Below are 143,098 nucleotides of genomic sequence, written 5' to 3' on the forward strand. Positions count from 1 at the left end.
AATCCTTTACTCTGTACTTCAGTCATCTTCGCCATATCCTTGTAAGAAAAGCAAGAAATGGATCAATACTCCTATTATGAATAAGGAAACTAACGCTCAGAAGAGGCTTTCTTTCTAAAACCTTACTACATGACAGAGCGGGCTCCCAGTGAGCTCTTAATAACAATGTATTGAATGAGAATGAATGAATGAATGAATAAATGAAAGCAAAAAATGGGGCTGAGCCCTGGGGAGGATACATATAGGACTCATGTAGAATTGACTCCTCATAGTTACACATGAAATTACTTAGATTTAAATTTGTATTTAAATGTACGTGTTTCTACCGTTTTAAGGGTAGCTGGCAGAAGAGACAGGAGGCGTGGGTTTGGCTCTAGTAAAAACCTGGAGGGGATCCTGATCCAGCCTTAGGGTGAAGTTGCTCCTACCTCTGGTTGCCTCCTCACAGGGCAGCCCAGGGCTCTGCCTGGGGCACTACAGTGCATTTGAGGAAGCCACCAGCCTCAGCATCCCCATCCCACAGTGGTAGACAGTCTGGTCCCCTAGCATGAGCTTTAGGGGGCTTGGGACTTAGCCAACTTCCCCTGCAGCCAACTTCCCCTGTGGTTCCCATCCCATCCTAGCAGAAGGTCTGGCACATGGTAAAGTGTCAAGGAAAGAAGGAAAAGAGGGAGGGATGGAGGGAGGGAGGAAGGGATGAAAGAGGAAGGAAAGAAGGAAGGAACTGGCGTTTCCTTACCCTCTACAATGGCCCCAGCCACTGGCCACTGAGTGTAAACCGAATGTGTGGAGCCCGAAAATAAAGCCAGGCTGGGAGCTGCAGGGAGGTGGAAAGTGGAAAGTGGATACTTTATTGACCATCACAGTTGTCCACCACCCTGTCACTAGAGGAATGCAAGTAGAAGCTGATAGTTACTTGTCAGAATGTCTTGAGAACGATTCATATGTGGATCAGAGGAGGTTTTAATTACCCAGTAGAATCCTGTCATTTTGTTTTTAGATGAAGAAACCAAGACCCAGAGAGGTCACACCCAAGGTCATCTAGTCATTTGGCATCAGTAACTTCTTGCTCAGTGCAGCTTTATTTACAGAAGGAAAAAACAGACTAACCTAAATGTCCACTAGCAGGGGATTGATTAAGAAAACTACAGGACATGAAACTTGCTGCCAGTTTGATAGTTCTGAACATATGCAGGAAAAGCAACAGGAAAATGCTTTTATCAAAACTGGCACAGAGAACATACTGTTTAGTGAAAAAGCAAGTTATGTAACAGTACGTACAATATGTTCCCACTCTTATAAAATAATAACAATATGTTAGCACATGCATAGAAAAAAGTTGGTTGCAAACCACTCAAACATTGGTTACTTTTGCTTTATACATTTTCAGAGCTAACTTTTATTAAGTACTTATTACTAGGCACTATTCTAAGCACTTTACATATATGAATTTAGTTTATGACACTAACATGGGTACTATTAGCCTTATATTACAGATGAGTAAACTGAGGCACAGAAAAACTAAGTGACTTGCTCAAGGTCACAGGGCTAGTAAGTAGTAGAGCTGGGATTTCAACCAGGCAGCCTAACTTCAGGACCTGGGTGTTTGACCACTTAACTGTAGCCCTAGATCAGGGGTCCCTGACCTCTTTGGCACCAAGGACCAGTTTTGTGGAAGACAATTTTTTCACAGACTGGGGTGGGGTTGGAGGGATGGTTTGGGGATGAAACTGTTCCACCTCAGATCATCAGGCATTAGTTAGATTCTGCTAAGGGGCACCCAACCTAGATCCCTCTCATGAGCAGTTCCCAATAGGGTTTGTGCCCCTCTGAGAATCTAATGCTGCTGCTGATCTGACAGGAGGCAGAGCTCAGGCAGTAGTGCTCGCTCGCCTACCCCTCATGCTGTGTGGCCCTGGTTCCTAACAGGCCACAGCCCCGGGGTTGGGGACCCCCCTGCCTAGATTACTTCTAAGCCTTCTTCCAATTCTGAAAGTCTAGGAACATGGAGTTCTAAGCCCTCTGCTACCCCAGCAGTAAATAAGGGAGAGGGCGCCCCAATCCCCAGAGGTCAGAAGTCTCCATTCCTCTCACAGTTGCCTCCTGGTTCTGATTTCTGGACTCTCTCTGGCAGTCAGTACTTCTTATAAACTGGGTTTCCTGAGAAGGAACTCTCCTGTGCAGTGGGACAAATGGACGTGACCCACGGTAGCCTGGGCCCAGTGCAAGATCCGAAACCCAGGCAGCCAACTGCACCCTCCTGCCCAAAGGCACCAGATGTCAGCAAGATGAACACTAAAGATTTCTAGGCAATGCCAACCCCCGTGCCTGACGGGCATGTTTACCAGCTGGCAAACAGTGTGGGTGGTAGCTGGTTCCAAGGCACTCCAAACCCCTGTGCATCCTGATCCTGCCCCAGTCAGGAAGCAGCAGGGACTGACTGCTTGACAAGAGGACCGACCCACTCCTTGTGGAACAGAAAGGCTTTCATTAAGAAAGGGAGGTATTGGCCAGGTGCAGTGGCTCACACCTGTAATCCCAGCACGTTGGGAGGCCGAGGCAGGCGGTTCATGAGGTCAGGAGTTCGACACCAGCCTGGGCAACACGGTGAAACCCGTATCTACTAAAATACAAAAAATTAGCTGAGCGTGGTAGCAGACGCCTGTAATCCCAGCTACTTGGGAGGCTGAGGCAGGAGAATCGCTTGAACCCAGAAGGTGGAGGTTGCAGTGAGCTGAGATTGTGCCGACAGAGTGAGACTCCATTTTAAAACAAAAAAAGGGAGGTATCACTGCGGTTGGCCTCTCCCGACAGATTTGTCAAAAGCGGAGTTTTTGCTCTTCCCCTCTCACTCTTTTAAAAGGTCCCATTTTCTGACTACAGTTCCTGATATTCTGTCTCTAAATCTTCAAGGCAGGTCACCTGGTACAGAAAGCACAAGGGATTTAGGATAGTTAAGTCAAAAACCAAATACAGTAAAATGTTAATTGTTGAATCTAGCTGTGAGATATATGGCTTTTCACCGTACAAATCTTTCAACTTTTTGGGGGTAAATGTTTGAAATTTTTCATAATAAAATGTTGGGAAAAAAGCCCTCTGTGCACCTGCTGTTCTCTCTCTTAAACACTCCTCCTACCAGAAACAGATGGCCTCCGACTTATGATGGTTTGACTTAACGGTTTTCAACTTTACAATGGCGCAATAGCAACACACATACAGTAGAAACCGCACTTTGGGTACCCATACCACCACTCTGTTCTTTATGTTCTGTACAGTACTCAATATATTGCATGAGATATTCAACACTTTATTGTAAAACGGGCTTTGTGTTAGATGACTTTGCCCAACTGTAGGCTAATGCAAGTGTTCTAAGCATGTTTAAGGTAGGTGAGGCTAAGCTATGATGTTTTGTAGGTTAGGTGTATTAAATACATTTTTGACTTACAATATTTCCTACTTACCATGGCTTTATCAGGACATAACCCCATCGTAAGTCAAGGAACATCTGTGCCGGCTTGCTCCCCACCTCACTTCCCTGGATCTGTACTCCACTGTCCCCTTCTCAGGGAAGTTTTCCCGACTGCCCTATTTTTTTTTTTTTTTTGAGACAAACTTTCACTCTTGTTGCCCAGGCTGGAAAACAATGGCAGAATCTCGGCTCACTGCAACCACTGCCTCCCAGGTTCAAGCAATTCTCCTGCCTCAGACTCCTGAGTAGCGGCATTACAGGCGCGTGCCACCACGCCCAGCTAATTTTTGTATTTTTAGTAGACAGGGTTTCACCATGTTGGCCAGGCTAGTCTTGAACTCCTGACCTCAAGTGATTTGCCTGCCTCAACCTCCCAAAGTTCTGGGGTTACAGATATGAGCCACCGCACCTGGCCTCTGACCGCCCTATTTAAAAGGACAGCATCAACTCCCCTTTCTGCTCCCCTTGACAAGCGTTCCTTGTATTCCCGTTTTAGTCTTTCTTCACAGCACTTATTAGCATCTGACACAGTATATATTTTTACTTGTGTATTTGTTTTTTGTTTTGTTTTGTTTTGAGATGAAGTCTCACTCAGTCACCCAGGCTGGAGTGTAGTGGCACAATCTTGGGTCACTGCAACTTCTGCCTTTTAGGTTCAAGCTATTCTCCTTCCTCAGCCTCCTGAGCATCTGGAACTATACCATCACACCTGGATAATTTTTGTATTTTTGGTAGTGACAGAGTTTTGCCATGTTGGCCAGGCTGGTCTCAAACTCCTAACCTCAGGTGATTCACCCACCTTGGCCTCCCAAAGTACGGGCAATACAGGCGTGAGCCACTGTGCCCAGCCACGTATTTGTTTATTATCTGTCTTCCCCTATGAGAACCTGAGCAACACACAGACAGGGACTTTTGACTGCTGCAGTTGCTGTTGTATGCTTAAAAACAGGGACTCAGTCCATAGGAGGTGCTCAATAAATATTTGTTGGCAGAATAACAGCTACCATTTCTGGAATGCCAAGCACAGAACCAATCATTTTGCATATTTCAACGGAAGCCTGTTAGTGTAGACGGAAGCCTGTGAGTGTAGGCATCATTACAATTACAAAAGAGGAAACTGCTCAGAGAGGTGGCATGAGTACCCAAAGTCACACAGCTAGGACCTAACCCAGATCCATGTGACACCATAGCTTGTATTGCTAATTACTCTGCAATTCTGCCTCCCAAGTTACTAAATCGCCCAGTCTCAATTTCCTTATGAGTCAAATAAGATGATGTGCTCTGCTCTCCTCACAGGGTTATTACAAATGTGAAAATGTGTCAGCAGGCCTGGCAGCCTGAGTTACGGCAATGAAGGTAAGCAAGTGGTACTATGACCATGGTGTCCCGGTCTGAGCAGCCAGGCTTCCTGCAGGTGTGGTGAATCGAGTCAGAGCACCCACAGCTTTCACATGTAATCATGACTTTTCTGTAAAAACCGGACTCTCTGAGAACACCTGCCACACCCTCCTACCTGAGTCAAGCTCAGTCATGGTCAGTGACCAATAAAGTAGGAGGTCCTCTGATCCCTCCCTGGAAATGTGTCCACGCCAAGGGTGTGACCTTGCTCAGGGCACGCTTGGCTAAAGTGTGGCTAAGTCAGTCATTCATTGATTTAACACACATGAGCTTCGGATCAGGCAACTTGGTTCAAATTCTGGCTTTGCAATGAGCTGTATGACGTTGGGTGAAACAGTCAGTGTCTCTCTGCCTGTTTCCCCATCTGGAAAGGCAGAAAATCAGAGTGTCAATTTCATTGGGCTGTTGTGAAGGTTCAAGGAGGCAGTGCATAAAGTGTCAGATGTGTAGAAAGCACTCCATAAATGTTAGCAATTATTATTATCACACAAGCTTGGCAAGTTTACTGTAGAAACCTTTGAAAATGCAGATGCATAAAGTTAACATAAAATGCCCATTTCAGTCTCTCCAGAAACCAGCGCTACATTTTGTGTGTATATCCTTTCAGATGATTTTCTATTCCTGTCGATTTAGGTCTTGTTTTTCTCCCAACAAAAATGGGATTATGTAGCACATACTGTTTGGTAACTTGCTATTTTCATGAACTGTATATCATAAGCAGTTTCCAAGCCAGGAAAATCTTTCTACAACACTGTAACATGGTGGCTAAAAAGCCCAGGCTCCGGAAGCAGACTGCCTGGATTTGAATTCCCAACTCTGTCACTATGTGACCTTAGGCAGGTGAATTAACTTTGCCACAGTGTGCTCATCTGTAATATGGTACCAGTAATAATCTCTCTCTCATAGGATTGTTGTGAGGATTAAAACAAAATGTATCTGGTACTTGGAGTGGTGGCTGCAATAGTAAGTGCTATGTGTAATCATCCTCCACGCCACACTGACTTCCATGAAGGATATGTGACAATGTGTTTGGTCAGCCCTCTTCCAAACCATCCCTGTTCTAAACACTACAGTGAACATCCTCCATTAACACGGTTCTGGCCAGGTGCAGTGGCTCACACCTGTAACCCCAGCACTTTGGGAGGCCGAGGTGGGTGGATCACCTGAGGTCAGGAGTTTGAGACCAGACTGGCCCCATCTCTACTAAAAATACAAAAATTATCCAGGCATGGTGGTGGATGCCTGTAGTCCCAGCTACTCAGGAGGCTGACGCAGGACAATTGCTTGTACCCAGGAGGCTGAGGTTGCGGTGAGCCAAGATCGCGCCATTGCACTCCAGCCTGGGTAACAACAGTGAAACTCTGTCACAAAAAAAAAAAAAAAAAATTATCCAGGCGTGGTGGTGGATGCCTGTAGTCCCAGCTACTTGGGAGGCTGAGGCAGGAGAAACACTTGAACCCAGGAGGTGGAGGTTGCAGTGAGCCAAAAATGCACTACTGCACTCTAGTCTGGGTGACAGCGTGAGACTCCATCTCAAAACAAAAACAAAAACAAAAACAAAACCTGGTTCTCTAGTGGATACAGATACATGTGTAAGAGGTGGCCATCCCAATGTTTGCACTTTTCTGTGATTCCTGCAGCGCAGGAACAAAGCTCAAGACAGTAGGGTCACCCAGCCCTGTGGGCTTGCGGGGATTGAACAGGCTGACAGAGGTGGGAATATCATTTCCTTATATGTGAAACAGGGTGTAATGATCTGGCCTCTAGAGTTGTTCTGGGCTCAGCTGAAGCTCAAGTCCAAATACCTTCATCAGAAAGTCCTAGAAGGAGGGATGGGCCTAAATTCCTATGTAGGCCTTGGTCTTTTGAATGAGGGCAAATTACTTCCCTTCCATGTTTTACTCATCTGTAAAATGGCCACTTTGGATGGCTGATCTCCTCTGCTTCCTGACTGCTGAAGGTGTGGAGAGCTGGGGCCTTCTGGCAGGAGGTCTGCCTCAGGTCAGCCCAATTCTGTGCCCTTAGAATCCCAAAGAGCCATTTCAAGTCTCAGAGGAAAAACACTGGCACTTGGCTGGAGTCAAAAGGGCTTGTGCTAGAATGGGTTGTGGAAAAAAGAGTTGGGTCTGGAGGAGTGAAATAGGAAGAGTATGGAGACAGGCAGTCCTGCTCTGGCCTGTCCTTGGGTCTGGGCAAGAAGGCCATTCCCATCATCTCATCCCAACTCTACCCATTAATAGCCATCTGTAGGCATCACAGCACATGCCTGTGGCCACAAGGCTCAGCTCAGATATTGCTCAGTTTGTGCTTTGAGCTAGATTGCTCTACCATACCAATTATGTGACCTTGTTTCCTCTGAGCCTCAGTTTTCTCATGTGTGAAATGGAGCTAGCGTGATCTGCTTCTAAATGTAGGACTAGAAGCACCACCTCCAGAGGAGATCTTGGCACAGGGTGGGCTGGTGACTCAACCAAGGACACTGGTGAGTTGCCATGTGAACTGGAATTGGAACCTAGACCTCCAGAACTTCAGATTGCTTCTCAGGCCATCATCCTGAGATTTTCTCTGCCCTTTCTCTGCTCCCACAGTCCTAGAGCTCAACGGTAACTCTCAACCACACCCTCCCTTGCTCCCAGCCACTCTACACTTTTGCCACAGCATGAGATGGCCTTGTCAGGAACCTATTGAATAGTAGGCTAGACAGTGAGCCTCAGAAAGCTGGCACGTGTCCCCAGTGCCTCTCATCTTTTATTTGGACAGCTCATCTATCCATCCCACTTAGTCTCTGGCCCAGGTAATCTGGAACACTGCAGTCCTGGGAATGAGGGATATTCAGCTGGGGTTCCCATGGAGTCTGGAGCCAGGACTTTAACATGTACCTGACCCTGTCCTCCCCAAAGCCTTTAGCTTCCATTTTGATTTGGTTCCCACCTGTATCTTTCTCCATGAACCAATCTGCCTTGGCAGCCAAAGCCTTTTCTGCTGCTCCACACAGAACATTCTGTTCATATCCTTTCTCAATGATGGGCAGGCCTTGGTGAAACTTTTGAGCTCACAGGGTTTGTTTTCTTGGTCACCCAGTGCCACTTGATCAAGATTCTGAAGTAGAGTTAAGGCATGAAAAACAAGTATACTGCTAACAGCAGTTACTTTCTGTTACCTACTGTTTCCCTGGCTCTGAAAGCTCATTGTCCTCCAAGCCTTAAAACAAATGTGAGTGGCAACAGACTCCGAGAGATTCAGTAACTTGTCCAAGCTAGCAAGTGGCCAACCTAGAATTTCAGCCCTCGTCTGAAAAAGCAAGTACTCTGGCCATTTTTCTGAACTGTATCTCTAAAGGGTATAGATTTTTCTTTATTTTTATTTTTGAGATGGAGTCTCGCTGTGTCACCCAGGCTGGAGTGCAGTGGTGTGATCTTGGCTGATTGCAACGTCCGTCTCCTGGGTTCAAGTGATTCTCCTGCCTCAGCCTCCTGAGTAGCTTCGATTACAGGCATGCACCACCATATCCGGCTAATTTTTGTATCCTTAGTAGAGACAGGGTTTTACCGTGTTGTTCAGGCTGGTTTCGAACTCCTGAGCGTGTGATCTGCCCGCCTCAGCCTCCCAAAGTCCTGGGATTACAGGCGTGAGCCACCACACCCAGCCTCTGCAGGGTATAGATTTGATTCCCAAGAAGCTTTTTGCCTAAGTGGATGGATAAGCCTTGCCTAAGAAACCACACACTAGAAACAGCAGTGACAGAGATGCTGTGTGTTGGAGCAGAGGCAGGAAGGAGGAAAGATCGTTTGCAGTGGCTTTAAGGATAGTGAGGAAATAAGGTCTGCTTGCTTGGCATAGACTGGAAAAGGAGGGTAGGTCCCCATTGTGACCAGCTCTGGATGCTGTTCTAAATAGAATGGGTGTTCTCTTCCCTGCACTGGGAGATCTTTGGTTTGTGAGCAGAAGACAATAACACAGAGTCATGACTGAGGACAATGCATTTGGTGTAAAGTTTCTCCTTGGGGTAGGTGTTGATTAAGTGAAGGGTGATCACAGGGCAGACAGAGTTCTATGTGTCCCAGGACAAAACAAAATGGCATCTACTTCCTGGGAAGATTAAAAAATGCACTGGAAGACTAACTGCCCCACTGTTGTTGAAGGGTTACACTGGTAAAGCTACTGGATAGGACATTCTGCAATATTTTCAGAAATATTTATAAAAGCTGCATTAAAACACGTAAAAATGTTTATGTTAAATAAAGAACAGTATGACCACTATTCTATTTAATAGCAATGGTAACATTATCATTCATAGGGGAAAACTGGAAAACAAGCAAATACAATAAAATGCCAACAGTATTTGTGTTAATGTGGTGAGACCCATGGGTGTATTTTCCTTTTCGGCTACTTTTTTTCCCTACATTTTCCCCAGTTTTCTCTAATGATAAACATTCTTTTTACTTCTCTTAAAAAAAAAAAATTGTGCTGCCTTTTCTAATTGTTATTTTGCCGTATGTACGTGGCAGGGGAGTTACGAGGACTAAATGAGCAAATACACACAAATTACCCAGCACGGTGCCTGGCGCTCAAGGAGTGTGAAGCGTGAAGGGTCGCCGGCCCCACGTCCCCTCCTAGGAGGAGCCCGGACCCGCCGCGCAGGCTCCGGGCCCGGTCCGGAGGTCGATGCTTCGCGGCAGCGTCCTCGCGAGTCCAGAGGACTCAGCGCCCGTGGAGCTCACGGCGCTGCCCAACCTGAGGACGTGGAGCCCGGGCTGCGCCGCCGCACACGCCCCAGCAGCCCTGCGCGACGTCGCGCGCACCCAAGGCTCCCCCCCGCCGTGACGTAACCCGGGGCGGGGCCGCCGCCTCCGATTGGCCGGCGCGCTGTCACCACGTCGCGGGAAGCTGGCAGGGTGTGTGTCTGTGTGCGTGTGGGGTTTGCTTTGTCATTCATACCCCCGGTGCGCGCTGACGCGGCCGGCCTGACCGAGCGCTCCAGCATCCGCGGAAGGGTCCCCGGCGCTGTTCCTGGGATGCTCCCTTACATAATGACGCGACTGGCTGAAGCGCACGTCAGCGCAGACACCGCACATGCCGCAAACCCGGGCCTCCCGATTTCATACATTGCTAGACGAGAGCCTACAATTCCATGCCGTACGGTATGCTCTAGTAGGGATTACAATACAATGAAACGCAACCCAATAATAATAATGCATACCTTCACAACAAGGCGTAATATAGGACGTTATATTTATAGGGCCTATTTATAAGCCTCTATTTAAATCTTTTCTGATAGGCTCAGCCGCGGACCCAGACACCATAATGATTGGCGCATTCTTCTGTCCTTCAAAGAGGCGGGTTCTAGAGTCCGTTTTGCCTCAGCGGGCCCTGGGATTGGCCGGCAGCGGTTTACCGGTGGCTTCGATTGGCTCCACGGGCCGTCCGTCGGAGCTGGGGAGGCGGGGCAGGCGGCTGGCTGGTGCTGGGCGGGCGGGCCCCGGAATTGTCATTTCTTTGTTTCCGAAGGCGGAGGAGGCTCCAAACCCCCCCCTCCCTGTGCCACCCCCTCCCCCCGGGTGCTGGCTCCATGTCTGTGTGACCGGCCCCAGGGGTAGAGTCCAGGCCTGACGCGGGGCGGGTCGGCGGCGGCTGCGGCTGAGGTAAGAGACGGCGGCGGCGCGGGCACCCGGCCCCCCAGCGGGAGGATGAAGCGGCGGAACGCCGACTGCAGTAAGCTCCGCCGCCCTCTAAAGCGGAACCGGATCACCGAGGGCATCTACGGCAGGTGAGCGGCGGCGCCCCCACTTCGCGGGCGCGGGCCCCGCGGTCCCCTGCCGGCTCGGAGGGGCCCGGCCCCGTTATGTAACCCCAACTAGGCCGCACGCCCGCGCCGGGGGCTCTCCTGAGAGGCCCTGGCCCGCGAGCCGCCGGCCGGCCCGCCGGGGGTCCGCCCCAGGGGCGCGGGGCGTGACGAGGGCCGGCCCGGTCGGGCGGGGAGGGCGCGGCGGGCGCTGGCTGAGGGGGCCGCCGCGCCGCGGTTGGAAGCGCGGAGCCCGCCGGGGGGAGGGGCGGAGAGCCCCCAACCCGCCGGGCGTTCCCAGCCTCCCGGCCGTGCCTCTGGGCCGGGAGGGCCGCTCCCGGGACCCCTGAGTGGCCGCCGCTGGCCCCCGAGTCCCCGGTGGCCTGGGAGTCCGCCGGCCTGAGTCGGGAGGCGCGTGGACCACAGCATGTGGGGGTGTGGGGGAGGCTGACAAAGTTGAGAGCCCACCGTGGACCCTCGTCTTCCCCTCACCAGCTGCCAGCAGACTGGCCTGGGGCCATGCTGTCACTTCTTTTGCCTTCTCCTTCCCATATGGGATCTCAAACTTGGCACCGAGGGCTGAAGCTGATACCCCCAAATCATGCCCTGTGGCCCTGCTCCAAACTCGGAAGGGTCTGATGATCAGTTTTTCTGCAAACATTATTTTGACAATTCCAAACAGATGGCTTGCTTTGAACGTTTTTAAAGAGGGATTTTCTTCAAATTCTTTTTTTTTCATCCACAAGGAAAGCAGTGTCCCTTTAAATAGAAATTGAATTCAGTCCACTAGTGGAGAAAGACAACAGGTTCATGGGGCAGCTTACTATCATAACTTCCCCAAGTCGATTTATGTACGACTGTTATTTTCAGGTCCTTCTCAGAATGTTAATTGTTAATGGTATTTGCCTTGATACAGATTTCCGTGGAGAAGCAATTAGTTTACAAAGGAGAATTCTCAGCCTGTGGATATAGGCTTAATTGTCCTCATGGTGTTTCAGAATTTAGCTTTTCTAGGTTGGGATTTCGAGAAATAGTGAGGTAGCTGATGACACCCAAGTTGTCTTAACATAACTGTACACCTTGCACATGCTCTTGTTTACACATGTGGAATGATTGCTTTCCACAAGCAGCTGACTGATGTAAACACTGGGGATTTTCTTTAAGTTTAAAAGCATTAAGAAGTCAAGTAAAGTAAAAAGTTCTTGGGTATATTCTTATATAACGGGCCATAGAGCACAGGAGTAATTCATTCATTCAACAATTATACATACTATGTGCCAGGAACTCTTCTAATCAGTGAGGATAGAGCAGTGAGTAAAACAGTCTTGAGTCTATGCTGAATCAATCAAACGACCATTTTAACTAAAACTGTAAAAGCAAACAATTTTTCCTACACATGGATGGAGCAAAGGTCTCTTCAATTCACGTTACATACACTATACATTCTTGAATAAAAGAAAGCTTTCCCCCCTTGGCTATTGAAAAATATTTGACCAACTTAATGGTAACATAAGAATAGGAAAGGCATATTAAACAGAGTTGGTAGATTTAGCACAACTGTGGCATTTGAATAGCTGCTATTTACAGTAACATAAGATGATGTACCTCCATTTATAGCAAGAAGATTGAGAGTCCCATATTGTTTATGTGTTTTCTGCTGTATTTCAGTTTATCTTTGTACTTGAACAAATAGACCCAGTTTACAACCTGTGCCATTGTAACTACTCATTGTGAGTCGATGTGAAGAAGTGAATTCATTGTTTAATGAAGATTTACATTTTACTGATGGCTTTTGAAATTTGAATTTTCTTACCCTAGAGGTTAATTGTAAATACTCTTTGCAAGTTATTGAGAGGTTTGTCTGCAAAATTTTAAAAACCAACAGTGTGTTAGCCTTAAATCTCCTTACTTTTCTCTCTTTTGCGTTCTTTAAGTGTTAAGAAAAGACCTAAAGTATTTCTACTGTCTTTCCTGTTTGGAACATCATATAATGAGCGTTTCAACTCACTTATCTCTTTGTTAATTTATATTACGGAGTATTGGACTGAAGAACAAGATTTTTTTCCCCCAATTCTGTTTTTAAAGAGAGATTTAGAAAAATTTCCAGTTATTTCTAAAGCAAACAGGATGAGTGGACTGGTTGTAAACTAGAATGCTTGAGGATTCATGAATATCACATTTCTGGTCATCATCAAATTTAAGTCTATACTAAGTTGTTTTCACACCATCTATTGCCCATTTTGTTTCTCAGCAACATCTGGCCAATTTTGGATTCATTTAACAGAGAGCTTTGTTTTTTTTTTCTGAGGCTGTGTTAACAGTTTTGATAACCACTGTCTACTGTTTCATAGCCAAACCTTTCATGGACTTATTATTTTCATGTTCTCAGTCTGTACAACTTTCTGAGCCTTGGCGTAGGAAGGAGACAGCAGCTGTGGTGAAACACGCACTGGACTGCAGGAATCAGGAGACCCAGGATCAGACCCAATTCCTAGCTCTGCTGCTTTAGGCAGGGAAGGGCATCCACAGCTTTGAGCCCTAGTTATCCCATCTTCAAGTGAGTTTTGAGGACTAAAGGAGGACATGTACAGTTTGTGAAATGCTTTATAAATCCTAGTGTAGTTTACAGATACTATTTGCCATGTTGTTGCTATCACAGTTTATCATGTGTAGTTTATTTTTTAAGGAGGCAGGAAATACTATAAGATTTGGTGCAACTGTAAACAAAAGTTGAGTAGTCAAAACAAGGGGTCAGTTGCTGTTTGGTCTTGCTTTAAAAAATCCTGTTGTGGAGACACTTTTAATCATGGGCTGCAGTCCAGCAACTGTTACTGAGGTAACTGTGAAATGATATCATTTATTCTGAGTATCATGGCTGTGTTGGAATTCTGTTTTGGGGCAAGATACAAGAAAAATTAATTTTAGACATTATATTAATGTAGTCTGCATTTATACATATAAAACATCATTTAAAAATTGAAATGTGCTATAGAAATATTTTAATCCAGTTAATAAGAATAGGAGAAAGGAAATAGGAATAGTGATCTTTTCATCTTATTAGTGGCTAAAATTCAATGTAGTTTTAAAAAAATTAAATCCAGCCCAGAGCCTGGCACAGAGTAGACATTTAGTGTTCAATAAGTGTTGAGTGAGTAAATTAATAAATAAATGAATATAACCTAGTCCACTTCATTTATTAAGTACCTGCATTGTTGAGAGAATTGTGGAGGATACAGGATGACACATGGCTCCTTGTCTTCAAGGACATTATAGTCTAGGAGGCCATAGTAATAGCATCTTAAACTTGTACAGTGGTTTAGACGTTCCAAAGAACTTTAGGTTCTATTCAAGTAAAAACATTTCTGTTGTACTAAATTTTAGCTTAACTGTTTTAGTGGTTCACCTGACACATCAACAGCTGTATTTTGCTTGTGCTATTTTATGATGAAGTAGACAGCTGCCACTAAATGAGGTAGTCTTTTCTATCTCAAATGAGATAGATATGAAAGTACTTTAAAAATTATGAAACTGCCGGGCGCGGTGGCTCACGCCTGTAATCCCAGCACTTTGGGAGGCCGAGGCGGGTGAATCACGAGGTCAAGAGATCGAGACCATCCTGGTCAACATGGTGAAACCCCGTCTCTATTAAAAATACAAAAATTAGCTGGGCATGGTGGTACAGAGGTTGAGGCAGGAGAATCGCTTGAACCCAGGAGGCAGAGGTTGCGGTGAGCCGAGATCACGCCACTGCACTCCAGCCTGGGTAAAAAGAGCGAAACTCCGTCTCAAAAAAAAAAAAAATTATGAAACTAAGTTATTAAGTACCTAACTCTTACATTTCCAAGGTCCTTTGGTTTTCTGGGCTGGGTTCTCTCCCTGTGTCTGCCTTGTCACATGTGTACCAGATACTCTCAATAGTAATCTCTCATTGCAGGCAGTGATTCTCCAGGTGAGGTGAAGTTAGGGTACTATGTAGTTTTTATAAAGCCTTAAGGAGATTGTGTATGGTTTACCCTACTTCTCACCCTGCCTTACTTTCCACTCCTTTCCCTCAGAGAATTACTCACTTTACAATACACAAATGAGGAGATAAGCTGTGGTAAGTAGAAGAGGGAGGCAGAAACATTTACGTTTAAAGTACACATATATTCCAAGTCTCTACAGTTAAAATGATTATTTATACAAGTAAATAGAATACAAATTTTAAGTAAGGTATATGTTTTAAACTTCTGGAAATGATTTTACATCTGTGTTACTGGTGGCTGAAGGAAGTACCCCTTCATTGTGAAGTTAAGACTGCTTCCTGTCTTCCTGTACTGGGTTCTGCTTGTAGTGTTGTATGAAGCTTAGGCAGCGCAGTATTGTACAGGTCATGCTTTTGTAGCTTAATGCCTTAAAACTAGGACTAAGAACTCAGCACTAGTGGATATGTTATTGTTTCCCATTTTTATTTCAGAGAAACTTCTCTGGTCCTTGGGGCTCCTAAAAGTGACTTTTTAAAGTGATTAAATTTTGCTTGCTTCTTGACTTCCCAATTTCCTTTTTCGGACCCTTGTCTAAATCTGATCTCCAGAGATTTCATTTGACTGCTTTTTCTGCCTTCTTAATGGTGTTTTCTAAGCCTGGTTTTAGACTCCTTTGGGCTATGCTTATTAAAGTCACTGCAGGCTGGCATGACCCTTGGCTGCCTTGATTGTACATGTGTTCCGCAACTGAAACCCCAGATACCTGTGTTGCAACCTCATAGCCTAAAAGCATTTTGGTAATCTTCGTAGGCTTTAACTTTAACAATCCTGGACCTGATAAAAAAGTGATAGATTCTGTATTGTTTTAGAGGAGTGTCGGGGAAGGAGAAATTGAAATGTTTTCACTAACCTGTGCAATAAAGTGTTTATTAAACTCTTCTTTTTGTGGTTTTCACAAAATACACTTTAAAAATCTGCCACACTGTGATGTTTGCACTTAATTTTTGCCAGTAGCGTACTCCCTTAAAAAAAGCATTTTCCTCCAGCTTTCATTATGATCCTTCCTGTCTGAGCAGTCTTGGCAGTTTAGTTTCATTAGGTGTTTTGAAAATTCCTTTAAATTGCTGCTAGGTTGAGGAGGGGAACAGGAGAGAATGTGATTCATTTCACATTATTTGCTTAAAAGCTTCTTGTTTTATCAGTGATAGTTTCCTTTTTCTTCACATCGATTCTTCATGGCCTCTCTTGAACCTCACTAGACTTAGAGATGTGAGGCCACTTAAAATGTGGTCGTGGCCAGACCCGGTGACTCTTAATGGTAGGTTTAACAAATAATTATTTTCATTTTCTTACTAGTTATATGCTTGTACTTACCTCCATGGACCCAGTTCATGTTCTGTGAACACTTAATGTTTCTAGAATCTTTTTCTTTGACCATTTCTTCCAGATCTCCCCACTGATATTGTTAACCCTTTGGGATTTTATGTACATAAATGTGCAATTTGTTTTATATGTTTCTAGTCTACCATCTTGTGGAGTTTGGAGGGCAAGTAGAAATTTTAGAAACATAGTTAAGTGAAATACTGTAATTAGGTTACTTTTCTTCATAAAATTTAGTGTGCTCTTCAAATATACCTATTACTCTATTCCCAGGCTTACTAGATTTGGGCATAATTATTTTACTTGGCTCTTTCTCAAGAATTAAGTCCAGAAGAAAAATAAGTTGGCTGTCCAGCAGGCTGCATAAGTAGAATGGTACATACCAACAGTAGATACACACATTTTTGTTAGACATTTTTCCATTGTGGATTTCTTCAGATACTTAAGGAGTGACCTTTTCTTCAAAGTCTTTCACCTTGCATCCTGACAATGGAAACTTGAAAAAATTAATCAACTTTTAGAGACTATATTGAGGCTTTGTATCTTTAATTTGACATTTAACCGACATCAAATTATCTCAGCTAATGAACCTTCCAAGGCGCTTGTCATCCCTGGCCTTTGAAGACATTCATAGTACTGACCTTGATTTCTTTATATTTTTTCTCTGCTGCCTTTAAGGACAATATGCCACTTTGAGTCATGGGATTGTGACACCAAAAATAATGTATCCCTCACCCCATCGCCTCTCTTGCCTTCTCTTTTTCAGGGCTTTTGCATTTAGTGATTGAGATGGCGTGACTAGTCCACTTTCATGTATCTCTTCATATCACTGATGCATTTGAGCTGTTTGGGACTGATCCTTCCCCCCTCACCCCAGCACAGAGAAATGGCTAGAAATAAACTCACTCTGTTTTTAAATTATATTGTTACATTGTTCATCTTCAAATCATTTTTTTTTTTTTTTTTTTTTTTTTAATTTGAGACAGAGTCTCATTCTGTCGCCCAGGCTGGAGTGCCCCAGTGTGATCACAGCTCACTGTAGCCTCCACCTCCTGGGTTCCAGAGATCCTCACACTTCAGCTGACCAAGTAGCTGGGACCAGAGGCATGTACCACCATGCCTGGCTATTTTTTTCTTTTCCATTTTCATAAAGATGGGGTCTCACCATATTGTATAGGCTGGTCTTGAACTCCTGGGCTCAAGTGAGCCACTCACCTTGGCCTCTCAAAGTGCTAGGATTACAGGCATGAGCCACCATACCCACCCAACACTTTTAAAAACCAAATAAGTGCCTCGGTATTAAAGTCAGTACTTTGCCTATCTTGTAGCAAGAACGGTTGAACATTAAAGAGAATAAATAATATGTTCATGGCCAAAATAAGGATTCCTGTCTCAGAATAGAGATACTATCTGAGGCTTGAGTCTTCTTTCTTAGATATAATAAGAATTTTTGGCTAGGTGTGATGGTTCATGTTTGTAACCCGAGCACTTTGGGAGGCTGAAGCAAGAGGATCGCTTGAGTCCAGGAGTTCAGGACCAATCTGGGTAACATAGTGACCTCATCTCTACTAAAAATCAAAAAAATTAGCTGGGTGTGGTGTCACATGCCTATAGTCCTAGCTACTCGAGAGGCTGAGGCGAGGATCATGTGAGCCCAGGAGTTTGAGGCTGCAGTGAGCCATGATTGTGCCACTGGACTCCAGCCTGGGCAATAGAGCAAGACCCTGTCTCAATAAAGGAGAATTGGTCGGGTATGGTGGTTAATATAATCTCAAAGTGCTGATATTACAGGTGTGAGCCACCATAACTAGCCCCCAATTTGAAGGAAAAAAAAATCTAGAATTGAAATTGCTAAAAAAGGTTTTCACAGTTTTGTAGTATAACATTTTTATAAAGGTCTGTATAGGCCACAGAGATGTCAAGGACATGTATTGTAACCTAATGCAAGTGGTGAGTTTGGAGTTTTAGAATTTCTGCTTCAAGAATACTTTTAACAGTGTGGAGTCTATGGGGTTTAGGAGGGGGAGGGATGAAGAAGCATAGGAGGAGAGAGAAAACAACTCACAGGCTCTAAAAAACCTGTTAACATTATATAAACATTAGAAATTCATTTCATAAGGGAATCAAAATTATGCTTTATATAATTGATAGCAATAATTACTTAATCACACCTTACATTTCTATCATACTTGTAACTTTTACAAATGTTTTCATATTAATTATCTCATTTTATCCTCACAAGTGTGAAATAGGCAGAATAGTTATTGCCATTGCATAGGAAACAAACCTGAGGAATAGAGAACTAAAAAGCTGCAGGGCACTGTTGAAACAGCACAGAAAGAGAAGTTAGGAGACTGCAGAGAACAATGTAAATTCTATGTAGAACTTTGTGTTGCTGCTAAAATGATTAAGGGAAATTTCTACTTTGAAATGTGGTTGTGACCAGACCCGGTGACTCAAGCCTGTAATCCCAGCACTTTGGAAGGTTGAGGTGGGTGGATCACCTGAGGTCAGTAGTTCAAGACCAGCCTGGCCAAAACCCCATCTCTACTAAAAATACAAAAATTAGCTGGGCATGATGACGTGAGCCTATAATCCCAGCTACTTGGGAGACTGAGGCAGGAGAATGGTTTGAACCTGGGAGGTGGAAGTTGCAGTGAGTCAAGATCGCGCCACTATACTCCAGCTTGGGCAACAGAGTGAGACTCTGTCTCAAAAAAAATAAAATAAAATAACAACAAAAAAAAGAAGTGGACATGAGAAACAGAATCACATTTTTGTTAAGAAAGAAACACACATTTGTTTATATAGAAAAAAATGAAGAAACTGTATTTATAAATTATACAATTTATGGGCCAGGCACAGTGGCTCATGCCTGTAATCCCAGCACTTTGGGAGGCAGAGGCGGGCGGATCACGAGGTCAAGAGATTGAAACCATCCTGGCCAACATGGTGAAACCCCATCTCTACTAAAAATACAAAAATTAGCTGGGCGTGGTGGTGTGTGCCTGTAGTCCCAGCTACTCGGGAGGCTGAGGCGGGAGAATTGCTTGAACCCGGGAGGCGGAGGTTGCAGTGAGCCAAGATCGTGCCATTGCACTCCAGCTTGGCGCCTGGCGACGGAGTGAGACTCTGTCTCAAAAAAAAAAAAATTATACAATTTATAAATACAGTAGTCATTTTGGGGCAGGATTACTAAGGGCTTTTATATTATTCTTATACAATCTCATATTACATTTTAAATAACAAGTATGTGTTGCTTCTTTTTAACTTTTCATTTTGAAATAATTTTAGACTTAGAAAAATCACAAAAGTAGTACAGAGTACTTATACCTTACTGAAAGGTATAAGGTTCCCTATTTGTTTATTTGTTTTTAAAGAAAAAAAATAGGCAAGCATGGTGGATCGTGCCTGTCATCCTAGCTGTTTGGGAGGCTGAGGTGGGAGGATCACTGGAGCTCAGGAGTTGGAGGTTGCAGTGAGCTATGATCGTACCACTTTGCTCCAGCCTGGGAGACAGAGTGAGACTCTGTCTCTGAAACAAACAAACAAAGGGCATATTTCACACTGTTAGATTTGTCATTGCAGTGGCTGTACATGTATGTGTGTGCATGTGTGTGTAATTGATGCTAGAAAGGTTACCTTTGCAGTATGCGGGAGGCCTAGAATAGAAAAAAGAAATATGGAACAGCTTGGTTTTCTCAGCCTGCTCCCCTTTGTTGGATGTTATACAAGGAGGTACCTGCAGAATGCAGCAGTGGTTCTAGTTTATTTTGTCTTACGGCTCACACACAACTTTCCATAGTTTTTGTTGTTGTTGTTTTTCAAAATTTTTTTTTGTCTCTGGATCTCTTTACACTCTTAAAAATGATTGAAAACATCAGAGAGCTTTGGTTTATATAGGTTATATGCATAAATATTTACTGTATTAGAAATTAAAACTGGCTGGGTCTGGTGGCTCATGCCTGTAATCCCAACTCTTTGGGAGGCCAAGGTAGGAGGATGACTTGAGCCCAGGATCTTACTGTGTTGACCGACCTGGGCAACATAGTGAGACCCCATCTCTAAGAAAAAAATTAGCCAAGCATGGTAGCATGTGCCTGTAGTCCTAATAACTCTGGAGGCTGATGTAGGAGGATCAGTTGAACCCAGCTTAAGGTTGAGGCTGCAGTGAGCTATGATTGTACCACTGCACTTCAGTGTGGGCAACAAAGGGAGACCCCAATTCTGGGGAAAAAAAAAAAGGGAAGAAAGAAAAAAGTTAGAACTTAGAAAAATTTAAAACGCCAGTTCACTTAGAAGTAACAATAAATTGCCGGGCTCAGTGGCTCATGCCTGTAATCCCTGCACTTTGGGAGGCCAAGGCGGGTGGATCACCTGAGGTCAGGAGTTAGAGACCAACCTGGCCAACATGGTGAAACCTCATCTCTACTGAAAATACAAAACTTAGCTGGGCATGGTGGTGGGCGCCTATAATTCCAGCTAGTTGAGTGGCTGAGAGGGAATAACTTGAACCTGGAAGGTGGAGGTTGCAGTGAGCTGAGACTGTGCCGCTGCACTCCAGCCTGGGCAACAGAGCAAGACTATATCTCCAAAAAAAAAAAGTAGCAATAAATTAATAAATTCATGAGAAGACTGGTGTGGTTTTACATTTTTGCATAGCTCTTTAATGTCTGGCTTAATAGAAGATACTTTGAGAACCACTGCTATAGTCAGAGCCAGTGGCAGGTAGGCCAAATTGAGTGATAGTCTGGCACCAGAGCAAGGCTTATTAAATTCGTTTCTTCATAGTGAAGAACATTCAGAACAGATGGGAGCAGGTGCATAGTAATCCTTCAGGCAGAAGCTGTATTGGTTATCTTGGTTGATGTTACTTTGTCCAGATACCTTCCCGATTGGTCATCTGTGTATCACCACTCCCTCTATTTTCATTGTAAGTGTATGTTTTAGTAAAAGCCCTATCAGTCCTAAACACTTTTCTACATTACAGATCATTCATTCAACTTTTTTTTTTTGAGACAGAGTTTTGCTCTTGTAGCTCAGGCTGGAGTGCAGTGGTGTGATCCCGTCTCACTGCAACCTCCGTCTCCTGGGTTCAAGTGATTCTCCTGCCTCAGCCTCCTGAGTAGCTGGGATTACATGTGTTTGCTACCACACCTGGCTAATTTTTTGTATTTTTTAGTAGAGATGAGGTTTCACATTATTGCCCCAGGCTGGTCTCCAACTCGTGACCTCAGGCGATCTACCCACCTCGGCCTCCCAAAGTGCTGGGATTACAGGCATGAGCTACCGTGCCCAGCCTCAACAGATATTTTTTGAGAAAAAAATAGTTAAGTTCCTGTAGTCAGAGTGCTGTGCTGGGCACTGAGGAGATAAAGCAGGGAATAAAACAGGCAGCTCCTTTTTTCCTGTGGACTTTACATCAGAACAGCTAATTACACAAAATATTATTTAATTATAATTGTGATTCAATGTTCTTATAGTACAGGATGCTATATCAGTATGTATTTGTGCTATGTGCTGAAGGATAAGTAGCAATGGAAGGTTTCATTTAGTTTTAATTGTACTTAGGTAGGGATCTTGGCTTTGACTTAGAAAGAAATGTTGAAAAATGGAAGAACTAACCCTGAACAGTTGGAATGTTCCCAGTTGAGAGGAGGACAGTCAACAGTTGGGTGGTAAGTACTGATTATCTGATTAGGGCATTTTTTTCTGAGACATCCTGGAATTGAGTGGAAGTTCCATGACAATGAGAAATTTATATTATATACCAGTGTTCTAAAGTTTGATTGTATTCACAAATAGCCTACAGATCTTGTTAAAATGTGGGCTAAATTAAATAGGTCTTGAAATTCTGCTTTTCTAAAAAGCTCATATATGATGGTGATGCTGCTCGTCCAGAGACCACTACTTTGATTAGCAAGACTGTAATTAACAAATGGCCAGTGTGAGAGTTCAGGTAGAATACAAGCCAGATAAGGGGCTAGACGAATGTTCTAGAGGTGATGTCCAGTAGGGAGAGATATTGGATAACAGAAGATAAAGCAGTTTGGTGTAGGAAGTATCATAGCGCATCCTGAATGCTAAAGGCGACTCACAGTTGCCATTACCGGGAGGACAGGAAAGCTGGGATTGAGTGGGTGGCTATGAGCAGAACCACAGACTCATTTCTGTAGCGAGGAACAACTGAACTAAATGGCCATTAGTCTGCCTAGGGAAAAGGTCAGGTACTGAGGATTGATGGCCAGCTCATGGTAATTGTGTGGGCTCCAGAAAATGATCTAGATGATAAGCAGCTAGAGATACTGGAGAAAAAGGTACACTTTGCTTGGAATAAGAAGAATGTTCAATACTGCTTCTTATTAATCACAGATGATTAATCCATGGATGGAGAGAACTGCTAAATGGATTGAGGTAAAAAATGATTGTAAATTTTTTTACAAAGGGTAGGAATAGAATGGGGGGGAAATCTTGCAGTTAATATTCACTTTGATAGAGTCACCACTATTAAGCCTAAGAATTGCATAAGACTTTTCTTAATTTCATTGGCACTCAGAATAAAAGCTTACAAGACCATCAGATGATGTTATTCATTTGCCCTCGTTTCAATATATTGTTTTGGAAAATATCATTTTGTTACAGTTATGCTTTAAAATTTTGTTCAAGATACAGTATTTTATAGTTATTAGCAAACTTATTTGGATCAGAGAATCAAGGTAACATCAAATTAGTCGTGAGTCATATAATGAACTGTGTATAAAAGTATTTATATTTAATCATATTTTCTTCATGGTTTAAAAGAAATATTTTGGAATGCCATGATGGCTTAAATCCCTGTCTAATTTTCTCATCCTTTGTAATGTCATCTCTTTAGATTTGCCAAAAATCTTATGACCTTCAGAATATGAAAGGGAGGAATTAGGGCTTTTACTCTGATGAGCAGTCATTTTAGATTACTTGTCTTTTAACTTCTGTTCATGTACCTCCAGAAGGATAAGAGACGTGATTTACTGATGGAGAGGGCTATGTGAATACTGAATTCAGGCAGCTGTCTTAAACTTCCAAAAACTCTAAGACTAAAGTGACTCAGTAGAATTTGAGATTAGTCTTAGAGAAAGTCAGCTTTGTTAATTAGGTTGTCTCTTGATTTTAGAGGCAGGCCTGCCTGAAAGGAGAGCCAGAGGAAAGTTGAGGGTATGGCATATGTTTGTAAAAGATCAAGTTTCCTTAGATATCTGTACTTCTAAACCGTGACTCAGTAAGAAATGAGTGTCAAGGAACATGAAAGGTATGAAAGCAGTTGTTTGAAAAGAAATGAATCAAAAGGAACCCTTAAAGTTACGCAATTGAAAAAGAATAGTCACTAACAAAGATGGTTGTTTTTGAACTGCCTTAGTTTTAAATAATTGAATTATTAAAAAGTATGTATTTAATAGGCTGTCATTCTTTGGATAATGCTATCTAAATAGTGAAACGGAAAGTTGCCATGGCAGGATCCGACTGGGATCCTGCCATCCTTGGGGACATTTTGGGCAGAAAGCAATTGGTAGTACTCTTTCTTCTCCGCTTTGGGAATCGTAAGGAACAGACCTGATGGAGTACCCTTCATGTCTCATTCAGCTACATTCCAAAGATAGCTCCGTGGGGAAAAGGATTAATCAGGAAAATGAATACATTTCCATGACTTTTTTTTTTTTTTTTTTTTTTTTTTTAAAGAGATGGGGTCTTGGCCCGGCATGGTGGCTCACGCCTGTAATCCCAACATTTTGGGAGGCCGAGGTGGGGGGATCACTTGAGGTCAGGATTTTGAGACCAGTCTGGCCAACATAGTGAAACCACATCTCTACTAAAAAAAAAAAAAAAAAAAATACAAAAATTAGCTGGGCATGGTGGTGTGTGCCTGTAATCCTAGCTACTCGGGAGGCTGAGGCAGGAGAATTGCTTGAACCCAGGAGATGGAGGTTGCAGTGAGCCGAGATTGCGACACTACACTCCAGCCTGGTCAGTTTCAAAAAAAAAAAAACAAAAAAACAAAAAAAAAAAGATGGGGTCTTACTTTGTTGACCAGCCTGGACTTGAACTCAGTGCTCAAATGATCCTCCTACCTCAGCCTTCGAAATAGCTGGGACTGCAGGTGCATACCACTGCTTCTAGCTATGCCTTTTTTTTTTCTTTTTTTTGAGATGGAGTCTCGCTCTGTTGCCCAGGCTGGAGTGCAGTGGCATAATCTCGGCTCACTGCAACCTCTGTCTCCTGGGTTCAAGCAATTCTCTTGCCTCAGCCTCCCAAATAGCTGGGACTACAGGCACACGCTGCCACACCCAGCTAATTTTTTGTATTTTTTTTAGTAGAGATGGGATTTTACTGTGTTGACCAGGCTGGTTGTGAACTCCTGAGCTCAAGCGATTTGCCCGCCTTGGCCTCCCAAAGTGCTGGGATTACAGGCGTGAGCCACTGTGCCTGGCCTAGCTATGCCATTAAAAAAAAAAAAAAAACGCTCTGAAACCATGGCAGAGAGGCTGTTAATTCCTTTTTCAAAACCTAGAAACAGTTCTGGACACAAGGGAAAAACCTCTTAGTTTTAAAGCAGGCACCTTGGAAATCTAGTTTCAAACTGAATTCGTGCTCCCAAATACCTGCATGAGTCAGTTGTGTTTTTTGTTTTTTGTTTTGAGACAGGGTCTTGCTCTGTCACCCAGGCTGGAGTGCAGTGGCACAGTCATGGCTCACTGCAGCATGGACCTCCCAGGTTCAAGCAATTCTCTTACCTCAGCCTCCTGGGTAGCTGGGACTACAAGTATGCACTACTTGGCTAAGTTTTACATTTTTTTGTACAGATGGGGTCTTGCTATGTTGCCCAGGCTGGTCTCAAACTCCTGGACACAAGCGACCCTACCCCCGTGGCCCCACAAAGTATTGGAATTACAGGTATAAACCCCACTGTGCCTGGCCCTCAGTTATTCTTTCTAATAAAATGTGCATTGCTCTCCACTGGGTCAATTATGGATTTAATGAGTGAGAATTATGGGGGCTCTATCTTTATCTGGCCAGCAGAACTCTAGTGAAATGAAACTAAAAGGTGGGATTTAGGATTTGAGACTATGTTCTGGCCAGGCGCATACCTGTAATCCCAATACTTTGGAAGGGTGAGACAGGAGGATCACTTGAGCTGAGGAGTTTGAGACCGAGGAGCTTGGGTAACATGGCAAGACCCCCAACTCTATAAAAAATAAAAAACTTAGCCAAACACGGTGGCACACACCTGTAGTACCATCTACTTGGGAAGCTGAGGTAGAAGAATTGCTTGAGCCCAGGAGATTGAGGCTGCTATGAGCTATGATCGTGCCACTGTGCTCCATCCTGGGAGACAGTGAGAGACCATCTCAAAAAAAAGAAAAGAGATTGTGTTCTTTGTGATTTGCTTCAGGTTCTTTGATTTTACAGCAAACCTCTTAGTAGAAATTTATAAAACCTAAAGAAGTTCTAAGGATAAATATTAGAAATCGAACCTAGATGACAAATTTTGTATCACTGTGAATACTGTATCATTGAGAGTCAGATGTTTGTGTTCTTGACATTTCTTACCTGAATGGCTTCAAAGGGCACAAAATAAATCCTCAATGCCGAATCCTGCTTTTTTTTCTTTTTTTTTTTTTTTACTTTTCTTCTCTTTTTTTTTTTATATTTTACTTTAAGTTCTTGCTTTTTGTTTTTTTCCTCCAAGTATGTAAGTCTTTTGTATCTTATTGGAATATTTTCAAAATTATTTATTAAAATTTTCAATTTTGTTGTTTTTTCGAATGACTGATTTGATCACATCAGTATTGGACTGTTTGTATTGCAAAATACCATGCAAGGCTTTAACCCAAGTAAAAGTGAATTTTAGGTATTTCCAATATGTATAGTGTGGAAAATATTTTTTCGATACCTAAATTTGATCTCCAGAATTGGCAGAATTAGGAGCACAGAAATAGAGGCTTATTAAGAATCTAAAGGCTTCTATTGTCCATTATGCAACTAATGAACTGGAAAATTGACTTATAGAATATATGAAAAATAATTTTTTTTCTGTGTCCTTGTTTGACTACTGCAGTGGTTACATATGTGTCCTAACTGGCTTGTCAGAGTGTTTCTGTTTGACACAAGTCCAGAGGGAACTGGGAACACACACTTAGATCTCAGCTAGAGCATGGCTTAGATGTTTAAGGATTTTTTTCTTTAATGTACATTTTTGTGCTTTCACAGCCCTTGGTAGTGATTAGCATCTGCTCCCTAAGTTAGTTTCTGTCTATTTGGGGAAGTCATTTGGTTTTTGTTTGGTTAATGCAGATGAATACTATATACAGAGGCAAGAGGAAAAAGGGAAGAAAAAAAGACAGAATTCTTTAAGCATGTAGGGATGTGCATCAAGAATTTCAAAGACTCTTCAAACAGATGTAGAGGGGTGGGAAAACAGCAAATTTGAAGCCTTTCAACTGTGACATTTTCTTCTAATGAAGAACAGCTTGGAAGCTGTAATTTTGAGAGTGTTGCAGTATTTTTAAGTCAGACACTTAGCACATTTTAAAAATAGTGGTGGGATTTAAATGTTTTATTTTTTTTCCATCTTAAGTGGAATTAAGCATTTTTGGCTATCATCTTATCTTGATAGGGCCATGGCAGCATCTCTTTTTTGTGCTTTATCTCCATTGTTTTCATGATATATGGAGGGTTTTTTTTTTTTGTCTTTTTAAACAGAAACAGTGAATTTTCTATTTCTAGTTCTTCACAAATGACTTTAAATTAATTCTTTATTTTTATATTTTGCAGTACATTTTTATACCTGAAATTCCTGGTAGTATGGGCACTTGTCCTCCTAGCAGATTTTGTCCTGGAGTTCAGATTTGAATACCTGTGGCCATTCTGGCTTTTCATCAGAAGCGTCTATGATTCCTTCAGATACCAGGGACTGGTATGTTTACTAATACATGTTTTCCATGTGTGGGGATCGATCAGCTGTTTAAAGTAGATGTTATTAGCAATACTCAGGTGACTATGTTAGTATTAGTTAATAAGGTGTGTGTTAACTGAAATTGTCCTCTAAACTATTTTGTCTAAACCTGTTGATCAAATCATTACATTTTCTCTTCCTTTCTGATTCTAGTGAAACAGAATAGTGGAGGGAAGCAATAATTACTCAGGGTTTTGGAGGGTGGCAACCTAGTCTGGGTATTCTATATCCCCTCCTCTTCCATTGCCCGTTGCAGCCAATAAAGGCCTTTCCTATCTTGAAATAAAAAAATTGCTCAGTCCTGCTTTGAAGTGTTTCCGGATCCGCTGTTGCTAGGTTAGTGATTGGATTCAAGTTACAGTAGTGTTTCAAACGTTTTGGTTTCAGGGCCTGTTTTCACTCTTAAAAACTATTGAGGACACCAGAGAGCTTTTGTTAGTGTTGCTTATATCTATCCAGTTTTACTATATTAGAAATTAAAACTGAGAAAAATTTAAAATACTTGCTTATTAATTCAGTTAAACATAATAAGCCCATTACACATTAATAGAAATTACATTTTTAAGTGAAAAATAGCTGTATATTTTCTAAAACAAACATGATATAGGCTCCATTTTTATAAATTTCTTTAATATCTGGCTCAATGGAAGACAGCTAGATTCTCATATCTGCTTCTGAAGTCATTCTGCTACTGTATCATATGTCATGTGACTTACAGAAAATCATACCATATGCATGAGTAAAGGAGTGTACTAAAGGTAGATAACATCTCAGTATTGTTAGGAAAATAGTTTCAACCTCAAAGAGCCCTTTGGAGGGATCTCAAAGACAACCCATAAATTCCAAACCACATTTAGACAACTGCTAGATTGGAGCAAGCATAGGCCTGGGCTTGTTCCCTTGATGAATGTGTTAATTCTGTCATGTTCTACAGCCACATTTTAAAACTGTAACTCTCCCACCCAGTCCTGGTGCTTTGGTCAGAGCAAATCCATGCTTTAAAAAGATGGTTTTGGCTCATGTTCTGTTGGTGATACTGGTGTTCAGAGGAAAGCTGCGTTATTAAAATTATTATTAGGTTGGTGCAATTACTTTTGCACCAACTTAATAATAGTGTCAGTATATTTCTTACTAATATTATGGTTCATCTGTGCTTCAGAAAGCCTGTCTTTTAAGAATGAAGCTCTTTAGGAATGGTTTGTGAAGAGAGAGGAGGCTTTTCTGTGTTAAAATTCTAGTTCTTTTAGGGCTGAGTGCAGTGACTCATGCCTGTAATTCCAGAACTTTGGGAGGCCAAGGCGGGCGGATCACTTGAAGTCAGGAGTTCGAGACCAGCCTGGCTAACACAATGAAACCCTGTCTACTAAAAATACAAAAAATTAGCCAGGCATGGTAGCATGTGCCTGTAATCCCATGTAGTCGGGAGGCTGAGGCATGAGAATCACTTGAACCCAGGAGGTGGAGGTTGCAGTGAGCCGAGATGGCGCCACTGCACTCCAGCCTGGGCAACAGAGCGAGACTTCATCTCAAAAAAAAAAAAAAATTCTAGTTCTTTCAAGTAACCCACATGTATTTGGAATTCATTCTGGTCCAGTTCTTTTTCATTATTTGAGGATCATAAGTAGTATTACTCTTTAATGTTAAAGTAACCACTCCTTTTTATATGGTTGATTTTAAAAGTTTAAAATTTCTTTTTGTGAATTTGCTCTGTAGTTACCAAGTTATCTCTTAGCAGTTTCAGTAATTGTGTCCAACATACGTTTCATAACATGTGGTTGAAAATAACAAGTTCTAAGATGTGTCTTTTATTTTGTTTTGTTTTTCCCTTTAGGCCTTCTCAGTGTTTTTTGTTTGTGTAGCATTCACGTCAAATATAATATGCCTGCTGTTCATCCCCATACAATGGCTTTTTTTTGCTGCTAGCACATATGTATGGGTTCAGTACGTATGGCACACAGGTAAGTGTTAATGATTTCTTAGATGGATAGAAATCTTATATTCAAATTTTTTAATGTGGTTATTTCTTTGAATACGTTATTTAGAGTTGAATTTAATGTGGACATTTTAAAGTTTTCTTAATAGATTATAATATACCTTCAAAAAATATATATTTTTTTCATTATTTGAATCAAAACTTTAAGCCATTATGATTTGATGTTTCAATCACAGGCATTGCAGGTACCAACTCTCACTCTGAATATATCTTTTTTTTTTTTAAAGAAAAGTTGGAGTGGTTTCTATTTAAGTATACTTGAAAATAGCCATGTGCCAAAAAAGAAAAAAAAGTTCATGGAATTTCAGCATTGAAAGAAATGTCATTTAGATGAATTTGGCATGAGAATCCCCACAGCACATGGTGGTTTTACGTCTGATGGGAAACCTACAGTGACAAGGAACTTACCTACTATTCCTGGTACCCCTACTCTATTTTTGGGCAGCTATCAAATAAAGTTCTTCCTCATATTAAGCCAGAATTTTCCTCCTTACACTTTGACCCAGTATGTCTTAAATGTTTTTGGGCTTGTTGATTTCTTTTTTAAAAATCTCTCTCTTTTTTTTTTTTTTTGTTAAGATGAGATCTTGCTGTGTTACCCAGGCTGGACTTGAACTCCTGGGCTCAAATGATCTTCCCACCTCAGCCTCCTAAGTATCTGGACTAAGACACAGCTTGCTGATTTCTTAGAGGATCTGAAGAGGTTTTCCCCAGAAAAACATAAGGGAATGTATAAAACTTTTCCTTAAAATGTCAAGGGAGCCGGGCACAGTTGCTCATGCCTATAATCCCAGCACTTTGGGAGGCCAATGCAGGCAAATCACCTGAGGTCAGGAGTTCAAGACTAACCTGGCTAACATAGTGAAACTGTGTCTCTACTAAAAATAAAAAAGTTAGCCAGTTGTGGTGGCTTATGCCTGTAATCCCAACTACTCAGGAGGCTGAGGCTGGAGAATCGCTTGAACCAGGGAGGCAGAGGTTGTAGTGAGCTGAGATTGCACCACTGCACTCCAGCCTGGATGACAGAGTGAGACTCCGTCTCAAACAAAACAAAACAAAAGCAAAACAAAAAAATATCAAGGAGCCTACCAGACCATCCCCTCAATCACAAACATTGAACCTCTGCATTAGAGCCACACTGAATGAATGTAGTCTCCCTTCCACATTAACATTTCTTTAGAGATTTAAAGACACTATCATAACCTCTTAAGTCTTTTGTGTAGGCAAGAATATCTCTGGTTTCACCAGCTTTTCCTTATATATTTTAATCACTTTTACCCTCTTAGTCTGTCTACTTCTTAGTGGTTCTCTGTACTATTGCAGGTGTGTTCTGACTAGAGTAGAGCTCCCTGCTTCTTAAAGCTATACTTCCTTTACTTCAAACTAAAATCAGATGAGATATTTTGACAGCCTCAACCCACTGTGAAAACCAGAACTTGGATTTGAGGATTGGGTCTCAGAGTCAAACTTGTCTGCAAAGCTGCATGAAACTTGATTATTGGGCCTAGCTGCAACCTGTAGGATTTTGGCCAGGGAGGGAGCACCAAATAATAAAAGCTCTCTGGACCAGCATTCATCCTCTTCTCAAAGCCGCTAAGATGATGATGTTGGCCCATGTAGAAGACAACTGAGCTTTGTTTTTTAAAGTATCTGCTATGAGCGTGATTTTCACCATATTTCACACTCTTTCATATCTGACTTGATTTATAAGCTACTATGAAGGTTCTTTAGTCTGCTTTCCTCTAATTACAGTGATTTTTCTTCCCACCAGTTTTTAATTTATATTTCCTTATGTTGGGCCTCAGTTTTGTGTGACCTGCCTTTTACCCTTGTCATTCTCCCTAGGTCTCAGCTTAGGGAGATTACTCCATTTTGGGCACCTATCAAATAAAGTTCTTCCTCATATTAATCTAAATAATGTCTAAAGAACCTTCCACCTCAAATATTCTGTGATTCTGATGAGCTGTGGCAATTTCTTAAATTTCTTTAGTAAAATCTTAGTAGTGGAGAGGAAACTAACCATATAAACTATTTTTTTTGGTGGGGGATGGAGTTTCGCTCTTGTTGCCTAGGCTAGAGTGCAGTGATGCGATCTCGGCTTACTGCAACCTCCGCCTCATGGGTTCAAGTGATTCTCCTGCCTCAGCCTCCTCAGTAGCTGAGATTACAGGCATGTGCCATCATGCCTGACTAATTTTGTATTTTTAATAGAGATGGGGTTTCTCCATGTTGGTTGGGCTGGTCTCAAACTCCCAACCTCAGGTGATCCGCCTGCCTCAGCCTCCCAAAGTGCTGGGATTACAGTTGAGAGCCACTGCTCCTGGGCCATATAACTATTAATAGAACCTATTGGGAACTAGTTCAGAGGGTGACCCACAGGGCTGCAATGTAGCTAATGTCATAAAAGGCTACTGGCCCCTCTTTAGCCCCAGGCTCAGAAATGCATGTTAGAATAGCAAAGTTATGAAATATGTTTTAATTTGGGATAGTGCTTAAACAAACAAAACAAAAAACTGCTCTTATTGGGCCAACAAATATGAGTGCAATTTCTACAACTTGGGGTAGTTTTTCTTCCAGTTGTTAAAATTTAAAATTCTTTCCTGACAGTAGTAGGAATGGTTGATAAAATTACATATGGTTACAAAGAATAATGTTATAGCAAAAGCTTTTTTTCCTGGTGATTAAGAGGGGAGAAAGAAACAGGATACAAAACTGTATGTACAATCTGATTATTATACTTGTTCAAAAATTCTTTCAATGTGGTTTTATTTCATAAATGTAGATATACAGATATTTTGTCTAATTTTTCTGTTATGTGCTTATTATGTTTATAATAACTTTATAAATTAATATAGAGAATAAGGGTGGTAAATATTTGAAAATGCATTTGAAAATGATTTTGAAAATGCATTGTCCTGTGGGTTGCTGTTTTTCCTCCTACATTGTGAAAATACCTATTTTTTGGCTGGGCACAGTGGCTCACACCTGCAGTCCCAACACTTTGGAAGGCCAAGGTGGGTGGATCATTTGAGGCCAGGAGTTCAAAACCAACCTGACCAAAATGGTGAAACTCCATCTCTACTAAAAACACAAAAATTGGCCAGGCATGGTCGCATGTGCCTGTAATCCCAGCTGCTCAGGAGACTGAGTCAGGAAAATTGCTTAAACTCGGGAGGTGTAGGTTGCAGTGAGCCAAGATCGCGCCACTGCACTCCAGCCTGGGCAACTGAGCGAGACTCTGTCTCAAAAAAAAAAAAAAAGAAAGAAAATACCTACTATTTTTGGTATATTAAATTCATAGGAATGGCTGAGGCCATTAGCTGCCTTCACAGAGGATCCAGTGTCAACTTCACTCAGGTACTAGGACTAAGGGAGGTTCTCCTTAGAAGCAAATTCAGTACTGTCTCTGTGAACTTGGGCCCTGTTTGTTTAAACTCTGGGGTTTACTCTTCAACAGAATGAGGAAGTGAGACAAAATGATCTTCCTAGTTTCAAGATACTATGATTTTTCTTTAGTTTCATCCCAAAAATCCTTAGCAAAAAGCCTTCAGGTCACTGATTTTCCCTCCTCGTGCTGTGTAGTCCACATTCATAAATATCCTATTGTTAGTCATGTCCTAATATAGATGGACCTAGCCTGCAGATTTTGATTCTAAAAGCCAATGGACATTTGCTTTTATTTGCATCTTCTTTTGTTGCATGTTGCTTTTTCCTCCCTTGAAAATTGTTCTTAATTACAAAAGGAATATGAGTTTGTGGTTTAGAAAAAAATTTTTTGAATAGTACTTAAGTTGTCAGAAACATTTCTTTGTCCTACAACTTGTTCTTACTTAAGGATTTTATTTTTTTATATGTAATTCAATGACAGTGCAGATTTCCTCATTCTTTAGGAAACCTTCAGCATATTTCATTACATAGATTTATCATAAATGTTTTCCTGTTGATGGACATTTAAATTCTAAATTTTTGCTATTGCAAATGATACTACAGTGAATATTTTTATACACTTATCTCAAGGCTCTTTTATGTTTCTATAGGGTAGATTCTTAGAAGTGGAATTACTGAGTAAAAGAAAGGTACAAGTATTTAAATTTAAATATACTGCCAAATTGCCATCTAAAATAGTTGCCCCAATTTGTGTTATTGCCAAGTATAAAAATGAACCTTTCCCCATACCCTCCCTACGCTATTATCTGTCTTTAAAAATTTTGCCTATCTAATAGTTAAGAAATAGAATCTGATTGGCTTAATTTGTATTTTTCTAATCAGTAGTTAAGTTGAATATCTTTTTCTATGTCTTTTTAGCCATCTAGATTTCTTCTTTTGTGACTTGTAAATTTTGTTCAGTTGCCTTTTTACTGATCTGTAGGAGCTTTTTGTATGTCAGGGCTATGAATCCTTTGTTTTACATATATTGTAAATATTTTCTGGAAGGATGTTTATCTTTTATTTTTGTTAGTGATTCTATGGAATCATTGTTATATAAAAGCTTTCAGTTTGGATCAATTTGCTTTTTAATTTAGTTTAGGTGAAGGTCTTAATGAAAGTAATGTTTCGTTAGTGAATTAGTCTCCCAAACAACCCATCTGTTAGTTAATGTATCATTCATACTTGTCTCTCTGCTGCTTTCCCACAGAAAGGGGAGTGTGTTTGCCTACAGTGTCTCTCTGGATCCTCTTTGTTTATATTGAAGCAGCCATTAGATTTAAAGATCTCAAAAACTTTCATGTAGACCTTTGTCGTCCATTTGCTGCTCACTGGTAAGTGTTACATATGTGTGTGTGTGTAGATGTGTGTGTGTGTGTGTGTGTGTGTGTATTTTTTTTTTTTTTGAGACGATGTCTTGCTCTGTTGCCCAGGCTGGAATGCAGTGGCACGGTCTTGGTTATGCAACCTCTGCCTCCCAGCTTCAAGCGATTTTCCTGCCTCAGCCTCCTGAGTAGCTGTGATTACAGGCTTGTGCCACCACACCCAGCTAATTTTTGTATTTTTATTAGAGATGGGATTTCATCATATTGACCAGGCTAGTCTCAAACTCCTGACGTCAAGTTATCCACCTGCCTCGGCCTCCCAATGTGCTGGGATTATAGGCATGAGCCACCACACCCAGCTAGTATTATATATATTATTTATCTATAATTCATTTCACTGTAGAATGTAAGTTCAACTGTAAATTTATTCTTAGAAGTGTTACATGGACTCAGAAAGCAGTACAGCATGGTTGGAGAGTGCATGAGCCCCCTTTTCAGGCAGATGAGTGAATCCCAGCTCTGTCCCCTGACAGCTGTGTTGCTTTGGGTATGTCACTGCCTCTAAGCCATGGTTTTCTTACTGTCTCCCGGGGTCATGGGAAAAAGGAACTGAAGTGATACATGTATTCAACTTAATGCCAAGCACATAGGTGTTTAATGAATGTTAGCTATTTTTGTTATAATCAGATAATGATTCCAGAAGGTCTTGATGAAATATATGGCTGTTTCATGAAGCTTAAAATAATTTATAATTTCCTTAGCCTATTTATAAAAGTAAGAGAATATTATTAATAGTTTTTGAAGGAATGTTGTTTCTCTTTATAACATGTTAATAAATATTAAGATGTTACTCATTTAATCTTAACCATGAAACATTTTTGAAAAATGAGCTTGATTCTTATTTATATCTGTTGTGGAACTTACTACCGAATGTGTGTTTCACCTAAATACACCAATTTTTAATAATATTTATGACAGAATAAAAAAATGCTATTTCCAGTATTTTTAGTCTTTTTACAAACAAGTAAATTAAATGAACGTGGTCAATAAAACATGTCACTGTAAGTTTGTAGTCAGACCACATTTAGACTAATTATAAATTGATATATTTTCATGTTAATGAAGCTTATGTGGGCTTGACAACGTTTGCAGAGACTTTGAAATAATGTTAGGCAGGCTGATGAGTTCAATGAAAATATTCAACTTTCTATTACAGAGATTAGAATTCTAAGTACAGATGGTCTAATTTGATGATACAAACCAAATGTTGGCACTGATCATATCAAATACTTATTTAAATGATTCTTTTTTTTTTTTTTTTTTTTTTTTTTTTTTGAGACGGAGTTTCGCTCTTGTTACCCAGGCTGGAGTGCAATGGCGCGATCTCGGCTCACCGCAACCTCCGCCTCCTGGGTTCAGGCAATTCTCCTGCCTCAGCCTCCTGAGTAGCTGGGATTACAGGCACGCGCCACCATGCCCAGCTAATTTTTTGTATTTTTAGTAGAGACGGGGTTTCACCATGTTGACCAGGATGGTCTCGATCTCTTGACCTCATGATCCACCCGCCTCGGCCTCCCAAAGTGCTGGGATTACAGGCGTGAGCCACCGCGCCCGGCCTTAAATGATTCTTGAATTTATGTATGATGGAATTTATATATGACAGAGTTTATGAACCAATTTGCAAGGAATAACTGGTGGCAGCACCCCTCAGGCAGCAAAGAGATTAAGTTAAAGTAGTCACCTGAATTTGACTCTGCCTTCTAGTATTAAAAATCAAATGATGTCCTTGTGATTTTTTTTAACACATATGTTTACTTTTGGCTACCCATAAAGTCTCTACTCTTTTAGTTTTTAAAAGCATACAAATAGATGCCTAAGTTCTAATGCATAAGGCAGTTCAATATTTCTTAAAAGACTTTAGCCACTGTATCTGACAGTCACTGTGGTGACTCCTTGAATTAATTTGAAGAATGCCGAAGTCTCATGGGACGTGTCCTCTTATGGTCTAGCAGTCCTATTGTTCCTGGGGGATTTTGTTCCTTGTGCCAATTGCTTCTGATTTCCATAGTAGACATTACATTTATGTGTGTGTCTAGTGAATGCTATTCTCAACTACCATCATCAATTAGAATTTATTTTTAAATTTTAAGTCATAGGTATCCTTATGTGCTCGATGCATATGTGGTTCATTTTAAACCTGCAATTACTGGCTGGATTGTCTTCTTTCTAGTATTGGGTACCCTGTGGTAACTTTGGGCTTTGGCTTCAAAAGTTACGTAAGCTACAAAATGCGGTTAAGGAAGCAAAAAGAAGTACAAAAAGAGAACGAGTTTTACATGCAACTTCTTCAACAAGCCCTCCCTCCAGAGCAACAGATGCTGCAAAAGCAAGAAAAAGAGGCCGAGGAAGGTAGGTCTTTACCCTGAAGCTGTTGGCTCAATAGACTAGTCATTATTTTGTCTCTTGGTAGAATTTTCTTTTCTAGAAAAGTAGCTAGGATTTTGTTTTTTTCTATTTAATGGTGTTCTTCTTCAGGGTCATTGTTTAGTCAATGAAGTACAGATTGTGAATGAAGTTGTTTACATACTGTCTGAAGACTATGTGTTTAAATATGTTTATTTTATTTTATATATTTTTAAATATTTCTGATACATTTTTTATGAACTTTTTTTTTTAATTTAGTTTTTTTGAGACAGGGAGGATCTCACTCTCTTATCCAAACTGGAGTGCAGTGATACAGTTATGGCTCACTGCAGCTTCAAACTCCTGGGAACAAAGTAATCCTCCCTCTTCCGCCTCCTTAGCAGCTGCTACCATAGGCACATGCCACCATGCCTGGCTAGTTTTTTAAAATTATTTTTTTGTAGAGTTGAGGTCTCACTGTGTTGTTCAGGCTTGTCTCGAACTCCTGATGTCAAGCAATCTTCCCACCTCTGCCTCCTAAAGTGCAGGGATTATAGGCATGAGCCACTATGCCCAGCCAGTTATACATATCTTAAAATATACATTCTCAGCAACAAAATAGTATGGAACTATGTGAATTGGTAATTGAAGCAAGCAAGCCAAAAACCAAAGTGTAAGCACAATAGAGATGTAAACATGTAGAATTGAACTTTAGAAGCCAGATGTCTTCTGAATAGAGCAAAGATGGATAGGTCCTATTCTAAATGCTTCATATAATGTAATATGGATTTTAAATTGAATCATTTCTAATGGAATCTCTCTCATGGGCATTTGACCAGTAGAAATAGATAATTGGCAGTAACCAATTTCCATTGGTTTGGGAGTTGAAAGTTTGAGGTCATGTTTTTATTTAATATGTGTCAAAATTATCTTTTTGTCTGATGTGGTACAAAAATATCTCTTCAAGTAGACTTTAATAAGTTGGAATATGTAGACCTGATACACAAAATTATTTATGAGTTGTCTGGTAAATGATACAGACTTCCTTATTACCTTAACACTAGAGTCAAGAAAAAGGATAGCTGTCCAGTATCCTAAAATTATTCCTCTTCTTTTGTTTCATTTAACCTCTTTCTTTTCAGTAAAGTTATTAGCAGTTTGCCTACTCCAGGCATTTAAAAAAATATGACTTGTTAGGATCTGCCTTTGTCCTCTCACCTCAGTGATAGACGAGTTTGATTTGACTGATACACACAGTGTGACCTAATTATAAAACCTGATCTTATTTTCAAGACTCTACCTTTAATGGCTTGATTTTCGTAAATGATGTTGATTTTCTAAATGTGGAGTTGCTCAAATGTATTTGGATTTTCTTTTTTCCCTACATCTTCTAGTAAACTTTGAGGATTTTCTTCTTGATTAGCTTAATGTGCTGGTGTTATTGCTTCTAAATTAGTGTGCAAACTAATGTAGCGAATTTTTTAAGTGTAGATAAGTTTGTTGAATTAATCTGTGTTGTTAAAAAACTAAATATTCCGGTGTGGGCTTTTTGTCTGTTGGTTTGTTTTTGGTATTGTAGCAGCCAAAGGATTACCTGATATGGATTCTTCGATTCTTATACACCACAACGGAGGTATCCCTGCCAACAAAAAACTTTCCACAACTTTGCCAGAGATAGAATACCGGGAAAAAGGTAAAGAAAAGGACAAGGATGCCAAAAAACACAACCTTGGAATAAATAACAACAATATTCTACAACCTGTAGACTCTAAAATACAAGAAATTGAGTATATGGAAAACCATATCAATAGTAAAAGATTAAATAATGATCTTGTGGGAAGTACAGAAAATCTCTTGAAAGAGGACTCATGCACTGCTTCTTCAAAAAATTACAAAAATGCCAGTGGAGTTGTGAACTCCTCACCTCGAAGTCATAGTGCCACAAATGGGAGCATTCCTTCTTCATCTAGTAAAAACGAGAAGAAGCAGAAATGCACTAGCAAGAGCCCAAGTACACACAAGGACTTAATGGAAAACTGTATTCCTAATAACCAGCTAAGCAAACCAGATGCACTGGTAAGGTAAGTGTGCATGCTATATCCTTACCAACACTTTCCAGTGAACTTGACATACTCTTGAAAAACAAATACTCCCATATGGGCCTGTAGGGATTGTTTGTGATCACATACTATGACTAGTGACAGTTTGGTATTTGTTTTACATGGGTTTTTTGGCCACTGTGTGTTACTTTGTCGAAGCATTGACTTCAGCTCTTTCCAGTGTTGTGAATAAGGGGTGGCAGTGATTACTTTCTACATGTGACAAATTGACCTGTAACTTGATTCTTCTAGTAGTGTTGAAAGGCACTTCTTTGGTCCTTGTCCTTTTCTGTTTGCATATCCAAAATTCTTTTGGCATAAGCACACAAAAAAAGAGTGTTTGCTTGTTCATGCAAATCTCTATTTGTCAAACAGATACACATTGCAGGAGAGGGGTGAGAAAGTTGTCCTTACTACTTTGTGCTTGTTTTGTTTTTCTGTTCATTTTTCTGCACTTAGAATATGAATTATCCCTAGGTAACTCTGGGGAAGTTAGATTTGAAAAGTAATTTCTTTCAAAAAAATCCATAGACTCAGTGTTAGACACGGAGTTTAATTAGGAATGTTTCTTTTCTCATTTTAATTAAAATAATAACTTTTTTTAAGATGGAGTCTCGCTCTGTCACCCAGGCTGGCATGATCTCGGCTCCTGGCTTCGAGTGATTGTCCTGCCTCAGCCTCCCGACTAACTGGGATTACAGGTGCTCACCACCATACCTGGCTAAATTTTTTGTATTTTTAATAGAGACTGGGCTTCACCAGATTGGCCAGGCTGGCCTCGAACTCCTGACCTCAAGTGATCCACCCACCTCATCCTCCCAAAGTGCTGGGATTACAGATGTGAGCCACCGCTCCCAGCCATAAAAGAATAACATTGTTTTATTACATTGACTGGCTCAGACTTAATTTTTCTGTATTTTATATGGCTTATATTAGGCAAACACAAATATGTTCCTTTCACCTCAGATCTTTAATTTGGAAACAGATCTGAACTAGAGCTTTTGTGTGTGTATATGTAACTCAAGAGGGCAATTGAAACTTTTCCCCGCCAGTTAATTATATTCCTCTTCCTCTGGTTTGTTTAAAGAGAGTCAGTTTATTCTAGGAGGGAGGCTTTCCAACATTATAAATGGTACGAACTAGATTATTAATATGTTTTAATTTTCTGATTGTCAGTTAAACTAAGGGAGGTGTATTTGGGTTCTACTTATACAGGTTCTAGAGGTTTCACAGCCCCCAGGCTACTTTTGGAAGTGCGCTATTGCTGTTGGCTGGCTGGCATCCATATCCGTTTGTTAGAACATTCTACTTATTGTGCCCAGCAGGAAAAACACGTGGAAGAGAACCCTCCTCCAGATGCCCATGGAAGAAAGACCAATTAGTTGACCTTCTATTTCAGAAGGAATATCCCACAAATTCACTAAATGCTATACACAAAACATCTGCCACAGCTGTTTACCATCCTTTCTCCTACACGATTTTTTTTTTTTTTGAGATAGGATCTCACTCTGTTGCAGGCTGGAGTGTAGTGGTGTGATCACAGCTCACTTTAGACTCCACCTTCCCAGGCTCAAGTTTTCCTCCCACCTCAGCCTCCTGTGTAGCTGGAACTACAGGTTCATGCCACTATGCCTGGCTAATTTTGTAAATTTTTTGTAGAGTGGAGATCTTGCCATGTTGCCCAGGCTGACACAAGTTTAGTAATAGCGGTCAAGCCAAAATACTTTTTATTTGTTGGTTATTGCAGAGGAAGTAGTCAGGGCTCAGTCTTGTGCCACCATTGCCCTTGGGCCCGGTTGTGATATTGATTGACTCTACCATCTGATCTGCTTTTAGTAGAGAAGTTCAAGGACCCAGATGGCTAATTATCCAGTAAGCTGGGGATGATGACATGGGTCCAGTGCCCCCATGCCTACACCTAAGGAGTATGCTTCTTCCTGTGGTCACTAAATGCGTACTCTGCCTTGACCTTCAGTGCCCCAGGTATTATGTTTTGGAGAACTACTTGCTATCAAATGACTGATAGACAATGTTATATTTAAGTAGATTTATAAGCTTCCACAGTATTATTTTCAACGTTTAATGTTATAAAACATAAAGGGATGATCTAAATATCCAACAATGGGAGAAATTTAAAATAAGTTATGGTCCATCCATTTGATAAACTTTAAATATAGATATTATAAAATCATACTTTTGAGCCATTTTAAAGAATATGGGGAAGTACTCAAAGCATTTCATGAAGAAAGGAGAAAGCAATTTAATGAAAAACGATTTTTCCTAATATATATAGAAAAATGACTTTTTTTTTTGAGATGGAGTCTCTGTTACCCAGGCTGGAGTGCAATGGCACAGTCTTGGCTTACTGCAGCCTCCACCTCCCAGGTTCAAGAGATTCTCCTGCCTCAGCCTCCCAAGTAGCTGGGATTACAGGTGCCTGCCACAATGCCCAGCTAATTTTCTGAATTTCTTAGTAGAAATGGGGTTTCGTCGATTCGGCCAGGCTGGTCTCAAACTCCTGACCTCAAGTCATCTGCCCACCTAGGCCTCCCAGAGTGCTGGGATTACAGGCATGAGCCATTGTGCCTGGCCAGAAAAACAATTTAAAGGAAAAAGAACCAAATTGTTAACAATAGTTGTTACCTGTTGATAGTATTGGGCATTTATTTTTTCTTTTTGCTTTCATACGTTTTCACATTTTTCTATGATGAACAACAATGAAAGAGTTTAAAAGTAAAGGCATCTATCTGAGCTGATTATCCAGCTTGGTTGGAGGAGGTGTTATCTTATTTCCTCCCACCCTTCCTTGACTATCTCCCCTGTTTCCTCTTGTTTTACTTCATGTATGTTTTGATGCATATCAGTAAGACTGTGACTGATTCAAACCTAACATGTTTGAGTTGTTAGCTAGAGAGTGGGTTTGTTATTTTCAGATGGAGCAGGTTGGACTCATTGGTTTCTAAGACCCCTTCTGATGCAAACATACAGGACTGACAGTGTGTACATGCACTGTTTTCTTCTGCAGGTACAGTTGGGGGTGTGCACAGTTTCAGGCTGACTGAAACTTCCACAGCGATGCTTTAGCGATAAGATTGATCTCCTTTTTTAAAAAATTTTAGATTTAGGAGGTACATTTGCGTACATGTGCAGGTTTGTTACAAGGGTATATTACATGATGCTGAGCTTTGGGATTCTATTGATCCCATCACCTGGGCAGTGAACATAGTGCCCAGTAGGAAGTTTTTCAGCCCTTGACTGCCTCCTTTCCTTCCTCCTTTTCAAGTCCCTAGTGTCTGTTGTTCCAGTCTTTCTCTCCGCATGTCCCCAAGTTGATATACCCTTTTCTAAGTGTTGAAGACAAAATTTGAAAACCAGTACTATATTAACTAACCAATAACTCTACTGTAATAATAGATTAATTGCAACACATTCTTACAGCTATGTCTGTCTGAATACTGTGGGTGAGAACTGCTATTTTTGAGGAACCAATTCAGTGACTTTTGGGGGGAAAATTCATTACTGCTCTACCAGTTTCAAGGAGAATTCTTGTAGCTCAGTTTGGCTGTCCAATTAAGGGTTGATGGCCATTTCCTGCAAAAGGGTAGGCAGTCTGGCAGGTCTTTTCTCAAGCTCTCTCAGCTCCAGGGATATTCTTTAGTATGCTGTGTACCATAGGTTAGCAAACAACAGCACACAGGCTAAATCTGGCCCAGTGCCTGTTTTTGTAAAAATAACTTCTATTGGAACACAGCCACTCTCATTCATTTACATCATATCAGTGGCTGCTTTCGTGCTACAGTGGCAGAGCTGAATAGCTGCCTCAGAGACTATGGCCTGCAGAGCCAAAAGTATGCACTGTCTGGCCCTTTACAGACAAAGTGTACTGATGTCCATTGTATAGCAGTCACTTGTTTTGAAGATCTTTCCCCCTTACTAGATTGTGAGCTTCAGGGGGCAGAAGCTGGTTCTCTTCATTTTTAATATCTCTCTATAAAAGTAGAGTGCTTAGTGAATGTTGAATCAATTAATGATACATGGGGACAAGGAACTGGGTGAATGGAAGAAGCTCTGCTCTATGAGGAAATACAGGAGAATGTGGAGCAGAAGGTGCTAGGTAGATTGCTAAGGTAAGGAAATGTGGAGGAAGGTGAAGAACCTGAGATTAAATAGGTGTTGCCTATAGAGTCCTTTCCTAGAAAAGCTTGGGAACTTGCCAAAGCCAGTCTGGAGTCCTCTGTTGGTTTTAGAAATATATACCTTACAAAATGACCCTGTTTTCTCCCAGCTTGATTTCTGAATTCTTTACCTAAGATATTTAAAAACAGACTTAATGTTGGAAGCCAAAAATGGTTTTGATTCCAACATGAGAAAAATTATAGTCAAAAACAGAAAAAGCAATGAGGAAGATCAGTTGTTTTAACTAAGTACTGAGTTAGAAAGGAATAATATAAATTAGAATAAGATTGGTTTAAAATTTTTCCTCAGTGGTCAATTAAAAATATTTTAAGTATGAAAAAAATCATTAAAATTTTTTAGGTAAAGGTAAAAGGGAAAATAGTCCCATACTCATGATACAAATCACTGTTAAAATTTTGTTGTCCTCTCATAGGCTAATTTTATGTAGTTGTCATCATAGCGTTTTATAGTGTTTTTTAAAATAGATTTTAATTTTTAGAAGTTTTAGACTCACAGAAAAATTGAGTGGAAGATACAGAGATTTCTCATATACCTGATGTCCCTGTCCGCACTCATGCCTAGCCTTCCCATCATTAACATTCCCCACCAGAGTGGCACATTTGTTAGACAGACAAACCTCCATTGACACATCATTATCACCTAGTCCATAGTTTACATTAGAATTCATTATTCTCAGTGTTACACAGTCTTATGGGTTTGAATAAATTTATAATGGCATTATCTACCATTAGAACATACAGCGTAGTTTCAGTGCCCTCCTTTGTGCTCCTTCTGTCCATCCCTCCCCTCCCCTGATACCTGGGAAGTGCTGATCTTTTCGCTATGTTTCCAACCATATAATATCCAGAATATTGTATGGTTGGAATCATAGCCTTTTCTGATTGACTTCTTTCACTTAGTAATATGCATTTAAGATTCCTCCATGTCTTCTATAATTTCTTTCTTCCTTTTTTTTTTTTTTTAGATGGAGTCTTGTTCTGTCACCCAGGCTGGAGTGCAATGGCGTGATCTTGGCTCACTGCAACCTCCGCCTCCCAGGTTCAAGCCATTCTCCTTCCTCAGCCTCCCAAGTAGCTAGGACTGCAGGTGCACACCGCCACACCCAGCTAATTTTTGTATTTTTGGTAGAGACAGGGTTTCTCCATGTTGGCCAGGCTAGTCTCAAACTCCTGACCTCAGGTAATCCACCTGACTTGGCTCCCAAAGTGCTGGGATTACAGGTGTGAGCCACCATGCCTGGCCTATAATTTTTTTTTCCTCTAAGATGGAGTCTTGCTCTTGTGGCCCAGTCTGGAGTGCAGTGGCACCATCTCAGCTCACTGCAACATTCGCCTCCTGGGTTTAAGCAGTTCTCCTCTCTTAGCCTCCCGAGTAGCTGGAATTATAGGCACCCACCACCACGCCTAGCTGATTTTTTATATTTTTAGTTGAGACAGGGTTTTACCATGTTAACCAGGCTGGTCTTGAACTCCTGACCTCAGGTAATTCACCCACCCACCTCGGCCTCCCAAAGTGCTGGAATTACAGGCGTGAGCCACTGCACCTGGCCATTTTTTTTTTTTTTTTTTTTTTCTTTGGAGAGAGAGATAGGGATTCACTATATTGTCCAGGCAGGTCTCGAACTGCTAAGCTCAGGTGAGCCTCAGCCTCCCAAAACGCGGGGATTACAGGCATGAGCCACCATGCCCATCCCACTCCGTGTCTTTTCATGGCTTGATAGCTCATTTCTTTTTAGTACTGAATAATATTCCATTGGCTGGGTATATCATAAGCTTATCCATTCACCTGCTGAAGGACATCTTGGTTGCTTCCAAGTTTTGGCAATTATAAATAAAGCTGTCAACATCCATGTGCAGGTTTTGGGGTGGACATAAGTTTTCAACTTCTTTGGATAAATTCCAAGGAGCACAATTGCTGGATCATAGAGAAAGAGTATGTTTAGTTGTAAGAAACTGCTGCAATGTTTTTGACAGTGGCTATACCATTTTGCATTCCCACCAGCAATGAATGGGAGTTCCTGTACATCCTGGCCAGCACTTGGTATTCTCAGTGTTCTGGATTTTGGCCACTGGAATAGGTGGATAGTGGTATCTCATTTTAGTTTGCATTTCCCTGGTGACATATGATGTTACATCTTTTTATATGCTTGTTTACCATCTGTATATCTTTTTTGGTGAGATGTCAAAGTCTTTGGCCCACTTTTAAAATTTGTATAAACTCTTGGGGTACAAGTGCAATTTCGTTACATGCATAGATTGGTATTGGTCACGTCAGGGCTTTCAGGGTATCTAGCACCCAAATAGCATGCATTTTACCTATTAACCAACTTCTCATCATCTACCCTTTTTCCACCCTCTCACCTTTCCAAGTCTCCCTTGTCTATCATTCAACTCTCCATGTCCACGTATACACATTTTTAGCACCCACTTACTAGTACAAACATGTAATAGCAGACTTTTCGTGTCTGGCTTGTTTCACTTGAGATAATGACCTCCAGTTCCACCCATGTTGCTGCAAAAGACATAATTTCATTCTTTTAATGGCTGAACAGTACTCCGTTGTGTATGTGTACCACATTTTCTTATCCAGTCATCCATCAATGGACACTTCGGTTGATTCCATATCTTTGCTATTGTGACTGGTGTGACAATAAACATACAAGTGCAGGTATATTTTTGATATATAGAGTTTTTTTGCTTTGGGTAGCAACCATTAATGGGATTGCTGGATCAAATGGCAGTTTTACTTTCAGTTCTTTGAGAAATCTCCATACTGTTTTCCATAGAGGTTGTATTAATTTAGTCTCACCAACAGTGTTTAAGGGTTTCCTTCTCTCCACATCCTTGCCAACATCTGTTATTTTCTGTCTTTTTGATATTAGTTCAGCCTATTTATTTATTTATTTTGAGATGGAGTTTCGCTCTTGTTGCCCAGGCTGGAGTGCAATGGCGCAATCTTGGCTCACCACACCCTCCACCTCCTGGGTTCAAGCCATTCTCCTGCCTCAGCCTCCCGAGTAGCTGGGATTACAGGTGCCTGCCACTACACCTGGCTAATTTTGTATTTTTAGTAGAGATGGGATTTCTCCATGTTTGTCAGGCTGGTCTCAAACTCCTGACCGCCTCAGCCTCCCAAAGTTCTGGGATTACAGGTACGAGCCACTGCGCTCAGCCAGTTCGGCCCGTTTTAAAATCAGGATGTTTGTTTTCTTATTGTTGAATTTTAAAAGTTCTTCATATATTTTCGATAATAGTCCTTTATCAGATGCTTTTTGCAAATGTTATACTTTCTCTCAGTGTGAGGCTTTTTATTCCCTTGACCTTGTCTTTTACAGAGCAGAAATTTTTAATTTTAATGAGGTCCAGCTTATCAGTTTTTTCTTTTATAGGTCATGACTTTAGAGTTATTTGTGTAGTTTTTGTGTCCTGCTTTTTTAACTTAAATTATATAAAAATCATTTTCTCAATTTAGTCTAACCCTCAGTTTTACGTAGGGTGGGATATTCCATGGCAGGTCTGTGTGATCATTCAGAAATCACCCTTGGCCAGGCACAGTGACTCACGTCTATAATCCCAGCACTTTGGGAGGCTGAGGTGGTGGATTACTTGAGGTCAGGAGTTCGAGACTACCCTGATCAACATGGTGAAACCCTATCTCTACTAAAAACACAAAATTAGCTGGGCATGGAGGCGCATGCCTGTATTTCCAGCTACTTGGGAAGCTGAGGCAGAGGAATCTCTTGAACCCAATTGGCAGAGGTTGCAGTGAGCTGAGATCTCGCTACAGCACTCCAGCCTGGGCAATAAGAGTCAAACTCCGTCTCAAAAAAAAAAAAATCACTCTCCAAGATCAGGCAGAGCAGGGTGCGACACCTGAACTACTGTCCCAAAGTTTCAAGGCCTGCAAACAGAGGAGTCAACAATTTTGTTTGCACTTACCACAAGGTTCCCTCTCAAAACACCCGAAGACCATGTGGTTTCTTGTTGGCAATTGTTACTTCTTTCAGTTTCCTAGTTAAGGGAGAGGACTTAACACTTAGAGTTAACAAAATACTAAGTGATCCATAATCTGCAGAAATGTTGAAGGAAACATCTCTTCTCCCTTTATTTCCATTCCCCTGCATTTTTTGTTAAGACAGAAGATTCATCTTTTTTATGATAGTGTTTATTTTTAATATGATAGTGTTTATTTTTAATATGATACCCATCCTTTAAAGTAGTTGAATTATATCTGGTATAAAGAGTCATAAAGGAAATGTATCCAGAGTTCGCTTTGTAGAGTACTCTTTAATAAAACTGAGTAAATTTAGAATGATGATTTTTTTTGCAACTAGACGAGATCTAAGAGCTATCTAGACCAGCTTCCTGTTTTTTTGTTTTTGTTTTTGTTTTAATCAGTGAAGTAAATGAACACTAGAAGATTACATGGCTGGTGCAGGTGACAAAGCTAGTGATGGTACCAAGACCAGAACTGAAGTTTCTTGACTTCTGGAACCCTTTCTTGTATACCATAGTATTTTTTAAAATTTTATCAACTTGCTTACTTATTCTGCTTTAAATTTTTTTGGGTTTTTGTTTTGAATGCAAATGCAACTAACATTGGCCCAAGGATTGGCACTAGAGTGAGATTTTAGGATCTCGTGGCTAAAATCTGTAAATTGTCATGGTGGTAAGTTCCTAGAAAGTTTGAAGCCATGGAAGAGAAAAGTGTCTTTTATTAAGGAGAATATGGCAATATGGGTAAAGTGTAATACATTGAATATTCACTGTTTTATTCCGCTCCAAATTCATTTTGTTATTTTAGGCACATCAAAATGATATTACTTATAACTTGGTTTGCTCCCACAATTAGTCCTGTTTATTTAGATACTTGAGACTCTGGAAGGAAATGGGGAAAACATTTCTCAGGATTTCAGAATTTCAGAATTTGTTTATTTATTTCTTTATTTTCTACCAGAGAGGTACTATATTGTGTGTTAAAAATTCTTGCTCTTGACAAAGACACGTAAAGGTACTTACTTACCTCTAAATAAAAGGGGCCAGCTGCTTGTACCCTTGAAAGCTTATAGGATCTCTGAGACTTCAACTCCGGTTAGGGCTAGCTTGGGAATTGGTCTGGTCCAGACAGTCCAGAGCTCCCCAGCATTGGGATTGTTTTTTTATGTTTAGAGTAGGCTTAACTTGGCAGCAGCAGATCAAACTAGCAGACTTGAGGCCAGGGATGTAACCATCAACTTCCCCTGCAGAGAGGCCACCATTAACCTTGTTCTTCTTTCTGCTTGGAAGGCCTGGAGTCCTGGGGTGTGCACATTGTCATGATGGTAAGTTCCTAGAAAGTTTGAAGCCATGGAAGAGAAAAGTGTCTTTTATTAAGGAGAATATGGCAATATGGGTAAAGTGTAATATGTTGAATACTCACTGTTTTATTCCGCTCCAAATTCATTTGGTTATTTTAGGCACATCAAAATGATATTACTTATAACTTGGTTTGCTCCCACAGTTAGTCCTGTTTATTTAGATACTCGAGACTCTGGAAGGAAATGGGAAAAACATTTCTCAGAATTTTTTCAGGAATTTCCGAGCAATTGGTAGAATTGCTTCGGAGAAGAAGGAGGCATAGAGAAGCACTTTGAGAGATTTTAATTCATTTGCTTACACTGCGAAGTGTTTTGTTTTGTTTTTGAGGCAGAGTCTCAAAACAGTGATGGGATCTTGGCTCAATGTAACCTCTGCCTCCCGGGTTCAAGCAATTCTCCTGCCTCAGCCTCCTGAGTAGTTGGGATTACAGGTGGCACCACCACACCCGACTAATTTTTGTGTTTTTTTAGTAGAGATGGGGTTTCATCATGTTGGTCAGGCTGGTCTCAAACTCCTGACCTCAGGTGATCCACCTGCCTCAGGTTCCCAAAGTGCTGGGATTGCAGGCGTGAGCTACCATGTCCGGCTGAGAAGTGTTTAATTTACACTCATATATAATTACTATTAAATTAACAAATCTGAGTCTTAGAAAAATAGTTTTGAGTGTATAGATTGATAACAGTGTAATCTATAAATAAGCTATATAATGTTCTAGTCATCAGTGAGTATGATTAGTATTATGTTTTAGTTGTCTGTGATAAGAGTTTTTGTGACTCATTCCTTTCTAGTAAGTTGGTGAGTGAGCAAAGTGTCATTGCCCTTCATTGTACTTTCTAACCCACTTAAACCTTGTATTTATGTTTTATGATTTTAAAACATAAATCTGCCCCTTTGTCCTTAAAAGAACAGATAGAGATAGCAAATGTTAAAAACCATCAGCTTTCACCTTTGACTAGACTTTGTTGATGGCACACATTGCTCAAATGTGGCTTGACTGGCAATTCAGACTTTCATACTTATGAATTTAACCTTGTCTTCCAGCTACCAGCATTTAAGACTGCTGTGTAACCTCTGACTTTTTTTTTTTTATTATTATTCTTTCTTTTTTTGAGACGGAGTCTCACTTTGTTGCCCAGGCTGGAGTGCAATGGCATGATCTCGGCTCACTACAACCTCCACCTGCCGGGTTCAAGTGATTCAGAAGAATCAGCCTCCCAAGCAGCTGGGACTACAGGCATGCGCCACCATGCGTGGCTAATCTTTGTGTCTTTAGTAGAGATGGGGTTTCTGTGTTGGCCAGGCTGGTCTCCAACTCCTGACCTTGTGATCCGCCCGTCTCGGCCTCCCAAAGTGCTGGGATTACAGGCTTAATTTATCACCACGCCCGGCAACTTCTTTTATAAGACTTGTTGCTGTGTTTGGTCTTGCAGTTTGGGGAAAAAAACTAAAGGAGATGTTTTACAGCAGTTATTTTTTGTTTCTCCACATTATAAGATGTCCACACCCAATTTAAAATTATACATTAGTTGAAAAGAAAGGACTATATTTTTAGATACTAACTTTTCATAATCCGTGGATTCAATATGATTTGGTGTGAATTAACTGTAAAACAGAGCAAAGTGAAGAGAGAATCCAAGATGCCCCTATTTTGTGATCTTAGAGAAGCATTTCAAAGCCACTAGTAAAATTGGGGGCTGATGCTGTTTACTATCTATCTTTCTTTTTTTTTTTTTTTTTTGTAGCTGGGACTACAGGTGCCCACCACCACACCCAGCTGGTTTTTTGTATTTTTAGTAGAGACAGGGTTTCACTATATTGGGCAGGCTGGTCTCAAGCCCTCCTCTCACTTTTAATGTCCAACTCCTTCATTAGAGAAACCCTATACTTTATTTTATTTTTTTATTTTTTATTTTTTTAGGAAAAAAAAAAGAATGAAGGAGAGGGGAAAAAAAAGGAAGAGAAAGAGAGAGAGAGAACGGGAGTACTGCTTTATTGCCCAGGCTAGAATGCAGTCTAAAAATGGGTATTGAAAACCTCTTTTATGCCAATAATTGTGCTTAACAATGGAGACAGGAAGGAATAAGGGAAGAAAATAACAATCAAGCAGCCAACCAATATTTCATTTAAACCTATGAAATGCTATGCAATTACTGAGGAGTGATTTACTTCCAATTATGTAGTCACTTTTGGAATAGGTATGATGTGGTACTGATAAGAATGTATGTTTTGTGTATTTGAAGTGGAGAGTTCTATAAATGTTTATTAAGTTTACTTTTTCCGGGTGTGAGTTCAGGTCCTGGATATCCTTGTTAATTTTCTGTCTCGTTGATCTGTCTAATATTGACAATGTGATGTTACAGTCTCCCACTATTATTGTGTGGAAGTCTAAGTCTCTTTATAAGCCATTAAGAACTTGTCTTGTGTATCTGGGTGCTCCTGCATGGGTGCGTATATATTTAGGATCATTAGCTCTTCTTGTTGCATTGATCCTTTTACCATTATGTAATGTCCTTCTTTGCCTCTTTTGATCTTTGTTGCTTTAAAGTCCATTTTATCAGAGGCGAGAATTGCAACCCCTGCTCTTTATTTATTTATTTATTTATTTATTTTTGCTCTCCGTTTGGTTGGTAAATCTTCCTCCATCCCTTTGTTTTGAGTCTTTGTGTATCGTTGCATGTGAGATGGGTCTGGATGCAGCACACCAATGGGTTTTGGCTTTCCATCCAATTTGCCCGTCTGTATCCTTTGATTGGGGGATGTAGTTGATTTAAACTTAGGATTAATAATAATATATGTGAGTTTAATACTGCCATTTAATGCTAGCTGGTTGTTTTGCCCATTAGTTGATGTAAATTCTTCATTATGTTGATGCTCTTTACTTTTTGGTATATTTTTGGAAAGGCTGATACTGGTTGTTCCTTTATATGTGTAGTGCTTCTTTCAGAAGCTCTTATAAAGCAGGCCTGGTGGTGGTGAAATCTCTAAGTACTTGCTTGTTCACAAAAGATTTTATTTTTCCTTCATTTGTGAAGCTTAGTTTGGCTGGATATGAAATTCTGGGTTGAAAGTTCTTTTCTTTAAGGATGTTGAATATTGGCCCCTACTCTTTTCTGGCTTGTAGGGTTTCTGCTGAGAGATCTGCTTTAAGTCTGATAGGCTTCCCTTCGTGGGTAACCTGACCTTTCTCTCTAGTTGTTCTTAGTATTTTCGCCTTCATTTCAAGCCTAATGAATCTAACGATTATGTGCCTTGGGGTTGGTCTTCTTGAGGAACATCTTTGTGGTGTTCTCTGTATTAACCTGGAGTTGAATATTGTCCTGCCTTACTAGGTTGGGAAAGTTTTCCTGAATAATATCCTGAAGAGTATTTTCCAACTTGGATTCATTCTCTTCGTCACATTCAGGTACACCTATCAAACGTAGATTAGGTCTTTTCACGTAGTCCCATATTTCTTGGAGACTTTGCTCATTCCTTTTTATCCTTTTTTCTCGAATCTTGTCTTCTCATTTTATTTCATTAAGTTGGTCTTCGATCTCTGATATCCTTTCTTCTGCTTGATCAATTCAACTGTTAAAACTTGTGCATACTTTGCAATGTTCTCGTGTTGTGTTTTTCAGCTCCATTAATTCACTTATATTCCTCTCTAAATTGTCTATTCTCGTTAGCATTTCATCAAACCTTTTTTCCAAGTTCTTAGTTTCTTTGCATTGGGTTAGAACAAGTTCTTTTAATTCACAGAAATTTCTTATCATCCACCTTCTGAAACCTACTTCTGTTAATGGAATGCACTTGTTCTCCATTAGGCCTTGTTCCATTGCTGATGAGAAACTATGATCCCCTGTAAAGGGAGAGGCGTTCTGATTTTGGGTATTCTCTGCCTTTTTAGTCTGGTTTCTTCCCTTCATTATAAATTTATCCATCTGTCGTCTTTGTAATTACCGACTTTCTAATTAGGTCTCTGAGTGGACCTCCAACTTGTTGATTCCCAGTGCCGAATTCTGAGCAATCCACTGTGCCGGCCAAAACAGCAGTATTAAGATTGATGGTGCTTTTCTGCCTGGGAATCTCCGGTCTGGCTCCCTTCTTGAGTCCGTCCTTCAATCAGCTGAATAGGTGACTCTGCCTTCCCAGAGCTCCAAACATCGGCCAAAAGGGGACCCAGTCCCACTTACTCTGCACCAAGAACTGCCACGCTGGCCGCGAGAGTTGCACGGGCGACCCGTGGGGCTCCTCCGCTGGGAATCTCCTGGTCTGTGAGCAACAAAAATTCATCTGAAAGTGTGGCGTCCTCTCCTCTGCGTTTTCACTAGAAGCTACAATCCCGAGCTGCTAGTGACCAGCCATCTTGGATCTCTCTACTATCTATCTTTCTGTTGTTCTTTATGCCTTATAGGGAACTGGCCTGGGTCAGGGTTAGGAGTGCGTGAGGCTGGCTCCCAGCTCCAGGGCAAGAGAGAAAGGTGCTGGTCCAGGTTGCAACAGAAGGTGGAAAAGAAGATTCAGAGCCTGTAGCCCAAGGTTATAGGCATGAAGCAAGAATAGAATCCAAAGCTAAGACCTGACCATTGGTTTGAAGCAAGACAGAGCAGTCAGTTTAGAAGACAGAGCCTGTGAGCATTCCCTGGACTGGTAACCCAGGGGGAGGTGGCCTTTCATGGACAGTTCCACTCTCTCCCCAAGACTGTGATGAGTCCTTAGTGAGGAACCACAGTAGTTAAGTAATAAAGATAACAAACTATTCTCTTGAAAGGTGCAAGCCCATCTTAAGGTAATTAGAGGAACCCAAGATTGTTTGCCAAAGTGGGATGGGGAGGGGCAGGTAGCAGAACAGATTGTATAGTATAAATCTATTGAAAAATATGGGTGGGGGGCCGGGTGCTGTGGCTCACACCTTTAATCCCACACTTCGGGAGGCTGAGGCAGGCAGATCATTTGAGATCAGGAGTTTGAGACCAGCCTGGCCAACATGGTGAAACCCCATCCCTACTAAAAATAGAAAAATAGCTGGACATGGTGGCATGTGCCTGTAGTCCCAGCTATTCAGGAGGCCGAGGCACGAGAATCACTTGAACCTGGGAGCTGGAGGTTGCAGCGAGCCAAGATTGCACCTGTGTACTCCAGCCTGGGCCACAGAGGGAGAATCTGTCTTTAAAAAAAAGAAAAGAAAAATATGGGTAGGGCTGGGCACGGTGGCTCACACCTGTAATCCCAGCACTTTGGGAGGCCAAAGCAGGTAAATCAGTTAAGGCCAGGAGTTTGAGACCAGCCTGGCCAACATGGCAAAACTTTGTCTCTACTGAAAATACAAAAATTAGCTGAGTGTGGTGACAGGCGCCTGTAATCCCAGCTACTTGGGAGGCTGAGGCACAAGAATCACTTGAACCTGGGAGGCAGAGATTGCAGTGAGCCGAGATCGTGCCACTGCATCCCAGCCTGGGTGACAGAGCGAGACTCTGTCTCAAATAAAAACGAAAAATATAGGTAGATATATTTCTCTTGTGCACAGAAAATTACTTGAAATATATACCAGATGGTCATTTTTAGTTGGCTGTCAGAGACATTTACTTTCTGCATTGTTTATTTCTGTATAGTTTAAGTTTTTATAACATGCTTATTATACCATAATAAGATGTAAGCTCAGTATGGGCAGGGAAGTTATTCTCACTGGTTTGTCATAGTACACAGTGCTTGGATTGACACAGAGTAGGTACTCAATAAATACTTGTTAAATTAATTAATATTACCTTTGTGCAGGGAAATACTAGGAAGCAGGGAGGATGGCACCCAGTAATTTTATTACAGTGCAACTCAAAGGCTTTTGAAGTTAGAAAACCTGAATATCACATTAGACTCAATCAAGGACTACACATTCAGTATCAATTTGTTTATTTTTGAGAAGGTTATTAACAGTTTTATTTCTAAATAACAAGTCTTTTTGCTCCAAACTCCTTTTCTTGGTGTTTCACAGGAAGTTTTAAAATCCAGCACTCTGTCAGTAGTTTTTCCCAAGGCTTTGCAAGAGGTGTAAGAATTTCTGGAAGGTACAAGGGGCAAGAGGAGAAAAATCTTCTGAGACTGCTGTCAAAAAAGACATTTGCTCCTGCAGTAGGTTGGTTGTGCTTCAGGGCCGAGGAATCTAGGCACAAGCCTCATCTCAGCTAGGAACAGGAATGATAATCTCAGTTTGCCTTATCTTATTTGTCTTTCCTGGTGGGTCTCTCTTCTTACCAGACTCGGATCATTCTTTGTCTTTGTGGTAGCTGGAGATATAGCTCAGATCCCACATTTCTGTTCCAACCTTCTCTCCAAGGAGATCCTCCAAGTTAGAATATGTGTGTGGTTGCTTTCTCTCTAGCGCTACAGAGAATGGTACATTTGTTTGTTCCCTTCTGCTTTGAATGCATTTTGCTTGTGTCAGGAGTAGTTTGTGGAAGAAAATCTGATCTTGGAGACAGTGATTCAGGCTTTGGGGGTTTCCCTAGCTGCATTCCCTGCAGGTGCCTACACAACAGGGTGCTAACAGACTGCTGCAGAGTCACCTTCTTGACCCCTTCATGAGTGATGGTGACCACAGCAGGCCTTTCTGCTTCTGTGAGGCATGTAATAATTTTCACGATCAGCATCATTCTAGCTGAGAGATAAAATTATAATAAAAATGTATGAAATTTTAGAATGGGAACTGTGAAAACTAGACACTTAAATGTTCTAGCTAGACTAGATTAAATATGTTGGATATAACTACTACAAAATTATTTGGAAATTATCAAGTGGGAAAAAATAAGTAGTAGAACCATCTGTCTATTTAGTAAGGTTAGTGTATTTTCTGTCTCTGTGGAAACATGTTTTTGATTTATGTTTTTCTAGCAGTCTGTCTGAGCAGATATACTTTGTCAGACCTGAGTTAGTTTCATTTTCTGCTATTCCCATAATATTCCCATAATATAAACAAAGTGCTATTCCCACAATATAACTCTGTTTATATTAATTTACAATATAGTTTGAGTTTATTTTAACCATTGAAGGGATTTAAAACTATTGTATTCTGGGATATAAATGTGGTAATAGAGGCATGATAATTTTATACTGAAACAGGGTTATTTTGTGACTTGAAAACCATGTGGCATTTTAGAAACTAGGCATAAGTGAATTTAAGCAAGCAGTTTACTGAATGTCTCCATATCTAAGTGGTCAAACAGGAAGGAGATTTATGGTGCATGCATAAATTATGAAATAACACATAGTTTATTAGGGAGGGGGCTTTTACATAAACATGAAAAAAACATTTTTATATTGAGTCCCGAGAGTTTATTCTATCAAAACAGTGATTTCTAGATAGGCTGTTTGAAAGTTTCCTCACTAGAATTGAGAAGGAACTATTACAAAACTTTGAAGGGCTTTATGTTAAATTCTGAGTCAGTACCTCTGTTGGCATATAATGAATTGAGTTTTTCATCTCAGGGGGTTAGGGGTGGATTCCCTGAAGGAAAAGTAACCCCAAGGAAAAGGAACCATATTCTTTAAATATTATGTATGCTATCGTTTGGAAACTGGCTATTTGGATACTTTGCCAACCAATGTGCGTATATTTCAGTCTTTGCAAATCTCTTGGGTACCTCTTAGATCTTTTCTCCCAGCTGGCTGGGACTCTCAGGATTAAAACCAAGTTTCAGATTCTTTTTTATAGTCAGAATGACAACTCTCCTCTATCACAAGGTACATTTCACTTTTCTTGTTAAAGTGTTCCAATAGATTCACAACAGAAACACAAAGTAATTAACTAGAAAGGACCATTGCTCCCCCGACACTCTGCTCCAGAGCAAGTACTGCAGATTCAGACTCCTACAGGAGTGAGTGGGGCAGGCTAGGGTGAGCATTCTGGAGTCTGGCATTGGTATCATTCTCATTCAGTACTGCACCTGACACCCAGGATTTTGGGAGCATAAACCCTTCCAAAGGGGACAGCCAGTTGTTGCCATGGGGGATTGTAGGCCCAGTGTTGCTAAGTCTTCTGATATTTTGGAGAGATGCTAAAAATATCTTTATGTGTAATCGCTCAGTTTAAAAACACTTTTTTTTTAACATCATGTAGGGGGAGGGTCAAACAAAACATACTTATGGGTCAGATTGGCTCACCAGTTTGCGACCTCTGTGCCTCATCTTTTCTGTTATACTTGTATTTTGCTCCCTCTAGCCCTCTGGCCCCACCAGTCAAAACTTGACTTGACTTTAGCAAGGACTTTTCTGTTAGGAAATACCTGGTAAATCCTATGAATCTGCCATATATTAATGGGACCTTTTTGCCTTTTCCTCTTCAGTTTCCTGTGCTCCTAGAAAACAGGCCATGTTGACAGTACCTCTCCAGAGTGAAAGACCATTCCCTTTACTGTTAGATTCCTACACCTGACTGTGAGGCTTTCATACCGCTTAGAAGGAGAGGGGACAGCCAGGTGCAGTGGCTCACGCCTGTAATCCCAGCACTTTGGGAGGCCAAGGTGGGCAGATCACCTGAGGTTGGGAGTTTGAGACCAGCCTTACCAACATGGAGAGACCCCGTCTTTACTAACAGTACAAAATTAGCTGGGCATGGTGGCACATGCCTTTAATCCCAGCTTCTCAGGAGGCTGAGGCAGGAGAATCGCTTGAACCCATGAGGCAGAGGTTGCGGTGAGCCTAAGTCATGCCATTGCACTCTAGCCTGGGCAACATAAGCAAAACTCCATCTCAAAAAAAAAAGGAGGTGGGACAGCCTTATGATAAGAAGGGTGGTTTGGGGCCTTCTGGCATTCCTCAAACCATACTGTGCAGAGAGCTGCTTACTCCACTCCATCTGTGTCTAGGACTGATAGATTCTTCCACATCAAGATATTTTTCTACTGTGTTCTCAGAGCAGAAAATATACCAGAACTCAGGATGTGGGCCCTGCTTATTCACAGACTTCACGGGGCTGGTTTAGAATCTGAACTTCTCAGCACCATTTCATGTAACGTGTGGTACAGTGAAGTCTAAAGTCAGAGCAGTGCTGCCTCTCCTGCAGCCAGTGTTGTACGTAACCAAGAGATCTTTCCAAAGATAATAGGACAAATAAGACAATAAACTGCAGCTATAGAATCTAGATTTAGAAAAACTATTATTTTGATAGGAGCCGATGAGTAGGGAATAGTTGAGGTAGATTTAAAAACTGAGACATCCTCTATGTCAGAAAGTTAAGTTCCCCTTTTTTGGAGTGACCTAAAAAGTTTATGTTGGCTGGTGGCTGGGCATGGTGGCTCACACCTGTAATCCGAACACTTTGAGAGGCGAGGCAGGACGATCACTTGAGTCCATGAGTTTGCTTGACCAGTCTGGCAACATAGCAAGACCCAGGTTATACCCAACTCCCCCCACCGCCAAAAAGTAAGAAACTTGAATTTTCCCTAAGGTTTTGGGTTGCTCTGAAATTGCCCTGTGACATGAGCAAATCTGAGAGTTATCAGTGAATGCAGAACAGAATGGGAAGCAGGTTAGCAGTATCCTCTTTTTAAATTATTGAATAATAATTAAAATGTTTAAAGTTATACATATTTATTACCTCTGATTTTGAAAAGGAAGAGATAAGATAACCACTATTTTATATCCTCTCAGCATTTTTCTGTTGCGTATATGTTCATTTTACAAAATTAAGCTCATACTATGAAAGTCTTTCTTTTTGTTGTTTTCTTGAGTCTTGCTCTGTTGCTCAGGCTGGAGTGCCGCAGTGTGATCTCTGCTCACTGCAACCTCCACCTCCTGGATTCAAGCAATTCTCTGCCTCAGTATCCCAAGTAGCTGGGACTACAGGCACCTGCCACCACACCCAGCTAATTTTTTGTATGTTTAGTAGAGACAGGGTTTCATCATCTTGGCCAGGCTGGTCTTGAAGTCCTGACCTCACGATCCACCCGTCTTGGCCTCTCAAAGTGCTGGGATTAAAGGCATGAGCCACCGTACCTGGTCCTATGTATGTTTTTTAACTTTTATTTTTCACAGACTAAATCATGAGCATTCCTCCAAGTCATTGAATATTCTTCATTGGTGATTTTTTAATGATTTAATTTTTTAATGACAGTCAAATGTGAATGTATTGTAATTTATTTAGCCAGCTTTCTGTTGAATATCTAAGTGCTTAGAAAATTTTTCTTATTACAACAGACAGGCTGTTACATAAGATATTAATATTAATGACTGCTGTCTGTGGACCTTATTAAAATGACTGGTTCTTGGCACTCACAGCTTTATTCTTGAAGAACTTTAAGAAGTCAGTAAGTACCTTAATTCCCTAAATGACCAGTTGTGTGAAAATCTCTGCCAGGCACTGTGGCTCACGCCTGTAATCCCAGCACTTTGGGAGGCTGAGGCAGATGGATCACAAGGTCAAGAGATGGAGACCAGCCTGGCCAACATGGTGAAACCCCGTCTCTACTAAAAATACAAAAATTAGTTGGGCATGGTGGCGCATGCCTGTAGTCCCAGCTACTTGGGAGGCTGAGGCATGAGAATCGTTTGAACCCGGCAGGCAGAGGTTGCAGTGAGCTGAGATTGCGTCACTGCACTCCAGCCTAGTGACAGAGTGAGACTCTGTCTCAAAAAAAAAAGATCTCTAGAATTCTTTTCTGTCTCTGTTTGCATTCCTTTCGGAAAATTAATGTGTTTGCCTTTTGTGTTTGACAGATTATGGAGCAGAGACAAAAAGTACTTTGTAATATGGCTTCACCTAGTAATCAGGTCATCAAGCTCTTATTTTTGTACACTTATGCCTTGTAGTCACTACAATGACACCTGAGGCAGCCTCATGTCAGTATTTCCAAATCTATGGTTTATATATGCTACATTGGAGCAGGTTCAAGTTAGTCTAGGCCTCACTTAAGATGAGATACATCTACTACATACTTAAAATACATTTTTCTGTGAATGACCCAAGCTACCTATCCAGTCAGTGTGAGCGACCTGGAAAGGAGAGGGGGAGGAGTTGGTATAGAGGGTAATCAATATTTCTTCTGGGGAGAGAGTTTTGATTTATGAGCTCAGGTTTGCACAGACAGTTGTGTGGTCCTTAAACAAGTCTTGTCTTACATGATTAATGTATACCAGGGGAACGCCTAATGGAATTAGGCAGTAATGAGATGAAGCAGTTGCTCTTCATTCATTCTTTTCATGTGCACCTGCCTTCCTTAAAAGTAAACACCCATTTACCCCTGTTCCCTTCAGCTGCTATTTAAATTAAAAATTGGATGACCTGCTGTGGATAGGTTTCCAGAGCCTGCTATGTCCTAACACTGACCCTATTCTATTGTGAGCACTGAGGAGATAGACACAGAGTGAAGAAGAGTGACATGATCTATAAGGATTGGAAGAAACATTAGAAATACAGTTCCAGCTTCTGATTTTGTAGCACAGTTCCTGGCTTCAAAGAACTTATAGTCCTGTTAGAAATACAATACATACACAGGAAAAGATTAAACATCAGAACAACAGCAACACAAAAAAGTCCAGCACAGAGCGATGGTTTGATGCCAAATGTGAAACACTAACAGGAAGCGCTTTAGGGTTTTACAAGGAGAAGGGTCGTTGGTCACCTTGTGCTGGAGAGTTTAATTTTTGTTGTTTTTTAATTGAGCCTTGAAGAATGAGTGAGATTGATAACTGGTTGCCATTCCTCCCAAGGAGGTAGCATAATTAAAGGCAGAAAATGTCTGGAAAACAAGGAGGGGTCATCTTGGCTGATGTGAGGGATTTTAGAAAACCTACCTTTCAATCAGTTGGCTATATAACTTAGAGATGACTTTCTGAAGCCCCTTCTCTTCCAGATCAAGCAGCAGGGTAAGTTCTGTATTGCAGAGCCTAGAGCTTCTCTGTCACTCACTCTTTAGAGTTCACAGATAACCAACAAAGCTGAGGCTCCTCATCATCCCCACGGGTTCATGGGGTCCAACTTGCAGCCCACAGACATATATCCTTAGGTAGTTTTCTGGAATGAGTATGGGCTGTGACTCATAGTACTCCTAGGTGAAGTCTTGACTGACAAAAAGATCTGCCTCTTTTTCATAAGACTTGCGTCCTGGGGAAGTTACTGCCCTGATGCCTTAAACTTCCCCTGTGCTCTCAGTCAGGCTTCATAAAGCTGCTGTCAGGCTTTATAAAACCATGGAGTTATTGGCAGTAGCCACTGAAGACTTTTAAACTTTCAATGAAGATGCAGTGGTGTGGGCTGTAATTCAGGTAATTCACAAAAGAATTACAAACATTTAGACATAGTATTTCCCTACCTTTTCAGATACTTAAAAACAATACCCATTTCAAGTAAAAGCTAATACTTAAATACTATATTTCGACGGGGCATGGTGGCTCACACCTGTAATCCTAGCACTTTGGGAGGCCAAGGCAGGCAGATCACTTAAGGTCAGGAGTTCAAGACCATGGCCAACATGGTGAAACCCCCATCTCTATAAAAAAATACAAAAATTAGCCAGGCGTGGTGGCATATGCCTGTAATCCCAGTTACTCGGGAGGCTGAGGCACGAGAATTGCTTGAACCCGGGAGGCGGAGGTTGCAGTGAGCCAAGATCACACCACTCCACTCCAGCCTGGGCTACAGAGTGAGACTCTTGTCTAAAAAATAAATAAATAAAATAAATACCGGATTTATTTTACTACCAGGTGTCCTTCCAGGTACTCAAAGATATTTTTTCCTATTTAGCCTGTCTGAAAGGCTAAAATTTGAACTTCATTCCTTTGGTCAATTAGCAGATTACCCTTTATTAAAATGTAAATCTTTTCCTTTTAAATAATTTTGAATTATTTAATTTAATTTACATTACAGTTTATCTTAGTTGGGTAGGATTAGGGAGAAGGTGAGATATCGTTAAGGTTTAGAGTAAGTGTGATCCTTAAACTTAACACTTTTGCTTTGAAGTCAGCCTGGCGTCTGACACAGGGACCTGAGAAGGTGCTGCTGTATGGGTCCCAACTCTTGCCTTTGAGTTAGATAATAGAATTCAGAGGTAGCTTCACAACTCCCTTAGAAGGTGCGTGCTATCTTTTAAAATGATCAGTAAAGGCCGGGCGCGGTGGCTCAAGCCTGTAATCCCAGCACTTTGGGAGGCCGAGGCGGGTGGATCACGAGGTCAAGAGATCGAGACCATCCTGGTCAACATGGTGAAACCCCGTCTCTACTAATACAAAAAATTAGCTGGGCATGGTGGTGCGTGCCTGTAATCCCAGCTACTCAGGAGGCTGAGGCAGGAGAATTGCCTGAACCTAGGAGGCGGAGGTTGCGGTGAGCCGAGATCGCGCCATTGCACTCCAGCCTGGGTAACAAGAGCGAAACTCCGTCTCAAAAAAAAAAAAAAAAAAAAAAAAAAAGATCAGTAAAGTGACTAGGAAAGTTGCCTGGACCTGATATGTAATCATTTACAACCCTGGCTTGTATTATTGGGGAAAAATGGACATATTTATTGTATACATAAACTCCAGCTTTGTCATGGGCCCTGTCTGTGTCCAAAGTGGTGATGCCACGGGGCAGGCCTTTGTAAGGGTGAAAACTGGTTCCACAGGAGTTAGGCAAGAAGGAAGTGCATTTATTTCCTGGCTAAGCCTTACCGAAGCTTGGTTCAGATGTGTCTGGCCCAATTTTTATTTGTATTATTATTTTTTAAATGAGATTATAGTTCTTCTGGAGGAAATTTCCCTTTTATCCTTTAAAATTCCATAGTCTAGGGAAGAGTGTGGGACTTAATGCTGATAAAAGGGGCTTTTTTCCTCCGTTCTTTCTATCTCTGTCTGCTGAGATTAGTTTCAAGGGTTATAATCTGTTACTTCTGCCTTGTTTTCTTCCTGATCATTGCTTTTAATTTAGGCTTCAGCTAATGACATTTTAATAGAATCATACTAATACATTTGAAGATTTTGCATTAACCTTTTAACATCATTTAATAAAAACTTCATATTTCACACTAATAAGTTATATATCTGTATTTTACCTATAAAGTATTGAATTTCAGCACCAAATGGTTAAGTATGACATTAAGACAAATAGTAATTATCTGTTTAATAAATGCTTCTAGCACTTGACTATCTTGATTTAGTTAAGTTTGTGAGATCGAGTCTCCCTCTGTCACCCAGGCTGGAATGCAGTGGTGCTATCTTGGCTCACTTCAGCCTCCACCTCCTGGGTTCAAGTGATTCTCCTGCTTCAGCCTCCCCAGGTAGCTGGGACTACAGGTGCGTGCCACCACGCCCAGCTAATTTTTTTTGTATTTTTAGTAGAGACAAGGTTTCACCATGTTGGCCAGGCTGGTCTCAAACTCTTGACCTCAGGGGATCTGCCCACCTCAGCCTCCCAAAGTGCTGGGAATTACAGACGTGAGCCACTGCGCCTAGCCACACATATTTTTTTCAAAACTCATGACATACATTTTTCTATCGGGCAAATGCAAAAATTGAGGTATATCTTACGAAAGAAGATATATCTCATAGTACATACATACAATGGAATATTATGCAGCAGTTAATTATGAGAGATGTCTAATAGTGTGAGAAGGTGCTTATGATTTATAAGCTGTATATGTGGTACTCTTTCACCAATGTTAAATATATTTACATGCGTGAAGAAATAGAAAAAAAAGACATAGAAAAGAGGTATACCAAATTCAAATAGTGAGCATTTCTGTCTGGATAAGAGGATTATGAGTTATTTATATTTTCTTTTATATTTTTCCATTGTTTATTCAGTTTTTGATACTGACTGGGTATCAAAAATAAACCCAATATGGGTGGTAAGTCATTTTGCTACCTACCTTAGTAAAGATTTAAAATATATAGTGGACATTCAAGGCAAATTAATGCTTTTTGTAGACAGCCAGTGAAAAATTGTCCATCATAAATGTTTTTTAAATTGTTGAGAATTTTGCCATTTACTGCTTGAAGTTATCCTGCATGCCATTAGCCGTTAGGCAGTGCTCCTGGAAAGCAGTGTTTCCTAAACTGGGAATGCCAGTGGTAATGCTCAGGCTTGCTGCAGCAGTTTGGAAAATCATTCACAGTTGGGAAAATAATTTACAGTTTTACAAAATTAATGGTAGCAGTTATGAAAATCCTGAAGTATTTTAGTTCTATGTCTTGATCTATGAGATTATTTTTTAAAAATAAACCTTTTCTTACTGAAGTATAACATGTACACCCAAGTGTACAAATCAAGTGTACCATTTATGAATTTTCACAAAGTGAACATATTCCTGTAACCACTTCATTTTATTTTTGTGGTATTGTGCCACTATTAGTCTTTGACAAAATTTTTATGGGATCTTCACATTAAAAAATAATTGTTGGCCAGGCACGGTGGCTCACACCTGTAATCCCAACACTTTGGGAGGCTGAGGTGGGTGAATCACCTGAGGTCAGGAGTTTGAGACCAGCCCGGTCAACATGGCAAAACCTTGTCTACTAAAAATACAAAAAAAAATTAGCTGGGCATGGTGGCGTGCGCCTGTAGTCCAAGCTACTTGGGGAGGCTGAAGCAGGAGAATCACTTGAACCCAGGAGGCGGAGGTTGCAGTGAGCCAAGATCGCACCACTGCACGCCAGCCTCAGTGACAGAGGGAGACTCCATCTCACAAATTGAACTAAATCAAGATAGTCAAGTGCTAGAAGCATTTATTAAACAGATAATTACTACCAAGGCATGGTGGTGGGCACCTGTAATCCCAGCTTGAATCCAGGAGTGGGAGGTTGCAGTAAGCCAAGATCATACCACTGCACTCCAGCCTGGGCAACACAGTGAGACTTGCTTTAAAAAATATATATATATATATATTTTTTTTTCATGTTCTTTGGTCATATATATATGTATGTATGTATGTTTCATGTTCTTTGGTCTTCAGAAGTTATACCGTAGATATTTTATGCTTTTTGGTCTCAAAACTTCATTAGCTCTTTGGATTTTTACATTTTTTCAAGGAGCTCTAAAATTTCACTCAAAATATTGTCATTTTTAGTTTGTGGTGGAAAAAGATTAAAAAATGAAAGAAAGTAACAACTACAAAATTATTGCAATCTAGGCTCTACAGATTTAATTTTTCTTTCATTCCCAACTGTGGCATATGTTTTGCCCCAGCGGCTGGTTGTGTGGAACTTGATTCCTGTGCATCTGTATATGATACAGCTTAGTTTGCTGATCTAAAGAGGCAAAACAGCAGCCATCTGTAAGTGTGTCAGGCCTAGAAATCCTAGCCCAAACTGGGAGGAACTTTAGAGATCATCAGGCGTAGATGAGGAAACTGAGGCCTGGAAGATTGCATGCCTTGTGCAGGGTCGTAGAGTTGGCTCCAGAGCTGAATCTAGAACCCTGACCCTAAACTCTGTTACTAAACCATGCTTTTCCCCTAGTCTCACCTAAAAACCTACCCTTTCTGCTGAAAGTGCAATCCTCAGACTGTGAAATCGACTTCTCAAGACAAGTTACCTAACACGTTTTTCAGCCAAACTTCTTAATGAGGATAGCCTGACAGCATTGACCTCTTTCAGAATATATTCTTTGGGCTACTTGAGGGTGAATGAGAGACAGTATGATGATGGTATAAATGGCGATCTGTAATTGTTTAGAGTGGTTCCGAGAATACATTCAACTGGAATAACCCTGGCAATAGGGAAAGTGGTGGTGTGATGTTGACTTGTGACCCTTCCCTGGGGAGCAAGCTGTCAGAACACCCAGCGATGCTTCTGGAAAAAAAGGTTTCTAGGCCATGCTCCCAGGCACTGGACAGAAGGACTGGCTACTTGCACCTGTAAGGTGATGGTCAGTGTTTTATGATTTGGGGTTTTGGGGATTTTTTTAGATTGCCTAAAGGTAGATATATAAATAAAGCTGCTCTGTGTCAAGCAACTTTTATTGAGTAAGCGTTGTTCACTGCGGAGGGCTCTGGGGATTTAGTGCTTGATAAAACCTGTCTCTAAGGACTTAGTCTTTGGAACTGACAGTTCCAAAGAGATCACCATTGGCCTTCAGAAATCTTGGTTCTGTTGGTATGTTGAATTAGTGACATGCACAAGAGTGTCATCAGAGCAGACTGACTTTACCTACCTGCGAGTTTGTGTCCTGATGGGAAAAGCCTCTTCTAAATAAATATTGTTATTCTTAATTTGTGGTAGGAAAAGATTTAAAAAATTGAAAGTGATAACTACAAAATTATTGAGATCTAGCTGTTGTGGATCTAATTTTTCTTTCATTCCCAACTGAGGTTCACATGGTAGCCATTCTTGACCTGACCTTCATGACCACTCTCCATAGTCCCATCTACCAGATCTGTTCTATCCTTTCCTACTCTTTCTCTAGTACAAGCCTTCCTCAGAGGCCAGACTAATGGCTTGCCTGCAGATGTCTATGGCTGTTCCTGACTTTGAGTTTTTTAATACATTTCTCCCCTCATTTAGAAGTCCCTTCCTCCTCTTCTACTTTTTCAAATCCTATCCAAACATCAGGGCCCAAATCCATCTCTACCTGCTCTGCAAAGCCTTTCCCAGTCTTCTCTCCTCAGACTCACGTAGCACTTCTTCCTCTACCATGCTGTGGATGATGTGGCTATAGTTCCACCTAATGGTGAAGAGAATGGACTCTGGAGCTAGACTGCCTGGATGACCTTGGGCTGCATCCTTTCCTGGCCTAGAGTTCTTCATCTGTAAAAATGGGAATAGGAATTGCATTTGGCCCATAGTTGTACAGATTAAATGAGTTTATAGGATTAAAAGCTATAGAACAGTGCCTGGCTGTAAGTTCTCATTAAATAGTAGCTGTTGTTATTCCTTCTTTTTTTTTTCTTGTTGTTGTTGTTATTTCTTCTAGCATATATTGAATCGTGGCCTTCTTTGTGTTGCCTCATCATTTTAATTATGTATCTCTTGGTTCCTCTCTATTTTTTGGTTCCTAATTGTGAAGTTTTCCCACAAAGAAAGAGACTTGATTTTATAGATTTTGTTTGTTTTTTGTTTTTTTGAGACGGAGTCTTGCTCTTTTTGCCCAGGCTGGAATGCAGTGTCTTGGCTCACTGCAACCTCCACCTCCCAGGTTCAGGTGATTCTCCTGCCTCAACCTCCCGAGTAGCTGGGATTACAGATGCCCACCACCATGTCTGGCTAATTTTTGTATTTTTAGTAGAGACGGGGTTTCACCATATTGGCCAGGCTGGTCTTGAATTCCTGACTTATGGTGATCCGCCCGCCTCAGCCTCCCAAAGTGCTGGGATTACAGGCATGAGCCACTGTGCCCGGCTAATTTTATAGTTTTTGTTGACCATTTTCTGTACTACATATGCATAGGTCCCCAATACCTGTCACCTAAAATGAAACTATTATTGCAATAAAGAAAATAGATGGAACAAGAGTAAGGAATTGAGGAGAAAAGATAGACTTTATTTTACAGATGGAGTTCTCTTATGATTCTTAGAGCATGTAATTTGTTCCTTTTTTCATTGTTGTTGAGTCTTGTGAGCGCTTCTACTGCAGTCATCAGAGGTGTGAACGTCATTCACCAAGGATGCTAGCAATTTCAGGAGGTTTTTGCAGACAGTTTTCTTCTAGGCCCGTGGTGGGACAGACTTTCAGACAGTAGATTCTGATCTATCAAAATATCTCAAGGCAGCAAGTAGTGCAGGGCATGAGCTGGTTGTTTGAACATATTTCCCTTGCTGAGGGTATGGAAAGCCACCAGTAAGAAGGGAGCCTTTAATCTTCAGCCACCATCTCTGCCATCCCCTTCTCCTTTAGCAGCTCGGATATTCACAAGCACCATATTCACCTGTCAGTATTCACAAACATTTGGGGGAAGTTGAAAGTTACACCCCACTAGGAAGAGGTAGGGACCCAGGTGGAATCACTCAACAAAATTAACCTAATTGCAGAAAATAGTCCTTGTGATGGCAGGAACTGCTAGCGGGGTTCTTCCCCTGCCATTCACCCAGCAGTCCAGGACCCCCGCCAGGGTCCCTCTCTGCTCTGTGGGTGCTCTCACCTAAATGAAAATGCTGCATTTCTTCTTCTCCTAGGCTGGAACAAGACATTAAAAAGTTAAAGGCTGACCTGCAAGCCAGCAGACAAGTGGAACAAGAGCTCCGCAGTCAGATCAGCTCCCTTTCGAGCACCGAGCGAGGGATCCGGTCAGAAATGGGCCAGCTTCGGCAAGAGAATGAGCTGCTGCAGAACAAGTACGTGTACCTTTCGGGCCTTTGGCCATAAGCCCAGCAGCTTCACTGCCTCTCTTGTTTCCAGGGGTTGGAGCAGAAGATTTATGATGACAAAGAGACCTGCTGAGAGGTTTTTAAATAAAATGTTTAAAATACTTTTTTAGTACCAGATATTCAGCATGTTTATAAAATCTATAAAAAACTTATTTCATTGCCACAAGCCAGTTTATTAGTATTACTATTCTTTTCTTCTCTTATTTAATAACTTCTTAGTCTAAAATAGTTACTGAGTTTTTGGATAGTAAAATTGACAAGAAGTAGTTCTGCCACAGTTTGAAAATTTTGCTCCTTTGAATGAAAGTTTCTAGAGGATTTGACTATATTTACTTTTATTTCCAAAACTAAAAAATGACATTGAACTTTGACTGATTTTATTTGAAAAGTCAGGCAAATAGCCCTTCTGTGTGAATTCTTTTAGACCTTTGATTAGTTCATTCTGGAATTACTTCTTGACTCAAAGTGGGTCTGTCCTTTTTTCTTTTTTTAAAATCTCCAAGCAATGTGTGTCTGTGGTAGTGATTATCATTATAGGCTGTTGGCTTTATGGGCTTTCCCTATTGAAAGAGGAGTCCAACATTTTTAAGGAATGTAACTCAAGAGCTAGGGCATTACAGGCAAATAACGTCTCCATTGCCTCTGTCCAGCATTTGTGGTGGTTCTAGCATTGCTATGTAGAGACCATCCCAATGATGAGCTCACCTCATGCTGATAGGTAAAGCTAGGGGTGGTAGTAGGCAGGAAATACGGCTGAAATTTCTAGGTGAAATTAAGCATCCTGTGACTCTAAAAGAGGATTTGGGGACACTGTGAGCAAACATCCTGAGCTGGAAAGGAAAGGCTATAGTAAGCTACAGTAAAACTGTATTCAGGAAAAATTCAAACCTTCCCTTTCCACCCTTTACCTCAGTTTCACTGGAGCTGGTCCCATCAGTGGTTCTTTGATGGGACTGAAGTTCTTTCAGTGTGCTCTGGAACCTTAGAATTAGTTATACAATTATCTTCCCCTCTGTTTGAAATTTGTTTTACTCTGTTTTCTGGATTACTTTCTGTAGGTCACTTACGTTGAACAGAGAAAAGGCTTGGTCGGAATCTCTGTTTTGTAAGGCAGCTTGCTGATTGGTGTTTAGGGATTATTAAAGAATAATGACAGTGTGTTTTCCTCAGGCATTCTGGGAAGTTGACATTTTTTATTTGCTGTGCAAACCTCCTATTTATTTGGCCTTAAGGTGATAAAGAGTTGTGTCTCAAGGGTTTACAGTAGGCATTTTTAATTTTAAGACTTTATATGACAATTATTTCTGTATAGGTTACATAATGCTGTGCAAATGAAGCAAAAAGACAAGCAGAATATCAGCCAGTTGGAGAAAAAGCTAAAAGCTGAGCAGGAAGCCCGAAGTTTTGTAGAAAAACAGTTAATGGAAGAGAAAAAAAGGAAGAAGTTAGAAGAAGCCACTGCTGCCCGGGCTGTTGCATTTGCTGCTGCGTCTAGGTATGTCCATGTCACCTGAGTGTTTAATCCAAGGTTAGCTTTCTTTTACCAACAAAGACATGGGAATTTGATACCTTCAGCAGGATTAGACGTACAGCAATCATGCGCGGATGGATTGCTTTTATGTACTGTTTTATTAGCTGGTTTAAACTCCATCTATGCAAGCTTGCACTACCTTATAACAGCTTCATCCCTCAGTGACCTCATCTATAAAGTGGGTTGAGAGAATCACCATGCTTCCCATACCTGGGAGGCAAAGTACTGCGCATAAAAGGGTTTCTAATCACTTTTTGTCAGGCTGATGGTTACTAAATGCATTGAGAGATTCCATCTGGAAGTTTGTTCGCTTTAGAGAGCTATCATTACTCTCCACTCTTAGGTATATGTGTTTCTGGAGTTTTTATCTTAAAATGGAAGAAAGATAAAATCTTGGTTGCCCAAGCACTGTGTACTGGCTGCTTAAATGGATATTAGCAAACTGTCAAATGAGATGGAAAAAAAAGTGAAACATAAGTGACTACTAGATGACATTAAATTTGTGGCATAATGAAAATTGGGGCCTATCTCCTATACCACTGGAAAGTACCCCTGTGTGCAAGTATTCCAGAGACTATTATGTAACTGCCATTTGGATTCTAGAGAGGAGAGAAGATAGTTGAGAGCTTTTTTTTTTCCTTTTTGCTTCTACTTCACTTATCATTTTTTCCTTCGTTTTTTTGACTAGTGAAGTCCCTTTGCGTGTGAGTCAGTTAGGTTTTTGCAGATACAGAGTGAGGGTAAATTATTATTTCATTTTTAAATTCCATCCTAATTTGTATCTATATGGTATCATTCAACTGTAAATCTTCCTTGAATGTTGCTTTGTTGTAATTAAAGTTAAGTAATTTAACTTTTGGCATGTTGATAGCCTTCTTTGTGGGTTCTGACATTTGCAGAATAACTGGTGAATCATTTCACCTTTTAGGAAATAACAGCAAGTGAGAACTGTCTCCTGTGTGATCCTGCCTCCTCCCAGCAGATGGCTGAGCTGGCTTGGCCCATCAACATCTATACAGACTTACAAGGCTCTTGACTAGCCTGCCTACAATGTGGGGTTGTTTGTTTGAGGATGTATTAGCATTCTGAAGCACTTACACTTGCAGGAGATGTTCCCGAACAGTCATCTAGTGATGACTGCTCTCCTGCTCTCCTTAATTCATCTAGCACCTGCCCTTTTTGAAAAATTCCACTCCAGAGAACATAGTAGTTCCTTAACCATATTGCTTAGCGTCTCCCTGAGAATCAGTAAGTCGGTTTCAGCGTCTACCCCAAATCCCTTTTGCTTCCAGTTAAGCTTATTTATCTTATCCATGGACAGTCCTTGTTTGTCGTAAATTATTCTTTTTTTCCTTTCTTTTTTGAGACAGAGTCTCACTCCATTGCCTAGGCTGGAATGCAGTGGCGTGATCTCAGCTCACTGCAACCTCTGCCGCCCGGGTTCAAGCAATTCTCCTGCCTCAGCCTCCCCAGTAGCTGGAATTACAGCCGCCTGTCACTGTGCCCAGCTAATTTCTGTATTTTTAGTAGAGATGGGGGTTTCACCATCTTGGCCAGGCTGGTCTTGAACTTCTGACCTCAGGTGATCCACCCACCTTGGCCTCCCAAAGTGCTGGGATTACAGGTGTGAGCCACCACGCCCAGCCTGCCATAACTTATTCTTAAGTAAATCTTGGCATAAATCTCTGACTGGACCTTCCTTTTTTGGTAGGCAGAGAACACCCACTTTCTTCATTGGGGTGATTCTGGAAACTAGACGGTTCCAACTTTGGACTGGCCATTGCCATCATCTCTTTTAGCTCAGCTTTATGATAGCCCTGAGAAGCAGCTTAATGGTGTGCCTTTCTCCAGGAGTGTGGCAACTTTATGACAAGAAAGGCAAAGTCCCAATGCATAGCCCCTCAAAAGTGAGGGAACATTTTTTTTCTAGTTCACTGCCCCCTGCTGGAGGTAGTTCATGTTCAGTTCTATTTTGCTTTGTGTGTATTGTCTCAAGTCTCATGGCCTGGTGGGAAGTTGGCTGGATTGGGAAGCCAGAAAACCTCAGTTCCTATCCCAAGTCTGTGACCTAAAAGCTAGGTGACCTTGGACTAGTATTACATCTATGTAGCCTCAGTTTTCTTATCTGGAAAATGGGATAAATATACCCTAGGTTGTTGTAAAGATTGAAGAAGGTAGTATGGGTAAAGTACCTTAGTGTCTGGCTCATCTAGACACTCAATAATAATTATTGTATATATGTATATGTTTTGGGACAGGATATTCTCTCTCTCACCCAGATTGGAGTGCAGTGGTGCAATCATAGCTTACTATAACCTCAAACTCTTGGGCTCAAGCTATTTTCTTGTCTCAGCCTCCTGAGTAGCTGGGACTGTAGGCATATGCTATTATGCCCAGCTAGTTTTTAAATTTTTTGTAGAGACAGGGTCTCCCTATGTTGCGCAGGCTTATGTCAGACTTCTAGGCTCAAGTGATCCTCCTACTTTGGTTTTGAGAGTGCTGGGATTATGGGCATGAGCCACTATGCCCAGCCCAATTATTTTAGAGTATTACTGAAATTATCAAAGGACAGAGAGAAGTAAGCAGACTGAGCCAAAAGCTAAAACCTGACAGACCCTGGAGTATAAAAGAAATATAAATCTACAATATAAGTAAACCTATAGTCTTTTTTTTTTTTTTTTGGGAGAGAGAGAGTCTCACTCTGCCGCCCAGGCTAAAGTGCAGTGGTGCCATTCTTGGCTCACTGCAACCTCCACCTCCAGGGTTCAGGCAATTCTCCTGCCTCAGCCTCCCAAGTAGCTGCTATCATAGGTGCACGCCACTACACCCAGCTAATTTTTGTATTTTTAGTAGAGACGGGGTTTCGCCCTGTTGGCCAGGCTGGTCTTGAACTCCTGAACTCAAGTGATCCACCTGCCTTGGCCTCCCAAAGTATGATGATTACAGGCCTGAGCCATTGCGCCAGCCAACGTGTAGTCTTTTTTTGTTTGTTTGTTTTTGAGATGGAGTCTCACTCTGACGCCCGGGTTGGAGTGCAGTGGCATGATCTGGGCTCACTGCAACCTCCACCTCCCTGATTCAAGTAATTCTCCTGCCTCAGCCTCCCTAGTAGCTGGGACTACAGGTGCACACCACCACGCTTGGCTAATTTTTGGTAGAGACGGAGTTTCACCATGTTGGTTAGGCTGGTCTCCAGCTCCTGACCTCAAATAATCCGCCTGCCTGAGCCTCCCAAAGTGCTGGGATTACAGGCATGAGCCACAGGCACCTGGCCCCAACCTATAATCTTTTAAATCACTTTATTTCCTTCTCTTCTTTTTCAAAAGGGGAGAATGCACCGAAACCTTACGGAATCGGATCAGAGAACTAGAAGCAGAGGGCAAGAAGCTCACCATGGACATGAAGGTGAAAGAAGATCAAATCAGAGAACTTGAACTGAAAGTCCAGGTAATGGGTGAACAAGACTCCCCTTGTACTTGAAATCCACTTTTATGCTAGACTTGTGCTCTGTGTTGCAGTGTAGAGATGATGCCTTTTAATACAGGTCAGATCTCATCACATCTGAAAAATCTCTATGTGACAAAAAGATTTGAAGTTCTAATCTTGTCCAGCTCATTTCAAGTCATAATTAATGTAGCCAGATTCTAATACAAGCCAGAAATGTTGATGGTCTCTTATATGTTTTATACCAGGATTTAACTTGCCGTAGATTCATTTAACCTTTTCAGGTTCCAGGCCAGATTGGTGTCCTTTGGAACTTACACACCTCCTTTTAGCCCCAGCCCTCTGTCCATTGCCAGGGGATTGACTCTCCTGCATGGCTTTAAGCCTTGCAGATTGTTGTTCACAGCAGTATATGATGGGGAAAGGTGCTAGTGCCATGGACATAGCCTGTTTTATGGGCTGTGTATACTTCAGCCCAAGTATTTTTCATTTAAACTAATGTCACGTATTACAAAGTTACAACAATTTGAGCCATGTGGGACAAGTAAAAAATTACTGTCGGCCGGGCGTGGTGGCTCACGCTTGTAATCCAAGCACTTTGGAGGCCAAGGCGGGCGGATCACCTGAGGTCGGGAGTTCAAGACCAGCCTGACCAACATGGTGAAACCCCGTCTTAAAAAAATAAATAAATAAATAAACAAAATTACTGTCAAGTCAGTGGACTAGAATGATGATCTAGAGTACAGTACCGAAAAGAAAATACCAAAAAAAGTAAAGGTAGCACCAGAGATAGATGGGAAAGGTGAGGATTAGTCAGTAAAAGGCTTTTGAATAGCTAAATAACTGGAGGAAAAAAAGGTAGAGGCTCATCTTACACCACATATAAAGAAATTCCAGATGAAGAGCTGAAGGCAGAAAAAAAAAGAATAAATGATTTTTCTAAAAGTCAGTGAAAAGATATGGCTTTCTAAATGTAAAAGCAATGGGAAAAAAATCACAAAGCAAAAATAATAATAAATGAAAAAAATCAATTGGGGAAGGTACAAATATTGCAACAAATATTATAAGTAAAGAATTAATATTCTCAACATATACATAGTTCATAAAAGTTGCTAAGAAAAGCTCAAATATGTAGAAAAATAGGCTGAGGATGTGAACAAATAATTCAGAGAAAGTACAAGTGACTGATGAGATCATAAAAATATAAACTCATCAGTCATCAAAGACATGCAGATTAAAATTAGATACCATTTTTCTCCTATGAAATTAGCAAATAATTTTTAAATGAGAATATCAGTCGTGGTGAGATGCAACAAAATAGGCCTCACACATTGCTGGTGGAAATGTAACTTTCTGGGAAAAATCTTGCACTTTTTAAGTATTTCCCTTTTTTAGGAATCCAGCCTAAGGTAAATTAATATTTTAAAATCTCACCAATGAGTGATGTACAAAGATGTTCATTGTAGTGGCATAAAAATACAAAAGAATTGAAACAGTCTTAACAATAAGAGAGTCATTTAGATTTCGGTATGTAAACGTTCAGGAATGTTGTACAGCCAATAAAAATTTTGTTTTCAAACATAGTTGATATCATTTAGTTTTTAAAAGACTGTATAAAAGTGTACATGTAATATTTCACTTATGCTAAAAGATACACATATGCGTAAAAGATTAAAAGAAATATTAAATTTTTTAGTGTTGGTATTATGAGTAATTTTCATTTTCCTTGAATTTTTTTGTATTTCTAAATTCTCTGTAATAAGTTTGGATTTTTCTGTTAAAAAGAAAAAATTCAAATATCTGTATATATTTATTGGCTACATTAAAGTGGGCTTATTCTGCAGTATGCTCGGTCAAAATAATTAACATTTTTATAATTTTTAGTGCAGGTTAAGAGAAGAGTTTTGACAAGTTCGATTATAGCATTATAATAATTTGCACGTGGCCAGCAAGGAAAAAAGTTCTCCACGGTTCTGGATTAGGCTTGTAAGAAAAGTGTTTTATTTGGAAGCAGATTCCGTTATCTAGATGCATGCTCAACACAGTCAAATGATTATCTACTAAATGTTTTTGTATGTGCATATTGCTGTATAAACACATTTAGCACTTGCCTAAACCCCTGAAACACCAGAATTTTGTATTCTAGTGGCCAGACCAAGAATAGTGGGATTTAATTTGTGATTTCAGGCTAATTTATAGGCATCGATGCCAAAACTACCTTGTAGCATTGCTGTTTTGATGATATTGATAGGAGCTTCGGAAATATAAGGAAAATGAGAAGGACACTGAGGTGTTAATGTCAGCCCTCTCAGCCATGCAAGACAAAACGCAGCACCTGGAGAACAGCCTAAGCGCAGAGACGAGAATCAAGCTGGACCTGTTCTCCGCACTGGGTGATGCAAAGCGGCAGCTCGAGATTGCCCAAGGTAGGAGAGCATGGGCCCCTGGTGAGGTGGTGACTGATAGTGCACAGAGATGCACAGGCCAGACCTCTCCTGAGAGCTCTCAACCAAGGGGCATTTCAGTTTTCTCTCCAAGTGTCTTGGTAAGTGCCCAACATTGAAATATAGGAACCATCACATTAATTCATTTGTAGGCATATTTTGAGATGAGAACATGTCAAGTGCAGGGTATACAGAGAATAGTATGATTTCTATGTTCAAGGGGCTCACAGTATTGTTGAAGAAGTAGAGAACTGCAAAAGCATCAAAAGGTGCTTGTATAGAAGTATATATGGGGCCTGTGGGAAATAGAGAGAGGCAGGGACTAAACTAGTCTCGGGAGTTGGAGAGGGCCCTTTTTCAGGGAAGCTGATGTGTGAGCTGGGGCCTGAATGGTGAGGAGTTGGCCCAGTAAAGAAGCAGTGTGGTGGAGAGTGAGGGGTGGAGAGGCGTCCAAACGGAAGAAACAGCTTGGGCAAGGGCTGGGAGCTAGTGGGACTTGATGTGTTCCAAGCTGCAGCTGGCTGGCTTGACTGGAGCAAAGGTTACAAATGAGGGAGCAGCAGGGGAGAGTCTGGAGAATAGGCATGGTCATCCACTTGGCCAATACTGACTGAGACCTACTTTGTGCCAAGCACCATAAGATTCCTTGAGAATATAGCCCTGGTGAGAACAGGTGATGAACAAGTCAGCACGGAGTATGTCAGGTGGCAGTAGGTGCAGTGATGGAAACAAAGCCACGGCAAGGCAGAATGTGTGTGGCAGGGGGCTCCTTTTTTAACGTGGCAGTCATGGAAAATCCCTTGAGTAGGTAGTATTAGTGCAGAGACCCAAAGGAAGAGAGCAGGAGTGAGCCATGTAAAGAGCTGGAGGCAAGCACTTCTAGGGAGGGGGCAGCAAGTGAAAAGCCCTGCAGGGGGAGCGTGGGTGCCATGCTGGGGGGTTGGGGGGGTGTAGCCTGTGTGATGATGGGGAGAGTTGTCATAGCAGGCAGGAGTAGCAGCAGCCAGATTGTGTGGGACTTGGAAAGAACTTAGGACTTTACCACAAGTGGCATAGGGGAGCACTGGAAGGCTTCTGAACAGAGGCATGGCATGACCTGAGGAAAATAAATTTGGATTTTTGTCCAAGAAATTGATTAGCTGTCTAATCAGAGTACTAAATTGAGTATAGTACTGAAAAAAATAGAGTACTCTATAGAGTACTGCATAAAATAGAGTACTGAAAAGAATTTTCAAATGGTTGACTTAGTGGAAGGAAAGGAATATTTCAAGTAAGGCATGGCGCTTTGTGTCGGTGCCTGCCCATAGTCCCAGCTGCTCAGAAGGCTGGGGCAGGAGGATCACTTGAGCCCAGGAATTTGAGACTAGCCTGGGCAACATAGCGAGACCCCGTCTCTAAAATAAGAATATTTCAACAGAGACTGACAGAGTAGTCACAAAGCATTGTCATAGAAGCTTTGGGGGAGACAGAGATGAATACAACATGGTGTGTGGACTTTTGTCTTATGGACCCCTTTACACTCTTAAAATTATTACCCCAAAGAGGTTTATTTCAAGTAGATTATATCAATATTTACCTACTAGAAATTAAAACTTAAAATATTTATTTATTTAGTTATTTTCGAGATGGGGGTCTTGCTTTGTCACCCAGGCTGGAGTGCAGTGGCATAATCTCAATTCACTGCAGACTCTACCTCCTGGGCTCAAGTGATTCTCTCTCCTCAGCCTCCTTAGTAGCTGTGACTGTAGGCAAGTGCCACCATGCCCAGCTAATTTTTTTTTTTCTATTTTTTTTCTAGAGACGAGGTCTCACTTTGTTGTCCAGGCTGATCTCGAATTCTGGGATCAAGAGATCCTCCTACCTCAGCTTCCCAAAGTGTTGGAATTACAGGCATGAGCCACTATGCTCAGCTAAATTAATTTATTAATTCATTTTAAAATAACACACAAATATATTACATGTTAATATAAATAACTTTTATTTAAAACCATATTTTCCAAAACAAAAAATATTTAGTGAAAAAAGTGGCATCATTTTACATTTAGCAGATCTCTTTAATGTCTGGTTTAATAGAAGATAGTTTAATTCTCATCTCTGTTTCTACATTCATTGTTGTGATTTCACACTCCACCTAGTTTCTAGAAGACTCCACTTACACTTGTGACAGAATGAGCATGAAGAAGAGAAATAATGTCTCAGTACTATTATAAAGGTAGTTTTTAGAATGTCCTTGGAGAATTGCTGAACTAGGGTGAGCCCAGCAGAAAAGTAGAGGCACGAGGTAGAGGCAGAGGGCTAGAAAGGCCAGAGGAGAGATAGGGAAGGCCTTGTGAAGGAGGGGGCATTGAGTGGGCTTTGAGGATGAATTTCAAGATCAGAGAGTGGCAGAGAAGAACATGATGCCTGAGGAAGTAGTGTAAGTAAAGCAAGGAAGGTGCTGGTTTATTCAGGTGAGCAGTCCATCAGCCTTAAGCTGGGGGCAGGCAAGGAAAGAGTAGGAGGTTAGGAGACCATGAATGAAGCCATACTAGAGAGGGTATTCCCTAGATTATCCTGAGGGAAGAAGGAGGTGACACAGTCAGGCTGTTATGTGGGAAATCTCCCTCCCATAGCAATGTGAAAGACAGATGGAAGGAGTGAGACTGAGTGGAGACAGACTGTGAGGAAGCTACCACCATCCTCTAAGAGATGCTAAGTATGGGGAGGGCAGACGGGCCAGATGCTAAGTACAGGCAGGGCAGACGGGCCAGACAGGTGAGTGGAGGAGAGTGGAGCAGTCTGAGAGTTTTGGAAGGACAAAGTTGTTGGAACCAAGGAAGAAGAGCAGAACAGATTTAAGGAGTGAAGGAAGATTAAGTCTGGTTTTGGATGTTTTGATTTGGAGGTACTCCGCAGAAACCCAAGCAGGAAATATTCCTCAGTCAGTGGGAACTTTGGGCCTAAACCAAAGACAGAAGCCCAAACCCCTGGGGGTAAGGGGTTGGATTTAGAAGTTGTGAGAAGTTAGTGAAGCACTGGAGGGCTTGGGATGGCACAGGTGATTGAGCCATCACTCAATTGAGAGTCAACACTGCTTTAATCTGTGGATTCAAAGAAAGGCACTTAAGAAGAAGGTTCCCAGGAATCCTGCTTTGAAGCTGAGCTTCTGACCTTACACTGACTTTTTTTTTTGCCTGCCAGACTTAGCTCCCTGAGTGGCCACCCCTCTCTGCTTCAACCCTGTCTACTTGGTTTTGCAAACTTGGAAAAGATTCCCCCTGGCATGAAGCAGCACCTGGCTTCAGAGTAGCCAGAGGATCTTGGCTTCCCAGCTCAGACTGTGGGCTCTGCTGTCAGCTCAGAAATCCTCATAAAGTGACAAAGAAGCAAAAAGAATCTTTTCCAAAGTACTGGGGATGTTTAAGTGTTACCGATTAAAGAAATCAAACTTAAATCTGCAGGGGAAAAGATGCAATGGCTCATATATCAGATGCTTTTAGGTATTTTATTCATCTAAGGCTTATTTTCTTCCAAGAGAAGGCGGGTATTTGATGCTTCCTTGAAGTTTAAGGGACATGAAGGGAGTTGGGGGTAGTTCCTTTCTACTGTTCTCACTTAGGGGATATGTCGGGAGTAGGGGGCAATTCTTTCTACTGCTCTCAGGGGACATGGAGGGAATGAGGGGCAATTCCTTTCTACTCTGCTCACTTAGGGGACATGGCGGGATTGAGGGACAGTTCCTTTCTATTGCTCACACTTAGGGGACATGGAGGGATTGAGGGACAGTTCCTTTCTACTGCTCACACTTAGGGGACTCGGAGGAGTGAGGGACAGTTCCTTTCTACTGCTCACACTAAGGGGACATGGAGGGAGTGAGGGACAGTTCCCTTCTGCTCACAGTTAGGGGACATGGAGGAGTGAGGGACAGTTCCCTTCTACTGCTCACACTTAGGGGACATGGAGGGAGTGAGGGACAGTTCCCTTCTGCTCACAGTTAGGGGACATGGAGGAGTGAGGGACAGTTCCCTTCTACTGCTCACACTTAGGGGACATGGAGGGAGTGAGGGGCGTTCCTTTCTACTGCTCTCACTTAGGGGACTGAGGTTCTACGAGTTATGTGTATTGCTCAAAGTCATTTACTTATCCAGAGGTAGAGTAGGATTGAAACCCAGGACCACTTTGTTTCAAAGCCCCTGTAGGTGACAGAAAGGGAAGTTTAGGGTGTGTTAAGAATCTAGGGGTTGTAGGAAGCTAATTTAGACAGGAGGCTCAGGGAAAGCTTTGCTGAGGAAGTAGAAGCAATCCTCAAGTGTTAGCTAGCTTTGCAGAAAAAGCAGGAGACACATAGGAAAGGAAGTGGCCCAAGGTAGGCAGGAGCTGATTGGATCAAGAAACTGAAGCGTAGTGAGGGCGAGTGTGCTGGAAGGCTAAATAGGGTGATGTTGCTAAAGCAGGGGCAAGTGATCTGGGTCACACCAGCGTGCCCCAGTGCAGCAGTCACAGAGCTTCCTCTGTTTTCTGTCAGAGAGCCTGGTGGCAGAAGCGTATTACTGTGACTGGGTCTTAGGCCTCGGTTGTTCTGTTTTCCTTGGTCTGACATTCAGAGAAAGTCTGTCCTCTCAAAAAAATTCCAGCTCAAGAGGTGGAACCAGAGTTCAAAATCAGAGGCCCTCTCAGGCTGTCACAGGTGACTGCCATGTTCAAAACATGGTTCCTGGAAACTGACTTATTTACATCAATCACACCTATATGAACAGAATCCCTTCTTAGCTCTAAGCCAAGAATCAGTAAACTGTGGCCCATGGGCCAAATCTGGCCTGCCACCTGTGCCTATACTGCCTGCCCATGAAGAATGGTTTTTACAGTTTTCCATGTTTGGGGAAAAACGATGACAAAGGTAGTACACTGTATATGGCCCAGGACACCTAAAATGTTTATTGTGTGTCGCATTACAGGACAAGTTTACCTACCCTTATAAATCACTGAACCTGGAGCCAGGGATTGGCCCCTGGGGGCATTGTGTTGGGTGAGGCCTCCCTTTTCACTAATGGTGGGTCTTTGATCTTACAGGACAAATCCTTCAGAAAGATCAGGAAATCAAGGACCTAAAACAGAAGATAGCCGAAGTCATGGCCGTCATGCCCAGCATAACATACAGTGCTGCCACCAGCCCCCTGAGCCCTGTTTCCCCCCACTACTCTTCCAAATTTGTGGAGACCAGCCCCTCTGGACTTGACCCCAATGCCTCTGTTTACCAGCCCCTGAAGAAATGAAGGCCAGCTGTGTGTTGTGCCCAACTATTTGGTTACCGAAGTCATTGCAAAGGAGCATCTCTGGCAGTCAAGATAAAAAAACAGTTTCTATTGTATTTTGTGGGACTGTATCTGTTGTCATTTTTAAAAAGGGGGGAAAAGATAACATCCAATTCTGATTACAACTGCCCATCAGTTTTTCTTGTAAATTTTTAGAAGACCTCACAGAACTTTACAGTTTATTTTTCTCGGCCAACACATTAAAACCATTCTTGGATTTCAAGTAGCCAACTTTGCCTTTTATGTATTCTTACATAGTTTCCTCTTGAAGAAAAAAAAGCAGAGTTTTTGCTTTTCAACCCTTTACATTTGTTTTGTTTTATTCTTAAATAAGCAAGAAAAACCTACACATTGGATTCATATGAGATGATAATGAAAACTTTTAGTTTAAAAGTGAAGGGTTAAGTAACCTAACAGAGCTTTGATGTTATAGCCGCATTAAAGAAGGTGATTGTCAATATTACAGAAAACAAAAATGGATTGCCCCTCCAAGGACCAAACAGATTCAAGGAGCATCATTTAAGCTGAGAAGAGACCTAAGTGATGAGACTAGCTGTAAGAATGTAACAGGGGTTGTGTTTGAAATATTTATATTCCCATCAGTATGTTTAGTCCTAGAAAATTGCTAGCAGCAGTCTTCTTCACAGTGCCTTGGGAAAAGACATTTCAAGAGGAAACTTGATAATTTTAAACTCTTTTCCCCCTTTACCATCACCTATCCTCTATCTCTATCAAGCTCACTGCGGATCCTGCTGTAAAACTGGTGGGTAGCTGGGCTGTCCGTTACCACCACAGCTACATCTTGTGTTTCTTTTAATAGAAAGCACCCCGGTGTTCTGCACTTGCCTCCAGTAAAGCACCTTGGGAAGGGAGCCGGGCGGTGTTTGTGGATGAGAGACTGTGACGATGGCTAATAAAAGCTGCAATTCTAGGTTTTATTTTTCCATTTCATTTAACTGTGCTTTCTCCACTTTTCATCATCTTGTGTTTGATAATTTAAAAGAAGCTTGACTGTTCCTCAGCTCTTGTGCCAAGGAGGTTTTTTTTTTTTTAAGACTCAAAACTCTGCACAAAAATTTCAGTTTCAAATGTGTATTATACATGGGTAGAAAAGTGTTTGCACAGGCAACTTTTGGAAGTGTTTAAGAATCAGGGTGGGGGTGGGGGGAGGGAATGGGAGGGTGGGGCAATGCAAAATTGTATTTGGAAACTAGGAAAAATTAAGAAACCAAATAAATTGGTTTGCTTCCTTGCCATGGATTCTGGAAGGACGTAGTTCTTCTAAAATTTCCTATTAATTGGCATGTACGTCTCATTTAAAGCAAATTAAGTAGGACAAGCAAGTCAGTAAAATAGAAGTATTATAAAAGAATCATCCTTTAAGTCACAGATCTTATTTTGGGATAAAAAATACTTCTAGCTTTAGCCAGGTGTGCATGTTGCTGCCATTTTGCATTTTTGAATCATCTTGTGTAATTGTCACCATGAAAGTGTTACTCAGAATTGTCATAGATTTTTTTCATCTTTGTGCAAAAACATGGAAAACTGTCACTGACTTTGTGTTGAGGTTTCCTCCATTTTGCTGCCTTTTGGGACACTTCGTTAAATACTGGTCTTGGCTGCATTCTTTTTTTTTTTTTTTCCTGTGGGGTTCAAAAGAATAAACATTTTCTTACAGATAAAACTAGTTTCTGCCTTTTTAACTTTTAGGAGGGTATAGCAAGGTAGATTGTTCTGAGTGAGGCTTAGCTGGTTGCTATCTTGTTCTCTCCTCATCTCAGCACCTGTCAGGTGAGGGTCCCCCCACACAGCCTATCCCTGGGTAGGGGGCAGACACAGGATCTGGGGGACTTATCAAGATCTCAAGTTGGTTTGGTTTCTGTGCTTAAGACATACCCATTCTCATTTGTTCTCTCCCTTCTCTGGCATCTGATTAGAGCCAAGGCTGACTTGTTTTCTGGTACAACCCTCCTTTCCTAAGAAAGCAAATTAGGGGTGGAGTTGGGAGGTAGTTGGTGAGAAAATCTTGAGAACAAATTTCATTCACCAATGTCTTGCCCTCTTCTATTTTCTAGAATCTTGTTTGGCTGCTTAGTGACCAATAGGGTTTCCTAACTGCTATAGATCCTGAACTAACATCCACTTTTACCATCCTCACTTGTTTTTAGAGGCTTTGTCTGTTTTCATCTTTTGAGAAGCCAACTGCCTCTCTTGGCCATTGTTACAATTGATCTTGGCTTCAGTTTTGGAAAATTCTGCTCTTGGCACCTCACCCTCTGTCCTTATTGCTAGATAGCCTTTCTGAGTCTTGGCCATCAAGTCTATTGCAGACACACCACACTTAATATCATGAGCAGAATTGCCCAGGGGAACATCTTGGCTTCCCTTGGCTTTTGCTCTCGCCTTCCCTGAAGGAATGTGTCTGCCTCCAGAACTCTCATTGGCACATTATTTTCCATCAAGGAGATCTCCAGTTGTTGTCTCTGTTATTTTAGGCCCATCATAAAGCAGCTCCACATCTCAGTATATAATTTATTACATTCTATAAACCGGTGTTTGCCATTCTAGATGGTTAAATATTTAGAGGAAGAGTGGGTTGAGTGTATTTTGACTGGCCGAATAACCTCTTTTTATTGACATCTCCCAACTTTACATAAGGAAATAACTGTCTACGCTCATTCTCTCTGTGGCAATCATTCCAAGAGATCCTATGGAGTGAGAATGAACAATCCCTCATGACTCCCAGCCTGCAGGAAGGGCATAATCCTTTTTCCTGCCATCCCTCTCCCCATGCTTACCCACCTGTGTTAATCCGGACTATGAAGAGCCACCGGGGAGGGCTGAACGTTTCTAACAGCCGGTCCTCACTGCTGCTTTTGAAATTCACACCACAGCAGAGGGAACTAAAGAGGTAAACTAGAAGCCTACCCCAAAGCCACTGTCCAGAGTAGCTAGGCCTGTTTAGATTAAAGGGCCTCTGAGCCCCATAAATGCCTGGTTATATGTGACTCTCAAAAGACGCTTACTGCTGAGCTGGCCTCTTCCCAGGCCTCGCAGGATTTGCCCAAAGGCATCCCCCTCTCTTCTGGCCCTGGTCTCCCGTCCATGCAGAGCCCTGTGCCCAGCCAAGCCCTCCAGAGAGGGATGGGAGTCCACTACCTGCTTTGCCTCCGTGGGCTCTGTGACTGACCTTAACCTCTCTAGGATGCTGTTTCCTCACCTGACAGAGTTGCTTTGGAGACTGGGTCACATGATGCAAAAGGGCACCCTGAAAACCATCCAGGGCCTCCCAGGTGAAAGTGCCGATCTGCTGCAAGGAATCATGAGGAGGGCAGGACCTAGCTAAGAATTCCTGCTCCTGCTCATGGGGCCGCTCCATCCTTGACAGCCTGACTCCTAAACTCGGGACACTCAAAAGGGTGGTCTGCAGCTGCAGCCCAGCAGCACCTGTGTCCTGTGGGAGCTTGCCTCGGACTCTTGCGCAGACCCATCTGAATCTGCATTTTACAAGATGTGAATGGGTAATTCAGTTGCATATTGGTTTAGAAGCCCCATCCTGAGATGACTTTCCTAACATGAAGACTAAACATTGTCACCCTCTCTCTTCTAGTCCAGAAAAAAGCTGATACACAGGCTTTGAAAATTTAGAATTAAGAATGTAATGATGAGGGGCTGGGCAGGAGATGAAATCTAAGCTTTACCCATTTTTGCTTATTTTATTATGTTTCCCCACCATTAGAATGTAAGCTCTATAAAGGCAAAGATTTTTGTCTGTTTACTGCTGTAACTCCAGATCCTAGAACAATGACTGCCACATAGTAGGTATTCAATAAATATTTAGTGAGTGATTAAGGTTTTAGATTAGACATGTAATCTGAAATACCGTGTCTTAATTGAATCAGAGCATCTCTGTAATAGTATTATTAGAATGACAAGCATAAACAGAATTGTTTCTAGGAGAGGGATAAATTTGAAGTCGCATATTTACTATGACATCTCCCATCTGCCTGTCTCAAACCTTGCTTTTTTGTCAAATTTTCTCTACAAACTCCTGCTTGATTTAGCCAGGTGCAAAAAGATTTGCTTAACAGCTGGATGTGCTGCGAATGATCACTTCTCTGGGAAGCCTCGCAGCAGGAACCTGATGGGAGCCTGTCGATGCTTCACCCCTCTGGAGCCTTAGACCAACTTCCCAAAGAGCCAGTACTGCTGCATCGTGAGTCACTGTGGGGATTTTCATGTTGACAGTAATTGAATCATAAAGCTCTTCCTCCTTGATTTGGTGATTGAGTGTCTCAGAGAATTCCTTTCCATCTAACCAAGGGGGCTACACTTCTTTTCTCTCCTCCCTCCTTGTGCATATTTTAGGTGTTTGTTTGTTCCATCTCAGTGTTTGCTTTTAGTTCCTGTCTTTGCCTGAGGTTCAAGTCTTATTTCCCCTCAGGATGGGCTTTTGAGGGTTTTGGAACACACTGCTGTGTTCCGATTTTTCTCAGAACTAAGAATCCCAGGCTGAGCTTCACACACATGGTGGGGCTTTTTAAACCATGTCCAAAGGAGCCTGGACCAGTTGCTCTGAGAGGTCCATTCTACCTGCTTCCCAGCTCTGCAGCCTTCAGGTTGAGAGGGAGGTGCAGGTGAGTGTGGGCAGGGACCTCCATGAGCCACGTTTGGCCTGGCACCAGCACGGTCTGCATCCTGTTCTTCGCTGTTCCCTTCCCTGACTGCTCAGTGTGGTTCTGCATGGAGGACAGGGTTTTGCTCCTGGAGCCTTAGACCATGTTGGTGCATTTCTCCAGTACCAGGTCCGTACTTCCTCAGAACAGTCATTCTCAGACTTGTTCACCAGAACAGCCTGAAGTCACCTGCGAAAACACAGATTGCTGGTCCCACTCCAGAGTTTCTCATTCACAAGATCTGGGAGAGGGCCTGAAAAACTGCATTTCTAACACCCCCACCTTGAGAACCACTGACTTGAGCATGAGGGCTGACACAGCCCTGCCCAAAGCCACCCCCCCAGCTGCCACCAGAGGGCACATGCAACCTGAGCCAGAGGTCTTGTTTCACCTCCACAGCTACCTGCCTGCCACCCAGCAGAGGTTCTTTCCAAAAGATTTTTTCTAGTTGTAATTCTTGTTATTATGTATTAGGAAGAAGAATCATACATCTAAAAAATAAGGTGGGTTCTCAAAGTCTGTCTCTGATAAATATTAAAGGTCAGATGGATCAGCCTTTTGAAGATGTTGAATGTCCTGACTTTTAAGAAATGGAACAGGCTGGGCACAGTGGCTCACACTGGTAATCCTAGCACTCTGGGAGGCTGAGGTGGGTGGATCGCATGAGCTCAAGAGTGCAAGACCAGCCTGGGCAACCTGGGGAAACCCATCTCTACTAAAATTACAAAAATTAGCTGGGGGTGGTAATGCGCCTATAGTCTCAGCCATCTAGGGGACCGAGGTGGGAGGATCATTTGAACCTGGGAGTTTGAGGCTGTAGTGAGCTGAGATCACACCACTGCATTCCAGTCTGGATGACAAAGTGAGACCCTGTCTCAACAAAAAAAAGAAAAAGGAAAAATGAGAAAAATGGAAGAAATAGTTCCCACTGGAGGTTTCCAGGGCTTCCATCACACTGAAGTGGGGTACTTCCTTTCAGAACATCGTAGAATCTTTGTGTATTCAGAACTCAAAAGGCAGTAAAGATAATAGGCGATTTTCATCTTCTTCTTTATACTTTACTGTATATTCCAAATTATCTAAATTATCTAAAATAAATTTAATGTTACTTTTATAACAAAAAATCATGTTTAAAACACATTTTAAATGTGACTAAAAGCCAAAACAACAATTCCAAAAAAAATTAAACCCAAAGAGGAGCTTGGAGTGAGCAGCTTGGGGTTAGGAGAAAGCACCCAGTTGGCACTTGTTCCCCCAGTTGGTCCTGCTGAGGTCTCTGCCTTGGTGTAGAGGTCTAGTGGGATCAAAGTTGGCCGAGTGCTCAAGAAAGCAATTTAGGACCGAGGAATAGATGGTTACCTGTGAGGACTCAGCCTGTCATCTGTGTAAGTCACGTGTTGCTGCAGCTTGTGGCCAACTGTTTGGCTTCAGGCAGCCCCAACCCAGGCACAACACTGAAGTCACATTCAGTGCTGATGTTCTCACTGCCCAGGGATTCCCAGAGGCCAAGGGAGTGGGGGCAAGCCAGAAATATGAAAACGTAGACACGTTACACCCTTAGGTTCCTATTTAGTAGCTTCCAGATAGACTTTGTTTGATCTGCAAATAATTTAATACATTTGAGCTAACATTTAAAAATTGGGAGATTTCATATTATCCAGATTCTTTTTGTTTTCTGTTGAAAAATCTCAGCTCTGGTATCTGAGGGCTGGCATCCCTCTCCACACACTGCAGAGCTCAGGAGAAGTAGGGCAGCGGGTCTTAACCCTGGCTGCTCATTGGAGTCATCTGGGGAGCTCTTAAAAATGCCCATGGCCAGGGCCCACCCCAAGAATGCCTGATTTAACCGGGCTGGGGAGGGACTCAGGCTTTGTTTGTTTGTTTGAATTCCCCAGAGGTTTCTAGTGTGCAGTCAGGGTTGAGAAACTGGGAACTAAGTGTAGTAAGAGGAAAGCCTCCATCCTGCTGGGGCCTGGGACCTCAGAGGATGCGTGTGGGTGTTTGGGGGCCGGAGCTGGGGCTAGGACTTCAAATGCTTTTAGCTGGCCAAGTGGAGATGTGAGCAAAGTTGGTGTCTGCTGTCTTCCCACCTCCCCTGTGGAGACCCTCGTGTCTCTCCTTCCTTCTGGCCCCTGGGCTTTCTTCCAGGCCCTTGTCCTAGATTCCCCTTGTCAACCACATTTATCACACTGTTTGCAAGTATAAATTGTTAGCCCTCTCATTTCCAAAAAGGAATTATGTTAGCATCACCCCAATTTGTGGTTACTGTGTTTTCTTAAATGAGTTTTTTTATTATTATTATTGTTATTGCAAGCCACAGAAGCTGACTGTGGCCAGTATAAGCCCAAAGAGGAACTGAATGAAAAGGGATGGGGCATGCACATATGGGGCTGTCGAGAGGGCTGAAGAAGCCATTTGGGAAAGATAGGAGCCAGCCAGCATGGGCAGTTCAGAGGCAGGAGCTGCTCAGCAGGGCCCAGGGCTGAGTGAGTCCATGTCCCAGCTTCTCGAGTCAGAGTCTTGGGGGACGGTGGTAGATGGATGCTATTGCTCTCAATTATCCACTCCATCCCTACATCGAGGTTGATACATCCCTCTCTACTCAGCATCCAAGTTGGCCATATAACTTGCATTGGTCAATGGAATGTGAGTGGGCATCTCATGTGCCAGGTCTGGGCAGCCTGAAATGCACCTGAGTGCTTTAGATCGGCCCCTTGCTTCTCTCTGCGGGAGAACAGCATCTCCCAGAGAGGGGCCACAGCTGGGTGAGAGGTGAGCTATGTCAAAACCAACTGTCAGACCTGGGAGCAAGAAATATGTTACCGGTCTAAGTCACTGAGATTTGGGGACTGTTTGTTACCAGAGCAAAAACTGATAGAGACAAAGAGTCCAAGCCTGAGTTGTCTGTCCTCCCCCTGGCTGAACCCTGGACTGGAGAGTACTAAGGGAAGGAGATTCAGGGCCCATTTGTGGTCTGAATGTTTGTGTACCCTTAAAATCCTTATGTTGAAATTCTTATCTCCAAGGTGATGGTATTAGGAGGTAGGTGTTCTGGAGGATGATTAGGTCATGAGGATGGCGCTATAAAAGAGGCCCTGGAGAGCTGCCTTGCCCCTTCTACCATGTGAGCAGTGAGGAGGCACCCTCACCAGACCTCAGATCTACCAGTGCCTTGATCTTGGACTTCCCAGACTCCAGAACTGTGAAAAATCGATTTCAGTTGTTTAAAAGCCACCCAGTTTACGGTATCTGTTATAGCAGCCTGAACAGACCAGGACAGGCTCCCTTGGCTTCATGGCAAGAGACAGAGCTGTGGCCCCTTGAGGCTGCACACAGAAACTGGTAGCTTTTTAAAACATTTAATTTAATTTGAAACAGAGTCTCGCTCTGTCACCCAGGCTGGAGTGCAGTGGCATGATCTTGGCTCACTGCAACATCCACCTCCTGGTTTCAGATGATTCTCCTGCCTCAGCCTCCCGAGTAGCTGGAACTACAGGCACCTGCGACCATGCCCTGCTAATTTTTGTATTTTTAGTAGAGATGAGGTTTCACCATGTTAGCCAGGCTGGTCTTGAACTCCTGACCTCAGGTGATCCACCCGCCTTGGCCTCCCAAAGTGCTGGGATTACAGGTGTGAGCCACCCTGCCTGGCCAGAAACCGGTAGCTTTTGCAAAAATGATACCAAAGTACCACGAGGCTGGAGGGGCCAAGAACTCCACAAATGTCCACCATACCAACAGTTCCAGTGACCAAAGCTCAAAGCAAAGCATTTTAGCCTTTCTGCCGCCAAGGCCCTTTTTATTATCTTCCTCTTCCAGAAGCTCAATTTCTTAAGGATTTTGCCAACAAACAAAACTAACTATATGCATTAATTCATTACTAATATTGTGCTAGTCCAGGGTGTAACTGCTCTTCGAACTTCTGATTGACATGGCCAGTGGAGCTGCAAAGAGAGTCAATCTTTCAGGTCACCTGTGCAGCCTCATTATGGCTTTTTGAAATACCAAAAATAGCTCTAGGAGCATACATGACCACCTTCCCAGGCCTCTATATAATCTGGGCCCCCAGGTAGGAAGTGACAACTTAATTTGTTCCCTCTCCTGAGAGTACGTCATTCTAGCAGTCCACCACTGGAAGCCAAAAGTGTCCTCAACAGCCAAAGGAATTGGCCCAGCAGGGTACTTCAGGCATAGTGGCAGGCTTTGCAGCAGATCTTGTGGGTAAGGCTGCCCTGCAGACTGACTGGCCCTGACTTCCAATAAACTGAGTTCCTTATGAGAGCAGAGGGGGTGTGATGTGACCCCCTGCAGGATGCTTTCTTAGGTGGACAGAGCTTGGGCCAAATGCCTCCCTTTCCTTATCTGTCAAGTGGAGATGATGACATCCCAAAGGTCACAGGCTACCAGTAAGAACTCAATGAATTGGGACTTGCCAGGCACTGGGCTGGTTAGTACTTCACCTACCACTTCATTAATCCTCCCTGACTCTTTCAGGAGGAACAAACAAGGAGTGGGCTGGGGAGCTTCTTGCAAGGATGAAATGAGTGAATGCATGAAAATCTCTGTGTGTAAAAAGTGGTATTTCGTGCATGTGTCTGTCTGCATTCACCCCCTCCCCCAGCTGACTACCCCTCATCCCAGGCGGCAGGGCTTGCATTGTTTCTTTCCTGATGACTCCACATTCATAATCTCCAGCTTAGGTCTCTCACCTCCTGACATCTCCACTCACAGCACATGGGCACCTCAGGTGCAGTGTGTTTAAACCCATTCCTCATTTCCCCCTCATCCTCCTTGTCTGATTTCATGTCAGCTCCATCCTTCCAGTTATTCTGGGTTCTCTTTGACTGTCCCTGGGTTCTCTTTGACTCTTCTCATTCTCTCACACCCCCCATCTAACCTGTCAGCATACGGTCAGCTCTACCTACAAAATGTTTCCAGAACTTGCCCTGCCCTCACCTCCTCCACTGCTTCCATCATGGTCTGATGCACCATCCTCTTTTTCCTGGACTTCCTCAGGAGCCTCCTCACTGGTCTGGCTTCAACAAAGCAGCCAGAGGAAGCTGTTGGACTACAAGTCAGATCGTGTCACTTCTGCGCTCCAAGGCCTCCAGTGGTTCCACATCCAAAGGACAGAGTCCTGAGAACGTCCCACCAGCCTGAACACAGTTCATTCTCCACCCGCCTCTCCAGCCTCCTTCCTCGCACTCTCCCTCGTGCCTCGTGCTGATTCCGTCAGGCACGGTCCTGCCCCACGGCCTTTGCATTTGCTGCCCCCACCTTTGGATAAGCATTTTACTTTAGAATAATTGTAGATTTACAGAGAATGTGAGAAGATAGTATAGGGAGTTCCTATAAACCCCAGGCCCAGTTTCTCTGATTCCTAACATCTTACATTAAAGGTATATTTGGAACAATGCATGAACCTATATTGATATATTGTTAGGAACTAGAGTCCATACATAATTTGGATTTCCTTAATTTGTACCTAATGGCCTTCTGCTCCAGGATCCCATCAGGATGCCACATTCCATTTAATTGTCATGTTTTCTTAGGTTCCTGTTAGCTGTGACAGTTCTGTTCCCTCGTTTTAGAATGCCTGACTCATTCATTTACGCTTTATGATCGGCCCTCAAATGTTACCATCTCAGCTCATCAAACAGTCGCTACCCCTCTTCTCTGCTTTAGTCCTCTCAGTATTTGGCACTATCATATTTTTATTTTATTTATATTATTTATCACCATCTATTGTATTTTTAATTTTTCTCTTTTTTTTTTTGAGGCAGAGTCACTCTGTCACCCAGGCTGGAGTGCAGTGGTGTGAGCTCAGTTCACTGCAACCTCCACCTCCCGGGTTCAAGCAATTCTCCTGCCTCAGCCTCCTGAATACTGGGATTACAGGCGCGCTCCACCATGTCTGGCTAATTTTTTTTTTTTTTTGTATTTTTAGTAGAGATGGGGTTTCGCCATGTTGGCCAGGCTGGTCTGGAACTCCTGACCTCAGGTGATCTGTCCGCGTCAGCCTCCCAAAGTGCTGGTACAGACATAAGCTACCACTCTCTGCCTATTTTTACTTTCTTATGTTATGGATTGTCTGTCTCCCCTGACAGAAATGTCAGCTTCACGAGGGGAGGGGTTTTTATCTCTTTTCACTGCTCTATCCCTGGCACCTGGAATCATGCCTGGCACATAGTAGGTGCTCAATAAGAGAAAAGCTTTCAAAGCACCTCCCTCGTGACTGGCCCCACATGCCCTTCTTCTCATTACTCCCACAGCAATCCTGGGGGGTTGGGAGAGTTACCTTGACCTCACATGTGAGGAAATTGAGGCTCAGAGAGGCAGGGAAACTTACCCAGGGTCACACAGGCAGGAAGTGGAGAAGCTGGGATTTAAACTCAGGCTGGTGTTTAATCACAAGATTGTCCAGGGCCTGGGTGCTTTAATCACAAGATTGTCCTACAAACTCCCAAGACTGGGTGAGGGTGTCTAGGAAGTCAGGGCCCCCTGGATGTCGCCCCTGCCAATGTGCTACATTATCCTGTGGGCAGGAAACACTGAGGCTCTGAGGTGGGGGCTGAAAGGGCTACAAGAAAGAGGTCACTCTGGGGAGTCCCCAGTGCTACCCTTGAGTAGCCTCTTCCCCCCACTGCACTGCAGTTTTTGCTCTTGATGTTGACAAAGCAGCTGCCCCATTCTGTTAGAATGCTGTCTCCACAGCTGCTCACACCTGCCTTCCCAGCTGTCCAGCAAGATATATGAACCTGAGTGACCACCTGCAGCTGCTGTGACCAGCACCCACCACCCACTCTGAGAGGCCTCACCCTCCAAGGCATGGACCAGGGCCTTACGTGGCTGACACTCAGCATGCCTGTAAGGCAGGGGTCTCTGTCCGGCTCTGTCCCCATGGCCTGGAAGCTCTCTTGAGGAGACCCTGAATCCCAGCCTTTCCCTGCCACCTCCACCTTCTCTTCTGTACCCTAAGCTGAGATGGAAATAAGCTACTGAACTGGACTTGAGTCTCCTTCAGTTGCTCCCTCCCCCATCTCAGATGGCTCTCAGCCTCAGTTCCCTCATCTGCATAATGAGCATAATAATGATATCCTAGAATTGTGGGAACTAGAGTTAATATATGTCTGGCACATGGTAGGTACATAACGAATGCCAATTATTACTATTATCATTGGTATTAGTTTCCTCAGCTGTGAAATAGCAATTTATTTATTCATTCACCCAACTGCCGGTCATCACCCATGTGCCAGCCATTGTGGTTAAGACCTAGAAAAGTAGCAGATGAATGAGTCATGGTCTCTATTTGGAAGGACTAACCTTCTGGTGTGGCAGACAGTCAAGTTAAAACCCTGGTCGGGCGCAGTGGCTCATGCTTGTAATCCTAGCACTTTGGGAGGCTGAGGCAGGCGGATCTCTGAGATCAGGAGTTCGAGATCAGTCTGGCCAACATGATAAAACCCCATCTCTCCTAAAAATACAAAAACTAGCCAGGCGTGGTGGTGCGCACCAATAGTCTTAGCTGCTTGGGAGGTTGAGGCACAAGAATCGCTTGAACATGGAGGTGGAGGTTGCAAAGAGCCGAGAGCCAAGATAACCCACTGCACTACAGCCTGGGCAACAGAGCAAGATTCTGTATGTTTTAAAAAAAGAGTTAAAACACAGTGGGAGGAGAGCCATGATATATGTAAAGTCGGCCGTGTATAAATTATGCAGCCTGGGGGTGGTGGACAGCTATCTCCAGGATTGGGCTAATTGAGGGGAAGGATGGGAGCTGACTCTGTGTCCCTTGCTCTTTCCAGCATGTCAAGTTGACATGAAAACTTTTGGGGTGGGCTTCGCTGGCTGTTGACCAGGACGATACAGACGGATCACCAGAAAGCCCATGTTTAGGGTAGGTAGATAAAAGCTAAGGGTCAGGGAGGAGTGAACCAAACTGTATCTCAGGCATTTTCCCCTAAAATGTTACCTTAGTTTTTAAAAATCAAGTGAAATAATGTATAAATCTAATTCTTTAAAGACTTTTATCTTTTTGAAAAATGAAATTTAATGGAGGTTAATCGGATATGAGTAGCCACATTACACCGCCACCTGGTGGCAGCATACTAAAGTCACAGGTTTGTTTTCCTTTGAGACTAAGGGTGCACGGCAAGCTCAGTCGTTTTTGGATGTGAGCAGAGACACCAAAGCCATTTTCCCCTTTCCCCTTCTCCCCAACCCTCTGCTAAAACCCACTTCCATGGTTGAAGCTCCCAGGCTTCCAGCCTTTTTGTCTGAGCCACACCTGCTCCAGTTTCCAGCAGAGAAAGCAACCTGGTTTTCCTCCCCATCTCCTGCCTCAGGCCCATTCTGCCCTCCATCAGTGCTAACACCTCCCCAAGCCCTCGGCCCAGGCCCCAAGGGGAATGTGGATCTAGGGAGAGAAACTTGCCCAGTGATATGAGTTTGAATCTCCAGCTGACCACTTACTGGCTGTGGTCTCTCTGCCTCCATAAGGCCTCTCTGAGCTTCACTTTACCCATCTGAAAAAATTGAGATGCAGTCTAGATTTTTTTTTAGATGAATTTTGCTCCTGTCACCCAGGCTGGAGTGCAATGGCACAATCTCAGCTCACTGCAACCTCTGCCTCCAGAGTTCAAGTGATTCTCCTGCCTCAGCCTCCTAAGTAGCTGGAAATACAGGTACATACCACCACACCTGGCTAATTTATTTATTTTTTTAGAGATGAGGTCTCACTGTGTTGCCCAGGCAGGTCTCGAACTCCTGGGCCCAAGAGATCCTCCTACCTCAGCCTCCCAAAATGCTGGGATTACAGGCATGAGCCACTGCACCTGGCCCTAACTGAGATTTCTTGTTGTTTCTGCTGCATATCCTTCTACTATTCTTTCTATAAGAGCTGGAGTGGGTGGAGACCAAGAAATGCTGGAGAGGAGAGGAATGGAGAAGATCATGAGAAGCAGAATGCCCCTTCACTGCACTTCCACGCTTTGCCAGAAATGTCTAAGGCCTGTCCTGCAGGACCTCCCTCTCAGGCTCCTCTCCCCATCCCAATCTCTCCAGTTCCCTTCGCCAAAGTTTCTCTGAGCCTGGTCCCCAACACCCTGGGTGACCTGAGAACCCACTTCGCACTGAATGGACAGTGACTGAACAAAGGCCCACTGCCTCCACCCACCCTGGCCTCCCCACTCCGTCCTCAGCTTGGGGCACTTGACTGTGTTCTGGGCATGCTGGAAGGGCAGAAGTTTTGGAGCTGGGCTTCCCCAAACTTGGCAATCACCAGAGCGCTGTCCTAAAGCTTAGAAAATCAGCTTTCCACCCAATGCTGATGCTGTCTGGATATTGTGTGGCCTTGGTCAAGTCACATACTCCCCGGTGAGCCTTGAATTCCCTATCCCAATATAGACCTGCTCTGACAGCGGGGGTGCTGCGCCTGCTGAAGGGCTGGACAGGGTTGATGGATCCTCCTCCCCACCCACTTCCTCCTCAGAGAAACCCAGGATCCTGCTCAGAGGAGGAGGCAGCACTCCCCCTGGGGAAGTGGACCCCGGGGGACTCCATAATCCTCCCCCATACTCACTGTGGGCAGCCGGCACTAAGTGCTGTATTAATTATTACCAGCCTCCCCTGGGAAGCAAATTCAAAGTGAGGTCACCATGGTAACCCAGACACTGCAATGTGACCAAATTTTTTAAGTGCTCAACATGTTCCAGGAAAATTACCTATCAGTGGAAGAGAAAAGAACGAGGCTTCAATCCCGCAGCTCAGTGGCCTTAGGAAGAAAAGCCCAGAAGCTCCCACAGGGCCTAGAATCTCTCTACAAAGGACTGAGGCAGGACAGGGATGGGAGATCAGAGCCCCTGCCTCGAGAGAGCAGAGCAGAGATGGAAATGACATCCAGGGTCCTGGATGATCTCTTATGGGTAGCATGAGGCCTGGCCAGAGAGCCATAAGACCTGGGTCCTAGGACCAGCTCTGGCACCATTGGGCTCTGCAGCCCCAGGCCTGTCCCTTGCCCTCTCTAAGCCTCCAGTAAAGCCTCACCCAGAAGTATTTCTTAGAGAGCCAGATAGATGAACTGTAGTGAGTTATTAACCTCATATATGAGGGTACAGGGGTGGTAAGTGGAAAGTGAGGGGTCTTTGCTAATTAGGCTTCTAACGCAGAGATCTGGATTCAAATCCCACTTCTGCCCTCCAGCAGCTGTGACCTTGGGTCAGAGACTTCACCCCTCTGAGTTGACTTCCGTACCTGTTAAAGGGGGGCTAATCATAGTCCCACCGCCTCAGGGTGGTTATGAAGTTTAAATCAGATAATCCACGAAAAGCACTTGGCACAGCACCCTGGATACAGTAGGGTCCACTGTCATCATCTCTGCTGCCAATTAATAAGTGTGCCAGCCGGGCACAGTGGCTCACACCTGTAATCCCAGCACTTTGGGAGGCTGAGGCAGGCAGATCACAAGGTCAGGAGTTCCAGATCAGCCTGGCCAAAATGGTGAAACCCTGTCTCTGCTAAAAATACAAAAAACAATTAGCAGGGTGTGGTGGCACGCGCCTGTAATCCCAGGCATGTGCCTCCTTCGCTACTTAGGAGGCTGAGGCAGGGGAATTGCTTGAACTCGGGAAGTGGAGGTTGCAGTGAGCCGAGATCGCACCATTGCACTCCGGCCTGGGTGATGGAGCAAGACTCTGTCTCAAAATTATAGTAATAATAATGCGTCTCACGTGCCAAGCTCTAAGTTGAGTGCGATGAACACAATCCATCACCGAATCCTCGTCACATGCCTCCCATGAGGTGGGTGCCATTGTCACCTGGCTTTACCGACGTGGAAATGGAAAGTAAAGCTAGCAAGCGGAGGCAACTCACCAAAGCGCACAGACACCCATGGCGGGGGCGGATTCTGACCCAGGCCCAGCTGCCTCTGGAACTCGGGCCCCTAGCCATTCACCCGAGAGTGAAATGAGGTGGGTGTTGAGTGCCCAACACAAGTGCATGACACGCTGTTGGTACTCACTAGTAGTGGCCACCCACTGGCAATTCAGGGTTCACATCATATCCACCATATTGCCCCCGACCCCTGTCTTCTGGGACTTGGGAACTGGATCTGGTGGATTCAGCACTCCCATGGCTCAGGCAGTGATGGGGGAATTAGAGGCAGAGACCCCCACTTCGTCCTGAACAGGGCTTCCTCTTCAGGCCACAGCCAAAAGGTGCATCACACTGGCCTTGTCGCCTCCTCTCACTGTCCCTGGGGCACTGGCTACCCCCACACTGCAGGGACACAGATACCCAGCAGTTGCCTCTGACCTCATCCCACCCAAGAGATCCCATCCCATCTCTGGCCTTGCATAGCCCCCTACCCATCCTTTCCTGCTGGGTCAGCCCCACCCCTCCCACCCCACCCTAACCCCCAGCTAGCCCAGACAAGGCCAGCTTTCCCAGGACAGAATGAGGTCAGGCCTTCTGAGTGACAGATGGTTTTAATAACCATTCTTACTACCAGCCCATTTGCTTTTCACTGTCCCAGGCCCACATAGGGGCCAGAGTCAACCCGACCAGTCAGGGAGCGGATGAGAGGGGTAGGGAGCACCTGCCCAGCCAACTCAGCGTTCTCCAGGAGCCCAGAGCCACTCAGAGCTGAGCCCAGAGGATATAGTCAGCCCAGTGTTAGCCCTTCTGCCTGACAGTGGGTGACCTCAGCAAATCACTGCTCTTCTCTCAGCCTCAGTTTCTCCATCTGTAAAGTGAAGTACATGGGTCCCGCTGCCTGCGGGGTCACTGCAGGAACTGAGCAGGTGTGGCCTCACTGTAAATTTCAGTACACATTAAGAGACGATTCTGGTTATTGATCATCTTGGCTGCTGTCTGGGTTGGGGTCTTCCAGAAGCCGACCCTGAGACAAGGATGAAAGAGCAGGTAGTTCCCTTGGGCAGTGACCCCAAGAAGCAAGGTGGGAAGTGGGGAGGTGAGGCAGGGAAGGAAGAAACCAATTCAGGCTGCACTGGCCAGCTGGCTATGGCCAGGGACACTGGGGCTCAATCCTGTTGGACTCTGCTGGGAGCTGGACAGGATGTGCCTCAAATTGTCCTAATCAAGGACTGAGAAAGCTGGGGCATTTATCCACCAATTCCCACCCATCTCTGGTTGAGCACTGCTCCAACAGATAGCAGCTCCCCTGCCCTTCCGACATATTCTTTGAGGAGGCTGGGCCTGCCCCATGGCCAGAGAAAGTCCTAAGAGAGTCCCAGGGACTTGGAATTAGGAGGGTGCCATGTGCACAGGAATAATGCTGAAGTGATCAAGGCAGCAATTCCCGTACGTGATCCTATTTATCCTCACATCAACCTTTTGAGGGAGGTACTATTAGACCTACTTTGCAGATGAGGAGTCTGAGGCTGAAAGAAGTGACATTCACTTCCCTGAGGCCACACGGCTCAGAAGGAGCGGGATTCGACACGGCTCCTGGATCTTTGCTCTTCTCACTGCCTCCCACATAGGCAGAATCTCTCCTCGTGTAGGTTGCAGTCAGCTGAATGCTGATAAATGGTTAACAAAGGGAGGAAAAAAGCCCTGACTCGGGTGTTTGCTAATCACCGTGGTGTAAATACTCCCACCACGGCCGATTTTAAGCTATCAAAGCAGTGTCACTGAACACAGAGCTGGGCAAAGCTGCTAACAGTTGGCTCTCATGAGCCAGGATGAGCTGGCTCTAGCACCCTAGTAGTTGGAACATATTTGATCTCAACTCCTACCCAGAGTAGCCCTGCTTGCCAATCAGGCTGAATTTCTCTGTAGGGTGCAAACACATCACACCTGTTCCTACTCCCACCCCTTTGCTCCTGCTATTTCTTCCCTCTGGAATACTCTTTTCCTTCTCTCCATGTATCCAAATCTTACTCGCCTTTTTAGAGCCTGCTATGGTCCCACTTCCTCCAGACTGTATTAGTCAGGATGAGCACCACTAGCTGCTATAATGAACAGCCTCATAAGCTCAGTGACTTAGTGACTTAACACAATCTAAGTTTACTGCTCACTCATCCTACAGTCCACTGCAAGTAGCAGGGGCGTTCTGTTCCATGCAGCCACAGGAACCCAAATTCCTTTCCTTTGTAAATGCTACCATCATCAACATTTCACTTCCAAGCTCACCACAGAAGAGGAAGAGAGCATGGAAGATCCCACGGGAGTTTGATGGTCATGTCTGAAACTGATGCTCATCAGTTACCTACTTTATGAGCCTCTCCTAACTGCAAAGGGGCCAGGAAGTGTGGTTTAGCTGGAAATGTGATTTTCTTCCAAAGGAGAGATGAAGCCATGAAAAGAAACCACAGCCAGCTTCAGTTTCTACTTCCCCACCTTCCACAGTCCAACCCAACATCTTTATCTTCTATATTCTTTCAGAGACGGTTTTCTTTGGTATTTGACTCAGATTGCCTGGAATGGTTACTGGGTTGGTCTCTTCTGCCTCCATGAACTCACAGAGGCTCAGCTGTTGAAGGGCCCCTTGAGGCAAGCTTTCTAATGCTTGCTTTAGATGTGAATCTCCCTGTGAATTCAGGGTTCCCAGACCTGATTTTCAGGTCTCCCCAGAGACCTGAAAAAGTCTCTGGGGAGACCTGAAAAGACTTTTCCTGGAAAAGTCCAGGAAACATTATTATTATTATTGGTTTCTTTCTTTTTTTTTTTTTTTAGAGACAGTGTCTTGCTCTATTGTCCAGGCTGGAGTGCAGTGGCATGAACATAACTCACAACAACCTTGAACACCTAGGCTCAAGTGATCCTCCTGCCTTGGCGTCCCAAAGTGCTGGGGTTATAGGCATGAGCCAACATCCCCAGCCAGGAATCATCATCATCATCATTATTATTATTTTTGAGACAGAGTCTTGCTCTATCGCCCAGGCTGGAGGGTACTGGCGTGATCTCAGCTCATCGCAACATCCACCTCCCGGGTTCAAGCAATTTTCCTGCTTCAGCCTCCCAAGTAGCTGGGCTTACAGGCGTGCACCACCACACCTGGCTAATTTTTCTATTTTTAGTAGAGAGAGGTTTTCACTATGTTGGCCAGGCTGGTCTTGAGTTCTTGACCTCAAGTGATCCACCCACCTCTGCCTCCCAAAGTGCTGGGATTATAGATGTGAGCCACTGCGCCTGGTCCAGGAATCTTTTTTTTTTTTTTTTTTAAATGGAATCTCACTCTGTTGCCCAGGCTGGAGTGCAATAGTGCAATCTTGGCTCACTGCAACCTCTGCCTCCCGGGTTCAAGCAGTTCTCTGCCTCAGCCTCCCGAGTAGCTGGGATTACAGCTGCACGCCACCATGCTAATTTTTATATTTTTCAGTAGAGATGAGGTTTCACCATGTTGACCAGGATGGTCTCGATCTCTTGACCTTGTGATCCGCCCACCTCGGCCTCCAAAAGTGCTGGGCTTACAGGCATGAGCCACTGCGCCCAGCCCTGAATCGTTATTTTTAACTAGTTCATTAGGAAGTTCAGATGCATAGCCAACATTGGGAACCATGATCTAGTCCCAATGTCCCATTCCGTGGATGTGGGTACTGGGGCCTTGAGGGTAGGGGAAGGAATTTGCCATAAGCCATGGAGTAAGTTAAAGCTGGATCTGAAACTTGAAGCCAGGACTTCCAACTTTTAATCCTGGGCTCTGTCTACCAAAGCATAATGAGTCTCACCTTAAAGGATCTGACTGCTGACTCCAGCACAAGACACAGGTAGATGCTGAGTCAGTTGCAGGTTATCAAGATGACCTCAGAGGCCAAATATGGTGAGTTGAGTTCAGAGGCAGGCCGACCTGAGTTCAAACTCTGCCTCTTCCACCTACTTGCTGTGGGAGCATGGGAAAATCTCTTAACCTCTCTGAGCCTTAGTTTCTTCATCTGGAAAATGGGGATGATGACAGTGTTTATCCCTTAGGATGGCTAGGAAGATAAAATATGTGGGAAGCTCTCAACATGATATCCAGTAAGTGCTCCACAAATACTCATTGCTGGCTCTGATTATCTGCCAATTGAATGGACCCTCTCAAAGATGAGGCTGATCCCAGAGAGAACCTTGCCTGGGTAACGTTTCAGCCACGATGCAGATAGATTTCTCTTATGAAAATCAGCTCCCAAAATGTACATGCGGATCACTTGGAAACTGAAACCACACAGCTTGATCTCGGTTTTATCCAATTTGGCACATAACTAATTGTTTTAAAAATACACTCAAGCTGTGTCTGTGCATATGCAAGCCTGGACCCACTCCTGTGCACGAGGCTATGTGGGTCCCCACCCGCGAAGGGCCAGGCTGGTTAGAGTGGGGACCAGGCTCTGCTGCGGTCACCACGAGACCCCACATCTTGGTGACCTAGAATGACACTGAGACATGCTACAACATGGATGAACCTGAAAACACTCCAAGTGGAAAGCCAGTCACAACAAGCCACGAGGTATAAAATTCTATTCATAGGAAATGTCCAGAATAGGTAAATCCAGAGAGACCAAAAGTGGATTTGCCATTGCCAGAGGCCAGAGGGAGGAGGGAATGGGAGTGACCGCTGCAAAATACAGGTTTCCTTTGGGGTGACAGAAGTGTCCTGGCGTTAGCTAGTGGGGATGGTTGTACCATACTGTGGATGTATGAAAAGCCACTGAATGGTACACTTTAAAATAGTAGCATAATGTCATGTAAATTATATCTCCGTAATATTAAAACCACAGAAAATAATAAGGAAACGATGGGGAATATTCCCTCCCCCGCTACAGAGTTGTTCGCCCCCACCCAAGCACTGCCAGCTGCCACTAGAGTCTTTGTGTTGTCACTTCTTGTGGACTGGTGTGTCTCCCCGGCCCTGGAACCCTTGGAGGGCAGGGCGAAGCCGGGTTACTTCTGCTCCTCTCTGCAGCTCCAGCCCTTGGCAGGCAGGCAGCATCAGGGGTCCAGCCCACGTGCTCTTGCTCTCACGCCCAAAGCTGCGCCTGTGCCCTGAGTGTGCAGCTTGGGCTTGGAGCCTAGGGGACCTGGTCTCACTTCTGTTCCATGTCAGGGGCTTCCTCCCCTCTCTGGTCTCCGCAGGACCCCATGATGCTGAGTCAGTTGTAGGTTATCTCTGCAGGACCCCATGAGATGCCTGGGAGTGGGAAGCCCTTGGCCACCAAGCTCCACCCCCTTCCATCCAGTGATGGGAAAAGCCAGGTCCAGAGAGAGAGAGAGAGAGAGAGAGATGCCCAGTGTCAGTCACATAGCAAGAATGGACCAGGAGCACAGGCGCCCAGCACCCTCCTTGCTGATGGCACGCCAGAGGACAGGCCCTCAGTGCTGGGCAAGCACCAGGGAACCCTTGACCAGGCAGGTGACCCGCCTGGAGTATGAGGATGTGGAAGGACAGAGGGCTGGTGGGATGGGGAGGCTGAAGTCAGGAGGGGAAGGCCCCAGATCATCCTTATTACACGCCATGTTTTGATCATGGAGACAGCTGTTACCACAAAACTGCAGCCATGCTGAACTCATGGGCTTCCCTTTGCACACACCCCTGCCTCCCAGCCTCAATCATGTGTCCCCTCCTCCTGCTCCAGGCCACAGAACTAGGGTCCCGTGTCAGGGATGGGGCTGGACCCTGAGATGAACCAGCCCTCTGGGAGCCACTGCGGCAGCCAGGACCACAGCTCCCTGAGGCCCAACCTATCCCCTCTTGCAAGGATTCTGTGTTTATGCATTTACTGGGCACCCAATGTGTGCCAGCTCCTATACCACAGGCTGAGGTTAAAGGGGACAGCAAAACCTGCACAGGCCTTGCCCTCACAGAGCTCACAGTCGAGGGGGAAACAGGCATCCAACAATCCCACAATCAAGCTTTCAATCACCAGCACCATGGCAGGTCACTGTGGACACACAGGGAGCCATGGGGGCGCAGCGAAGTTTCTCTGAGGAAGTGGGGCCTGAAGGGCGGGGGAGGGCAGCCCCTCCCTCTGCTCTCCCAGGCTGCTGCTGCCCTCCTTGCAGTAGCTGCCGAACACGGACCAGGAGTCCATGTGTTTTGTCTATTGTATATGCATTGTGTGTGTGTTGTGTTGTGCATATGTGTTGTTTGTGTGTATGTATGTGTTGTGTGTATATACGTGTTGGGCCTGTGTGGTGTGTGTATATATATATGTGATGTGTGTCGTACGTTGTGTGTAGTGTGTATATGTATTGTATGTATGCTGTGTTTGTGTTGTATGTGTGTTGTGTGTGTATTGTATGTTGTGTGTATAGTGCATATGTGGTGTCTGTGGTGTGTATGTGTTGTGTGTTGCATACGTTTGTGTTGTGTATATATTGAGGGTTGTATGCTGTGTGTTGTATATATATTGTATGTATTGTGTGCATATGTGTCATATGAGTGTGTTCTATATATGTGTTGTGTGTGGTCTATGTATGTGTGTTGTGTTGTGTGCGGCGTGTTGTCTGTTGTATGTTGTGCATATGTGTTGTTTGTGTGTATGTGTGTTGTGTGTATGTATGGGTTGTGCCTGTGTGCATTGTGTGTGTTGTATACTGCACGCATGTTTGCATTGTATGTGTATTGAAGTTGTGTGTTGTTTGTTATGTGTCTATATTGTGTGTATGTTGTATGTGTGTTGTGTTTGTATGTGTTGTGTATATGTGGTGTATGTGTGTTGTGTATATGTGTGCGATGTGTATATGTGGTATATGTGTTTGTGTTGTGTGTATGTGTGTTGTGTATATGTGTTGTATGTATGTGTGTTGTGTATGTGTGTTGTGTGTATGTATGTGTGTGCTGTATCTGTGTGTTGTGTATATGTGATGCATGTGTGTTATGCCATGTGTATGTGTGCATTGTGTGCATATGTTGTGTGTATGTGTGTTGTGTGTGTGTTGTGTTGTGTATATGTGGTGTGTGAATGTGTATGTTGCATGTGTGTGTTGTGTGTGTATTATGTTGTGTATATGTATTGTGTGTCTGTGTCCGTGTTGTGTGTATTGTGGGTCATGTGCATACTGTGTGTGCTGTGGTGCACTGTGTGTTACACAGTGCAAGGGGACAGCAGAGACAGCTTCCCCCCTCCCTTCCCAGCAGGGGAAGTGGCATGGTGGTCAGGGAGGACTGTGGGGAGCCCTGCCGCCCTGCTGGCACACCTCACCCACTGGAGCAAAAGAAGGAAGGGGTGCCCAGTCTCGTCTGTGGTGGGATGAGGGCACTGCCCATGCTCCTGCCACAGGGCTCCCACCTTGGCTCCACCATGAGCATGGGGGGCGCCCTTTCTTCATTTGTTTATGGAGGCGCCTGCGGCATCTGCCCCAGGAAGTAGCCGGGAAGAGGGGAGTGTGCAGGGCATGCTGCACCGCAGGTGTGGGGCATTCTTCTGAAAACACCACCTTCTTTAGTTTTTCCTCTTCAGAATCCCTCGGTGCCCCCTAATGGAGTCAGTCCTAATTTTTGTCACTGGTGTAGGAGACCCTGGGGGCCTGGTCCCCTCTGCTCTGTCTAGGGACCCTCAACACCCCCTCCGCCCATCCCATATACCTGGCTCATTCCACTGCTCTCCCTGCCCATCCAGTCCCACCAAGCCCACCCGCCAGCCCCCAGCGCCTTCCCACCCGCTCAGGGTCCTCCTGTTCCTTCCCTTAGCGATGCCGCCTCCAGGGGCCTGCGTCGTCCTGTGGCCCCAACTAGACCTGAGGGCAGTGCCCGGGCCTCCTTCAGCCTCCCATTTCTGCAGTACTTGATTGAGCCTGCGCTGGTGATCAGGTTGGATCCCAGGATTGCTGGATTCAGAGGCTCTCCTGTGAAGAGGCCTCTGAAGACTTTGTCTCGAGAGCTGCTTCTCACTTGAGACGGGGGAACCAGGCCGAGGCTGGGGGAGCGCTCAGGGCCCAGCCATTCCCAAAGCCAGTGGTCCCCACTCCCCAACCGCAAAAGGTAGCTCTTCCTGCCACTGCCCAGAACTCCCTGGGACATTTTTCACAAGGAGGAGACACACTCATGAGGCAGGTCGGTGGGCACAGCCTCCACATACAGGAGAAATGATTCCATTCCTGGTGAGAGGGGAGAGCCGCTGTGGGCTGGAGGTCTTTATCTTTCTGCCTTCTTCACCTCCTCTTTGAACAGAGACTGGCCCTGGGTTCAGAGCCTGGGGGCACCAGACTCCAGCCAGAAGGAATAGCACCCACATCTGTTATGGCAACCGCCCTGTTTTCTATTTGCATAGTTTCCTTTGAAAATAATTATTTAGATAAGGAGGAGTCGATTTTCCAAAACATACCATGTAGTTATCAGTGCAGGCAAAAATGAAAGTGGTTTGGGAAAGAGCCTAAAGCTTCCGGGATCTGGGAGGTGACGCAGTGGTCCTGGTATCCTCCTGGTGTTGACAATGGTAACTGACTCACAGGTGACTTTATGTTTCAAAGCATCAGGGTGTCAGCCTCCCGGTTTCCAAAGTAATGGAAGGGAAGGGTGCTGGGGGCCAAGAAGGCCACCTCCTGGGTGGGGGCCGGGCCTCGCTCGGGCTGTCCCCCCTGACACTGGGTCTTCCTCAGAGAGTCAGCACAGTCATCAGAGCCTGGGTCTACCGTGGCCTTCTCTCGTCCCAACCCCATTCCCCACAGCTTTTCTTATAAACCCCTTGATCACAAGCAAGGGGGCTGATAACCCGGCCCTCTCTTTGCTCCCCTCCCATGGACAGCAGGCCACCTTCCTTCTAGGCGAGGCTGACATCCCAGCACAGTGCCTCTCCTGCCACCCAGCTCCCTGGACTGTTTCCTGCCCTGGGTCTCCTCTTGCAGAGTCAGCCTCTTCCATGGCTCCCAGCTGCTGAAAGAAGCTGCCCTCTGTGAGCCTGAGGTGGTTTTCTGGCACTTTTCTTTAAATCGCCGCCACCGCCTCCTGTAACTGTTGGAAATCTGTAGAGCAGACCAGGGCAGAGTTGAGGCCAGTGAGGAGCCTCGTCCTCAGGGAGCCCTGAGAGTGAGTCTTGACTTTTGTGCCCCGGGCCTCACACTAGTCCCAGCCCTGTTGCAGAACCCAAGGAAAAGAAAAGCTGCTGGTTACAAGGGTAGGCAGGGCACAGTGGCTCATGCCTATAATCCCAGCACTTTGGGAGACTAAGGCGGTTAGATCACTTGAGATCTGGAGTTCAAGACCAGCCTGGCCAGTATGGTGAAACCCCATCTCTACTAAAAATACAAAAATTAGCCAGGTGTGGTGGTGGATGCCTGTAATCCCAGCTACTCGGGAGGCTGAGGCAGGAGAATTGCTGGAACTGGGTGGCAGAGGTTGCAGTGAGCTGACATTGCGCCCTTGCACTCCAATCTGGGTGACAAGAGTGAAACTCCATCTTAAAAAAAAAAAAGGGTGTTCTGGGGGTCATTGATGCTTAGAGCTGTTCTCATAACAGTTACAGCCTTGGGAAAATACATCTCAGTGAGGCTGATCAGGAAGACTGCTGCCTAAACACAGCTGTGTGGGTTGTGCACTGCACAAGGGCAAAAGGTAAACGGATAGGGTGGCTGAAAAACAGTCTGTCTCCAAGCTGTGTGTCCTAGCATAGGGGAAGGGACACCTGTTTGTATTTTGTCCATTGGTGAGGGAACCTATCAGTACTTATGACTGATAGCAAATATGCTAGTGGTGACCCTGTAGACACCATGAGGAAATTAGAGAGGGGCAGGGACTTGGCCTGGAATACACAGAGCAGAACCCATTTTCTTGATTCTTTTTTTTTTTTTTTGAGACAGGGTCTCACTCTGTTGCCCAGGCTGGAGTGCAGTGGTACAATCTTGGCTCACTGCGAACTCCGCCTCCTGGACTCAAGCAATCTTCCCACCTCAGCCTCCTGAGTAGCTGGGACCACAGGCATGGGGTTTCAGAGCCAAAAAGGACTTGAAGCTGGAAGCAGATGGGGAAACCAGCAAGGGAAGCTTTCCAAATGGAGAGATTAACTCAAGGAGCTGCAGCGAAAGACAATCGATGGAAATGACCTAAGGAATCCCAGGAAGGAGGGAAGCCCGGATGTCCAGGCCGAGTGCCTTGCAGCCCGCTGGCAGTCGTCATTCACACCCACAGTCCTGGGGCTGGCAGGCAGCAGAAGGGCTGAATCACTAAGGTCTGGAGAAGAATGCTGGAACTACCAACTTCTGACGTGAGATCTCGGAACCAAAATGGACGAAATGGACAAGGGAAGGGACTGAAGCCCAGACTTCTGGGGAGTGGAAAGACAAGGGACCAAAGGCAGGCTGGAGAGCGTTCATCACGCCACACTCCCTGGATGTTCACTGAGCACCTGCTGTGTACTGGGCTCCTCCGTGCCCTGCGGATATGCCCTGAACCCAGTGTTCAAAACCCCAACCTCTACGGGTCCACAGTTGGGGTCCATAGTTGGGGGAGCAGACCATAGATAACAACCTAAGAAATAAATCAATTACACAGAGTGACAGGATGCAATACATGCTATTTCAAACAAAAAAGCCACAGGACAAGAGGGACCAGGAGTGACCAGACGAAGCCAGCTGCATAATGTATAAAGCCCAATCCCAAATGAAAATATAGGCCTGTTGTTCAAAAAGCAGACAAAAGGAGCCATTAAAGGTACATGTGTCCAGGTGCAGTGGTTCACGCCTGTAATCCTAGCACTTTGGGAGGGCAAAGCAGGAGGATTGCTTGTGGTCAGGAGTTTAAGACCAGCCTGGCCAACATGGTGAAACCCTATATCTAGTAAAAAAAAACAAAATTAGCCAGGCAGGGTGGTGCACACCTATAGTCTCAGCTACTCGAGAGGCTGAGGCTGGGAAATCAATCTAACTGGGGAGGCAGAGGTCACAGTGAGCCCAGATCATGCCACTGCACTTCAGCCTGGGCCACAGAGTGAGACTGTCTCAAACAAAAAGAAAAAGAAAGAGGCCGGGCGCGGTGGCTCAAGCCTGTAATCCCAGCACTTTGGGAGGCCGAGGCGGGTGGATCACGAGGTCGAGAGATCGAGACCATCCTGGTCAACATTGTGAAACCCCGTCTCTATTAATACAAAAAAATTAGCTGGGCACGGTGGCGCGTGCCTGTAATCCCAGCTACTCAGGAGGCTGAGGCAGGAGAATTGCCTGAACCCAGGAGGCGGAGGTTGCGGTGAGCCGAGATCGCGCCATTGCACTCCAGCCTGGGTAACAAGAGCGAAACTCCGTCTCAAAAAAAAAAAAAAAAAAAAAAAAAAGAAAAAGAAAGAAAAAAGCAGGTACACGTATGATTTTTTTTCTTTCTTCTGAGGTTTCTCTCTTGACTTGTCACTGTCTTTTTTATTTGCCATTTATGTCGTTCTAAGTAAGGAAAAATTAAAAATTTAAATTATTAGCATGAATTTTACCAATCATCTTTGTATTATGCAATATCAGTTTACCATGCAAATATCAGAAGCTTTAATTGTATGTGGAATCACGGGAATTACTCAATTTTTATTTCATGGTTCATCCCTGAGGGTGCCTCAAGCTGGCCAGAAGAGACAGACATAAGTCAGACCAAGGAAGATTGGAAGGAGGAAGAGACCATCCCCTCAGCACAGGTGAGAAAGTGCTTCTGGGCACAGAGAGACTCACAGAGTAAAGAGCCCCATAGCTGCCCAGGGGCACCACCCCCCAGTGGAGGACACGCCCACTCCCTGGAGCCAGACAGCAGTCAGGTTGTCAACACGACCCCTGTTGTGAGCACTCAACTCTCCCAGGCTCCCCTCCAGCCAGACCCTGAACTGATGCAGGGTACGCTGGATGTGAGCGGGGTGTGTAGAAGCCAAGCCAGGCCTCTCCTTCCCAAGGATCCACTGCCTCAACCCTTGGCAGATGGGCCACCCTCAAGGGTCTTTAAACCTCCATGCCAGGATGTGCTGAGTGCCTGGATTGGAGTCTTTCCCCCACTGAGATGTGGCCTGTAGCCAGCTACCCACCAGATGTGCCATGGTGCTGCCAGCCCAGGGTGAGGACAGCTGCTGCCATGCCATGCCCAAGATGAAGAAGGGTGTGTGTATGTACCCGATCCCAAACTATCCCTTTTCCCCCATGCCTGGGCCCAGGATCTTGCCAGGCACAGGAGACAGCACAGCTGCAAGCGTGGGGCCAGGCAGGGGAGGCCACCAGGTGCCAACAGGCGGGGAGCAGCAGAGGAGCTGGGACACACCTGAGCTGAGGCTCTAAATCCCCAGGCATGCTCCACTGTCCCATCAGACTTCATTTCAAAACGCAAAATCAAACATGAAATTATGAAGAATTGGCTGGGTGTGGTGGCTCACACCTGTAATCTCAACACTTTGAGGGGGCTGAGGCAGGTGGATCACCTGAGGCCAGGAGTTCGAGACCAGCCTGGACAACATGGTGAGATCCTGTCTCTACTAAAAATGCAAAAATTAGTTGGGCATGGTGGTGCGCACCTGTAATCCCAACTACTGGGGAGGCTGAGGCAAGAGAATTGCTTGAACCCGGGAGGCAGATGTTGCGGTGAGCTGAGATCGTGCCACTACACTTCTCTTGCTTGGGTGACAAAGTGAAACTCCATCTAAAAATAATAATAATAATAATAAAAGAAAATAAATTATGATGAATTGCAGGACAGTAATGACAGAGCATAAAATGCCAAGTGGGGATGCTTCTGAGCCTGGGAGATGATGGGGTCATAGGAAAAAGGCCACAGGAGGTTGTGTACAAGCTTTCTTTGATCCTTACTGTGACCAAGGGACACTATGACCAGGTTTAGCTAGATTTGCTCGCAATAGCTGTGGGGACAGGGCTATTGCAAATTGGGCCCTGTGGACTGCATGGCTAGCACCCGCTTGCCCAGGTCCCCAAGAACCAGTGATGAATGGATCTGCCAGGCCCCTTAGCCAGCCTCTGTTCTTTCTTCTGTGGGAGGAGAGAGATGAACAACTTCACAGGCTTTTATCCCAGAGAACAAAGGGGCTGGAGGCCTTGGGGAGGGAGATGAGTGAAGGTCTCTGTGTGAGGCATGGCTGACCCTATGGCCCTTGCCTGGGTGGCCTCAATGTGCTGGCTGGGCAGAGGGCGTGGAAGGTAGCTGTCTGTCAACGGAGACCCAAGCCTGCTCTGGCTGCCCTTATGCTCGGCATAGTCACACCCAGAGGGGTGCAGAAGCCGGGTGGCTCAAAGGAGCAGGTGGTTCAATATTTAGCAGTTTTGCAAGATGGTTGTTAAACTTCTGGTAACTTGAAATTGGCCGTGGTGGGTGTATCAGCATCATGGAAATTGGCAAACACTACAAATCAGAAATTGGGTTAATCAGCGTGCCACTGACAAGGCAGCAGCTGCCAGCGCCATGGGGCAGGGAGCGGCCAGAGAGCCAATTCAACACACACCTCCGTGCGAGCCCTGGGCTGGGCACAGGAAACATTCAGGCACATGAGACGCTGGTAGGGAGACAGAAAAACAAGGTGGAGCGTTAGGAACCAGAGGGATACCACTGACAGCGGCTGCCATATCTGAGGTCTCTTCTGTGTGCCATGGTGCTGGAAACTTTTCACACATCACCTCGAGACGCCACTGTACAGAGGGGAAAATGAGGATTGCAGTATAAAGTCAACGGCCCAGGACTGTCCAGCTGGCAAAGTCAGGTCTGAAGCGCACATCCTTCTGACTGCTGGGCCTGTAGCCTTAACCACAGCAATGTCTGGCCCCCACACATGCTGCATGTGAAGCATGGAGAAGGGAGCAACCCCACCTGGGTGAGTGCTAGGGTGGCATTGGGAAAGGCTTCCCAGGATTGGTGACATTTCATCTGGGCTTTGAAGGATGAATAGGAGTTTGCCAGTTGGAGGGCAAAGTGGAGAAAGGCGTTCCAGGTAGAAGGGACAGCAAAGGCATGGAGGAGGAGGACACAGGGAGTTTAGGGGGAAGGGGTTACAGGGTAGTATCACATGGGTACTTAACTGGGGAGCACAAGAGATGGGAAGAGGGGTTGGGACTTTAGTGAGAAGGGCCTTGAAAGCCGGGCTAAGAGATTTGGTCTTTATCCCACAGGCTTTGGAGAAGTTGAAAGTTTCTGGAAATCAAACACTAGAACTACAGAGATATCATGGTGTAATTGCTACCACATCTGTTTCATGAAGTCCCTAAGTAGTGCTTCTCAAAGCATCAGTGGAGCAGGACCGTTTTTAAAAGAATTTCTAATCTGGCCGGGTGCGGTGACTCACGCCTGTAATCCCCGCACTTTGGGAGGCCGAGGAGGGCGGATCACGAGGTCAAGAGATTGAGACCATCCTGGCCAACGTGGTGAAACCCCATCTCTATTAAAAATACAAAAATCAGTCGAGCGTGGTGCTGCCCGCCTGTAATCCCAGCTACTTGGGAGGCTGAGGCAGGAGAATCTCTTGAACCCGGGAGGTGGAGGTGGCAGTGAGCTGAGATTGCGCCACTGCACTCCAGTCTGGCAATAGATCGAGACTCTCTCAAAAAAAAAAAAAAAAGAATTTCTAATCCATCACAGACCAATGCTTTTGTAAAATATAAGGAAAATGAATTACTAGAAAAATAAAATAAAATAAGACAAAAAAACACAAGCCTAATTTTAAAAATGAGATTCGAGAGACATAAAATTGCTCTAAATGTTCTCAACCCTTAGTATCTATACTCTCTTTGACAGGAGTGGGCTTGTCCAGGGATCTCTTTATAGGCACAGATTCAGGACAAATGCAGGCTGTCCTACTGAGAGCTAAGTGCTCTCAGGCAAGTCCCAATTTAGAGTTGAGGAGCGCGCTGCGTGGAGACAGTAGGTAGGTGAGCTGCCTACGATCACACAGCTGCTGAGCGGGGCTTGGGACTCAGACCTGGGGCTGTCGGCTTTGCACTCAACCAGTCTGGAAGGTGCAGCAGCCCCTTAGCAGAGTCCCTTTGGCCTGGCCCCTTCACTTTGTCCCTCTCCTACCTCTTCCTAGCACAAGGTCAAGATCCCTGCCAACGGAAAAGGGGAAATGGAGCCAATTTAAGAAGGGAACGTCCTTGCCTGGAGTCCCACCGGAAGGGGGTGGCAGAGGCTGCCAGCCCCCAGGTCTGCTGACAGCAGCCTGTGCTCAGTCACACCACTCTACCTGCCTCCTCGCCTGTGTGATGACCTCCAGGCCAGACGGTGCCAAGGAGGACGAGGGAGGCAGGGGCAGGAAGAGGCAGGGGACTCATCAATTGCTGGCAATTACATGGTGCTTTGTCATTCTTAATTAGCTCAGTGGCTCCACAGCTCAGAGATCTCCCCGTGGATGCCAGGCTGGGGGAGGAGACAGCTGCTGGTCCCACCACCAAGGGGCCCCTCAGGAGCACTCCCCAGCCCCATTAGGGGCTGCTGTTCCTCCACCTGCTGTTCCTCCTTCTTCCTCGTGCACTTGCCAGACACTCTGAGAACCAGAGGACAGAATTTAAGCTGTTGGATGTGTATGGGCACCTCGTCTGTGCCAGGCACTGGTCAGCGGCTCTAGGAGCCCCTGGAGTGAGTGCTGACCTCCAGCCCCGATGCTTGAGGCATGGCCAGCTGCTGGAGGAGGCAAACAGGTTCACCACAGTCATAACAATGATAACCAGAGTTACCTTTTTAAACAGTTTTTATCTTTATTTTTCTTGCTTTGAGACAGGGGCTCTGTTGCCCAGGCTGGAGTTCAGTGGCACAGTCTCAGCTCACTGCAACCTCTGCCTCCCGGACTCAAACAATCCTCCCATCTCAGCCTCCTGAGTAGCTGGGACAACAGGTGTGTGCCACCACACCCAGCTAATTTTTAAAATTTTGTTTTATAGAGATGAGGTTTTGCTACGTTGCCCAGACTGGTCTCGAACTCCTGATCTCAAGCGATGAGCCACCCACCTCAGTCCCCCAAAGTGCTGGGATTATAGGCTGAGCCACCATGCCCAGCCCTGTTATCATTTACTGAATGCTTGTCACACATCTGACATTAGACTAAGCATTTACCACACATTATCCCACAGAAGCCTTACAAAGCCCTCTAAGGTAGGTATCATGCCCATTATACAGATGAGGAAACTGAGGTTCAGAGATAGCTAAGGTTACATATATATACATGGAGGATTTGTTTTAGAGCCAAGGTGTCTGGAGCTCCAAGGTCTAACAGTTGTTTCGGAGTGTGTGTGCTGGAGAGAGAATACTGGTGTGTGGGTGGCTGTGATCATGGGTGTTAGGGAGGAGGCCAACTAGCTGTTCCGGGCAAAGTTGGAGAGACCAGGAGAGTTGAGGCAGTCTGGCTGGATGTTCCTGGAAGAAGCAGCTGCTGGGAAGGGTCTGAGGAAGGACGGGTTCAGAGCCAACTGGTTGGGACAGTCAGGTCCGTGGTCCCAGCAGATAGGAAGGGCCCTGCAGTTTGGGTAAAAGGTAAGAGCCCTGGAGCTCATGACTCAGCAGTAAGTAACCCAGGCTCCCTCCGAGTCTCTGGAAAAGGACTGTCTCCAACCTTGGCCCCAGGGAGGGAGGGGCAACCCTACTCTGTCCGCTGAGGGTGCCATGTTAGCCTGCCCACCACTCAGACCGGGCTGTGCTGGTTCCAGCCCTGAGCAAGAGCTCCCTTCCCTGGGGACCAGCCAAGAATTCTGATATTCACAGGTACTCCAGCCATGTCATCCTCGTTGTTCACCCAGTTAGAAAGGCAATTTTCGTTTTATTAAAATAGGCAACATATATATCACTTACTATATGCCAGGCAGAATTCTAAGCATGTCACAAACATTAACTTCACAAACATTAACTTTTTTTTTTTTGAGATGGAATCTCGCTCTGTCGCCAGGCTGAAGTGCAGTGGCGCGATCTCAGCTCGCTGCAATCTCTGCCTCCTGGGTTCAAGCCATTCTCCTGCCTCAGCCTCCCAAGTGTCTGGGATTATAGGTGTATGCCACAACACCCAGCTAATTTTTGTATTTTTAGTAGAGATGGGGTTTCACCATGTTGGCCAGGTTAGTCTCAAACTACTGGCCTCAGGTGATCCACCCACCTCAGCCTCCCAAAGTGCTGGGATTACAGATGTGAGCCATCGCGCCTGGCCAACATGAACTCTTAATCCTCACGACAACTCCATGAGGTGTAATCCCCATTGTTCTAGTCTATTCGGCTGCTCTCACAAAATACCAAAGACCAACTAGCTTATAAACAAACAAAAATTTGTTTCTCACAGCTCTAGAGACTGGGGAGTTCAAGTTCAAGGTGCTGGCACGTTCTGTCTGGCGAGGGCCTGCTTCCCGGTTCATAGACGGCCGTGCTCTCACTGTAAGAGTGACCAAGGCTGGGAATCTCTCTGGGGTCTTCTTTATATTTATCCCATTCTGAGGGCTCTGCTTCCACGAAAAGATTATCTCCCAATGGCCCCATCACCTTGAAGATTAGGATTTTGACATACGAATTTTGATAGGACAGAAACATTCTGTCCATTGCACCAATTTTACATTTTTGAGGAAACTGAGGCCCATGGAATTTAAGTGACTTGCCTAAGGCCTTGCAGTAAAGAAGTAGGGGAGTCTGGATCCCGGCTCCAGCGTCGGTGTGTTTAACCACTGTGCTTGGTGTCTGCCACTAATAACTCCCATGTTACAGATGGGGGACAGGGGAAGGGATTGGCTCAGAGAAGCAGGGAGGACAGACCACCTGAGGAAGCCAGGGCCTGTCATCCCCGCCTCGGCTTTTGTCTTGGTCCCACTGCAAGCCCACATGATGGCTGGAGGGAGGCTGAGTCCTGTCAACTCCCCGGCATCCACTATCTCCTGGGGTCCTGCGGGTCCACTGAGGAAGAATGAGTTAAGACTGTAGCTCAGATGCCATTTGACCAAAGACAAAAGCCATTTGTTCCCATCGGTGGCTCCCCACCCCTTTTACTGTTTTTTTGTGTATGTGTGTGTTTTTTCTTTTTCTTTTTTTCTGATTACTAAAGGAACGTGATCACTGCAGAAATGTTTGGGAAGTTAGGGCAGATACACAGAAAACCAAAAAACAGAAGAGAAAAGAAAAATCCCCTTACAAGCCCCTCTTGAATACTGAGCTACTTTCAGGGCTTCTTTTTTTTTTCCTTTTCTTTCTTTTTTTTTTTTTTGAGACAGAGTTGCTCTTGTTGCCCATGCTAGAGTGTAATGGCGCAATCTCAGTTCACCGCAGACTCCGCCTCCTGGGTTCAAGCTATTTTCCTGCCTCAACCTCCCGAGTAGCTGGGATAACAGGCATGTACCACCATGCCCAGCTAATTTTATGTTTTTAGTAGAGACAGGGTTTCACCATGTTGGCCAGGCTGGTCTCGAACTCCTGACCTCAGGTGATCTGCCTGCCTCGGCCTCCCAAAGTGCTGGGATTACAGGCATGAGCCACCAAGCCCAGCCCTACTTCTTTGCCTCCTCCTTGTTGTTATAAGCATCCAAGGTTGGAGGCAGGAAACCTGGCATCTGTTCCTGGCTTGCTGTGTAACCTTGAGCAAGTCCCTGTCCATCTCTGGGCCATAGGCTCCTCATCTGTGAAATGAGGGTTTGGCCACAGTGACCTCAGAGGAGGCCACTCGCAGCTCTGACCTTCTGTTTCTGCTTCTGTTTCTGGGACTGGCAGAAGGGGCACTAGCAGGCTGCCCCTCTGCAGGGGACGCATGGCTGACAGCTCCCAGCAAGCCATCTCCGGGAAAACGCAAAGGCCGGTAAACAGTTTTCATTGCACATGCAGCGTTCCTAGGCCTTACTGCTTATCAGGCCCATATGGTGCCCCCTGCCAGCCGGACACTACCAGCTGCCCTTGGCCAGCCTGCCCTGGGTGATCGCTTTTCCTCCCAGCTCCAGAATGCCCTCTCTACTGTTCCAGAATCTAGCTGGCTCAGGACAAGTGAGTTGGGGGACTCAGCCTGTGGACCCACCTACCCTATTGCCACAGCCCTTTTGCAGAAGGCAGCCCGGTTTGGTGAAAAGCTGGAGAAAGGAGAAGGGGAGGAAAAGAGGGAGGGAGGACAGGAACATTGACTGTGTTCCAACTGCATTTGGACCCCTTACTAGGCATTTGGGATTCAGAAATGAATCAGAAAAACTTCCTGTCTTTGGAGGATACAAAGTCTAATGGAGATGAGAAGAGTAGAAACAGACAGCAGCAATGCTTGCAATGCTGAAAGTTCAGGACTGTGGGAGCCCACAAAGAGAAACTTAATCCATGGGTGGTAGTCAGGGAAGGCTTCCTGGAGGAGGCAACTTTAAAGGTAGGTTCTCTCTCAAGAACAGGATTCAGCCATTTCACCTCCAATTATTTAATCCTTATGGACAGCTCTGTGAAACAGGTATAGTTGCCTTTTTTACAGATGCGGCTCAGAAGGGTGAGTTCACAACCACCAAAAGGACAGGTAGGTTCTGTCCTGGCATTGTACCGTACGCCTGTGGACCTGAATCTGATCCCAATCTCTGGCTCTTGGAGACAGAGTGAATGCCCAGTGAATGCTTCCCTCCCTGGCCTAGGGCTTTCAACTGTAAAGTGGGTGCCCCTAAGCAGTGTTGCTGGGGAAGCGAAGGACAGACGAGGACAGACTGGCTGACAAAGCACTTGGTTTATGAACAGGGGAATGTCAGGGAGGCCGCCCTATCCAGCTGGGGACAGCACAGGGCTGTCTTTCTCAGGACTGCTGACTTCTGAGCCGGGAGTAATTACAGAGGCTAAAGTTGGCCTTGCCTGTGACATCCGCTTCTGAAAGAAGCCAAGCTGGAGCTTGGATAGGTGTGTCCTCCCTCTGGCTCCTTTTGGCACAGTTTGAAAGGAAGGCACGACATCCTAGAGTTAGACCAAATCCTCCCAATCCTGGAGTTAGAACATCTGTGCCTGAGCAATTCTGGGTTTCAGACTGCCCTCCAAATGCTCCTACGGAGCAGCGTGGTGGGGTCTGGGTCAAGGTCAGGCAGCTTGTCGGCCCTGGCAGGTTGGAAGGATCACTAGAGATAGCATTGACTCTCATTCACAGATAAATAAGACTCTGAGAGGGAAGGACCTGCCTGAGGTCATACGGCAAGTCAGCGTCAGGGGCACATTCCAGATCATACCATCTCTGAGGCTACCTGGGAGGTGGGGTGGCCCAGCATGCCCAGGTGGTGCCAGGGAGTAGCCTGGAAGCTACGTGGATGAGTAAAGTGCCTGGCTAGACTTGCTAAGGGCAAACTTTTATGTACCTATCCTGTGCCTAACAAGGGTCTACACTGCAAGCTTGTCCAACCTGTGGCACACCGGCCACATGCGGCCCAGGATGGCTTTGAATGGGGCCCAACACAAATTCGTAAACGTTCTGAAAGCATTATGAGATTTCTGAAGCTGGGCGTGGTGGCTCACAGCCATCCCAGCACTTTGGGAGGCCGAGGCAGGCGGATCACTTCAGGTCAGAAGTTGGAGACCAGCCGGGCCAACATGGTAAAACCCCGTCTCTACTAATAATACAAAAATTAGCTGGACATGGTGGTGCATGCCTGTAATCCTAGCTACTTGAAAGGCTGAGGCACGAGAATCGCTTGAACCCAGGAAGTGGAGGTTACAGTGAGTCGAGATCACACCGCTGCACTCCCAGTCTGGGCGACAGAGTGAAACTGTCTCTCTCTCTCTGTCTCTCTCTCTGTCTGTCTGTCTGTCTGTCTCTCTCTCTCTCTCTCTCTCTCACACACACACACACACACACACACAGATAGGTTTTTTTGCGATTTTTTTTTAGCTCATCAGCTGTCGTTAGTGTGCTTTCTGTGTGGCCCGAGACACGTCTTCTTCCAATGTGGCCTAAGGAAGCCACAGTTTGGATGTCTCTGGTCTACAGCCTCCACTCTTCCAAGTCTCCCACTGCCCTGGTCATCGCCCTGCCCTTGTCCCTGAACAAGACCTTTCACCATTGGAGCCCTCAGTCTCCCCATCTGTAAAATGGTCACTGGAAACCCTAGGCCGCTGCTCTCAGACCCTCAGGCCCTACGAAGTCGGGGTTGGGGAGAAGGAGGAAAGCGGGGGCGTCTAGGGCTTGCGATTCGCTATCTTCGGGCGCCTTCGGGCGGCCTCAGAAGCGCTTGGTGCCCGGATCCGGGCGCCGAGACAGGGGCCGGGCGGGGCGGGGCCGCATGGGGGCGGGGCCGCATGGGGGCGGGGCCTGTCCTCCCTCGCCCCGCCCCGTCGGACGCCGCGCCGGAGCTCGCGCCGGGAGGGGAGGAGCGCGCAGCCCGCGCGCTGCAGGGCCGGGCGGAAAGTTTTTCCTGACGGAGTTTTGGCGGCGGCAGCGGAGGCGACGGCCGGAGTGGGCCATGGACGCGCTCAAGTCTGCGGGGCGGGCGCTGATCCGGAGCCCCAGCCTGGCCAAACAGAGCTTGGGGGGCGGCGGCCGGCACCGCAGTGAGTGTGCGCGCGTCCGCCGGGCCGGGCCGGGGTCGGGCAGAGGCGCGCGGGGCCTCAGTGGGCGCCCCGAGTGCGGCCAAGTTGGGTAGAGGCAGGGCCTGGCTGGCGCTCGGGTCCCTGCGTGGCCCTTTCCCGGACCTGCGGGGCAGGGGCCGGCCGGGGTCAAGTTGTGCACCTACTCCCCGGCCGCTCGGTGCCGCTGCGAGGAGGGGCAGCGCTGGGGAAGGAGCCCGAGCTCGGCGTCCCCAGGTGCAGCCGGCATGGGGTGGGGTGCAGGTGGGGAGAAGAGGTCCCCGCCACCCGCGGCACCTCCCGCCCCGCTGCCCTGGCCAGCTAGGGGGAGGCAGGCGCTCGGCGTCGGTGCCTGGGAAAGGAGGAGCGGGCGCAGGGGTTTGGGAAGATGCCCCCGTCCCGCACCCCTGCGCCCCAGCCAGCTGCTGCGGCGGGCGGGAGCCCACTGACCCGTTCCTCCGCCCCCTGCCCGACCCACCGGGCCAACTTTTGACTCCGGGTGTCCGGACACCCACCCAGGTGTGAGTCCGGAGTCTCAGGTACGTTCTTGAAATTGGGAGCGAGGCCCCGCCTGGAGTGCCTCGTGAGAGCCCCACATCAGGCGATCTAGATCCCTAAGTCCCTTCCTGTAGCCGAGTCCAGGCTGGCGTCCCGGCTATTTTTGAAACCTGTTTTCTCTCGCACCTTTCCCCTCGGGCTTCTAAAGTCCCTTGGGCGCCCAGGCAAACGGCAGACTCACCGCCACCTCTCCATGTGGCGTCTGGGAGGCTGGGAGGGGCCTCCCTCAGGCTCCTTTCTCTCCCCGTCTCTGGTTACGCTCAGGAAACTTGTCACCTGGCACCTTCCCCTGAAGCCTGAAGCCCCAGCCCTGTGCAGGTCTCTCTGGAGGGGGAAGAGAGTGGCTTGCCTAGGGTCACACAGACCTTCCTGCGGGTTTTGGAGTCAAAGCCCAGGACTGTTGCACACTGCCACCTCCCTGCCACCCACTTCGGGCCACAGCCTCTCCCCTCACCAGGAAACCACTGACAGTACGGCACTCCCTCACCCCATCCCCTCTTGGCCTTAGAGGGCTCCGGCAGCTCGAGCTCCTTGGTCCCTGGAGTGCCAGCGTGTCTGGGCCTAGAGGGCCCGCCTTGCTCCTCCTCTGGCCCCACTCTGCTGTTCAGCTGTGGCTGCCTCCCAGCCGAGACTGGCATTGGCATTGGGAATGTGGGCTAGTGCCTGCTGGTGGGGGTGGGGTCAGAGACCCATTAGGGCTGGGACACTAGGCCAGGGATGTACCGTTTATCAATACTGATTGCCTCCCAGAATAGCCCCTTTAAAAACTGGCAAGGTTTGACCAGGACTTCTGAGAATGGCCGTCTGTTCCAGTGGGAGAACCCTGCGGTTTTCTCCAGGAATGAGGGAGGGAGGGTGGTGGGGCAGCCCCTAGGGAAGTGGTTTTGAAGGAAGGGGGACTGGCAAGGGAAGGGAAGCTAGGAACATCCCTGAATCCGAGGATGGGGAAGAGGTAGCCACTTGGGATGGAGGAAGAGAATTCCTCTTGCTTGGGCAAGTCAGTTGTCCTTTCTGATCCTCCGTTTCCTCAACTGCAACATGGGGATAGAAACTCTTACCTGGCAGGAGTGTCAAGGAGATTATTGGTAATAATGCTCCCTCCTAACTGGTGGCTTTCTTCCCCCTGCTTCTCTGTCCTCTGCCTATCCTAGGAACGCTGCCAGTATGATTAGTACTGTGGTGAGCTGGGTTTTGGGGGCCCAGAGCCTGTCTGCACCATTGGAGGGAAGGAGAGGAGCACCTCTCCCCCTCCTCCAGTCCCCAGAAGTCCAGAGTGCTGTCCTGGAGCCTCTGGACCTAGAAGGAGGGCTGTCCGAGCCCCACCTGTCCCTCGTGATAAAGTCTCAATTTCCTCACCTGTAAATTGCAAATAACAGTAGTACCTGTCTCCAGCTATTTGTGGGGATTAATGAAATTGCATTTGCCTGGCATAGAGAAAGAGTTCGATAAATGGTAACTACTACCTTTGTCACTATGTTTTATTTTACACTGTGTTTTTGCTTCCATTCTCTCACTGACTCCTGTGAGGTGTCAGAGCAGGCCCATTTTAAAGGCAAAGGAACTGAGACTCAGGGCAGTGGAATCATTGGCCCCAGACACAGGCATCTAAGAGGCAGAGCTCCAGATTCCCCCAGCTCAGGGGTCTTACCAGTGTGCCTGGTGGACTCTGCCCTGGGAGGAGCTGGGAGCAGGCCCCACCCACCCCCAGGGTGGGCTAGCAGCCCCTGATGGCAGTGGCCACAGGTTAGAGCGGGGGGCCATGGAGGATGTTGGGGTGGGAGTGCTAGGGCCACCTTGCTCAGGGTTGTGACCCAGCTGGGCCTTAGACCTGGTCCTGTGGTTGAGTTTTGAGGCCAAACTGAAGCCAGTGGAATTAAGGTTAGGCTGACCGTTGCTCTCCACTGTGAGCTTCTTCCCCTCAAGGTCCTCACTAGGATTAGCATAAGCATTGCTTATTTCTGGAGAAACAAGCCCAGAGAAGGGCAGCGCCTTGCCTGAGGTCACACAGCAAAGCCGGTGCCCCAGGCTTCTTTCCACTCAGCCTCATGCCTGCAGTGGATTCTTGGCTGTCCTGACCTTGAAAGGGCTCTTTTCTTCTCCCACACACGGCTTTTCCCATCCCCTCGGGAGCCATCGATATTCGATCTCAGTCCCTGGCCAGGCATTTTCCTTCTAGCTGCCTGGAAGAGTGGCTCACCTTGGCCCCTCAGCACCCTTTCCAGAGGTACTGGGATCACTCAGGCCCTCTGGCTCCTTTGTGGGTGGTGCTTACCCAAAGAGAAGGGGTGAAGAAATAGAAGGTGCAGGTTTCAGTAAAGCTAGTTCATGGTGGAAGGCAAGGGAGGGAGGATCTAATCATGTTTATTTATAATATTTATAATAAAAGATATTACAAATGAATGTGGCCCAACACAAATTCATAAAATTATGAGGTTTTTTTGCTGTTTTGTTTTTAAGCTCATCAGCTATCGTTAGTATATTTTATGTGTGGCCCAAGACGATTCTTCCAATGTGGCCCAGGGAAGCTAAAAGATTGGACACCCAGCTTACAGTCCGGTGCACCATGACAAGGGGGTGGATCAGTGGTGTGGTTGCAGACACTGGTAGCAGGACAAACAAACATAAAGCAGGGTGAGGAAGTGATGGGACAGCTTTGTTAGGCAGGATGGTGTCTTCATTTGGATACTTTGAGAGACAGGGATTGGAGTGCAAGTCATTTATTTGGGAAGAGATGGCAGGAAATAATTGTTAGGACAAGTGAGAAGGGAGGGGAGTCCACAAAGTGAACATTATATAAAGCAAATTACCGGCAGGGTAATTTAATTTACTGGCTGGTAATCCCAGCACTTTGGGAGGCTGAGGCGGACGGATCACCTGAGGTCAGGAGTTGGAGATCAGCCTGGCCAACATGGTGAAACCCCATCTCTACTAAAAATGCAAAAATTAGCCTGGCAGGGTGGCACAGGCCTGTAATCCCAGCTACTCAGGAGACTGAGGCAGGAGAATCACTTGAACTTGGGAGGTGGAGGTTGCAGTGAGCCAGGATTGCGCCACTGCACACCAACCTGAGTGACAGAGTGAGACTTCATCTCAAATAAATAAATCAAGCAAGCAAGCAAGCAAGCACATTACCACAGGGACTCCTGGAGCCTAACCCCATGCTGGGAACTGTGGGAGACAGTGGGGAACATGCTCTTCAGAGGGGTTCCACCTGAGGGGCAGTTCCCAGCAGCCCAATGGGGAGGACTGCTGGGGATAGGAGGTATTCATTTCCCCAGTCTGTGCCAGTCTCAGCATTTCCAGCAGGCAGAGTGGCAGGTGCTGGCAGTCAGGTGACAACATGGAAATGGTGTACAGAGGGCATAAGGGTGGCCACTGACAGCACCAGGGAAGGCCTTTCTGAGAAGGTGACTTGATACACACCTGTGAATCCCAGGAGGGAGGAATCTGGGAAGAGCGTTCCAGCCAACATTCCCGAACAGCAGGTGCAGGGAATGTTGAACTAGAGCCTGAGACTGCTTCTTACTGGTCTGGGTGCTGTGTGAGGGGCATGTGACTTGAAGGAGTCACAGGTCACCCATTGCTCACTGAGGGTCGGATACTCTTTTTGAACAGCCCTGCAGGGCTCTGCCTGACCCCACCTAGGGGCTTGGGCTGCAGGAGGCAGGTGTGTACCAGAGTCCCAATGCTGTCAGTCATGAGCCATGGTCCAACTCTGAGCTTCTTTAGCTGTGAAATGGGCATGCTGATTTATCCTTGACTCTTCTCTCAATATGAGAATGGCCATGGACATGTTAGAGCTCTTCGGACTTGACCACTGGTAATGACAGTAGCTTACACTTGTGATACTTGGTATGTACCAGACAAGGTTCTAAGCTCACCTTGGGTGTGAACTCAGTTCATCCTCAAGACAACCCCATGGGGTGGATACTCTTGTTTTGTTTTGTTTTTTTTAGATGGAGTCTCCCTCTGTCACCAAGGCTGGAGGGCAGTGGTGTGACCTTGGCTCACTGCAACCTCCGCCTCCCCTGTTCAAGTGATTCTCCTGCCTCAGGCTCCCAAGTAGCTGAGATTACAGGTGCCTGTCATTGCACGCAACTGATTTTTTTATATTTTTAGTAGAAACAGTGTTTTACCATGTTGACCAGGCTGGTTTTGAACTCCTGACTTCAAGTGATCCACCCGCTTTGGCCTCCCAAAGTGCTAGGATTACAGATGTGAGCCACTGTGCCCAGCCAAGGTGGATACTCTTATTGTCCCTGTTATTTATTTATTTATTTATTTATTTATTTAAGACAGGGTCTCACTCTGTTGCCCAGGTTAGAATGCAGTGACATGATTATAGCTCACTGCAGCCTTGACCTCCTGGGCTCAAGGGATCCTCCTGGGTAGCTAGGACTACAGGCGCACACTGCTACACCCAGCTATTTATTATTTGTAAAGACGAAGTCTTACCATGTTGTCCAGGCTTCTCTTGAACTCCAGGCCTCAAACAGTCCTTCCTTCTCAGCCTCCTAGAGTGCTGGAATTACAGGCATGAGCCACTGTGCCTGTCTTGTTCCTGTTTTAAAGTTAGGACACTAAGGTCCAGGGAGGTTCAGTGACTATGAATTCCAGAGCCCATAGCATATTTTTCTCTTACTGTGAAAGTAGGTACTTAGGAAATGGTAGCTACTGCAATTATCATTTTAAAAATTATTTTTAGCCGGGCGTGGTGGCTCACGCCTGTAATCCCAACACTTTGGGAGGCCAAGGTGGGCGGATCACGAGATCAGGAGTTTGAGACCAGCCTGATCAATATGGTGAAACCCCATCTCTACTAAAAATTAAAAAGAAATTAGTTGGGCATGGTGGCATGCACCTGTAATCCCAGCTACTCAGGAGGCTGAGGCAGGAGAATTACTTGCCTGGGAGGTGGAGGTTGCAGTGAGCCAAAATGGTGCCACTGCACTCCAGCCTGGGCAACGGAGTGAGACTCCATTTCAAAAAATAAAAATTATTTTCTTTTGATATCAATTTCAACAGCTTTGACTTCTGAAATTTTCCTAATACTTTTCACACCCAGAAACTTCTGATGATGCTCCTGAGGGGCTGAACCCATTTGTCAGATAGAATTGCAGTCCAGAGAAGCAACCACACTCCGGGTCAGGGCAGAGCTTGAGCCCCCTTCTGAGATTTGTCACTCTGTGGCCTCTGAGGCCACCTCCCCACCAGGCTGGAGGAGGCTGGAGGGCAGAGCCCCAGTCAGAGGCTCCCCTTGGCCCCTGGGTTTGGCTGCAGCTCTGATGTTGCAGACACACCAGCCAGGCTGGGTATCTGGGAGCAGCAGAAGGGGCACAAGGGCATTCAGCCCAGCTCTGACTCCTCAGTGGCTTGGGGGGGCCTTAATGAGGAAAGAGCGTGCGTTCACAGCTGTAATTTAGACCAGGCATATGGTCTGTCCCCAGCTAACTCTGGCAGCAGGTCATCTGTAAAATTGCAACGTTAAAATAGCGCAGTCATTACCCACCACAGGGCCAAAAATAACTAGGACCGGAACAGGACTGTGCACTCAGGCCTGTATTTGACTGGGGGCCTCTGGGAGTACCTCCTGAAGCCTTGAGCTCCTCCTGGGAAGAAGGCCTCCGGCTGTGGCTGCTGAGTGGGACGGGTATGGCCCTGAGCCCTACAAGTCAGCCTTGACTGAGGGCTCCCAGGTGCTGGTTTCTTGGCAAGGGTGTGGGCACGAGGGCCTTACACTCTAGTGAAGAGATGAATCATGTGCACAGACCACAGGAGGGAAGCGGCTTCCTAGAAGGGAAAGGAGCATCTCAGCGTGGCCTGGGAACATGGGGGACAAGGGAGAAACAGGACCAGACTGGACGCCACATTGTTCCGGAGTACACCTCCCTGCCAGGTCCTGGGGAAGCAGACATGAATGGCAGGTTATTTTAGGGAAAGTCATGTGTGGGCAGTGTGTGGTGTGGCTGTGGGAGGAGGAAGAGATTTGCACTCAAGAAAGGCACTAGCAGCCTGCCCACAGGAGGGATGAGGCCCCATTGTAAGGTGTACTGACCACCTACCATGGGCCTGCCCCTCTGCTAAGGACATTTTACTTTTTTATCTCATTCTATAAACTTATGCAAGGGTCAAAACAGGCCCCAGGAGTCAGACCTGTTTCCCCCATTTTAAAGATGAGAAAACTGAGGCTCAGGGACCGTAATGAACTCACTCAAGATCACTCAGGCATGAAACATCGGAGCTGATATTTTAGGATTAAGTTTCATGCTGTTAACCATGAGGCTATATTGCCTGAAAAGGAGGCTTCTTGAAAGAGGCTGGTTGTGTGGGGTTTGAGCAAGTGAAGAAAGAAGGGCACTTAGGATGGAGGGAACTACTTGAGCAAAGGCACAGAAGTTAGAAAATAAATGTCACATTATGAGGAAGAAGCTTTGCATGGTTAGAGCTTCTGGGGGTGGGGGTATGGAGGGATATTGTGGGAGAAGAGACAGGGAAACTTAAAATTCCATCACAGTCACTGGTCACTGTGGGGCTTGCCTATAGTGGACTGGTTGGGGTGAGGAGGATCCCTATGACTTGCCATGTGTCCTTGCACAGGTCCGGTCCCTGTCTGGGCTTCAGTTGTATCATCTGTCAAGTGAGGGGCTTGAGCTGAGGGCCTAAGGCTGATGAGTGGCAACCAGTCTGTAAGGACGCAGTTAGAGGAGGGAAAGGGTCAGGCCAGGCAAGGAGGAATGCAGAAAAATGCTGAACATTTCAGAGGCCAGGGAGGACTAGGGAATGTTTTGACAGCAAAGAGATCACCAGTGACCTTGGCAGACTTTGGCTCTTCGGAATGGAGGGAGCGGAAGTGGCTCTGGAAAGGGGCCAGGAAAGGGCTGAACCAGAGGAAATGGGAGAATGGGGACATGAAAATGGGGGTTGGAGAAGGAGAGTGGAGAATGTTTGCCAGAGGTAGGAATGGATAATGAGATGTTCAAGCCTTGATCAATTAGTATTGCCTGCCTGGGGGCCTTATGCTGAGAAAGGATCAGAGGGAAGTAGAGCTGCAATTGATTATCAATGTCTGCTAAGGGCACAGGCCATACGCACAGTAGTACTTCTGTCCTTGCTTAGATGGGTCTCAGGTTGAAAGTGGTGGTCTGGGTATCAGCCTACAGAGGGGAAGCCTTAGATATTAGGAATACCTAATTCCAGGTGAGAGGAAATGCCTCTGGCTCCAAAAACCTGATCTTTTGCTACAATTAAGGTAGTTTGCTGCATGATAAGGTAGTATGGTCTCATGGTCAGGAGTGTGGGCTTTAGAGTCAGTCCTTTGAGCCCCAGTTTCCTCTCTGCAAAATGGGAATGAAAGAATGCCTACTTGCAAGGTGGCTGTGAGGTGATGTTAATACCTACAGCTTTATTATCATCGCATGTTTGTTAAATGAAAGCTCTGTTTTTCCCTGATGATGGTGCTGTTATTCTGAGCTTGAGAGCAGTGTCTATGTCTGAGTTGTTCCAGGGCCCCATCACTCAACCCAGAACTGGGGATACCTCAGGGACTTTCAGATTCTTTTGGAGGAACAAATGGGATTGTGGTTGATGGGACAGAGGATGAGGTCATGTTGGGCTTTGGGGTCATCTCAGTGGGGGCCTGGCCTCATGTTGGGGTGGAGGCCCAGGGATGAGGGCTAGGGCTGGAGGGGCAGTGGGCCTGGAGCCAGAGCCGGGGATGGAGTTGTCCTCATCATTCCTTCCTTGAGCGAGTATTGAGCGCTAGCTGCATGCCAGGTTCTGGATGACCAGTCAGTAAGTCCCTGCTCACCTGATCTCAAGGCGTGAGGGGAACTGGGTACACCTGTAAGTTCCTGTAGAACGCTCACCAGCCCTGATACCTGCACCCTCTTTCAGATGAAGAAATGGCCTCAGAGAGGGACAGTGGCTTGCTCAAGGCAAATCCAGAGAAATGTAGGTTTACAAGGCTCCTTTTGGCTGTGGAGAGGCCTAGGGCTCTAGGACAGGCGCTGAGAGGGCCAGGAGGGATCCAGAATGAGTAGGGGACCTGGTGATGCCACCTGGACTCAGACTTCTGCTCTTGACAGGGCCAGAACTCCAGAGCCAGGCTGAGCCTTGTAGTAGGGGCCCACAGCCCTGCCAGAGCCTCAGCTGCCCTGGATACCTAAACTTTCTTCCTGTGGCTTTTCAATCGGAGCCAGTGAAGAAGGCCCCAGGAAGAGGCAGGGAGGGTCCAGGACATCTCCCAGCCCCTCCCTGGGGGATGGTCTAGGGAAGCTGGCCCTGGCTACATCGCTGGTGGACCCTGAACCTGATTCCTGACTGGATTCTGCTCTGTCCTTAACAAGATTGTGTGTGAGGCTAAAAAGCAGTTTTCTTTCTCATCTGTAAAATGGTGCAGTCATAACAAACACCTCCTACAAGTGCAGCATCTGTGAGGGGATGATAGGGGACAGGCAGGGGCTCTGGCAAGTGGGAGTGTGGTGTGTTCGTTCATCCTTGTGAACTGATCCTCGGAAGGATCCCTGGAGACTTCCCCTCCTGTGCTAGCCCCGTTGCTTCCCAGCTGAGTGACATGGTGCCTCTGGGCCTCAGCTCCTTCGGAGGAGCCAGGGATAGTCAGAAACCGCCAATGCAGCCCTCACTTCTCCTCATGCCCATTTGCCTCTGTAGGACCCTCACCCACATCGTGGGCCGCTCTTTCCACATGTCCCTCCTGGTCCATTTGCCCACCCAGTGAGCCGGGCTCATTCTCTCATTTCCTGACATTCATGTGGTTAGTGCTTTTAGAGGACCCTCCATGTGGACCCTGCTCTGTGCCATTGCCACAGCCCAGAGAGGCGGGTAGTGTTAGTCCCAAAGAGGAGAGGGGGCTTCCCCAGGACCATGCAGTGGGTGGGAAGCAGAGCGGGTCTTGAGCCTTCCCAGATTTGGGAAATCACCTCCTCCTCTCCCCACCGACCCTTACCCTACCCTGCTCTCCCTGGGCTACTGTCTCCTTCCCGGCCTCCCGCATGCCCCTATTGGTCTTTATAGATGCGCACAGGGAGGAAAGCAGTGCGGGCTGCGGCTGGCTGTGGGAACCACTCAGGGTTTAAGTCTGACTCACTGTATGCGGCCTTCATCTCATGACTTTGCCTTCCTGAGCCTCAGTCTCCTAATCTGTAGAATGGGGATAACCACTACCTCCCAGGATTGCACTAAAGATTCAGTTAGAAATGGTATGATTTGCCCTCAGCAAGTGTTGGCATTAAAGTAAAGAGTTAGGGCTGTGGGCTTGAAAATAGGGCTCGAAACTTGGCTCTTGCGCTTCTTGACTCTGTGGACTTGGTTGTGTGATTTAGCCTCCATGGCCTCCGTGTGTTTGTCTGTCAATGGGTTTGATAAAAGTGTGGACCTCATAGGTTCTTATGAGGATTAATGAATATTTTACGAAAAGCTACTTATATGGCACCTTGGTATGTGCTAGAAAGCATTAGCTCTTTATTAAAAGTGACAGTAGGCTGGGCGTGGTGGCTCGTCTGTAGTCCCAGCACTTTGGGAGGCTGAGGTGGGCAGATCACTTGAGGTCAGGAGTTTGAGACCAGCTACTCGGGAGGTGGAGGCTGGAGAATTGCTTAAACCTGGGAGGCAGAGGTTGCTGTGAGCTGAGATCGCACCACTGCACTCCAGCCTGAGTGACTGTGAAACTCAGTCCCCCCCAAAAAAAGTGACAGTAGTGGTGGGGGAGACCCCCATCCCCCTGCTAGGGGTTTCCTGGGAAAGAAGACTGGTGAGAGCTGTTGCTGGTGGTGGGCCCTGAGCCGCAGGGTCTGAGAGCCTACCCTATCCTACCCCAGAGCTGCCTGAGAACTGGACGGACACTCGGGAAACGCTGCTGGAGGGGATGCTGTTCAGCCTCAAGTACCTGGGCATGACGCTGGTGGAGCAGCCCAAGGGCGAGGAGCTGTCTGCCGCCGCCATCAAGAGGATCGTGGCTACAGTGAGCACTCCAGTCGGGAAGCGTTGGGGAACCAGAGACCAAGGCCCAGCTTCTTCCCGGGATGCCCCTTGTCCTAGCTTGTTTCTCCAGTTGAGTGTGTCTGAACCTGGCCCTGCCCTTGAGTCTCCTTCCATCCAGCTTTGGGGCCTTGGCAGAGGGGAACCATTGGACTTGCAAGGTCACGGTCAGTGGCTTCCCTCCAGCCATTGTGGCCTCTTCCAGCCTCCCCATCCCCAGCTCTGACTCCCTACCTATGCATTGGTGACTTATCAGTGCTGGGAAGGGTGGGAAGGTTGCTTTCCCTTGATTACCTGCCCAATGGCCTGAGAGACAGCATAGCCCATCAGAGAGCAGATTGCCCCCTCCCTAAGCTCTGAGCAAGCATGGGGCTTTTAAGTCCACTTCCCTTGGTGGCCTCGGACCCCTCAGCTCGGTGGATGGAGCAGAGTCCCCAGGAGTCATCCTGCTGGGTTGTGATAGCTCACTCGGTGCTGAGTCTGCAGTCCCTCCTAGCTTTGTGACCTTGGGCAAGTCCCTTAGCCTCTCTGAGTCCATCTGCTCCTGGGGAGAAGGAGGATGACTCGAGGTCCATGGTGCCTGACAGATAGCTGGTGCTCAGGGAGGAGCAGATGCTACTTCTGTTTCTGTTACAAGAGGGCGCTGGCCGAGTTGCCTTCCCCATGCCACTGCCAGTCGTCTAAGCTGAGGTGGGCCCCGTGTCTGGGTCTGAGGAGCAGCGAGGTGCAGGCCACGAGGGTGGGTCTCAAGTGAGGCCAGCAGGCTCCTCTGACTCCTGTCTGTCTCCAAGGCTAAGGCCAGTGGGAAGAAGCTGCAGAAGGTGACTCTGAAGGTGTCGCCACGGGGGATTATCCTGACGGACAACCTCACCAACCAGCTCATTGAGAACGTGTCTATTTACAGGTACGCTCAGCATGGGGTTGGCCCATCCATTCTGCTGCTTGGGGCAGTGGGTAGAGTGTCCCATCTGAATCCAGGGCCCTACCACTTCCTACCTGGGTGACCTTGGAACCTCAGTTTCCTTGTCCGTAAAATGGGGGTGGGAGCAGATCCTGCTGTACAGTGTTGTTAGAAAGCGCTGAGTGCACAGCACCTGGCTCACGATGAGCACTTGGTTAAGTGGCAGCTGCTGCTTTTATCGTCACCAGTTGGAGAAGACAGCTGAGCCAGCCCTCCCCCAACCCCAGCATGCTGCTGAGTCAGGCTTAGAGCAGAGAACTGCAGAGTCACTGCCTTTTCTTTCTGCTGTGAATGCAGCGACTTGGCTCTAGGTATCTGGCCAGGCATTCTGGGGAGGCCCCAGCCAGGGTCCAAGGCCAGAGTGTAGATGGTGTTTCTGGTGGGTCCTCTGGTCAGCCCTTGGAGCCTCAGGCTATCCCCACTTCTCTCTTGGCTAGTCTATTGTAGCTTTTCAGAACTGAAAGGGACAGCTCAGGTCCATTTTACAGATGGAGAAGCTGAGGCCCAGAGAGGGAATTGCCTAAGGCTACACAGTGAGGTGTAGTGGCTGAACTGGAACTAGGATGCCCGGGCTGGAGCCCTGTCCAGCAGGCTCCCATCTGCCAGGCATCCCTCCACCCTCTTGCTTTGTCTCCAAGCAGATGGCCCAGCCCGCTGGTGCACGGGCCAGTAGGGTCGATAGATGTGTGTTGTGGGGGCCCGGCTGATGTCTTCCTTTCACCAACCTGATTGTACCTGCCTTCCTTTAATCAACAGTTTTCAAATACCTATTCTGCCAGCATCTGTGCCAGATGAGGACTCTGATCCTTCTCATGCCCTCAAGGAGCTTCCACTCTAGTTGGGAATAGTGGGGAGGAAACAGGAGATAGAGCATGGTGTTTTCCAAGAAGGCAAGGAAAGGTCTGCCTGGGGAAATCCAGGAAGGCTTCCTAGGGGAGGTGGCACCTTGCTGGGTCTTGAAGAATAACAGATCTGGTTTATTGATACCAAGGACCCAGTAGCATTTAGAGCAGGAAGCTGGACCCCCTGGGATGGAGAAGAGGTAGGCAAGGACCTGGCACCGTCAGGTTCTGCCCCCCTGGGGTGTCGATGCCTGTGACTGAAGCTGGGGCCACATGGTTGAGGGGTGAGTCTATGGCACTCCTGTCTCACCTCTGGACTGCCAGCCCCTCCCCTGATTGAGACTCTGAGGCTGACTGGAGGCAACGAGGAGGGACCAGACAAGTGAAGGAGGGTGGGAGGCCAAGGGTTTGGGTAGCCCCAAGGTTACAGATGGCAACTGGGGGCAGAGGGAGTTGCTGTGTGTCTCTTCCCAGGCCCACTGGGGCTCCTTGTTGGGTCCTCTTCACACACATGCCCCATCCCTACTTCCAGCTCTTCCACCCCTAGCCACAGCTCTAGAACATGCAGATGGTCCCATTTCACCCTGAGAGAGATGGACCTGGATCTCACCTGACCTCTGGGCAAGGGCATGGATTAGAGGGTAGGTGGGATGGGGGAGGCCAGGTGAAGGGCATCAAGTAAGCAGGGCAGTGTCCTGTTTTCTGCTCCCCCTTCCAGCCAGTTGGCATGTAGCCTGAAGAGGCAGCATGGCAACCTTGGCCTCTGAGCTCAGGTCCTAACTCTGCTACCACTTCTGTGGGCTCAGGTCTTTAGCCTCAGGTTTTTCATCTGAAAAGTGTGGACAGTGATAGAACCCATCTCAGAGGGTAGCTTTGAGAGTTACATGAGGTGAGATCTAGAAAACTCTTGGCACATTGCCTGGTATGTGGTAAGGGTTTAGCTATTACTGTTTTGGGGTGTGGCTTGGTGTGGGATGGGAGGGAGAGGGGGAAGTGCCCTGCTTCCAGTCTTTACCCGAGTCCTTCCTGCCTGCCTGGTGTGTATACCTCCTGCACAGATGGCCCAGATGCCTGGCCTGAAGGCCAAGGCTGGATTCCCAGAGTCTGCCCTGGTGGAGTAGGGACAGCACGTTCTCTGCAGTTCAGGGGAGCTGCCCTGCAGGGCATCCCACATGTGCTGAGGCCCCCGTGCCAGGTCAGGTGATACTTCTCCCTTGCCTTTCAGGATCTCCTATTGCACAGCAGACAAGATACACGACAAGGTGTTTGCATACATTGCCCAGAGCCAGCACAACGAGAGCCTTGAGTGCCACGCCTTCCTCTGCACCAAGCGGAAGATGGTCAGTGGGGAGGGCCAGGGCTGGGGCAGGCTCCAGTGGCCTTGGCATCCCTGCTTGTTGGAGGTGCTGTCTGGTGTGGGGGCCGGGACCCAAAGGTGACCATCACTTAAGAGGGTGAAATCCATGGGAATCCCAAGTGGGTACTAAGAGCTAAGGGGTACAGTGGTGGGGCTGCAGGCAGGCAAGTGACCCTCCGGTCAGACTGGTGTGGGCAGTGGTTAGCCCATGTCCCCATTGCGTGCCTGGGCCCCTTTCTCTCTATAACGTTGTTGGGTTGAGGTTGTTTTGGATCTCCTGTCTTTAATATGGTCTGTGGGTACAGGGCCTTGTAGGGATTGGTCCTTGGACATGGGAGATTGGGAATCTGGGGTGGCAAGAGCCCTCAGGGGACCAGACTTGCTATGGCCGGAGTGTGGAGGGCAGGGGCTGTCTCTCGGTGCTGCCTGTGTGTCCATTCCAGCGCTAGGCTTCCAGGTCTCTTCTTCAATCCTCACAGCTCTGCAGGGTGGGAACTGTAATCGCTCCATTTTTTTTTTCTTCTTCTTTTTAATGTTTAATGAGGAAACAGACTCTCAGAGGCCAGCTGTCTTGCTTAGGATAACCCAGCCAGCCAGGGGTAGAGTGAGGGTTTAAACCCACGTTCCTTCCCCTCTCTGTGTGACTAGGGAGCTCAGAGTTCCTGGTCTCATTTCCAGGACACCCCCCAATCCCATCTAGCTGGGACGAGTGGGAACCTTGGTGGTCATTGGGCATTTGTCCTGTATTTGGGGGCAAGGAGTGGAGTGGGTCAACCTTTGGCATTGCAGCTTTTGTTTCTGAGACCCCCAGGATCTGAGCATCCTCCCTAGAAGGTGGTTCCTGACATCCATTGATTTAGTACTGGCACCTGTTTACCTCTGTTGACAGCTGAGAGCCCTAGTCCCCAAGCCCTATAGCCCTTGGAACCTAGGAGACAAGATCCCCTTCCCTCCCCTGTCATCAAAGGATGTGTCAGGTACATCATAGTCTTTGTGGCCCCCAAGCTTCCTGCTGCCCATCAGGGCACACTTCAGATTATATGTAAGTTTTCTCTTGCTGTTGTAACAAATGATTGCAAACCTAATGGCTTAAAACAACACAAATTTATTCTCTTATGGAGAAGAAAAATGTATTCTGTGACAGAGGTAGGTCAGGAGTCTAAACTAGGTCGGCAGGATTGTGTTTTTTTCTGGAGGCTCTAGAGGAGAATCCATTTCCTTACCTCTTCTACTTCCTGGAGACCAACCACCTGCATTTCTGGGTTTGTGGGCCTGTCCTCATCTTCCGAGCCAGCAACGTAGCGTCTTCCAGTCCCCTGCCTTCGTCGCTACGTTGCTATTTTAAACTCTGACTCTCTTAGCCCCTCAGCGCTCTTTGTGATGACATTTGGACACACTGAGTAATCTGGGATAATCCCCATCGCCAGATCTGTACCTCACTCACTGTGCAAAGCCTGCTTGCTGTGTAAGGCATCACTCACAGGTCTCAGGGATTAGGATGTGGACATCTTGGGGGCAGACACACGATTCAGCCCACCACAGGTGTCATGGAAGAGGCACTGAAGAGGAGACAGTCCAGCGGTCTGAGCCTGGATGATGTGCTGTGTTGCCTTGGAGAAGATTTTGGCCTTCTCTGAGCTGTTTGCTTCTCAACAGAATGAGAAGGTTGCCTCCGTGACCTCCAGGTTGTTCTGAAAGGCCCCAGGTTCTTTTGAACACCTTGTTTCTTTCCTGCAGACTGTGTCGCCGGCCACTTGCCCAGGGCCTCGTGAGGTCCCAGGGCTTCAAGTTGCTGTGGCATCTCCTGTGAGTTCCCACAGATGTGACTCGTGGCTTTGTCTTTTAGGAGGCCACACACACTTGAAAATACAGCTCATTATGTCCCCATTGTTCATCTCTTCCTCCCCGCTGACCAGGAAAGGCCCTGGGCAGGGACAGCTGGCCCTGGGTGGGAGGGCCCTTCCAAGGTGCAGAGGCTTCCTCTGGGATGGGGGGTCTGGGAATAAGAGAGAGGTGCGGGCCCAGCTGTGACAAGGGAGACCTGGCTTGTGGCCAGGGGACTTCAGACAGACTTGAGCGAAATCAGCCTACCCTCAGGCCATGAGGTCAGCTACCAAGGAAAACAGAGCCAGACCTGGCAGCGAGAAGAGGCCCTGCCAGACACCCTAACTCTTCATCTTTCTTAGTGTGTTCTTCTCTGTGGTTGGGTTGATGGCTGACCCTTTGCCACCTGGCCTCCCTGCTTCAATGGGCCCTTCAGAGCCCTCTCCAAGACAGCCCAGCCCGGCATGGTGTAAATACATCACCTGCTGCCTCAGGGTCCTAGCCTAGCCCGGGCTGAGAGTGTGTTGATGGCCTCGTCATGTCGGGAATTCTAGATTCTCGAGCTGAGTGGAAATGTTCTTGGGGGAGGCAGGAGATGGAATGGCTGCCTCAGCCTCTGCACCTGCTGGCAGCTCTGCCACAGATGTTGGGCACCATCTATCCTGGCCTGAGCCATAAAGAAAACATCCAAGGCGGTAGCGAACAGCCCGGCTTCAGTACCTGAAACCCAGGGGGCTTGGTTCTGGGGTAGAAATTAGAAATTAGTAAATCTCACTGGAGGGTCAGTGTGACTTCCCTGAGACAGAGACACCTCGAATGGGGCTTTGAAGGCTAAGGAGCCAGGAGGAGTTTGCCAGGCCAAGAGAAGGAGGCGGGTGGTGGGCGGGGAGTGCACACCAGCACAGGATTAACATACGTGTGAGTGCAAAATGAAATGGTTCCCCTGCGGTGGGTGGTGAGGCGGCTTCTGTTTGCAGCCGGCCTTGAATCAGGATGTTGACAAAACCTCACTCATTGTGGCTGGGAGCCTCCACATCCCTATTCTTCCTGGCCCGGCTGCCTGAATGAGTTCATGACCCGTTCAAGTTGGAGGAGAAGGGCTCCTTTCTATATCACCCACCAGTCAGCTCAACTCTGGGGCAGCACAGCCACCCTGAGTCTCCCCTCCCTAGTTCTGCTGGGCAAAGCCAGGATAGGGTTTCTACAAGGAATCTCTTCCATCTGCCCAACCAGGAGGCCTCTGGGCTCCAAAGTGAAGGTGGAGGAGCTCAGGGTCGCCGTGCAGGTGCCGGGCCTGGGCTGATGATAAGCAAAGTGCTACCCCTAGTTTCACCCAGCAGCGCGGAGCCGGGATGCTCTCTCTCCCACAACCATTGGCATCCTGGAGTGATCCTTGTGCAAAGTTATGCTTCTGGGGCAGCAGGGCTGCTGGGGGGCACGTAACTGTCTTGGTCTGAGTTTCTGGCCCCTTTTGAGCCGTGAGCAGCCTGGTTCCTGGGAACAAGGAACATGAAAAACTGGACAAGGTAGCATCTAGTCAGGATAATAAGGCAGACCTGCAGGCCAGAGCGTTCAGGAGGGTGGGCACCCCACCTGGGCAGGCCTGAGCAGTCCCTCCACCTAATGCTGGTGCTCAGATTCCCGAAGCCACCCCAGGAAGCAGGACCCACCCCGCTCCCAGTCCCTGCCCAGCCTGGGCTTGCAGCCACCTGCACACATCCACATCTTGGGTTGTATTCAGTTTAACTTACAGCTTGGGACTTCAGGGCAAAAGGGTAGGAATGTATGCAAATGAACAAGCAGATTTATGCAAAGACAGTCTAAGCTTGTGTCCCTAGATTTCCAGCAGACTTAAATAATGGCATTTTCATATCCCTGCCGCATTGAGTGACCAACCCTTGCTTGGGTGGATAGTGATCTGACTTGGGCTGGTAATTAGCCCATATTTTTAGTTCATGGGCAATTCTCAATGGTAACTGGGTCTATTAAACTTGATTCAGACATGACAGCTTAAATTGTAAACAGCTGCGAAGAGTTTCATACTTAATTACCATATTTAAGTTTTGCCATAAAGTGCCTGTACTTCCATCAGAAATGTAAATGATGGAGACATTCAAATGAGGTTTTACACTTTGTGACGTTTAATTGGCATGGATCAGTCAGCTTGTTTAGGAATTTTAAATATTTTTTTTTAAAAGGAGTTTTAAAGGCAGAGGCCACAGGTTCATTTCTCAATTAAATTGAGTTGTCTGGGAGAGAGAAGTGAGTGGGGCTGAGGCTGGTGAGGCCTGAACTTCTTGTGCTCTTGGAAGAGGCTGGTGCTTTCTTCTCTTAGCCAGGTCTTCAGAAGGAAGCTAGATGTTTCCGGCTACAGCTATGAACTCTGGGACTTCCACTCCCAGAAGCTGAGCTGATTAACCCTGGACTGGAATGGCTGAGAGAGAAAGATGTTGAGATGAATATGGGCTGGGGATAGGTCCTGGCTGGAATGAGGCCTGCCCCTCAGACAAGTGTCATTCACCCAGCATTGCTGCCACCTCTGGGAGGCTTTGCGCAGGGGTGTTCAGACTGATTCTTGCTTTTAGGGTGCACACAGCTGGGGGGAACACAGGCATGGGAGCCAGTGACACTTTCATATACATGGTGCTAGAGGGAGGTGGGTGGGGCTAGAGGAGTCTAGGGCTGGTGACAGGAGAGAGGTGATGACATCTGAATTGGGTTTGAGGGGTGAGTGGAAGTTCCCCTGGGGTGAAGGGCCAAGGCATGGCCCTTCCTTACTGGTGGGTTATAGCACTAAATGGTTTTGGTCCCCGAGCGTTCATTGACATCTTGCTCCTGTCTAGAAATTGACAAGCCTTCTATTCTCTTTGTGGGATCCAGTTATAAACCCCGGCCTAGTTGCAACTGGAACCTAACTTTCATCTGTCTGGCTGTGGCTTATCTGGGGCAATGACTGGGCCCTTCCAATTCTGACTTTTCTGTTCTCCAATTCCAAGGGCTAAGTCCACAGGTAATTAGGGAGGGCTTCTTGGAGGAAGTAAGTCTCACAGTTCATTGAATTTAGGGAAGCCCAAAGGGGAAGGAAAAAAAGGAGAGGTGAACAGCCTTTGCAGGCAGGGGCCCTAGAGTGAGGGTGAGAACTTTGGTGGGGCCAGAGGTGGTGAAGGTGGGGCCCCCACTGCCTTTGCGAGTATGTGGGCTTAATACACCCCAGGTTGCTTTGGAGCTCTGGGAAGAGCCAGGACCCTGCTCTGCTCAGCAGGCATTCCAGACCTGGGATGGAGCTGCAGGAGCTGCAGAGAGGGAGCCAGGGGGCCAGGCCTGGAGTCAATGGCCCTCCAGTGCAGACTTGCTCTGCCCTGGCTGACGCTGTACCCTCCCCACCCCCGCTTCCTGTTTTCAGGCACAGGCTGTCACCCTCACTGTAGCCCAGGCCTTCAAAGTCGCCTTTGAGTTTTGGCAGGTATCCAAAGAAGGTGAGACTTTGCATCTACATTGTGGGTGTGGTGGGAGGTGGGGAGGCAGATAAAAGCCCTGAGGTCAGGTCTGGACTGACTTCCAGCCTCATCACCCACCTGGCTTGTGATTGTGATTGGGTCCCTTCACCGCTCCGAGTCTTGGTTTTCCCATCTGAAAAATGGGAACAGCCATCTCCCTCCCCAAGGATGCTTGTGAGGATTAACTGACATCTGAAAGGTTTCTTTCCTCCCGGCTGGAAACCTAAAACTGCCCCCGAGACTGGCCGCGGCTAATCACCCCCAGCCCAGTGATTGCTGGGGACAGAGTGCTGGGGTCTGAGGCTCCAATGTGTTGTGCCTTGGTCCTGCAGAGAAAGAGAAGAGGGACAAAGCCGGCCAAGAGGGAGGGGACGTCCTGGGGGCCCGCCGAGACTGCACCCCCCTCTTGAAGAGCTGTGAGTCCTGATGGGGAAAGGGGGTGTTGGGTCTGTGTGTCACCCAGGGGGCTCTGCTTCTGCCTGGGCTGGGACAGCCTCTTGGTTTTTCACTTTTGTTTTGTTAAATAATACACATTTATTACAGGTCAATTAGAAAATGTAGATAAGGGGAAGAAATCATTCATTTTGGGGCATTTTCTTCTAGATATGTTCCTATGCAAATATGTGTCTGCCTTTCTATATTTTTAACATACTGTTGTGTGGTCACTTAAGAAAACTTAACTATTGTGAATACTAAAGTTTCTGTCTAAGCCATTAGTTGAGGGCAGGTTCTCACTCTGTGGGCAGTTGTGCAGCTGCTGTGGGGAGGTGCCAGGGCCAGGCTCTGCTGGGAGGCCTGGGAAAGGCCACATCCTAGGGGAGGGTCAGGGCCAGGACAGCCGCCAGGAAGGAAGAGGCTGATCTCCCACTGACACACCTGACCGGATCCCTCACAGCAGTCGCCACTGGTAACCTGCTGGATTTAGAGGAGACGGCTAAGGCCCCGCTGTCCACGGTCAGCGCCAACACCAGCAACATGGACGAGGCGCCACGGCCGCAAACCTTGAGTGGCAGCAGTGTTGTCTGGGTGAGTGGTTTTGTGGCCAGCAGATCATTAATCCTCAGCCTGACCTCTGGGCGAGCCTGAGGCTGCTCCAGGCCCTGGCACCCATGACTTGTAGGCCTCTGGGAGGACCAGACGCAGCCCAGCAGTGCCCAGGCCCAGGATGGGGGATGAACAATGTCCCTTTTGAACCTGAGGCTGCGTCCCCAACAGGCTTGGCTCCCAGCACAGCTGTCTCCTCACAATGCCTGTCCTCTTGGCCTGAGCATCCACGGCTCTGCCCACCACAAGACCAGCCAAAGGCGCCCTTGTTCCTGGTATTGCAGAGCCCGCTCCTGACACTCCTCCCCCTCAGCTGTCTGAATGAGGAGCCAGAGACTTGGGCAGTCACCAGCTTGGTCCCTGACCCCCTCAGGGACTCAGGGCAAGCCCCCTGACCTCTCTGTCTCACCTTTTTCATCTCAGTGAGGGTGATGACCTCAGCCAACAGAATCTCCCCGAGGAACCCAACATTTAATTTTGATTTTTCATTTGGAAATAATTTCAGACTGTGTTACAACAATAGTACAAAGAATTCCTGTTCATTCTTCATCCAGATTCCTCAGTTGGTATCTTGTATAACCACATTACAGTGGTCAGAATCAGGAAACAAACACGATACCATGCCATTGTATTATCTGTGAATTTACACATTTCTCCAGGGGTCCCTCCAGTGTCCGATTTCTGGCCCAGGATCCGTTGCAGAGTCACGTTAACTTGTCATTTCTTTAATTTTTAAAAATCTGGCTAGTGGGGGCTCCCCAGGTGTCCCTTGAGCCTGTTCTCTGCTGTTCGAGAACCACCCTTGCCACTTGCCCATCCTCACCAGGAGGCCAGGGAGGGACCTCACCCATTGCTTTTCCACTGAGGCTGAGGGATTCCTGCCATCACTTATCCCTCATTAGCTTGGAATTTTGGCTTGACTTTTGGAAGTAAGTGAAGGCAAGAAAACCTCCTTCCCCACCCTCTTCCTTTTGGAATTTGAAAGCCATAGGAGTCATCAGGTCCAGCTCCCTCCTCTTATGGAAGGACAAGCTGAGTTTCTTCCCCCCCACCCCCGCCGTGTACTACCCCAAGCTGAGTTTCATAGAGGAGCAGTGACTTGCTTAAGGTCTCAGAGCAGGTAGTGGTGGAGCAGGGCATTGAACCCACCTGGATCTCCAGACGCTCTAGGACGTACCCTTTCTCCTTTCTCCTCTCCCACATTTCCAGCTTTGGGTCCTTGGGCTGAGATGCTGACGATGTACCCAGGCAGGAGGCCTGCCTGAGCCTGTGCCTCCAGGTGCCCACCTGACCTTGTGTCCTGAGGCCCTGTAGCTTATACTCAGGGCTGGGACAAGCCCCAGCTATGAACATGGGCTCCCCTACTCAGAGTTCTTATCTCCTGATTTGTTTTCCCCAAGGAGCTGGATGATGGCCTGGATGAAGCGTTTTCGAGGTAATGTGAGCTTCCTGTGCTGGGCGGGGGGCCTGGCATGTGTGGGCAGGTCCTGCTACCCTTCCCCTGCCCCACCCCCGCCAGACACCTTTGCCCTGCCTGAGAACACAGCCACTCAGACCTCCTCCAGAGCAGCAGTCCCCATCCCGCCACCCCAGTGCCTCCAGGGGCAGGGAGCTCACTGTCTGGGAAGGAAACCCCTTCCAGTGTTGGCCAGAGTTATAAGAAAGTTCTTACAGTTGAGTCAGAAACTGTTCCTGGTGGCTGCTCTGCCGCAGTCTGAACTGAGTGGAACACACTGCAGCTCAAGTTGATTTCTTCTGCCTGGTGTAGCCTTCAAAGATGGGCTGCTTTTGCAGGATTTGCTCCCTCCAGAGGACTGTATGTATGAAAAGGGGAAGGGAGAAGGTGCTTCATGAAGCCCCTGGAGTGTTCCACAGCGGGGAGGGTCAGGCGCAGCAAGGAGTGTTTTGGTAAAGCCTGAGAGTGGTGACATTTCCCTGTTTTCCTGGGGGCCATCTTGTGGCCCCCTTCAGCTTGGGGACATGCCACTGAGAAGGCTGTGGCTGAAGAGAGGCCTGGGCAGCTCAGGGTTCCAAGCCCTGGGTCCCAGTCCTCAGGCCTCCCTTTCTCCCTGAGACCCTCAGCAGCCTCCTACAGCCCTCACACCAGGGGCTTTGTTTGGGGTTGGGGTCAGCAATTTTCAGTCCAGCGGGTGGAGGGAGTCAGGCTCTTTGCCCTTCCTCCTCCTTCCTCCTCCTCACCTCCTTTTTGCCAGGGACTGTTGGAAACCCCTTGGTCTAGCCCAGGGCGAGGGTGGCACCTTTCCTGCCTCACTGGCTGACTACAACCCCTGTCTGAAAAAAATCTTTCCTTTGCTTTTTTCCTCAGTATCTTGAGCATCGTGCGCTCTTTATATTGAACAATTTTGAAAATCAGCAGAGCATTAAACAGAAAGTAACACCGTCCCATAATCCCACAGCCCAGAGTTTTGGGCTTAATTCATGCTAATCCTATACATATACATTATTTTGCATTGATCTGCTCATGGTATTTGCATTTTGGGATCCTGATTTTTCACTTAACAGCCACGTGTCAGAAGCATTGCTCCAGGCTGTTAAAATCGCCTCGTAAACACCTCTTCCACTGACTGCCTAACATTCTCTTAAGGGAAGCAGCTATAATTTACTTGACTCTCCCCTGTTCTTTTGGACATGTAGGTTGTCTCCCTTTGTAAATTTATTTTTTGAACAGCATGATGTTGACACAGTTACAGCCAAAGAATCTTCTGTTCCCTCCCATGGCTTGGCCCCCCCACCGCCCCTGCTGCTCCCTTTACCGGCACTGCCCCTTCTCCTCTTTCCTGGGCATGACCTGACTGAGCTGGGGCATAGTGTGGGTGCTGTGGCCTCTCCCGGGGGTGGGTGCAACGCTGGCTGCCCCTCACATTTCTGAGCTGCTTGACTCTCAAGGGGAGGTGCTTTGATCTGAGGCTCCTCCACCTCCCCTGCTTCTCGGGCTTCCTTCTTGGGCCCCATGCCCTGCTGTTCCCTACTCATGCCCTCTTGCATCTGACCCTGGAGCTGGCCAGGCTTGGCAGGCTCCTGGGGCCCTCCAGCCCTTGCCTAGGCTGTCGGCTCACCCAGCTCTGCCTTCCAGGCTTGCCCAGTCTCGGACGAACCCTCAGGTCCTGGACACTGGCCTGACAGCCCAGGACATCCATTACGCCCAGTGCCTATCGCCTGTCGACTGGGACAAGCCTGACAGCAGCGGCATCGAGCAGGATGACCTCTTCAGCTTCTGAGGGCCCGGGGCCTGCCGGACACAAGCAGCCCTGACACGTGACGAACCAAAACCACCTGCTGCGGGGGAGCTGACTCAGAGACCCGCCCGCCACCTCTCCCAGCCCTCAGCACTGTCAGCCTGAAGATCAGAGCTGTAGCCAGTCAGGCAGGGGAGAGATTTTTTTTAAGCCCTGCTCTTTCTCTGAGAACCGAAAGATGCCTTGAATATTTATTCAGTGACTTCTGGCTGATGCTTGGAAGCCAGTCTGTGTCAGGCACGTCTCCTGCTGCGTGACGTGTGCAGCGCTGTAATCAGCTCCTGGAGCAAGCTCTGCCCTGGCCGCGAGTGTCAGGACTGTGACCAAAGCATTCCTAGCCCCTTCTCACTTTCTAAGGACCCGATTTTCCCTGGGGCATCCTGCTTCGGATTTCAGTGATTTTTTTTTTCCCCCAAGCACAGGAGAGCACCCACAACCTCAGGAGAGGACTGTGTCCTCTTGCTCTCCTTCCTCAGGGCCCAGCAGGCGGGGCTTGAGCCCTGGACCCCAGACTCTTAGAGACTGAGGTGCAGCTCCTGACCAAAGACAGTACAGCTTGGCACTTTAAAGCATTCACAGCATGTGTGGCCCCGAGGGCTCCTCCATGGTGCTGCATTGAATGGAGCTTTCCTTCTGCCCTTCCTCCAGGAGAAGGGGCCTAAGGCCCCCTGGGATGATCTCCACCTGTGATAGAACCAGTGTAACTGGCTGCTCTCTGCTCCCAGGGACTGAGGGGGGTAGGGGGGATCATCGGGGGCCGGCCCCTCCCTGCCTTCTCCCCTCCATTCAAGGCTGTGCCCCTCTTCTGCTGTCTGTGTGAGTGTCTCTGCGCCCCGTCTCCCCGTACTTCCTGGGATGATGTGTGAAACCTGACACCTTGATTTATTTGGAAATATTTTGTGACCACTTTACAGATGAGAAAATTGAGGCCTCAAGCGTGGAAGGGGTAGAGTGAAGAGTAGAACCCAGGTCTGATGCCAAAGCTGCTTTCTTCTCTGCCTCCGCCTCATACAACTCACACCTCCTTTTCTTCTAGCTTTGTTGTCCTCCCAGGAACCAAAAAACCCCAGCTATTTTCTGACCAAAATGTGTTTCATAACAAACCATCTGGTGCCTTTCCACACAGAACTGGCAGAAACCTCATGTCCTGCTAGCTGTCTTTCTTGTTGATTTCCGTGAAAATACAAGTGTTTGAAGTGTGTTAATTCTGACGGTGAAACAAAATCCAACTCTGTCAGAATCACGTTGTTCTCTTTCCTGACACTGTGACCCTGGGTCGGGACATACCAGCAGCAGTCTGTCTTTAGAATCTCTTTCCTTCCTCCCCTTCTGCCCCTGTAGGGCTCCCACATCCTGAAAGCCAGGAAAGCCTGGAGCATCTTTTCCATCCCAGGTGCCTCCCAGTGGCCAGCCTGTTGGAGCAAGTTTCATTAGCCCCAGGGAGAGCACAGCCTCCCTTAGAACCTCCTTATTTGACTAAGCACTGGAATCGGACACATGAGACGGAGGTGCCTGAGGGTGGGGTGGGATTCGTAGGGTCTTTATCAGAATCTGAGGATGCCTTCCTTGGCCCAGCTCTAACCACCTCCTTGGCATCAGCCTCTATGTTTGTCAGAAGGTGATATGGGCGAGGCCTGATACGGGCCTGCCTTGGCATGAGGCTGGCCAGGGGTCCTGAGAGGCACTGCTCTGTGAGCCACACTGGCCTTTGCCTCCATTTCTAGTTGACCGGCTGTCCGTGTGCCTCCTGTGTGTCTGTAGATAACTCTTGCTGTGCTTTATTTGTGAAAGTTTAATGAGGAAAAAACAAATAATAAATGTTCTCTTGAAACTCATTGAAACTGCACTCATCAGATGGAGCAGACAGTTGGCAGCGTCCAGCGGCTCCTGACCTTTGGGAATGGGAGCAGCAGTGACCACAGACTGGGTGGGGGCCACGTGCCCAGAGGCAGCACTGAGAGCAGGGTGGGGGTGATGGTCCTTAGGTTCCCGGGGTTGAAGGCCCAGTGGGGCCCCCTTTTCACCCAGTGGCTGGGTGTGTGTGTGATGAGGTCATCTCTGGATGACTCAGAGAGGCCACACCAGAAATCTGGTCTCGGCCGAACCTTCTGAGCCTGGGCAGGGGCCTGGCCTGGGCCTGTGAGTCCCCTGCTGTGCTCATGGGGTTGTGTACGTGGTCTACGTGGGTGTTTTCCCCAGGCAGGATCTGCATTATTTTCATCACTTTTTGGATCTGCAGCACGTCTTCATTCCACAGTCTTGCTCCAGGCTGAATGTGGACGGGGCCTGGGTCATAGTACTGGGGATGGGTCCAGGCGTGGCCCAGATGGACTCAGGGTGTGTGGTTTCAGTGTGTTGGGGGTGGTGTGAAGTATTTCAGTGACTTGGGAGACCCAAGGTCTAGCCCTAGCTCTGTCACTTGGAGGCTGTGACACTTGATCAGTCACCTCTTGAGCTTTGGTTTTCCCATCTGTGAAAAAGGTACAATGACCTCCCCCCTTTTTACCACCTCGGTTTTGTGTGACTCAGTGGTGACCATCATCACATTGTTGGTAGAACACTTGTGCACTGGGTTATCTCAGAGCCAAAGGCAAAAAATACTTTTAAGAAGGAAAAGTAAAATTGTTAGCAACCAGTGTTAACTGAGTTCTTACTGTGTGCCAAGGGCTGTGCTAAGCTCTGCGCCATACCGGAACAGTCGTGTTGAGCCTAGAAGGTATTAGATGGCTTTAGCTCCCATTACTGCTGAGGACACCGGGGCTGGGAGAGGAAGGCAGCTGTGTTTCCAGTGCTGGGCAGGGCCACAGCCAAGCCTTCAACCTGTGTGGCCCTTACCCTACCATGTCCTGGCTTCCCAGGAGCCCAGTCTGGCCATGCTGCCCGAGGACTCCTGTTGACCTGCGCAGTGACCTTCACAGAAGGGTCTTCAGGTTCTTTCAGCCATTCTCTGGGGACTCCCCAGGCCTCTGCCCCTCAGCTGCGGCTTGTGGGGGTCCCCTTGGGC

General features: G+C 45.8%; 2 protein-coding genes across 3 annotated transcripts; both read left to right on the forward strand.

Annotated features, from left to right (window-relative positions):
• Positions 1 to 10,354: 10,354 nt before the first annotated feature.
• On the forward strand, positions 10,355 to 80,670 carry MACO1 (macoilin 1). Its single transcript, XM_012439928.2, has 11 exons — positions 10,355 to 10,634; positions 26,804 to 26,945; positions 28,816 to 28,942; positions 33,614 to 33,737; positions 35,959 to 36,137; positions 37,711 to 38,212; positions 66,834 to 66,992; positions 68,338 to 68,520; positions 71,883 to 72,003; positions 74,252 to 74,426; positions 79,494 to 80,670. The coding sequence occupies exons 1-11, from the start codon at positions 10,555 to 10,557 to the stop codon at positions 79,694 to 79,696; spliced, it is 1,995 nt and encodes a 664-aa protein (XP_012295351.1). The 5' UTR covers positions 10,355 to 10,554; the 3' UTR covers positions 79,697 to 80,670.
• A 35,892-nt stretch (positions 80,671 to 116,562) lies between these two features.
• On the forward strand, positions 116,563 to 142,736 carry LDLRAP1 (low density lipoprotein receptor adaptor protein 1). 2 transcript variants are annotated; one of them, XM_012439926.3, is made up of 9 exons: positions 116,563 to 116,743; positions 127,153 to 127,295; positions 128,104 to 128,216; positions 130,341 to 130,455; positions 135,700 to 135,772; positions 136,126 to 136,209; positions 136,689 to 136,819; positions 138,238 to 138,272; positions 139,932 to 142,736. In XM_012439926.3, exons 1-9 carry the CDS (start codon positions 116,656 to 116,658, stop codon positions 140,074 to 140,076), a joined length of 927 nt encoding a protein of 308 aa, XP_012295349.1. In that variant the 5' UTR covers positions 116,563 to 116,655; the 3' UTR covers positions 140,077 to 142,736. The 2 variants fall into 2 exon arrangements, with proteins under 2 accessions (XP_012295349.1, XP_064219564.1); XM_064363494.1 differs by lacking the exon at positions 116,563 to 116,743 and adding an exon at positions 122,951 to 122,966.
• Positions 142,737 to 143,098: the final 362 nt, after the last annotated feature.

Source organism: Aotus nancymaae, unplaced genomic scaffold (assembly GCF_030222135.1).
Source record: "Aotus nancymaae isolate 86718 unplaced genomic scaffold, 86718_ANA_hifiasm-v0.15.2.pri h1tg000053l, whole genome shotgun sequence".
Classification (NCBI taxonomy): domain Eukaryota; kingdom Metazoa; phylum Chordata; class Mammalia; order Primates; family Aotidae; genus Aotus; species Aotus nancymaae.

Coding starts and splice junctions, on each gene's coding strand:
- MACO1 (XM_012439928.2), top strand. CDS start 10,555: ATGAAGCGGCGGAACGCCGACTGCAGTAAGCTCCGCCGCCCTCTAAAG. Junction 36,138..37,710: donor AGAAAAAGAGGCCGAGGAAG/GTAGGTCTTTAC, acceptor TTGGTATTGTAG/CAGCCAAAGGATTACCTGAT. Junction 66,993..68,337: donor AATGAGCTGCTGCAGAACAA/GTACGTGTACCT, acceptor ATTTCTGTATAG/GTTACATAATGCTGTGCAAA.
- LDLRAP1 (XM_012439926.3), top strand. CDS start 116,656: ATGGACGCGCTCAAGTCTGCGGGGCGGGCGCTGATCCGGAGCCCCAGC. Junction 128,217..130,340: donor GAGAACGTGTCTATTTACAG/GTACGCTCAGCA, acceptor CTTGCCTTTCAG/GATCTCCTATTGCACAGCAG. Junction 138,273..139,931: donor CTGGATGAAGCGTTTTCGAG/GTAATGTGAGCT, acceptor TCTGCCTTCCAG/GCTTGCCCAGTCTCGGACGA.